The 114,880-nt window shown below is 39.3% G+C and overlaps 4 long non-coding RNA genes across 7 annotated transcripts; 2 read left to right on the top strand and 2 right to left on the bottom strand.

Annotated features, from left to right (window-relative positions):
* The first annotated feature begins 33,103 nt into the window (after positions 1 to 33,103).
* Positions 33,104 to 102,787, top strand: LOC119630301 (uncharacterized). Of its 2 annotated transcripts, XR_009976229.1 has the most exons (5): positions 33,104 to 33,403; positions 34,492 to 34,747; positions 67,998 to 68,405; positions 100,558 to 102,072; positions 102,174 to 102,787. It is a non-coding gene; the product is annotated as an uncharacterized LOC119630301 (long non-coding RNA). The 2 variants fall into 2 exon arrangements; XR_009976228.1 differs by having other exon boundaries at positions 100,558 to 102,787.
* On the bottom strand, positions 38,270 to 54,237 carry LOC105841302 (uncharacterized). Its single transcript, XR_005246139.2, has 3 exons — positions 54,119 to 54,237; positions 39,109 to 39,241; positions 38,270 to 38,484 (listed from the first exon to the last, which is right to left on the bottom strand). It is a non-coding gene; the product is annotated as an uncharacterized LOC105841302 (long non-coding RNA).
* Positions 47,642 to 50,170, top strand: LOC134201069 (uncharacterized). The gene is made up of 2 exons (XR_009976234.1): positions 47,642 to 48,321; positions 50,097 to 50,170. It is a non-coding gene; the product is annotated as an uncharacterized LOC134201069 (long non-coding RNA).
* Positions 56,966 to 73,593, bottom strand: LOC119630364 (uncharacterized). Of its 3 annotated transcripts, none has more exons than XR_009976227.1 (3): positions 73,575 to 73,593; positions 57,730 to 57,862; positions 56,966 to 57,104 (listed from the first exon to the last, which is right to left on the bottom strand). It is a non-coding gene; the product is annotated as an uncharacterized LOC119630364 (long non-coding RNA). The 3 variants fall into 3 exon arrangements; XR_005246136.2 differs by lacking the exon at positions 73,575 to 73,593 and adding an exon at positions 60,373 to 60,496; XR_005246135.2 differs by lacking the exon at positions 73,575 to 73,593 and having other exon boundaries at positions 57,730 to 58,039.
* Positions 102,788 to 114,880: the final 12,093 nt, after the last annotated feature.

The raw sequence follows: 114,880 nt of genomic DNA, 5'->3' as shown, positions 1-114,880 counted from the left end.
AAATTAGATAATAGTATAAAGTAAATTATAAAGGTTACAAGTTTTCGTGAATTGGCAAAGGACACAACTTTGTAACTGGTCGGCGCAGCAGACCGTGAGCTGTTTGGACAGTGACAACCCGTACTACGCCATCAGAACCGGGATGAATTATGCTAATTCTGCCGATACGCCATTCCAACGGTGGAAGGTTTTGATCCACGATCATAACTATATCTCCCAGCTTAACGTTACCGTGTTGTTTAAACCATTTAGCGCGTTGCTGTAATGTATGAAGATAATCCAAATGCCAGACACGCCAAAAACTTTGAGTTAGCTTTTGTAGCATCTGCCATCTAGAACGAACTGACATTTGTATATCAGCAAGGAGAGGCTCGGGTAAGCTCACTAGAGGGCTCCCTGTCAAGAAATGCCCAGGTGTCAATACGTCTACCTCGTTAGGGTCAGAAGATACCGAAATTAATGGTCGTGAATTGAGAATAGCTTCAATTTTGGTAAGAATCGTTGTTAACTCTTCAAAAGTTAGGATTTGACTTCCGATTATCCGTTTCAGGTGATACTTCATCGATTTTACCCCACTTTCAAATATACCTCCAAAATGACTTCCGGTTGGTGGGTTTAGTTTCCATTGGATTCCTCGGTTTATCAAAATAGACTCAACTTCAAGATTCTTACTTAGCATTAACTGATGCATCTCGCTAAGATAGCGTTTAGCACCCACGAAATTCGAACCACAATCCGAAATAATGGTACTACATAAACCACGACGGGACACAAACCTATCTAGAGCAGCAATAAAGGCCGAGGTGGAGAGCTCAGTTACCAATTCAATATGAATCGCCTTAACCGCTAGACAGACAAATATACAGGCATAAGTTTTATATGTTTTGGCATTTCGTCTGCGACTTTCTTTCACGATAAAAGGTCCTGCAAAGTCGACACCTATATTTTGAAAGCAACGAGCTGCTTGAACTCGGATAGAGGGAAGATCACCCATTACAGGTTGAAAAGGTACAGGATTTACTTTAAAACAAGTGACGCATTTTGAAAGCCGCGATCTAATAAGATTACGAATACCTAGGATCCAAAATTTTCTTTGAATTAAAGATTGTAACGCACGAGGTCCACAGTGTAGAAATAAACGATGGTAATAATCAATAATAATCAGAGAAAGATGGGAGGTTTTTGGCAACAATAACGGATTTATAGCTGATTGTGGCAAGTTTGCATTTTTTAATCGTCCCCCCACTCGTAACAGACCCCGTTGATCGAGAATTGGCGCTAACTTTATTATAGTGCGAGAACAAGGTTTTCCACATTTAATTGCACTAATTTCGCTAGCGAATGTAAGAGATTGAACATGTTTTACAATGGTAAAGAGAGAGTCTTCTAGTTCTGTAAAAGTTAAAAAAGATTTGATACGTTTTTCTGGCGGACGAGTTGCGTTTGCAATAAAACGTCGACACCAGGCAAAGATGCGTTGTAGCCTCAACAATGAAGAGTACTTCTCAATTAACTGAGTTAGAATACTATTGTTAGAGGATTCCAAAAGAACATGGCACAAGAAGCTGGATTTTACTTCGGCTAATTCCTTTAGATAAGGTAATTTTTCAGACACCGGCCATGTAGAAGAATTCGAGACTATCCATTTGGGTCCTGTCCACCAAGTGGAACAAGCCACAAGTTGAGAGCAGGTAAGACCACGACTGCAGTAATCGGCTGGATTATCATACGTTGGCACATGATACCAATTTTCGACAGACAAATTTTCTAACAGCTTCACGACACGGTGTGCAACGAAAGTTTTAAGACGATGAGGTGCTGTTTGCAGCCATGATAGTACAGTCGAGCTATCAGTGAATGCCCATATCTTTGAAATTGTTATGTTTGAGGTTTGAGTTTCATTTAGTAAATTACTAATATGCTTCAATATTTTTGCTAGCAATACAGCACTACATAGCTCCAATCGGTTGACAGTAAGAACTTTTAATGGAGCTACTTTAGATTTTGCAATAAGCAAGTGAGATGTAATTTCAGTGTCGGTAGTGATACGTAAGTACACAGAACAACCATAAGCCTTGGTAGATCCATCACAAAAACCTACAAGTTCGTATGATTTTGAATGAAGAGGTACAATTAGTCGAGGAATTTTAATATCCTTCAGGTAGTGAAACTCGGATGTAAATAGATGCCACTGAGACAACATATCTGACGGTACAGTTTCATCCCAGTCAAGCTGAAGGCGCCATAGTTCTTGTAAGGTAAGCTTAGCTATTAGAACCATTGGGGCTAACCATCCGAGTGGATCATAAATTCTGGCGACGTTTGATAGAATAGCACGTTTTGTATTCCCTGGAGTGAGTTCTGATAAAGCATAAGTGAAGTTATCATCAGCTGGATCCCATTGGACTCCAAGAATCTTGATACTTTGTTTTTGTTTTTCATCACAAAATGTTTTTGGAACTTGACAATGTTCCGTTGGTATCTGGGTGAGGAATTCGGGTGAGTTGCTACTCCATTTACGTAATTCGAACTTAGCACGCGCTAACATTTGTATTAACTCTTCTTTATGTTTCAGTGCAGTTTCAATAGATGTAGCACCAACAGTGATGTCATCCATGAAAGTATCATGACGAAGACTAGCAGCAGCTAAGGGCCACTCTTTTTCGTAGTCAGAGGCTAATTGATGCAGAGTACGTATTGCCAGATAAGGGGAACTCGTAACCCCGTAGGTTACCGTTTTCAGCTCATACTCAGTTACAGGATCAGAAGGAGAATCGCGCCAAAGTATATGCTGCCATCTTCGGTCTTCTGGCCTGAGTTCGATGTTTCGATACATCTTACTGATGTCGGCAGTAAAAACAACAGCATGCAACCGAAATTTTGTAAGTATATCTCCTATATCGTTTTGAAGTTTTGGACCAGTATATACAAGATCGTTAAGAGATTTGCCATTGGTAGTTTTGGCGCTAGCATCGAATACAACCCTAAGTTTAGTCGTTGTACTTTCCGGACGAATGACACAATGATGAGGAATTATATACTGCCCGATTTTATTCGAGTCAGCGCTAGGCTCCATATGCCCTAACAGCTTGTATTCGCGCATAAAGGCGGTGTACTCTTTTTTCAACTCTAAGTTTCGATCAAGGCGTCGTTCTAGGTTAACGAGCCGAGAGAAAGATTGGTTGAAAGAATCGCCTAGTTGACTGATAGGTTCTTTGAGAAGCATAGGTACAACATATCTGCCGTCGGGATTACGATACGTTAGATTTGAGTACATTTGTTCACATTTAATATCTTCAGGGTTTAAGATAACCTGACTTGGAGGTTCTTCGATCTCCCAGAATCGCTTGAGTCCCTCGTCTAGAGAACGTGTGGATGCTAAGAGAGAAGATATTGTTGGCGGAGGTAAATGGTTTGTATCAAGTTTGCCGGTGATGACCCAACCAAATACGCTGTGTAAAGCTACCGGTAGATCATGACTGGGCTGAACGCGTTGACCGTCATAAATACTATGGAACAGTTCTGCGCCGAGTAGTAAATCTACATTTGATGGTTTATCAAAATTCTCATCAGCGAGGACCAGATGTTTAAAAGATTCACGAAGATTAGTAGGTAAGTTTGTAGCAGGCATTTTACTCGTTATAGTATTTACTACGATAGGATTAATGTTGAAATGAGGATTTTCTGAAGTACGAGAAAGTACAGTGCAAGAAGTAACTCCAGTCACGTGATGTACAGCATTTTGACCTAGACCAACTACGGCTAATGGACAGCGACGTAATGGTAAGCCCAAACGTTGACAACATGACTTGGTAATGAAACAATCTTGAGCACCACTATCAATCAACGCACGTACAAGAAATGATTGATTAGTACTGCGAGGATGACGAACGCGAACTACACAAGTACCCAACAGAACTACCGAGCGACTGTAGCCCACATACGCATTAGTGGAGGCTGCAGTGCTAGACTCGAAGGTAGGATTACGTGTGATCTCGTCCGGGCGTACGTCAACTGTGACCATGCCACTCACAGCTGTATTGACCTCATGGAGAAGCGTATGATGTCGTTGTCCACAAGTAAAACAATTTAATTTTGAATAACACTTGTTAATGTTATGATTTGGGCGTAAACAGTTTTTACATAAAGATTTTGATGTCACTAAATTAAGCCGGTCTTGTATGCCTAAAGCTTGAAATTTAGGACACTTATATAGATTATGTTGTTGTTCACAACAGCTACACGGTGCGCCGGTGTTGACACTTGAAGATATATTTGAATTAACGGGCAATGATGTTGATTTCAAATAAGGTTTTTTAGAAAAACATTCATTGCGAGATGCACTCTTATAATTTGTGAGTTGTTTATTAGTTTGTTGTATACGTACAACAGATGACGAGCTTGGTTCACTAACCTCTAGTATCTTAACATAGTTTTGTAAAAAAGTTAGTAAGTCGTTTATAGTAGGTAGGTTATTTGAATTTTCCTGTAACTGTGATTCAAATCTTTTACGAGTGTCACTGTCTAAAGTACGGGACGCCATATAGAATAATATAAATTCACCAAGATTAGGAATGTTTACTGCCTTGAGGGCATTGACACTTTCGTATAATAAATTATTTAATGTCAATAAATCATTAATGTTAGAACTTTTCAATTGCTGAAATTGTATAATTTTGTCTAAATAAGATGTAGCTAATAATCTTTTATTTTCAAATCGACCCACTAGTGCGTCGAAAACTATTTGATAATTATCAGATGTAACAGGTACCCCTTTGGCAATCGATAAAGCAGCACCCGATAGACACGATATTAAATAATGAAATTTCTCAATTGCTGTAATATTCTCATTCTCGTGAACAAGCGACGTAAATGTATCATAAAAAGTCCGCCATTGCTCAATTCTACCATCAAACTTGATTAAATTAATTTTTGGTAAACGTACTTGCTGACCAAACGGCTTGGGTGAGACGTAATGCGACGCGGATGCGCCGGCGTTGCCGGGGTCGGCGTTGGACGCTTCCGATATCGCGTAATACATGTCGTCAAATGCCTTAACAACTTGCATATCGATTTTGTCTTTAGGATTAATTTCAAGTTTTATCGCATTTATTTGATTAGTTAGATCTAAATATTCTTGCCGTAAAACATCTAGACGTTTGTATCGAACATTGAATTGAGATAATTTTGACGAATCTGATGCAATTTGTTGTGATAAGTTATAAAGTATTTGTATGTCCTTAAAAATATATTCACGTTGACTTGTTAGGAGTTTTAATTTGAGTTCTGACATTATAGAATACGTAAATTATAGTAACAATACAAATATAATTTGAATTTGAATACAAAAATTATGTTGCAAATAAATGCTATTTTTACAACCGAGAAATTTCTTGAACTACCTACGTCACTTGAGATTTATAAAAAATAAATTGTTATTTTATGCTTTAAGTAGTAAAATAATATTATGAAATAATAGTTATATTGTTATTAGGATAAGATTAAAGCGAAATGAAATGTAGAACTAGAGTTTTCTAACGAATATGCCCCTAGTTACCATAGGTTATTCGCGCTCGAAACGGACCACTAAATATGTTTTGAATTTAGATGTTTGGGACTGGAAAAAGGATAAGTTTTAGGACTCACTCTGTATTTCGTTGATGCACTATTAAAGTTTTCTCACTGGCGAGAGTTATATGTGCTGATTGATCAACAAATCACAATTTTATTGTATTTGCACCGGCACCATGTTTTAGTTTTTTTTACACACTTCGCGCCATTTTCATACGCGCATAGTTTTTCTTGTAGTGTCAACAGATGGCGTGGATAGGGGATTGAGGAAGGAATAAGGAAAAGGAAGTCCCAACATAATATTTCTTGTAAAGTTTAGATTTCATGGTTTTGTAATTGGACATCCGACGTTGTGTTACTGAATCCGATATTTAACGCCTCATTAATCTTATTATTTTTACAGGTGTATATTATTAATAAATAAGTTGCATGTTGGTTTTGTTTATGTTTGTATTAATATGGTTAGGGCTAGTTTGCATTCACCTTTCGGGTTTTATTGTATTTCCTTGTAAAAACTTACTAATTTAATGTTAGCACCTTAGGGATTACTGGGACGTGGAATTAGAGCCGTGGAATTAGAGCCCAGTCTTAAGGTTGATGAAGATTTGATTTGAAAACCATCATCTACTTGAACGCCTTAAGTGAAACAGAGAAATTAAATACACTTATACTACTAATTCCTATTTTTTTCTATTTTTTTTGTATGGCTTACATAGGTGGACGAGATCACAGCCCACCTGGTGTTAAGTGATTATTGGAGCCCATAGACATCCAGAACGTAAATGCGCCACCCACCTTGAGATATAAGTTCTAAGGTCTCAAGTATAGTTACAACGGCTGCCCTACCCTTCAAACCGAAAAGCATTACTGCTTCACGGCAGAAATAGGCATGGTGGTGGTACCCCGCGCGGACTCACAAGAGGTCTTTACCACTAGCAATTACGCAAATTATAATTTTGCGGGTTTCATTTTTATTACACGATGCTATTCCTTAACCGTGGAAGTCAATCGTGAACATTTGTTGAATACGTATTTCATTAGAAAAATTGGTACCCGCCTGCGGGATTCGAACACCGGTGCATCGCTCAACACGAATGCACCGGACGTCTTATCCGTTAAGCCACGACGACAAAATATTGCACCTAGTATGGTCAAAAACAAAAATAATGTTGGTGTGAGGTTTATCTTGTCATGATATTCAAGTTGAGGGTATTAAAAATATATATACTTCCAAAAACTAGTTAAGATAGGTGAAGACAGGAATGCATCATCATTAATTCATCAGGGTCACTATGAACACTTTAAAATCTGGGATTTTTTTGCTTTTTGAAGGATTTTTCACTGTCATTTGTAGGTTTGTACGTTGTGTAAAAGAAAAGATGCTGCATTCCAATTGTTGATCTACCCGACCCATATAGATAGATGTACATACCTAATCGTTTAAAATTCGTAGCTGAAATTTTACTATTAATGATTATGGTAAATTTAGTCAAGACAATGTAAATGTTCGTATAAAGACTGGGATTGATATTAAAAAAATAAATGATGAATTAGTGTCTTCTACAACACAGCTTAGAATTTAGGGTTTACATCCCTGTGATACTGCTTCTTTGGGATACAGCGACTCTTCCTTGAATATGAAGGATTTTCGAAAATGTATAACCAAAAAACGTAATTTAAAATTTGGAACTCACACACAATTACAGAACTATTCGCATTCCCGCTTCTTTGCGCACAGCTCGTAAAATATTAATATCTAAATTGAACTCAATTTAACCACAGCTATCGCATCATATGTTAGTACTTTCACTGATATTATAAATTGCTCCGCTACCACTGACGAGGACCTGGACTTGGAGAACATCAAGTGAGTCACGAGTTTTGTGTTCTTTAATTCAGGCTCTGTTTCATCTTCACTGCGCCACCAAATATCGATTACTGAGTATCAATTTTAAAATTTTAACACTAAATTATTAATATTGTGTCAAGTGTATTTTTTGTTAAGCTGCACTTGAATTATTTTCATTAATTTTTGTATGTGGTTTTAGTTTTTATCAAATAAATTGTAGTGTTTGAAGTAAGTTGAATGAGTAATAAGTAATAGTGAAATGAGTAATAGAACACAAAGTAGCAATTTTTATAATTATAGTTGCAGCATCTCCTCCTCCTCCGTGCATCGTATTCCTCAGTGCTGACCTTTACGGAGCACTTTTGTTAGGACTATGTTCCTCCATTGACTCCTGTCCTCCGCGCAGTGGATAGCGACATTGATGCTGGATTCCAAAGTCGTCTTAATCTGATCGCACCAGCGCATGGAACTATGGGACATTGCAGCATATCCGAATTATAATTTCGTCTAAAATTATTCATTAAAATATTACCCCGATTGTGAAAATAAGCCCTTAAATGAGACGCATATGTTTTATACAAGCTTGCTTGTTAAATTATATTTATATTTGCATTGTGTAAACACCTATAAAAATAATTTATATAATATTACATGAGAACTCTTGTTAATTTATTCAAATTAAAATTTATATGTGTTACCATATTGTTATTATTTTTAAATGCAGTTTAAATAATAAATTCTTTTATGAGCCCTATATGAGCCCACAAGGGTACCATACTAATAATTTCTGGCAGTCTGTCCCATTGTCCATAGAAATCTGAATTGGCCATGGGTGAATTCTGTGAATCCTTTAGAAATACAATATAAACAAGACAATTACAACATTTTATTAAAGAAAACAATCCAAAAAACAACGTTTATTGTTTTAAGCTTTTTGTTGTTGCATCAATAGATAAAATGCATGCGTCCGGCAAGCGACTGGCGACAGACAGTGGTCGCTGCTGCCCTCAGACATCGGAAAACCTTATTTACCTTCTTCACCTTCTTCACCTTCTTCTAGGGCATAACAAGATGTGGCTGTAAGGCAGTAAAACTGTAAAAATAAACGTCATTAAATAGAAAACATTTTTTTTTTATCTTTTTGGAACAAAGTTTTTTATGGGACGATGAAACGGGAAAAAACTTCCGTAACGTAAGATTTTTTATTAGTAATGCACACAGTGTACGACTTAATTTTGTAATGACGTATAAAAAATAACATATTTTTTTATCATTGATTGACCACGATCTCAGAGCGTTCGTTTGCGCAATACACTAACTCTTATGCAAACAACCGTGAATGAAGTGTACCACAATAAGTTCGCACGCTACCAAATGACCGTGGGTTGTTGCGAAATCTCCAGTTTTATTTTCTTTATACCTCGAATAGAACTTAAAATTAATATTTTTATAATAAGGAACTTTGTTCCTATCCGGTGTCCCACGACACCAAACATCTTTTTTATTTATTGCAGTTGTAGACATACGTAGCATACGATCCATCTTATGGTGAGTGGTTACCGTCGCCCATGGACTTCAGCAATGCCAGGGACAGAGCCAAGGCGCTGTCCACCGCATCGATATACTTTTGTCGGTAAGGTATAGGCGAAGTACAGGAGAAAGTTCATGTTCAAATCGAGTTTATGATGAGCACTACACTATTACTAACTATTATTATCCTAAAATGATAATAGACTGTCTGGATAGTTATTTGGTGACATAGATTTGCGACGACGGCTATTTCTAACTAGTGCCATGCTCCCTCACTTCATATGAGTATAATCATCTCGTCAGCTACCTAATTTTAAAAAGGTGCGTACAGTCGGAAAAAATCATTTTAAAAACTTAAAAAATTTAGTGCATTTAAAAGTTAATCGCTTAAAAAACCTAGGTAATTTCGGTCTGTACTTTTGGAGATTCAACTATTAAACAAATAAATTATTAATTATTGTACTTACATGAGTATATAGACAATGCTAAACAGATCCAAAAGTGAAGACAACATAGCTGTGCTCCAATGCTAACTATCGTCTACTGTGTCAAGATCGACAGCGGCAGTAAATTTGTTATGTTTTTTTAATTATTTTTTTATTGCTTAGATGATTGGACGAGCTCACAGCCCACCTGGTTTTAAGTGGTTACTGGAGCCCATTGACATCTAAAACGTAAATGCACCACCCACCTTGAGATATAAGTTCTAAGTTCTCAGAATAGTTACAACGGCTACCCCACCAAATGCAATATAGACATAAAATAGTCAATGTCACCACCCACATATAATTATCACAGTGAAGTACTAATTATGTTATAGTTACGTCTCTTCTAATGTTTGGAGAAATAGGTAAGTTGATGGTACCGACACAAGTAAGATGACAGCACGCTCTATCATGTTTAAATCTTGTTATAAAAACCTTAGTTGAACTTTAATATCGTCTTAAAACAGCGGCAAAACTTCTATTTTTAAAAGTTTAGTGTTAGATTTGCACATTTGTAAATATTAATACTATTATTATTATCTCTATATATAAAAATGAATTGCTGTTCATTAGCCTCGCTAAAACTCGAGAACGGCTGAACCGATTTGGCTAATTTTGGTCATGAATTATTTGTGGAACTCCAGAGAAGGTAAGGTAGAGAAGGTAGATAAATATGAAAATACTCGAATAACAATTTTGTTTTTCCTTTGATGTGTCCCCGTCGGACCGATTCCTTTAGTTTGTTTTAAGTTTTAAGTTTTATTTATCGATTGAGGCACTACGAAGTCTGCCGGGTCAGCTAGTTATTTAATATTAATAATATTATAATTGAGAAATAAATTCGTTTATCATGAATTATCATTAGAACTGAATTGTAATTAGGTAGATTTAAAACATTTTATTGTTGTTATTTTCATGATGCTTGAAAAATATGAACAATAATAATTAGATTGTGAATGATTCTTAATCTTGAACATAATTCCCAAACATCTCTAAATTTAACAAATCACCTCTTCAATTTAAATCAGAGAGATGTTGAGATTCACTGTTTCAGTTTAATAATTGATGATAAGGTATTTTTTGAGCAGCATATATAATAATTTACACCTTTTATTTATTATTTATTTATTTATACTTATTGTACACACAAAGAAAATACATTAAAAAACAGATTTAAAGAATGTCTAAATACTATGTACAAAGGCGAGCTTAACTCATTCATGAGTTTTCTTCCAGCAAACCAATAGCAGAGTGAAATACGATGTATAAGAGGGGAATAGTGTACAATATAAAAGCTATTAAAGCATGATTTTTAAACTAAGCTTTAAAAAAAAAAAAAAAAAATCTAGTATAAAATGAAAAATACATATAAATAAACATACATAAAACAATAACTTAAATACAATTAAAGTGACAGGAAATGTTTCTTCATTTGACTCTTAAAAACTTCTAGAGAGGAACTAGCACGAATAGGTTGAGGGAGAGAATTCCATAATCGCACTGCTTGTATTGTGAAAGAGCCACTATAGCGACTAGAGCTGTGAATGGGAGTTTTTAAAAGAAGAGATGTGGCTTGTCGACTAACTTTGCCGTCAGGAATCAGGTATTCAAAGCGTTCACGGAGATAGATAGGGGCATCGGGATTGTGAAGAATAGAATAGAGAAAAGAGAGAATGTGGCAATCACGACGTCGCCTAATCGGCAGCCACCCCAGCTTAGCCCGGAAATCAGACACATGGTCATACTTCCGGAGACCAAAAATGAAGCGGATGCACAAATTCTGCAGACGTTCGAGTTTATCTAAAAGCAATTCAGAAGCATCTAGAAAACAGATATCGGCATAATCGAGAAGAGGAAGTAAAAGCGTTTGGGCAAGAGAAATTTTAGTGCGAAGAGGCAAGAATTTTTGAAGGCGTTTCAGAGACTGAAAGGAGTAAACAGTTTTTCTGCTTACTTCGGAAACGTGATTAATCCACGAGAGGTGACTGTCGATGTATAAACCTAGATTTTTTACACATTTCGAATACGCTATCGGAACGTTGTCGTAGAGGATGGGCGCTAACGAGCTGTAATCGAGAAGGCCGCACATATATCTACCACCAACAATGAGAGCTTGCGATTTCGAAGGATTCACCAAAAGGCCAAAGGAATTGGCCCAGTTGTAAATCGCAGAGAGATCCACGTTGATTGCCGAAATGGCAGCCCCAACGTCAGCAACCCTCGTATGGCGATATAGCTGCAAGTCGTCTGCATAGAGATGGAAGTGTGAAGATATTGATTGAGAAATTGTGTTTATAAACACAGAGAAGAGGAGAGGAGAAAGTACGCCACCCTGTGGAACACCCGCAGTGAGGTCACACCACTCAGAGAAAGACTCTTCGTAGCGAACCGACTGCGAGCGTCCACGGAGGTAAGAATTAAACCACTGAATTACCGAAGACGAGACATTAAGAGAGGATAGGATACCGAGAAGAATGTCAAAATCAACTGAATTAAAAGCATTGCTGAAGTCCAGTAAAACCAAAATAGTAATTGATTTCCGCTCCATGGCCAAGCGAATATCATCGGTGATTTTCACCAACGCGGTGACAGTGCTGTGACCTGGACGGAATCCAGATTGATACGGACTCAGTAGGTTATTCGAAGAGAGGTAAAAAGAAAGTTGTTTTTGAACAATGCTCTCGAGGACTTTGGAAAAGATCGGAAGAATAGAGATGGGACGGTAATGGGATAAAGAAGAAGGTTTTGCAATTTTAGGCAAGGGTAGGACATGAGCCTTTTTCCAAAGTGACGGAAAGGAACTGGACTCAAGAGAAAAATTTATTATGTGGCAAAGGATAGGAGCAAGTTCCTCCATGATAAGTGTGAACATTTGAAGCTGCAGATTATCACATCCTACTGCCTTAGTGGAAATGGATTGAAAGGATTTTTTAATATCCCGCTTAGCAATTGGTGTAAAGGAAAAAGAAGTATTTAATGGCTTAGAAAGATTTGAGAGATGATTAAGAGTAGAAAGTTTGATGGTGGCATCGAGCGTGACTGGAGGCTTGGCAAAATGCGCATTGAGTGCGTCAATATTCGCACTTACGGTATTCTCCTCAACACCCTTACCGATACCAAGAGACTTGAGAAATCGCCATACTTGTGTAGAATCGAGATTAGTTACGGAATTGTGAATGTGGCGTCTCTTTGCATCCCTACACAGGCGACTGCAACGGTTGCGAAGTTTTTTGTAGACTGCCCAGTTTTCCTCAGACGAGTTCTTCCTATACCTCAATTTCGCTTTATTGCGCCTACTCATGAACAACTTAATTTCATCAGAGAGCCATGGTGCAGGCAAGTGCCTAACCCTGATTCTCTTGAGAGGTGCATGGTTGTTGTAGAGATCTAATAGTAGGTTGTTAAAGGCAGCAACTTTACTGTCGATGTCATTGCAATTGTAAACAGACGACCAGTCCAGATTACCAGCATCAATCTTCAAACGCTCGAGAGCAATATCTTTGAAACTGCGTAGTAGGAGAAATTTAGATTTGCGTCGAGGACAACGAACTTTGTAAGAAAGGTAAATAAGGTCGTGATAAGAGAACGAAGCTGATAACTGTCCATGCGTTGAAACTTTGGAAGGGTCAGAGACAATAATAAGATCTAAGAGAGAAGGAGTAGAGTGAGGAGCACGATGAGTCGCCCCCAAGGGAAGAGGGTGCATGTTTACAGAAGAGACTAGAGAGAGGAATCGCTGAGACCGTGCGTCATCCCTGATCAGGCAAGTGTTGAAGTCTCCAAGGATCAAGACATGGTCATATATAGAACATACATTTTCTAACATACTTTCAAAAGATGAGAAATAATCAATGTGACTTGAAGGACTATAAAAAACACCAAGAAGTATCTTGGTGTGCTGGATAGTTACCTCTATAAAGAGGTGCTCAGCAGATTGAGTATATTCGCTTGGTGACTGATCAACGACTGCATGCTTCAGATCAGCACGGAGGTAGATTGCAACACCACCACATCCGCGACCCGTCCTGTCATTTCGCAAAAGTTTGTATCCGGGGAGTGCATATTGCGAGGATGGGAGTGAAGGCTTAAGAAAAGTCTCAGAGATAAGCACAGCGTGAACATGGTCTGAGTCAAAGGAAGATAATAGATCAGGAAAATGTGCGTGAACACTTTGAGCATTGATATGAACGACGTTGAAACATTTAGAAGAAGACGAAAGGGAATAAGCAAGTTGATCGCGTAGATGAGTGGAATCGTCATTATCAAACGCACTAGTAAAGCTTCTATCAGAAGAAACAGAAGAAGAACATGACAAAAAATTATCATCAGTGTCACTGTACATGAAATGCTTTCAATAAGTAATAAAAATCAATAATACCAATAAAATAATAAACAAAGACTAACAAAACAAAAAAAATTAAAAAAAAAATTACACCTAAAATCGTTAATAACTTCTAAGAATACAAAATATAATATTATCAAACTAACCTCCAAGAAAAACAAATTACAGACAATTATTTTAAATCATCAATGATTTGGTATACCTACAACTAAAATTGATGGCCAAAAGCCACAGAGCCAAAGTTCTATTGTAAAGGAGGTAGGTAACATACCAATACATGTCATTGTGTCAAACTTGTCAAAGTCATATCAATGTTATGTTATTATGTTGAAATACATGGTTATACATAATACATAACTAAGTTTAACCAACAAACATAAACTATAATATTAACTTATGTATCAAAATTAACAAACGCCAAACTAAGAAATAAAGTAAAACAGAAAGATAGACTTAAAAATGAGTATGGAATACATCAAAGAATTTTAACAAAGTAAAATAATTAAAAATAAATATTATGCTATACTTTCCTTAAAATAAATAAAGTGAAACATTATTGTTTAGGCGGTTTACGGATCCTCTTGTCCGACGTATTCTTGACCTGCGACTTTGTGGTTTTCACGGCTTCAACAGACTCATCACTAGGCGCTGGTGCCACAGGATACTGATTTATCAACAGACGGAGCTCAGCGACAGTCTCTATCTTCCGACGTGTTTTATCAGACAGCTGGATTACTATCTTGCCTTCTGATGTCCAGCACTGCTTAAGGCCAAAATGTTTGCGAGCACCCAGAAACGCATCATGGCGGGACTTCGTCAAGAATTCAGACAACGTCAACCCAGAACCCTTCAGCAACACCTTATTCTTCCAAACTTCACTTCGATGGCTATGGCATTTGAACCTTATTAAAACTGGACGAGGCTTGCTTTTATTAGCTCCAAGATGATGACAGGTTACTATGTCAGTTGAAATTATATGACTCAATTTCATGGGACCTTTTAAAATATCCAAAACAGTAGCTGAAGGGTCTTTATTATTGTTGACCCCATGAAGCAACAGTACTTTTCGACGAGACATCATTTCGTGTCTGTCCAGGCCCAAAGTAAGTAACTCGATTTGAGTTTTCAAAGTACTTAGTGTACTACACACAAAGGATTTAAATTCAGCAAACTCACGGGATAAACTCGCTATGGTTTTATGTGGGAGATCTGTGGTAGCTGCATTCTTCAAATCTTCTTCGTGTTGTGCCATTCTTAAGTTCAGTGTTGTAGACAAGTCTTCCAGTTGTGCAAATAGTTTGGAGTAAATATCCATGGTGATGATAATTAAGTTTTTAGTTTGAGTGAGTTCAGAGGAGAAATAATTGTTGAAATGAGAGTATTGGAGGTCAGTGATCAACCTGGTATCAATAAATCATAACAATATAAGCTGTATTATATTTAAATTAAAATAAATCTTAGAACACAAATTTTTGTATTGACACTTAGACTACCCTCACCAACACCTGGTATTTTTTTGTCTATTTCTGCGACCGAAACAACTATACTGTTCTCTTTTACTGCATCAGATGGTACTCGTGATGTTGCGTGCTTACATACGGAGCCGAAACGTGGACACTGACTGTACGACTAGTCCACCAACTAAAAGTTACTCAGCGAGCTATGGAGCGAGCTATGCTTGGTTTGTCATTGCGAGACCGAATACGCAATGAGGTCATTCGGGCAAAAACCAAAGTGATCGATATAGCTCGCACAGTTAGCAAGCTGAAGTGGCAGTGGGCTGGTCACATATGTCGCAGAACCGATAACCGTTGGGGTAGACGTGTTCTGGAGTGGAGACCGCGAACCGGCAAACGTAGTGTAGGACGCCCTCCTGCTAGATGGACGACCTGCGCAAGGCAGCTGTTAGTAACTGGATGCATAGAACCGAAGATCGGGTTCAGTGGCGAGCTTTGGGGGAGGCCTATGTCCAGCAGCGGACTGCCGCAGGCTGATGATGATGATGAGATGGTACTCGAGTCAGGTGGAAAGCAAAATTAATAAACATTTACTCACCAGGCATACTAAAAAGAAGAAATTAAAGATACTCATTTTGAATAGCATGTACCGGTCTATGTCATGTGAATCTGATACTGCCCAGATACGTTTTTACGAGACATTTATATGCAGTATCTTTTTGTTTTTATAGCTCTGGGTATGCGGAGGGACTTCGGTTCCCTCTGTATTTTGTACCGCATGTTCCATGGGGAATGCTCTGAGGAATTGTTCGAGATGATACCAACGTCTCGTTTTTACCATCGCACCGCCCGCCACCGGAGTAGAGTTCATCCATACTACCTGGAGCCACTGCGGTCATCCACAGTGCGTTTCCAGAGATCTTTTTTGCCACGTACCGTCCGACTATGGAATAAGCTCCCCTCCACGGTGTTTCCCGAGCGCTATGACATGTCCTTCTTCAAACGAGGCTTGTGGAGAGTATTAAGCGGTAGGCAGCGGCTTGGCTCTGCCCTTGGCATAGCTGAAGTCCATGGGCGACGGTAACCACTCACCATCAGGTGGGCCGTATGCTCGTCTGCCTACAAAGGCAATAAAAAAAAAAGGTGCAATTTCTAGTTTATACTTGAATATGTATGTATAGAGCAGTGATTATCAAACTTATTTCTTTTACCGCCCCCTTTGGAAATCAATTACTTTTCAGCGCCCCCCATTTTTTATAAACCCCTAAAACTTTAAAACCACAATTTCATTAATTTAATTAATAAATGTTGTATTAATTTTAGTAAATGTAGTACCACGTAGTACATAATTATGTATTTTTAGATGCTATTATTATTTCTTCATATTATTATATGTCCGTACACTGCTACAGAGCGGGTATTTACAAATTTGCAAAGTAAAAATGAATTCTTCTCATCAATATGTTTGTTTAAATTCAGAATCACCAAAATAAATTGCTAGTTCACTGTACTATTACTATGCTAATTTATTAGAACGAAACTATTTTTGTTGAATATCTTTCTCATTAATATAAGATTGTCATCATAAGATAATTAAAAATTTATATTTCGACTAGTAAATAATACTACTAACAATAATAACTTATTAAACTACGAATAAGCTAAACCGGGAAATCGTAGAGGATTTCATTTATCTGGGCTCCGTCACAGCTAGTAATGGATCCTCCGAAAAGGACCTCAGAAGGCGAATCAGTATGGCAAAGAGAGCTATGTCTCAAATGGACCGTGTTTGGGCGGATAGAAACATCTCGAGGAATACCAAAAAGCAGCTCGTCACCCCCCTCGTCTTTTCCATGTTTCTCTACGGCGCAGAAACTTGTACTCTCAAGAAAGCCGATCGCCAACGCATCGACTCGTTTGAGATGTGGTACTGGAGGAAAATGCTCGGGATTCGTTGGACAGAACACAGAACCAACGAATCCATTCTTACCGAGCTCAAGCCTTAGCACTACATGCGCGCGGAGAAGTTTCGAGATCTTTGGACATATCGCCAGCAAGAGAGGTGACAATCTGGAAAAGCTGCTGGTAACAGGCAAGGTATGCGGGAGAAGGCACAGAGGCAGAAATCCAATGCGCTGGTCGGACCAAATACGCTCCACTCTCAATATCTCAGTTCAGGTTGCTATCCACACAGCCGAGGACAGGCAGGAATGGCGCAAGATGATGAAGGAGAAAGTTATCAGAGGAGGCCACGACTCTCAGCACTGAGGATTATCGACGCAAGAAGGAAGGAAACTACGAAAAACAAATTAATATCATTTCGTATTATATTTATGGGTAATTTTTCATAGAATTTTAGTTTATAATTTAGAACTGGTTCAAATAAAAACCGCCGACTAAGTCAGCGTTTTTATTATTTGTAATAATTAATATCTATACTTATACTTATTAATATTATAAAGAGGAAAGATTTGTTTGTTTGTTTGTATTCAATAGGCTCCGAAACTACTAAGCCGATTTGAAAAATTCTTTCACTGTTTGGAAGCTTCACTATTCCCGAGTGACATAGGCTATAATCTTTTTTGAGAAAAATTAGGTATCCTTACTAAAACTCCAATAATTTAACCCAAGGTGTAAAAAAAATTTCCTAAAATATTCTTTACGTCGCGTACCTACAAAAACTATTGATGATAGAATAAAATAATGTACTACGACTTTGTAGAAAACATTATTATTTACAAAAAGTGTCGCGACAGCATAAGTCTAACTATTATAGTTATGCCGCAATAAGTGTTCTTTTATTTAAAAAAATGCCACTGGTAAGACACGGAGTGCCCCCCTACCTTCGCCGACTGGTGGCTTCCTACTTGGAGGACAGATCGGTCACGTGTACTGGACACGGTGGGATCGTGCACAGGCTCCCGGTCGTGCGCGATGTTCCACAGGGGTCGGTGCTCGGCCCCCTTTTGTGGAATATCGGGTATGACTGGGTACTGAGAGGTGCCCTCCTCCCGGGCCTAAGCGTAATCTGTTACGCAGACGATACGCTGGTCGTGTCCCGGGGGGGGGGAGTTTTGCTGAGTCTGCCCGTCTTGCTACCGCTGGGGTGGCGCATGTCGTTGGCAAAATCAGAAGATTGGGCCTCGACGTGGCGCTCAGTAAATCCGAGGCCATGTGGTTCCACAGGCCCCGGAGAGTGCCACCTGTCGATGCCCATATCGTGGTTGGAGGCGTCCGTATCGGGGTCGGGGTGCAGTTGAAGTACGTCGGCCTCATTCTGGACAGTCGTTGGACCTTCCGTGCTCACTTTCAAAATCTGGTCCCTCGTCTGTTGGGGGTGGCCGGCGCGTTAAGCTGGCTTCTTCCCAACATCGGGGGGCCTTCTCGCGGACTCAACGGACGCGCCGTCTCTATACGGGGGTGGTGCGGTCAATGGCCTTATACGAGGCGCCCGCATGGGGCCGGTCAATGGCCTTATACGAGGCGCCCGCATGGGGCCGGTCAATGGCCTTATACGAGGCGCCCGCATGGGGCCGGTCAATGGCCTTATACGAGGCGCCCGCATGGAGCCAGTCACTGGCCGTGGGGGGTAGCGAAGTTGCTGCAACGGCCGCAACGCACCATCGCGGTCAGGATCATCCGTGTTTATCGCACCATCTCTTTCTAGGCGGCGTGTGTACTGGCTGGGACGCCGCCTTGGGTCCTGGAGGCGGAGGCGCTCACCGCTGACTATCAGTGGCGGGCTAACCTCGTGCCCGGGGCGTGGCGCGTCCCAGCCCCAGTGTGGTCAGAGCGCGGAGGGCCCAATCTCGGCGGTCCGTGCTGGAGTCGTGGTCCAGGCGGCTGGCCGATCCTTCGGCTGGTCACAGGACCGTCGAGGCGATTCGCCCGGTTCTTGTGAATTGGGTGAATCGTGACAGAGGACGCCTCACTTTCCGGCTCACGCAGTTACTCACTGGGCATGGTTGCATCGGTGAGTTCCTACACCGGATCGGAGCCGAGCCGACGGCAGAGTGAAGGAGGCCTAAAAAGACGACGTGCAAGCTGCTCTGCATACGTTTTACGTATGAGCATCCGGGTGATGGAAGGCCGGCTATCCTCAACCCACCCTGGTTCTGACCCAGCGGGGTATTCCGTAGGATAGACCATTCTAACCGGCGCCATCTAGACGGGCTTCGGACAGCCTGCCGACTGAGAGGGCTGGTGGTTGTGGTGCCGACGACCGTTAGTCCGGCATCCCGAGGGGGAGGGTGATGGGAGAGATGTGCTCCGCACTAAACACTTCACTTTCCCCCCTTTGCCTTTTCATGAGCTCTGTCTCATACGAAGTTTGGATGCTGGTTGTTGAGCGACAGGAGGTTTTAGTCGGTTCGATTCCGACATGCGCCGCTCTCCATCCCCAGTGAAAGGCGGAAGACCGGCGATTTCCACCTGACAAAAAAAAAGTGTGGCACTCGGGAACTGCGGCGGTAAAGCTGTTGCATAACATTTTTTATCAACTTATGACATTATAATTAGACAATGATAATTTAATATTAAAACAATAATAAAACAAGGCCACGCTATATTAAACCTTAATAAAGGCAAAACCTTAACTGTCCCCTTCACACTCATAAGCTAAAGCGCGCGAGACAGAGATGGGCAGACTTTTTATGATTCGCATGCAGTGTGACATCACGCCACGCGCTTATTCACAAACACTACACAAGCGCAACGTGTGAATGTGTTGAACGCGAGCTACATGGTAGGCGAAGTGAGGGGTGTTAGGTTTTTTTCGTTACAGAATTTCATGATTCGGTCGCCGCGCTCAAGGCCCGCGATAAAAGCTATGCAATAGCTTAAAAATGTATGAACTTGTAATAAAATCTCTTTGGCTATACTATTTGTATCTGGCTGGTTTTGGTATCATTAAAAGTTTAAATTCGAAAGAAGATAATTCCAAATTAAAATTAGGAAGATGTGTGATTTTTATTTATTTTTCGTACTGTCGAGATGAGTGAATCTAATGAAGATATTCGATACATTTGAAAATTTTACTACAAAAAAAGTAAAAAAGCAACGCAAGCCGTGAAAAAAATTTGCGATGTTTATGGACCTAGTGCTGTGTCTGTGAAAGTAGCACAAATTTGGTTTAAGCGTTTTCAATCCGGAAATTTTGATGTCAAAAATGCACGTCGCTCTGGTCGCCTTATTACGGATAAAATCGATGCCATTTTTGAAAAAGTGGGGCAAGATCGGCATATCAGTAGTTACAACGTAACTGAAGAACTGGGAATTGACCACAAAATAGTTATGGCGCATTTGAAAAAAACTGGGTACACAAAAAAGCTCACTGAAAGAAACCTAATGAAACGTATACTAATTTGTGATTCTTTATTACGACGTAATGAAACCGAACCATTTTTTAGAAGAAGCTGATAACTGGTGATGAAAGATGGATCACGTACGACAAGAACGTACGAGAAAGGTTGTGGTCAAAGGCCGGTCAGGCTTCACAGACTCCGGTGAAACCCGGGTTAACTCGCAACAAGGTGATGCTGTGTGTGTGGTGGGATTGGAAGGGCATTATACATTATGAGCTGTTACCACCAGGCAGGACCATCGCTTCTGAACTCAACTGCGAACAACTGATGAGATTAAAGCAAGAAGTTGAGAGAAAGCGGCCGGAATTAATCAACAAAAGGGGTGTGGTTTTTCATCACGATAACGCTAGACCTCACACATCTTTAGCCACTCGGCAAAAATTAAGAGAGCTTGGTTGGGAGGTGTTAATGCATCCGCCATATAGTTCTGACCTTGCACCTTCAGATTTCTACCTGTTTCGGTCTCTTCAGAATTCTTTAGGCAGTGTCAGGTTAACATCACGAGAGGACTGCCAAAACCAATTGTCGCGGTATTTTGATCAGAAGCCCCAAAATTTCTATAGCAATGGGATCATGTCCCTACCTACAAGATGGCAAAAAGTTATCGAACAAAATGGTACCGACATACTTTAGTTAAATGTGAATAAATTATGTTGTGAATTTTCTTAAAAAATGCGAAGGAACTTTTTCCCCAATCTATTATTATATAGAAATAAAATAGTAAACAATGTTTACATTAAGTGAGCTGTTTAGGCTTACTATACTATACTATTTGACATTGGAAGGTAATGGGTAAATTGTAAAAAATAATAATCTAAGACAAGTTTTTGAACAATAATTATATACGCATTTCCATTTTATATAAAAATTATGATTCTTACATCAGTAATTTCTTATAACATGCTAGGAAAATGCTTTAAAATGCCCTTATGTTAAAAACAAGAAAGAAAGTAAAGAAAACCTCAATTTGTGTTAGTTTACGTATGTGTAATATTTTAAAACTCTGCATGGTAGTTTTTTTTCTTCTAATGTTTAAAATAATTTCTGGCGCAATGTAATTAAGGTAAAATTGCTCTAATTTTTTAACTATCATCGATCATGTTCCGCAGAAACTTGTTACAACTTGATTGCGTACGGTGTGTGGGCTATCCTACGAAATGTATGTTAAGTATTTTAAGTTTTTATAACATCATACAGGGTAGAAATATAAACTAATTATTCGTTATTGTGTAGTAGGTGAGTTTTAAATGAAATTACAAATTTTACAGCGCCCCCCTAACCCAAATCAACGCCCCTCATTTTTTCCTGGACCCCTTAACGCCCCCCTCTAGGCTTCAAACGCCCCCCAGGGGGCGTTATCGCCCACTTTGAGAAAGACTGGTATAGAGTGTTCATAAATCATGGTCGCCGTGATAACAATAAAATTAATTTCAATAGTAAATTTTGTTGAAACAAGTATACTTTTTTTATTGTTTTTCATTGTTTAGATATAGGTTTTCTTTCATTTTGTATTTCTAATCGCATTGTGCTTGGTGCTATGGAATGCACTTGTATTGTGTGTTATGATTAATTGATTTGTTCATCTGTATAAATTGTAATGTTTTTATAGCTTTATGAAATGAAAACAGTATATCTGGCGTAGTTTATTGATATCACGATATAATCGATTTTAAATTGCGAGTTTATTTTTCATTTGCTGATTGAGTAAGCAGTATTGATAGAAAAACATTTTATTTGCATTTGAAGTCGTCGTGGCCTAAAGGATAAAATGTCCGGTGCATTCGTATATAGCGATGCAACAGTGTTCGAATCCGGCAGGCGGGTATCAATTTTTCTAATGAAATACGTACTTAACAAATATTCACGATTGACTTCCACGGTGAAGGAATAACATCGTGTAATAAAAAATCAAATCCGCAAAATTATAATTTGCGTAATTACTGGTGGTAGGACCTCTTGTGAGTCCACACGGATATGTAGCACCGCCCCGCCTATTTCTGCCGTAAAGCAGTAATGCGTTTCGGTTTGAAGGGTAGGGCAGCCGTTGTAACTATACTTAAGACCTTTAGAACCTATATCTCAAGGCGGGTGGCGTATTTACGTTGTAGATGTCAATGGGCTCCAGTAACCACTTAACACCAGGTGGGCTGTGAGCAATAAAATAAAAAATCTTCTTGTTTCAGATATACTGCATGACTTTATCTCCGTGCTATGCCGACGATGATTCAGATTCAGAGCCTGATGAAGGAGATAGCAGTAGCAACGAGAGTGACTAATTGTGATAATTTTGTCCAATCAATAACTCAATATAATTAAACTATAGAATCTAACTGATCTTGTCGTTTTATTCAAGAATTGATTTTAATTGTTAAGTTAATGTTCTAAGTGAACAGATATTTCATAGCCTACGCGGTATTAGATTAGCTAATGGTTGTTGAGGTCTATATACATCACAGCGTGAATACCACAACTATTAACGCACCCCTTAAATCAGAGCAAATTATGGTTCACACTATAAACTATAACTAGAACTAGACTATAAACTATAACTAGACGATGACGAGGACGAGGTTTTTTTTTTAGTAAGTGGCTTAACAACGCCGTCTGCTGAAATAGCTTTAGTGTTACTGTGTCTTTAAATAAAACAACATTTTCTAAAAATAAATCGTAGCTAGATCGATTAATTGCCCCCGAAATCCCCTGTATACTAAATTTTATAAAAATCGTTGGAGCCGTTTCCGAGATTCAGATTATATAGAATTGCTCGTTTAAAGGTATAAGATAAGATATAATGAGCCAAAACTCGTTTAGGTAGTTTTAAAGGAGTAGGTAGGTATGTAGTTTCCTTCTCTTGTTTCCTTTTCCAATCTTTGTCTCGAAGGGGTCGAACACTTAAGTGGAAAAACAATGATGATGTTTGTCAGCTTTTATGTTCATCACCGTGTGACGACCGGGCGATTCAATTCGGCCCTAAAAGCTTTGTTAAGCTCCCTTCGTTTTTGGAACTGATTTTTCCGACTAATTTCAGATTCTACGATCAATTGCCCAATATTATGTAGTCAACGATGTCGGATCGTTTGGTATAAACTAAAAAAATTGGTGTTGGACCAACTAGTACAATGAGGGTAAAGAAAAAGAAAGAAGAAAAGGGATAACTTACCACGCACATAAATAATAAAAGGTTGAATATTTTCATTTTTGCCTATGCGCTATGTACACGTTGTTAACAGCTATAGTATTTGAATTACATTCGGTGAAATCGCTGTTTATATACTGGAAAGTACTAAAGAAAGCGTCATAATTAACTGTTGATGTTTTGACAGGTGGAAGCGACCAGGTCTACGTACGTGGTGACGTGATTTAATTGATTCACACTGGTTCGTGACTACGACAATACATATAAAATATATACTAGTTTTATCTTCTTGGGACACGGCTAAAATGAAAACAATTTTCGTTGTTTAGCCTCGCTTTTTTATTGTACACAGGTCCGTGGATATAAAATGAATTTTTTTAAGACTCATATTCGAAGACGCAAAGGCGTTCACGTCATAATTGTCAACTGGTGGTAGGACCTCTTGTGAGTCCGCACGGGTAGGTACCACCACCCTGCCTATTTCTGTCGTAAAGCGTTTCGGTTTGAAGGGTGGGGCAGCCGTTGTAACCATACTGAGACCTTAAAACTTATATCTCAAGGTGGGTGGCGCATTTAGGTTGTAGATGTCTATGGGCTCCAGTAACCACTTAACACCAGGCGGGCTGTGGCTCGTCCACCCATCTAAGCAATTAAAAAAAAAAACTTCATACAATATAGACGCTAAGAGAACTGACAAAGTGGGATATGGTCAAGTGTCAGGACATACACGTAGTGGGTTGCGACCAAAAATTTGTTTTAGGCTACCCCAATTAATGGTAGATTGATAGACCACTCCTTCTTTCTAATGACCATTTCACACAAAGGAAGACAAACTACGCGAAGCCATCGATACTACCTTCGTGAAATTCGCTTAAAGTTTACAATATCCTTGGCATCATAACAACAGTAGAGTCTATTATTGAGTGTGTACAGTTTATCGTATCATTATACGAGGGCTGCACTAAAAGTATCGGGAATGGAATATTTTGTCTGTTCCTGTCATATTAAAATCTTTTTAATTGAAAACTCCTTGCTTTTAAAAATTGAATACCATTTATTTATTTAAAAAAAGATTCTCGGTCTTGTCACGAGGTTTTGTCAAACTTGTTAGTTGTTGAGAAAATGGAATTGACTCGAGAAAATTCAAGAGCGATGATTTATTATGACTTTCGAAGTGGTTTAACACAAAAACAGTGTGTTGACCGGATGATTTCTGCATTTGGTGATGAAGCCCCATCCAAAACCACAATTTATCGCTGGTTTGCTGAGTTTCAACATGGACGTGTCAAGCTCAGTGATGATCCCCGTCAAGGTCGTCCAAAAACTGCAGTCACCCAAGAAAACGTTGATGCTGTGCGTAAGCTGATTGAGGAAGATCGACATGTGACATACCGCGAAATTCAGGCAACTTTAGACATTGGCATGAGTCAAATACAAATAATCTTGCACGAACAATTAGGTGTAAAAAAGTTGTTTTCACGATGGATACCGCATTCGCTCTGTGAAGAGCAAAAAGCGGCTCCCGTTACTTGGTGCGTCAGAACTCTCAAAAGATTCCATATATACGCGTACGAACCCGAAACGAAAAACCAGTCACGAGTTTGGGTGTTCGAAAATGAGTTAAAGCCAACAAAAATTGTTCGTTCACGGAGTGTTGCAAAAAAAATGGTGGCCACGTTTGTCTCCAAAACCGGCCATGTTACGACTGTTCCTCTTGAGGGACAAAGAACGGTTAATGCAGAATGGTATGCTAGCATTTGTTTGCCACAGGTCGTTTCTGAACTCCGTAAAGAGAACTGCAACCGCCGCATCATCCTCCATCACGACAATGCGAGTTCTCACGCCGCGCACAGAACAAAAGAGTTTTTAGAGCAAGAAAACATAGAATTATTAGACCATCCGCCGTACAGCCCCGACCTAAGCCCTAATGATTTCTATACTTTCCCTAAAATAAAGAATAAATTGCGTGGACAGAGATTTTCATCACCTGAAGAAGCTGTAGACACCTACAAAACGGCCATTTTGGAGACCCCAACTTCCGAATGAAATGGTTGCTTCAATGATTGGTTCCATCGTATGGAAAAATGTGTCAAATTTCGCGGAGAATACTTCGAAAAGCAATAAATACAATTTTAAATAGTAATGTTGTGTCACTTCGTTAATTCCCGAAATTTTCAGTGCCGCCTATGTATATTATGTGCCTAAAGGAAAATAAATAAATTATATGTGCCATATATGATTTATTACTTAGTCTGGCCATAAATACTGTTACAATTAAAAATAAAGAAAATATTACATTTGAATTTGGAATCTGTCATTTTTATATAATTGCTCATTGAGTTTTCTCATGTTGGCGCCAATACATTGTACAATATTTTACGATATTAAAATGGAGTGGGGTGATAAAGAGAACCGAATGGCTGTGATTGCATTACACAAAGTAGGTATGGAGCCAAATGCAATTTTTAAAACTCTCCATACGCTTGGTATTAGTAAAATGTTTGTGTGCCGGGCTATTAATAGGTGCAATGAGATCTCCTCTGTTTGTGACAGAAAAAGATCTGGCCGTCCACGTAGTGCTCGTACGAAAAAGGTGGTCAAAGCAGTAAGGCAAGGAATTCGAAGAAATCCTGTCCGAAAGCAAAAGATTTTATCTCGGGAGATGAAGATAGCACCTAGGACCATGTCGCGTATCTTAAAAGATGACTTAGGACTTGCAGCCTATAAGAGACGTACTGGTTATTTCTTAACTGATAATTTAAAAGAGAATAGGGTGGTAAAATCGAAACTACTCCTGAAACGGTACGCAAAGGGAGGTCATAGAAAGATTTTGTTTACAGATGAGAATTTTTTTTACAATTGAGCAACATTTTAACAGACAAAATGACCGTATTTACGCTCAAAGCTCTAAGGAAGCTTCCCAATTAGTCGACAGAGTGCAACGTTGGCACTATCCGACTTCAGTGATGGTTTGGTGGGGTATTAGCTATGAAGGAGTGACTGGGCCATACTTTTGTGAAAAAGGTATCAAAACATCGGCACAAGTGTATCAAGATACCATTCTTGAGAAGGTAGTGAAGCCCCTTAACAACACCATGTTCAATAATCAAGAATGGTCCTTCCAGCAAGACTCGGCGCCAGGCATAAAGCTCGGTCTACGCATTCTTGGTTGGAAACGAACGTTTCGGACTTCATCAGAGCTGAAGACTGGCCGTCGTCTAGTCCCAATCTTAATCCGTTGGATTATGATTTATGGTCAGTTTTAGAGAGTACGGCTTGCTCTAAAGCCCATGATAATTTGGAGTCCCTAAAGCAATTCGTACGCTTGACAGTGAAAAATTTTCCCATGGAAAGAGTGCGTGCTTCTATTGATAACTGGCCTCAACGTTTAAATGACTGTATTGCAGCCAATGGAGACCACTTCGAATAAGCTTTTTATAGTTTAAATTGTTTTATATTTATGTATTAAACTAGCGACCCGCCCTCGCTTCGCTTCGGAAACATTAAAACACACATGAAACCAAAAAAATAAAATTTTTTTATTTTAAAAAAAGTTGCCTATGTTCATCATTTTTTTTTTTTTTTCCTACCTATGCTGATAGCCTTGAGAGGCTATTTCAGCTTCACCCTAACGTTAGTAGGTGAGCTCGCGGGGCTCAACCGGAGAGTTGCTAACACTGACCCTAGCAAGAGCAGTGCTTCGCAGAATCTACCACCGGATCGGAAACGCGACCCACTGAGAAGATCCGGCGAGAAACTCAGTGGGCTGTGTCTATGGGTTAGTTCGCTCGTCGAGCCCTTCGTCGCAAGTGACGGGTTCGACGAGGACGGTGACCGGTGCTTGTGGTGCCTAAAAGCACCGTTAATGGATCAGGAGGATCCGTAATGACGTGCTTTGGGCGACGTCGACGGTTTACCATTCGGTCTACTGGGTCGGGTATGTAATTTCCAGCGGCTACGATGAGAGGGTTCTCATGTCGTGCCGCCTTCTCAAAATGGCGCAGCGATGCCGACTGTAGATACTTACTAAAAGAGTCGAGCTCCAGGTCGTCGTGGAGATCCACATTCCTAAGGAACCAAGGCGCTCCGACGGCTATCCTGCAGAATCGTGATTGAATAACCTGAAGGGATTTCAAGTTGGTGCGGGCTGCGTGAGCGAACACTACGCTTGCATACGTCATGACGGGGCGTATACAAGTTTTGTAGAGAGTTACCTTATTACGGAGGGACAGTTTGCTTCGACTACAAAGCATTGGATAGAGTCGTCCTAGAATAAACGCGGCGCGGTCGCGTACCGTTTTTATATGGGGACGGAATGTCATCCCTCTGTCGAGGGTGACGCCTAGATATTTGACCTTCGAGACCCACGGTATGGGCTGGCCAAAGAGAGTGATGGGACTAACGGCGGAGGTGTTTGCGCGCCTACTACGGAGTGGGATTCTCGAAGTGATGTTCGGAGGGCGACCCCTTTTGAAGAGCACCGCTGCGCTTTTCGTGGGGTTGATGTCTATTCGCCACTTCCGGAACCACTGTCCCATGGTGGCTACTGCGATCTGGAGTCGCCGATGAAGCAGCGACATCTTCCTACACGAGTAGTAGATAGCCGTGTCATCGGCGAAGAGCGCTAGATGGGTCTCCGGAGACCGGGGTATATCATTGATATACAAACTAAATAATAACGGGGAGAGCGCGGAGCCTTGCGGGACTCCGGCGGTCAGTTGACGGGGACGAGAACGAGTTCCCTCAACTCGATATCGAAACGAACGGTTCGACAAGAAGTCTCGTATGATGAGCACGAGTCTGTCTGGCACTCCCATGTTGTACAGTTTATAAATTAAACCGTTGTGCCAGACTTTGTCGAACGCCTTCGCGATGTCGAAGAAGAGGGCGCCGGTCGGGATTTGTTTACGCCTATTTAGTCCTATCAGAATGTGCTCCGTGAGGCGGTGCACTTGTTGTACGCACGAGTGTTTAGAGCGGAATCCGAACTGTTCGTCTATGAGAATTTTGTTCGCGGTAACAAAATCCCAGAGGCGTTTCCTAAGGAGCCGTTCGTAGATTTTTCCTATCGTCGAGAGGAGACTAATCGGACGGTAACTAGAAGTTTCGTTTGTCGGTTTGCCCGGCTTATGTATACCGATAACGTCCGCTTCTTTCCACACCGCGGGAAAGATGTAGTGCGTCATAGCGGCATTTAAAATTGTAGCCAACATTGCTATCAGTTGGACTGGCAAAAATTTTAGCGCGCGCTGTTGTGGATGCCGTCGGAGCCTGGTGCCTTCCTAGGTTGGAGGTTGTGGATCGCGTCTCTAACTTCGTCCGTGGTAATGGGGGGTAATGCGTCCGAGGGCGGCAGGGAAGCTCTGCGCTCGACCTCCCTGTCGACTAACTCGGTGTGTTCGGGGTCCGCGTGTTGAGTGCTGGTGGTGCACTGCTCTTGCAGTGCATCGGCCAGCAGCTCAGCCTTGTCATCGTCATCGAATGCCGGTGGTTGGCCTGAAGGGCGTAAGAGGGGAGGCATAGTAGCGGTAGTTTCGGATTTGAGAGTCCTAGCTAGTCGCCAGTATGCTTGGTGGGAGGGCGCGAGTTGTTCTAAATAACTATGCCAATTATCGTTACGCGCGTCGCTTAATCGGGAGTGGACTTCGCGTTGTAGACGACGCATCTGAATCCGGTTTGAATGCGTGGGAAGACGATCGTAGGCCCGGATTGCCGCGTTCCTAACTCTTAAGAGATTCCTAAGATCGGGGGACAGTCTGATGCGGTGGAAGCTGTCCTCCACATCGACTTCTTTAGAAGATCTAATGATCGCGGAAGAGATGTGATCGGTAATGATGTTTATGGATTCGACGATGTCCTCGGGGGATGGATTCGAATCCGGGCCGTAAGGGAGGATTGGCGGAGCGGCGTCGGCTAGGCACGTGCCCAGCTTATTCCAATCCACCATGGTCCTCGTAACAGTGACTGGGTTGTGAGGGCGACCGAGCTGCATAACGACAGGTCGGTGGTCTGAGTCGAGCTCTGACATTGCTTCGATGGAACGCAAGCGCAGAGTTACGTTCCTAAGCAATGCCAGGTCTATAGTGCTCGGACGGAGCGCGATGTTATACGGATAACATGTTGGAGTTGGGGGACCGACTATTTCAAAGGTGAGGTCGTCTATAAACGCGTCGAGACGCCTACCGTTAACGTTTGTACGATGGCAGTTCCACCTAGTGTGGTGGCAATTTAAATCGCCTGCCAGGATGACAGAGTCTCCCATGCCGAACAGTGACTCGATGTCACTGCTCAGGAGGGGCTTGTCCGGGGGGAGATAAACGGATGCGATGACGATCGGCTGGTGTCCCGTCAGCGAGATACGGCACACTGACGCCTCGATATGTGAGAGCGAGGGAGTATCGAGAGGGACAACGTGCAGGGCCCGCCTATAGTAAATGGCAGTCCCGCCTTTGGAGGCGGTGAGTCTGTCATTCCTAACCATGACGTAATTCGCGACTTTCGGGTCACGACGCGAGGGCTTCAGACAGGTTTCCTGCACTAATAGAATATCTACAAGATTGTCGCGGAGGAATTCAAAAATTTGATCGCGTTGCCGCGCGAGTCCGTTAGCATTATAGAATGCTAACGTAAGGGAATACGGTTTTTCTCTACCTTTTTGCGCCATTGGTTACCGGTAAAGATTTTATAACGTACGCGACACGGACTCGTAGACGTCCATGTGATCGAAAGCGGCCGCGAGCCGCTGTTCGGGGGTTACCGACCTACGTATCGCGTCTGCGAACGATCGCAGACGGTCGAAGTTGACCGCGGTGACGAAGTCACGCACGAGCACGAAGTCGTTGACGGCAGAGGGTTGCGGGGGACGGAAAGCGGGCGCGGGGCGAGGTGCGAGCAGGGGCTGGGGCGCGGGGCGTGTCACGAGCGGGGGCGGGGGTGCGGTTTCCGTTCCCGCCTTCGTATACGGCAGCGGCTTTTTCCACGCCGAGACCGTGGGAACTGCAGCCGGCACGAAGGCGGGTTTCGGCACTGAAGGTGCCGAAGTCTTTGGGCCGACGGTTCGCGGAGCTGGGTGGGTTGGACGTTTTCGCGGAGCCCTGGGACATCCACGGTAGTTCGCGGGGTGCCCTTGCTTAAGGCATAGGACACAGCTGGGAGGTTCGGTCGCGGTTTCCCTATCTCTAACGCAATCTAACGTAGCGTGATCGCCGAGGCATTTCACGCAGCGGGGGCGCGCGTGGCAATTACGCGCCGAGTGGCCATAGAGTTGGCACCTGTAGCACTGCCCGGGAGTGCCACGCTTGTGGGGGGCTTCGATCGAGATCCCGGATAGGCCGCAAATTGTCGTGAGACATGCGATCTTCTTTTTGGCCTCCGGGGTGGGTTCTAACGCCACGAGTATCATATTATAGGGCTGTTTGCCCCGCCCGCTGTGCATCCGGTGCACACTAACTATCGGGAGGGCCTGAGCGGTCAGATCCTCCTTAATGTAGTCTATTTCTAGCTCCTTAGGGACTCCGCGTATTACTACGCGGAGCTCGCGGTCCTCCTGAAGAGCATAGGTGTGGAAACCTATGTTCTCCTTTCGGAGGTATGCTGAGAGGGCCCTATGGTCGCCCGGCGTTGCGACCTTGATCTGAATCCCATGCGCGACGTTACGCGCATGGGTGTAGTTGATTTTATTTGCCTGAAGGGCCTGGGAAACGCGGTTCCACGCAGTTTTTTCCTGGAGAATCAGCGGGGGCGGGGCAGCTGCTTTAGGAGCGGGCGCGGGCTTGGGACGCGGCGGCGGGGTTACGCGGCGAGCGGAGTCCGACTCCGGTGTCACGACTACCTGCGGGCGGGAGGCGGTCGCGGATTTTGTCTGCTTCGTCGTGGAGCTCCGGGACTCCACGGCGCGAGTACGCTTTTTACCTCGCGTTACGGTTTGGAACCGTATCCCATCCGAAGTTCCAGGCTGAGGGCTTGACGCGGATTCGAAATCCATCTCCGATTCGGTATCGGAGCCTGAACTCGAAACGATCGAGGTCGCGACGGACGAGACGCGCGATGACGTAGTCGACGCGGGCGCGGGGGTGGGGGTAGCGCTAGGCGCTTCGTGAGTCGCATCGTCGGAACGTGCGCTCGAACTTAACGCGGCGGCGGGGGGCACGCGGCGTGCCTCCGAGGCACGTTTGAGATACGCGGCGACGGACGCGGGGGGGGAGGGATTGCCACGGGCGGCCCTATACTCTAGGTACTCGGCCCTAATTGACGGGTACCTATCCCGGAGGAACCCGACAATATCCCTAACATCTTCTTGCTCCATTTCTTCGGTCTTCTTGCCCGGGGGGGGCGGCCCCGGGACTTTTGTTGAACTCGCCGAAAGGCGAGGCCCCGGATAGGATTTGTAACCCCCCTGTGCTGCAGGACAGCAAGGAGCAGGGGGGGGGGAATGCCTATGCCGTGAAAACGGCAATCGGCGGGGAAAAGGAAAGGAACCCGCTCGGGCTGTATAGTGCTACAGCAGGCAGAATCGCGAGCGGGGGTCTAGTCTTGAAAAAGACTGTTGTTTTGGGAAGGGTTAGGAAATCGCTAGCCTGTGAGTGCCACAGGAAGCCTGATCGTAGCGATTGGTTGCCTTGAAAAAGACAGTTGGTATGAGGTGGGTATTCACGGTCACAACACTATCACGCACAAATGTGTATTCCGATGCGTAGGTCGCAAGCGACCAACGGATTGGAAGGCACGTTCACACACAACCGAGTCGTAAACGAGAATGTATTCACGGTCACTAAACTGTCGAGCACAACTGTGAGTTCAGAGACGTAGCTCGCAAGCGGGCCACGGATCGGAAAGCACGTCCGCGCACGACCGAGTCGTGAGCGAGAATGCGCCTATGTTCATCAGGGACAATGTCGGCTTCTAATGGAAAAAGAATTTTTCAAATCGGTCCAGTCGTTTCGGAGCCTATTCAAAACAAACAAACAAACAAATCTTTCCTCTTTATAATATTAGTATAGATATAGACTAACACACTGTAAAAGTAATAAATGTTATTTGCCATATAATTTTTTTTGTTTACCTTTGTAACAGTATTTATGGCCAGACTAAGTATATGTGCCATTATCGTACCATACATTTTCATTTACTAAGAGTTACTAAGAGATTTAAGGTTAGGCTATTTTCATTCGCGGAGCCTGTTAATTGGGCTTACAGTAGAAAAATACTTTTTCTCATACCTACGCCGAAAGTTCGGTTTTTCTCCCACTGTACAGGGAAGAAAGTGTAACTTTTCCTCTCTGGGTACAAGTGCGCATGCGCGTTAGTGTCTACGTCCGCTCTCACGCACCTAAAATTCTCTGCCATTGTTGTGCTTGGGTAATTTACAATATTGTGTTTAGTGTAAAAGTGAAATAAACAAAAGCAATAAAATTTAATAGTTAAATATTAAACAAAGATGAGTTCATCAGACAGTTCTTATTCAATTAGTAGTATTTTATTTAAAAAAAAAAAAAAAAAAACGGTTGTCTGTAAAGTCGGTTTACTGACGATAGTTGAACGTGACAACGTCATAAGAAAATACTGATGGAATGGTTTCATTTTTCAAAAGAAAATTTTAATTTTATTCACGTCACATACATTACATACATCACATGGAAAAAGTAAAGCACGTATTGATTACCAATAGCGGGTGTTTTTTTTTTTTTTTTTTTTTTTATTGCCTTTGTATGCAGACGGGCATACGGCCCACCTGATGGTGAGTGGTTACCGTCGCCCATGGACTTCAGCAATGCCAGGGGCAGAGCCAAGCCGCTGCCTACCGCTTAATACTCTCCATAAGCCTCGTTTGAAGAAGGACATGTCATAGCGCTCGGGAAACACCGTGGAGGGGAGCTCATTCCATAGCCGGATGGTACTTGGCAAAAAAGATCTCTGGAAACGCACTGTGGATGACCGCAGTGGCTCCAGGTAGTATGGATGAACTCTACTCCGGTGGCGGGCGGTGCGATGGTAAAAACGAGATGTTGGTATCATCTCGAACAATTCCTCAGAGCACTCCCCATGGAACATACGGTACAAAATACAAAGGGAACCGAAGTCCCTCCGCAGACCCAGAGGCTCCAAATGTGTATTCGAAATAAGACAAATACTTAAAATTATTATTGTGTATTCTCTGAGAGGGTTTCCTCTTTTGTTTTAGACATTTGGCTGTATTTATACGTCTCATGTTTCTTATAATTAAAAAATGACAGCGAGTGATTTATTTTTATATATTAGATATTTATCTTTTATTACCACTTTCCAAATTGATCATTTAGCGCAGATAGGTATCCTGCTTATATCTGCTGCAAAATAGTCAAACGTTGCAATTTAAAGGACGATTAAGATGCTATTAAAAAAAAAAACACTAATCGGTAAAAATATACTGCAGCCATGTTTTCTTTACTATAAAAAAAACAAAAACTTAGGATGTGTTCACGAACGAATACATTTTTAAAGGAATAAATAGCACCGTGTTTAAAACACGCCTGCAAAGTTTATAGATTTTCAAAAAAGCTTGGTGTCGTAAGAACTGTTGTGAGTCTCTACGGCTAGGTGATACAATTGGGCCTATTTCTGCTACGAATCAGTAGTGTTCTGATTTGATGGGTTAAGGGAACCAGTGATACGAAAGATTTTATGATTCAACCGCATGACTCAAAGTCGGCGATTTACACGCTGTAATGTCTATTGATACTGGTAACAATGCAACATCACGTTTCTTTTTTTTTTGGTCAGGAGGAAATCGCCGGGCTCCCACCCTCCACTGGGGATGGCGGGCGAGGCATGTTACAGTCGAACCAACTAAAAACCTCCTGCCGCTCAACAACCAACGTCCGAACCTCGCATGAGACAGAGCTCATGAAAATGCAAAAAGGGGAGAGTAAGGCGTTTAGTGCGGAGCACATCCCTCCCATCACCCTCCCCCTCGACCACCAGCCTTCTCGGTCGGCAGGCTATCCGGAGCCCGTCCAGATGGCGTCAATAACATCACGTAGGTGTCACGTAGGTAGTAGCCCATCATTCCATCTAGAGTATTAAAATAACAATTATCGATTTGGAATTATATTTTCAATTTCGGGCATTTGCTTAGTAATTAAGGTTTTTTTTTAGTTACTTTTATTGTAACTTGTTTTGTTTTCTGTATATTCTTCATCGATATGAACATTATGATGAGCCTTTTTTTAAATTAAATACTCGATATTAAAAAATTCCACTTTTTCTTTTTTTTTTTTTTTCCTACCTATGCTGATAGCCTTGAGAGGCTATTTCAGCGTACCCTAGCTTGTGTAGGTGAGCTCGCGGGGCTCAAACCGGAGAATTGCTAACACCGCCCTAGCAAGAGCAGTGCTTCGCAGAATCTACCACCGGATCGGAAGCGCGACCCACTGAGAAGATCCGGCGAGAAACTCAGTGGGCTGTGTCTGTGGGTTAATTCGCTCGTCGAGCCCTTCGTCGCAAGCGACGGGTTCGGCGAGGACGGTGACCGGTGCTTGTATTGCCTAAAAGCACCGTTAATGGATCAGGAGGATCCGTGATGACGTGAAAATTCCACGACATTAACGCAAAGTTTTATACTAGTTAATAAAGAAATTAAGGGAGTAGAGGGGGAAGAGGTCGATCGAAGAAGACATGGGTGGAGTGTGTGACGATATGACAGAGAGAGGAGTGAGTGTTGAGATGACGGCTGATAGAAGATAATGGAAGAGAAAAATTACGTGTGCCAACCCCACTTAGTGAGATAAGCTGGAGAAAAAGAAGATAAGCGTCTAAAGTTATATTATGGAGACTAGGTGAGTTTTTTTTTTTTTTTTCGGGTCGTGGTCCGAACCTCCCACGAGGTCCCCGCGCCTAGGGGACGCGCGGGGTATGTGAGACTCAACGATCTGCAGGTGTTGAGCAGATCGCGGGCCCAAGGATTTTAGGGCCCACCCACTAGACGACTCCCCTAACATACTAGGTGAGTATATTCTATACCTTTTTTAGGCCGCGAATGTTTGTTTATGAAATACATATTGGGTATTTTACGCACGCGTTTTACCTGAAATTAAAACGCCAACAACATCGTTATCGTTATGAAATTAATCGTTATGAAGTTAGTCCTTATGGGATAAGGTGATAAAAAAAAGAGGAATAGAGAAAGTAACGCTCAAATCGATCGGAAGATTTTATGAACAATTTATCAGTATTATCTTTTATAACTTACCACGCACATAGTCAAGAACAGATTGAAGATTTTCATTTTTGCAGATATAACATGTGCACGTTATTAACAGCTCTTGTATTGTAGTTAAATTCAATGAAATCACTAGTTATATACTGGAAAGTACCGAAGAAAACGTCATATTTAACTGTTGATGTTTTGACAGGTGCAAGTCATCAGTCCACATACGTGTTAACGTGATTTACCGTATTCACTTCGATTACCTTAAGTGACGTCACGTTCAATAAATATAAGTTATACACTATATAAATCATGTTATTTAAATTTAATCTGAAGCATTCCTTAAATGAATTGAGGTTTAAATAATTATCAACGAAAACATGAGTAAACTCTGCAGAACTGGTCATCGTTCTCGTCGAACACGTCGCTTGCGACGCAGGGCTCGGCAAATAAATTAACCCACAGAGCCCACTGAGTTTCTCGCCGGATCAGTGGGTCGCGTTTACGTGGTAGATTCTGCGAAGCACTGCTCTTTTGCTAGGGTTAGTATTAGAGAGGTCAGGTTTAAGCCCCGTGAGCTCACCCTACTAGTTAAGGCTACACTGAAATGGCTTCTCAAGACCATCAGATTAGGTAGGAAAAAAATATTTTGCAGAAACTTAGCGTGAACGTAGGCAGTAACCAGATTATCATATTAATACACACAATTATTCTATTGAAGATGTATTGTGACGTAGTTAGAGATGGACCGGGTGTCTAAAATAGTTGTCAATAATCTTTGGTAATGCTAAGATTTTTACCACATGTTGAAACGGTACAAAGCTCGCACCTATTACAATTCTGACCATTTCACATCCGAAATGCATGGTGTCATCCCAAATACATTCAGAGAATATAATTCACATTAAATATTAGGAGGGTAAAGTCGATGTTAAAGAAGTGTGGCAAAATCGAAAGTTAAAGAGACAAAAGGGCAAGGGATTTGAGTTTCCAAGTCAAACATCCCCCGGGGAACGATTCTCAGGTTCAAAACTTTACAAACAGAATTTACACTGCTGAGGTTTTAGACCGTTTTAGTCGTAAAGGAGGATAGCGATTGTCGTAGAATTGGAATTCGATTCATTAATATTTAATTTTTAAAGGATCCATTTGATGACAAAATTTGCTATTTTTTGTTGTCATTATTATGGACGGTTGGGCCAACTTAGTGACAAGGCAAGACAAACGCTGACACTCTTATTTCTTCTTCTTCTCGCTCTTATACCACATTATGTGAAGTCATCGAAGAATATCCTGTTATCATACTGCATAGGGATTTAGCAAATTATTATTTGCGTAATTACTGGTGGTAGGACGTCTTGTAAGTCCGAAAGGGTAGGTACCACCACCCTGCCTATTTATGAAGTGAAGCAGTAATGCGTTTCGGTTTGAAGGGTGGAGCAGCCGTTGTACTGTAAAAACTGAGACCTTAGTACTTATGTCTCGAGGTGGGTGGCGGTATTTACGTCGTAGGTGCCTTTGGATTCCGGTAACCACTTAACACCAGGTGGGCCATGAGCTCGTCTACCCACCTAAGCAATAATAAATAAAAGCATTAGTTTTACGACCGGCCGTCTGCCTGATCCACGATGTCCATATATCAATTCCAAAGTACTATAAGAGAGGAGTTTTTCTGTTTCTTATTTTGATGTTTCTATTACTTCAACACTTTCTGGTTCCAGTTGCATTTTATTATTTAAATCATTTATACTAAGATTTAGATATTAAGATATGAAAAAGATGCAAATATCATATTTTATTAATTTTTCTGTATTTTTATTATTATATCTGACGCTGGCAGTAATGTCCGGAGCATAATTAATCCGTTGTGTATCCAGTTAGATACATTTGTATATTACTTCATTAGATGAAGGATATGTCACAAGACCTAGAAAATCTATTTGCGTTTATAAGCTTCTACACTGTACGTAGTCTAAATGTGTTCTTAGAATTCACTGTGCAGAGAGTCTATGATTTCTATTGCATATACCGTGGAACGAATTTGCCGCCCACCTGGTTTTAAATGGTTACAGGAGACCACGAATACCACCACGCACCCAGAGACATAAGATCTAAGTCTTATTGCATAGTACCATATAACGGCTGTCCCATTTCTAATACTGGAACGCTTTTTTGTTTTGCGATAAAAATACACAGTGTCAAGTAGGTACCTAGTGGGGAGATGCTGTACCATTTCCCATGTAACGTAAAGTATAGAGAGCATCGCTAGACACATCGTAGTTTTCAAAGAAATATCAAATCTTTCAAAAGTAAGAGATATCGAGAAAAGTAATCAGAGGATATTATAACTCATTCTTTCCATTCATCCATTTTATATATTTACATTGGTTGTATAAAATGGTTTCTTTGAGTTTATTATTAAAAAAAATTGTATTCGTAAGAATGTAATTGTTTATTTCTCAAAGGACTCCATTTAATGCATCGACGTCCACTACTATACTATCACCTATATCCTTTCCGTCGTCATCATTTTGAGCGTAGCTTGGAGCGACCGCAATGCAGTACAGCTGTAATAAACGAAATAGTGGCTTAGTACCAATGATAATAACCTTTTTTACCTACCTAACCGCCCTTCGACCGAATTAGTTCTCGAAAGGCTATTCTGGCTCGTCATGGCTGGGGGAGAGAATTTGTTAACATCTACTCTAGAAAAAGCAGTGCTTCGTTGAATCTAATAACTGATCGGAAACAATGAGAAGATCCAGCGAGAAACTCAGTGGGTTGTTTCTGGGAAAAAAAATGACCGAGGCAAGTCACACAAATTTAGCCGTAATCTGGATCTATGTGTATTATGAGAAGAGACTGAAACAAATAGATATATAAGTTTACATAAATAGATATTAAACATATTTGACGAATTTTTATCATTTTCCGGGGCGCTACTTACTGCACTACTAAGTCAGTTGAGTATTCTACTAAAACGTGCAAAGGGATCGCGTTTTGAGTGCTGTTAATTTATGGTACCCTTAAATGTAGTGGGTAGGCTGTGCCCTTACACCCAACTAAGCTATAAATAAAGAAAATAATAGCCGAAGATTGAAATGGAACTTTAATTCATTGACAAAGGTATATCTATCGTTCTTTAAATCGCCCAGAAATTAATAGTCTAGTGATTATTAAATTTAACTTACCAAGCAAAGCAGTAGAAGTAAATTGAAGGCTTTCATTGTCGCTTGTATGTTTCACGTTTCGTTTGGATGAACTAAGTGCTCATTATATTATGTGATGTGGCATTTTATATACATCGAAAGCGGAGCTCAGCACCTGCGCAAGTGTCAGTTTAGTAAGAATAGTTATTTTCATTCAGTTTTCAATTGAAATTAATGCAACAATTAGATTTATTGAATACTGATATAATTGATAACGGTGATAATTTATTTTTTGTTTTGTTTTTATATAACAAGCCTCATATAATGAAATTGTTTTGAAAAGATGCATTTGCGTTGTTCGACCCTATTGAATGACCCATTGAATTCATTCCCATTATGTTATTGTTCGCATGTGGTTTAAATGTCTTTGTTTATGTATAGGCGGCTTGTAATTATTATGAGTAATAAAAAAAACAGTGTCTCAATGAATATGAGAATAGATTTTGCATGCTGAAAATTTATTATTATTTTTTCCTTTAAATATTAACGTCATTTCGCCATTGTTGCTTATTTCAGTGTTATTCGGCGGTCAAACATTTTGTAGTAGGAAATTCGGACAAATTTAATCGTCATCTCAAGTAGAATGGCCTTCTAATACGTAAAGACCTCAGACCGGAGCAAAGTAATATGTATTAAGTCTCTTTACAAACAAGTCGTATTTTTCATGGCACACTTTGGCTTGAAGACGTTCTACAGCAGTATTCTGTACGATTGCTTTTATTTATCAGTTAGATGGATAGATGAGGTCACGGCCCACCGGATTTTAAGCAGTAACAGTTACAGGAGCACCTATATCGTCTTCTCGCATTAAAACTGTATAATTTCAAACTTACAAATTTTACAGTAGAGTGTTTTAAAGGTTTAACATGTGATATTTTTAATATCTCATCATCATCTTTAATTATCTTTGCATTCCGATAGAGGCACCCGTCACGTGCGGACGTGCTCATCGACCACTCGATCGCCCGGTCTTTGTTTGCCCGGCTTTTGTTAGCCCGGCCATTGTTCGCGCGGCCTGTGTTCGTGGTACATCTGCCGACTAAGTGCTCTTCCTGGAAGTTTTTATTTGTTTTGTTTCCTTTTGTTGTTTCTGTGTTCGTGGTACATCTGCCGACAAACTGTTTTCCTGGAAGTGTTTAATTGTTCTGTTTCTTTTTGTTATTTCCGTTTTGTTGTGTTTTTATTTGTCCTGTAGTAATCGTGCCGCATCGCCACCTGTGTTCAATAGAACCGCTCAGGTCCGAGAAGTTGGGGCCTCGCCGCAAGGCGAGTGTTTTCAAGACCCGGGGCCGCCCCACTTGGGCACTCAGCGATCATGGACGCTGTATTCGCGGAATTCCTCCGACTTCGCCACCCACAGCTCGCCTCAGAGTTTCTGGCCTTCAAGGCCGACCACACCGCGAGCCCTCTCGTGGACTCCGCCGAGCTCGCTGCTCCTGCGTCGCCTGTACCTGCGTGCAAAGCTTCTGCATCGAGCACCGCAGCCTCCGTCGTGCCTGCCGTTCCCGCGTCGCCTATACTGGCGAGTAAAACTGCTGCGTCGTCCGCCGTAGCCACCGTTCCAGCAGCGCGATCATCCGCAGCCTCCGTCGTGCCCTCCAAAACACCTGCTCGTAGGTCACCTGCGCCCGCCTCCTCGTCCTCCGACTCTGACTCGGAGATGGAGGTCGACCTCGCTCCCGCCTCATCGACGGATGGATTCACCCTGGTACAAAAGGGTAAGAAGCGTGCCGCGGAGTCTCGAGCTCCCGCGGCCGCTAAAATTAGCAAAGCCGCGAACGCGTCGCGCCCCCGCCCTCAGACTCCCGTTGCGCCTCCAGCCCGTGCCACTCCGTTGCCGCGTCCGGTGGCACAAAATAAAACCCAGACCCCTCCCCCGGTAATCCTCCAAGAGAAGGCAGCTTGGGATCGAGTTTCCCTGGCCCTTAAGGCCAAAAATATCAACTTCACCAATGCCCGTAACCTCGCGAACGGCATTCAAATTAAGGTTCGAACACCCGACGACCATAAGGCCCTCTCTTCTTACCTCCGTAAGGAGCGTATAAGTTTCCACACGTATACGCTCCAAGAGGAGCGCGAACTCCGTGCCGTCATACGTGGCATCCCTAAAGAGTTGGATGCCGAGCTAGTCAAGGCCGACCTTCTCGAACAAGGCCTACCGGTTAACTCCGTACACCGCATGCACACAGGTCGCGGAAGGGAGCCATATAACATGGTTCTCGTCGCCCTCCAGCCTACCCCCGAGGGTAAGCAAATATTCAACATCCGAACGGTCTGTAGCCTTTCCGGAATCGCCGTCGAAACCCCACACAAGAAAGGCACACCTAGCCAGTGCCATAACTGCCAATTATACGGGCATTCTTCCCGTAACTGTCACGCGCGCCCCCGATGCGTCAAGTGTTTAGGAGATCACGCCACGGCCCTCTGCACTCGCGATCAAAAAACCGCGACGGAACCGCCTAGCTGCGTCCTGTGTCGTACACAGGGTCACCCCGCAAATTACCGCGGATGCCCCCGAGCCCTGAAAATAAATCGCCACGTCGCCCGCCAAAACCGCCTCCGAGCTTCCGGCCCAGACATCAAAGCCTCGGCACCCTCTGTGTCGCAGGCTAAGCCAGCGTTCGTTCCGGCGCCGGTGCCCAGTGTCTCGGCTTGGGCGAAACCGCTGCCGTACACGAACACGGTTACAACTCCCTCCTCCGCAATTCGTCCCGCCCCCGCAACTCGTCCCTCTCCCGCGACTTGCCCTCCGACCGCGTCCGACAATCTCGCTTTAGCGATCGACTTCTTTCAGTCGATCAACTTTGAGCGCGTTAACGCTTTGGGCGACGCCATTCACGCTGCCTCCACTGCACAACACTTTATCGCCGTTGTGCAAGAATACGCCGACGTATACGCGTCATTAAATACGTACGTCCTCCCCTCACTCCGCCGGTAATCAATGGCGTATATAAGTAGAATAAAGCCCCTATCCGTAACGATAGGATTTTTTAACGCTTACGGTCTCGCAAATCAACGTGATCAGATTTCTGACTTTTTGCGTGACCATCAAATTGATATCTTTTTAGTGCAGGAGACCCTACTTAAGCCCGCGCGCCGTGACCCTAAAATCGCGAACTATAACATGGTCAGGAACGACAGGCTCTCTGCTCGTGGTGGTGGTACCGTCATTTACTATAGAAGAGCCCTGCATTGCGTCCCGCTCGATCCTCCCGCGCTCGCTAATATCGAAGCATCAGTGTGCCGAATCTCACTGACGGGACACGCGCCGATCGTTATCGCGTCCGTTTATCTTCCACCGGATAAGATCGTTCTAAGCAGTGATATCGAGGCGCTGCTCGGCATGGGGAGCTCTGTCATTCTGGCGGGCGACCTAAATTGTAAACACATCAGGTGGAACTCACACACCACAACCCCGAATGGCAGGCGGCTTGACGCGTTAGTCGATGATCTCGCCTTCGATATCGTCGCTCCGCTAACACCGACTCACTACCCGCTAAATATCGCGCATCGCCCGGATATACTCGACATAGCGTTATTAAAAAACGTAACTCTGAGCTTACACTCGATCGAAGTAGTTTCAGAGTTAGATTTAGACCACCGTCCCGTCGTTATGAAGCTCGGTCGCGCTCCCGACTCCGTTCCCGTCACAAGGACTGTGGTGGATTGGCACACGCTGGGCATCAGCCTGGCTGAATCTGATCCACCATCGCTCCCGTTTAACCCGGACTCTACCCCGTCTCCTCAGGATACCACTGAAGCCATAGACATCTTAACGTCACACATCACCTCAACATTAGATAGATCATCGAAACAAGTTGTAGCGGAGGACTTCCTTCACCGCTTCAAATTGTCCGATGATATTAGGGAACTCCTTAAAGCTAAGAACGCCTCGATACGCGCCTACGATAGGTATCCTACCGCGGAAAATCGTATTCGAATGCGTGCCCTACAACGCGACGTAAAGTCTCGCATCGCCGAAGTCCGAGATGCCAGATGGTCTGATTTCTTTGAAGGACTCGCGCCCTCCCAAAGGTCTACCGCTTAACTCGTACTCTCAAATCGGATACGGTAGTAACTATGCCCCCCCTCGTAGGCCCTTCAGGCCGACTCGCGGCGTTTGATGATGACGAAAAAGCAGAGTTGCTGGCCGATACATTGCAAACCCAGTGCACGCCCAGCACTCAATCCGCTGACCCTGTTCATGTAGAATTAGTAGACAGTGAGGTAGAACGCAGAGTCTCCTTGCCACCCTCGGATGCGTTACCACCCGTCACCCCGATGGAAGTTAAAGACTTGATCAAAGACCTACGTCCTCGCAAGGCTCCCGGTTCCGACGGTATATCCAACCGCGTTATTAAACTTCTACCCGTCCAACTCATCGTGATGTTGGCATCTATTTTCAATGCCGCTATGGCGAGCTGTATCTTTCCCGCGGTGTGAAAAGAAGCGGACGTTATCGGCATACATAAACCCGGCAAACCAAAAAATCATCCGACGAGCTACCGCCCGATTAGCCTCCTCATGTCTCTAGGCAAACTGTATGAGCGTCTGCTCTACAAACGCCTCAGAGACTTCGTCTCATCCAAGGGCATTCTCATCGATGAACAATTCGGATTCCGTACAAATCACTCATGCGTTCAACAGGTGCACCGCCTCACGGAGCACATTCTTGTGGGGCTTAATCGACCAAAACCGTTATACACGGGAGCTCTCTTCTTCGACGTCGCAAAAGCGTTCGACAAAGTGTGGCACAACGGTTTGATTTTCAAACTATTCAACATAGGTGTGCCGGATAGTCTCGTGCTCATCATACGGGACTTCTTGTCGAACCGCTCTTTTCGATATCGAGTCGAGGGAACCCGCTCCTCCCCACGACCTCTCACAGCTGGAGTCCCGCAAGGCTCTGTCCTTTCACCCCTCCTATTTAGCTTATTCGTTAACGATATTCCCCGGTCGCCGCCGACCCATTTAGCTTTATTCGCCGACGACACGACTGTTTACTATTCCAGTAGAAACAAGTCCCTAATCGCGAAGAAGCTTCAGAGCGCAGCCCTAGCCCTAGGACATTTTCCGGACAGTGGTTCCGAAAATGGCGCATAGACATCAACCCAGCGAAAAGTACTGCGGTGCTATTTCAGAGGGGAAGCTCCACACGGATTTCCTCCCGTATTAGGAGGAGGAATCTCACACCCCCGATTACTCTCTTTAGTCAATCCATACCCTGGGCCAGGAAGGTCAAGTACCTGGGCGTTACCCTGGATGCATCGATGACATTCCGCCCGCATATAAAATCAGTCCGTGACCGTGCCGCGTTTATTCTCGGTAGACTCTACCCCATGATCTGTAAGCGGAGTAAAATGTCCCTTCGGAACAAGGTGACACTTTACAAAACTTGCATAAGGCCCGTCATGACTTACGCGAGTGTGGTGTTCGCTCACGCGGCCCGCACACACATAGACACCCTTCAATCTCTACAATCCCGCTTTTGCAGGTTAGCCGTTGGAGCTCCGTGGTTCGTGAGGAACGTTGACCTACACGACGACCTGGGCCTCGAATCTATACAGAAATACATGAAGTCAGCGTCGGAACGGTACTTCGATAAGGCTATGCGTCATGATAATCGCCTTATCGTAGCCGCCGCTGACTACTCCCCGAATCCTGATCATGCAGGAGCCAGTCACCGTCGACGCCCTAGACACGTCCTTACGGATCCATCAGATCCAATAACCTTTGCACTAGACGCCTTCAGCTCTAGGAGCAGGCTTAGGGACCTCGGTAACCGTACTCGTCGAACTCGACAAAGAGTTCGCCGTGCAACCTAACCCATGAATCAGCCCGCTGAGTTTCTCGCCGGATCTTCTCAGCGGGTCGCGATTCCGATCCGGTAGTAGATTCATTCGCGAAGCAGCTACTCTTGAGTTGTTAGGTCTCCTTCGGAGGCGCTCGGGCAGCTGTTAGCAAATCCCACCCCTCCTGGCTGAGCCTTTGCTCGCCCACCTGTCCTGGTGAAACTGGAAAGGCCTCCGGGCCACCAGTAATCCTTCAATCATAAAAAAAAAAAAAATTATCTTTGCAACATTTATTTTTTATTTTTTACCAGTTAGGTTATCTGTCTTTTAAAGTAAGATAAAATTATGTGTTAATTTTGTTAATAGTAGTCAAAACATAGGTAAACTAAAAAAAAAAACTAAAACTAAACTACGCTCTTTTGACAGTATTTATGAGAAAAACGCTGGTGATACCAAATGATTCCGCATATTAACTCAATTTCGAATATTTTTGGAAATTGCACCCTTTTAATGCGAAAAGACGATATATTATGACAACAAAGTAAATAGCACCACCCATCTTGAGATAATTATGAGTTCTAAGTTTTATATTTACAACGGCTGCCCCACGTTTCAAACCGAAACGCATTATATGCTTTAGGGCAGAAATATCTAGGGTGGTGGTGATACCTATCCGTTTAGGTCACAAGACTGTCTACCGCAGGTAAATTAGATTTTTAAAACACGACGTTATTCTTTCCTTTAGGAATTCATTCGTGAATCTATATATTAATACATAGCAAAAACTTTGTATCCCTTTTTACGAAAATTGCGCGGACGGAGGAGTATGAAATTTTCCAAACTTATAGAGAATATAGAGAAGAAGTGCACAATGTAAATATATTTTTAAAATAATGCATAAAAGATACATTAAATCAATAAAGAAAACATTACACACACTACATACAATGTATTTGAAGCACACACGCATGCACATTAAATCAATAAAGAAAACATTACACACACTACATACAATGTATTTGAAGCACACACGCATGCATACTATTTATTGTCATACTTTTGTTCTTGACGTCTGTTGTCAAATTGAGATTAAATATTGTTTGTCTTTGTTAATATTTTTATAGCGTAGTCTTGGTGAAATTTGTGATTATAGAAGTATATAAAAATCGGTAAAAAACTTTTAAGTTAAACGGTTTTATTTTATGTGCACTGAAAACTACAAAATAAATAAATAGTTACTTACCTATCAACCTACGTAGGTCATCTCGGTCATTAATATCTCTGATGGTAGTGGTTGTCATAACATGAACCATGTCAGCGGCCGAAAGGCAGTTCATGAAAGAACACTAACACCAGGGTTTGCTTGGTAGGTAAACTAAGCACACACTATAACAAGTAGGTATTTTGACCTTCTAGTTCAGAAATATTTTAGGACTAGGCAGAATAGCTTTTAGGCATATTAGACTAAAATAAAAACGTGGGGCCCATTATTATTTCTGTATTACTTTCTACTATACTAAGTGTGGATTGTATGGACTTATTATAATCGTCATCATCATCATCCTAGCGGCTTATCCCGGTCGCATCCGAAACCTCATAGCTCCGGAGTCCAGGGTCCGCTGAATCGACTTACTATAATCGTAACTGGAGGTTTTGACCATCAATAACCAGCCGTGGCGGCTTCACCAGCGAACGCCGAGCTCATGATCTACCAAAGTATAAGATATGCTCTACCATAGGTATGATTTCAGAGGGGCCCCACGTTTTTATTTTAGTCTAATATGCCTAAAAGCTATTCTGCCTAGTACTAAAATATTTCTGAACTAGAAGGTCAAAATACCTACTTGTTATAGTGTGTGCTTAGTTTACCTACCAAGCAAACCCTGGTGTTAGTGTTCTTTCATGAACTGCCTTTCGGCCGCTGACATGGTTCATGTTATGACAACCACTACCATCAGAGATATTAATGACCGAGATGACCTACGTAGGTTGATAGGTAAGTAACTATTTATTTATTTTGTAGTTTTCAGTGCACATAAAATAAAACCGTTTAACTTAAAAGTTTTTTACCGATTTTTATTTTCTTGTTTTTAGTATTTAGTGAAATTGTCTACCGAATATTCCTCATTCTATTTAATTCATTCAGTGCATCATTATTACATGGTTTCTTACCTGATAATTTAGTACAATCTAATTCCTCAATACATAGATAGCCCTTCCAGAGACTTGACTCGACTTAGAGCCACGTATACTTGTCCTTCCTCAAACAATTTATAAGCCGCTAGGATGATGATGATGACGATTATAATAAGTCCATACAATCCACACTTAGTATAGTAGAAAGTAATACAGAAATAATAATGGGCCCCACGTTTTTATTTTAGTCTAATATGCCTAAAAGCTATTCTGCCTAGTCCTAAAATATTTCTGAACTAGAAGGTCAAAATACCTACTTGTTATAGTGTGTGCTTAGTTTACCTACCAAGCAAACCCTGGTGTTAGTGTTCTTTCATGAACTGCCTTTCGGCCGCTGACATGGTTCATGTTATGACAACCACTACCATCAGAGATATTAATGACCGAGATGACCTACGTAGGTTGATAGGTAAGTAACTATTTATTTATTTTGTAGTTTTCAGTGCACATAAAATAAAACCGTTTAACTTAAAAGTTTTTTACCGATTTTTATTTTCTTGTTTTTAGTATTTAGTGAAATTGTCTACCGAATATTCCTCATTCTATTTAATTCATTCAGTGCATCATTATTACATGGTTTCTTACCTGATAATTTAGTACAATCTAATTCCTCAATACATAGATAGCCCTTCCAGAGACTTGACTCGACTTAGAGCCACGTATGCTTGTCCTTCCTCAAACAATTTTGAGCCCAAATATACTACTGCATGGTCGACGGTGCTGCCCTGCATTTTATGGACGGTGGATGCCCGTGACAAAACTAAGGGCAACATCCTTCTTTCAGCCGTACCATAATTGAATTTTGCTGGAAACTGTATGGCTTTAGGGTAAATAGCGTGCATGCCGTTACATTGCACGCCGGCAAATCCCGAAGTGAAAACGCTGTGGTCACCTTGATGCCATGAAGCCCGAATAATTCTAGCAACGTCATTAATACTAATGAATACATTTGGAATTTCAATTCTTTCAGGTTCACCGTTTTCAGGTATATCTGGCACACTAAGTCGTATTAAGTCTTGTTCACTAATCTGGACATTTTCGTCAATGCGTACATCTCTATAAAGTGGGTTATTTCTAGTTAACCATCTTAAAGCGCTGTAGAATTTTTCGCGAGATATTGTGAACTCTCTTGTGATGTTCAAATTCTCCAAACGTTCTGTAACTACAACGATACCCACCTGGCTGGAAGATCTTGGAAGCATATTAGGTAATCTTTCACTGACCTCAAATATATCTTGGGCAAACAACACTGCTTGTCCGCGGAAACCGTACTGCCCGTATAGCCCAGTAAATTTTACGATTTTAACAAGCGGGATGATTCTGCACAGCAATCGCTGCTCTGCTTGCGTCAGCGCTTGAATCTCATCTGGTATTGAACCTGGATCCAGATTATTCCAGTACGCCTTTGATGGTGCTATTGTTTTATTACTGGTCACATGTGTTTGGCAGCGCGAACATAAAAGTAATGTTGTTTTTGAAGACAGTTCTGCAGGTAGATATCCTAATACAGCTGTGTTGTAACGTACAGTATGAATTTGGTTAGGATATCAATGCTTCGTGCAAATGTCACAAACGTGTATACACGATGTGTTAATGGCATTTTCAAACGCTTGTACATGATCTTCAGCTCTGCGTTGCTGTGCACGCTCACGTTGGTTATTTAACCTGTCGTGGCGTTGCTCAGGTGTTTCTGAAGCTTCTAACTCCTTTCGTCTCTCACGCCGTCCTGTTAACCTGGCCTCATGTTGCTCAGGTGTTTCTGACGCTAATAGTTATATTTGTCTGTTACGTTGTAATCTTAGCCTGGACTCATGACGCTCAAGTGTTTCTGACGCTATTAGCTCTCTTCGTCTGTCACGTTGTTATGCTAGCCTAGACTCATGACGCTCAGATGTTTCTGATGCTAACAACTCTCTTTGTTTGTCACGTTGTGATGCTAGCCTGGACTCATGACGCTCGGGTGTTTCTGACGCTATTAGCTCTCTTCGTCTGTCACGTTGTGATGCTAGCCTGGACTCATGACGCTCGGGTGTTTCTGACGCTATTAGCTCTCTTCGTCTGTCACGTTGTGATGCTAGCCTGCACTCATGACGCTCAGGTGTTTCTGACTCTACCAGCTGCCTTTGTCTCTCACGTTGTGCTATTAACCTGGTATCATGTTGCTCAGGTGTTTCTGTTGCTAACCGTTCTCTTCGTTTCTGTAGTCAAATGTGGGTTTCATTTTCACTTTCCTTTGCACGTTTCGTTCTATACTTTTCTTTTGCCTTTTCAAGCCTTCTTTTTCGTTGTGTAGCAGTTTCGTTTTTATTTTTGTTTGCTTTTTTATTTATTGTTACCATGTTGTTCCCACGATTAAGGGGCATTTTGACGGTCGACCCCGCCAGAAGTCCAGCAAAGGGGCAAGGCTTAATATACAACAAGATGCGCCCAATCTTGAGGGGGAAGCGCTGACGACATTACATTTTTACCCACCCTAATGCCATACAGTCCTCGGCACGTTTTAACCTATTACCTTAACTTGGGTGGTATAGCTACCGCTTACTAACGAGGTATCTAATTACCTAATTTTTTTTATCTGCCCCTCTAACGTCACACAATCTTGGACGCAACTGTTCTCGACACGACTAATCATGCCCCCACCTAATACGCCATTTTGTAACTTGTAACACCTAATACGAAATTTTGACATAATGACAGTATTCTGCTAGTGTAGTCCTATTATTTGATACCCATATTGTGGTGGTTGTGGAAAAATATGTACCTAGTCCGCCATATTGGAACGGCGTCCATCTTGAATTTTAAATTTTGACATAATCATCGTGTTTTACTAGTGTAGCCCTTTCATTTGATACCCATATTGAGGGGTTTAAGGAAAAATATGTAATCCGCCATTTTGTATCGGCGGCCATCTTAGATTTATAATGTCATTGATTTTATTATATTGTATTGTCATCTAAATTAAATGTGTGTACCAAATTTCAGATCAATCTGACAACGGGAAGGTGCTTAAATTTCAATTTCTAATTTTGACCCAAATAAATAAAAAACAAATTCCGTACAGGTCGAGCTAAATAAAACCGTTTAAAAATACAATCATAATAGTGTACAAACTTACAATTCCAATTAATTATAGTCGAATTTCGACTACTGCGGGACCTCTAGTATGTGTTAAATATGTAATGATTAGTAAAACTGGTATGTGTCATACGTAATGATTAGTAAAACTGGTATCTGTCTACGGGATTCGAACACCGGCACATTCGCATCGCTTGATGCACTAGGTGTCTTATCCTTTCAGGCCAGGACAGTGTCTTTGAAACACTAATTTAAAAGAATACAATATATCCTAAGTATTTTCTTTAGTTTCCTCGAGTCATAGACATAATTAAAACTATTGTTACGGTTTAATCTCTACTTAGTATTGTCATTAGTTACTTCGATCAGAAGACCGTGATTGTGGAACGTGATTATATCCAATTTAGTAACTTACTTTACGTATTAGCATTAATTAACTACTTGATGTTATATAAACTAAATTTGATCCTTCCTCACGTGCCAAAGATTTTATGAGAAACATGCTAGTAAACAAAACGTTTATTTACACCGAAAGACGCCGATCATCGGAGATGATGTGTGAACAACTGATAGCTCGCGTCATTACCTGCGACTACGGGGCTACGAGTTTTTGCTCATTTCCACTGATTTCCTATAAATAAAATAAAAAAATAAAAAAGACTTTTATTTCTTGCTTTTCATACCAAAAAAAATTTACACTATTAATATGCATGCAAAATCATTCACATTTTTAAATTTATTATCCAATATTCAAAATAATTAACGAAATAATTTTTAATTGAATCTTGATTATGATTTTTTGATTATGTACATGTTACATGCACATAACAATAACATGATTTCCTATAACTGAAAACAAAGCTTGACGTAACATAAATATATATGCCGCTCCGTAAATATGCCATCAAAGTTCTGGCGGTGGGAACGTCAAAGATTTTTTTTTTCTATTAAGACACACAGATGAAAAATTGGTTTAAAAAAAATGGTGCGCGTGCAACTTGGTGCACGTAAAGAAGTGCATCTTCTTTTGCGGTGTGCAGTATTGTGGTTTTCTTTATTTTTCATTCTTAAATCAAATATCTCTTGTAATAGGGATTGCTTTGTGTAAGAAAAGTGACCTAGCTCGCTTTGTCCTTTGCCTCTCTTCACGGTCGAGTGGTTCGCGAGGTGCTCTGTCTATTTTTGAAGTGAAACTCAATGAAACGAAAAAATTAAACGTAAAGTTAAAATATCAATTCACAGAGGGCGGTACCTCATACTATAAAAGATGATTTACAATTATTTCTATGTAGTTTGTCATCAACAGATGTCGCTGCACGTAATTTCAACAATTCCTGAATCGCGATGACGAGATGTTACACAGTTGATAGACGTTCTCGTATTTCTCTTGCCAAATCATACTTATAGTAACCGGCAAACTTCTTGGGCAAATGACCTTGACTGCGCAGAACCGAATTTTAGATCACTTTGGTGGTGAGAGTGAGGCGCGACGGCAGGGGAAATCGTATCGAGCGCGTTATTGGTAGATCAGTCGAACCTTGCGTCCCGCACCGCGCCCTCGTTCCGCTTGCTCCCAAAAGTACACTTGCGTATAGTGAAAAGTCTATCGTTATTAATCGTTAAGTTATTTGTTATAATTGCTTGTTGACTTTGTTGCCATTGCTATTTGTTGAGTGTTTGTTGATTTTTTATAAAAAATACACTATGCAGTGACAAACTGGTGTAGTATTCAAAAGAAAGGGTAGAAAAATTGTGTACGACGTATATTGCTTCATTATAAAACAGGGGAAGAATGAGACTTCGGAAGCAACAAAAACATCAGTGAGTACTGTTAGGTGCATTATTAACGAAGCTAAAGGCACTGGCTTGCTCGCCGTGTTTCGGACTCCAGGTAAGAAAATATCAGGGAAGAAGAAAGTTACCGGAATGGATAGTTTCATTCAATCTGTAATAAAAAGATGTAATCATAATAACTACATAACAAGCAGCGAAACTCCGTACCGTAGAAAGGCTTCGAAAAATTTAAAGAAGATATAAATTTTAATGGCTCGGAATGAAGGTCCGACGAATTATGAAAGAGCTAGGCTTCAGATGAAAAAAAAAAACAGAAAATAATCGGAAGCTGGTAATTGAAAAAAGTTACATTCGATTACTACGAATCGAATATCTTCAAAAAATAATTAATTATAGACAAAAAATAAGACCGAACCGACCGAGTTATAAACTACACCGATGAGCCCTATGTCGACTCATCACGATGATAGCGACTCGGGTGATGAAAACAGTGATGATGATGATGGTAAAGATTATGATAACGAAAAAATAAATTACAAATACCAACTTCGCTTCAACCAAGACCTGGCAACAGCTCTAGTTTTTATTTAATAGAAGGAATATCTATTTTACCCCAAGATTCAATTATTAAAATTATATTTTTTATAACCTATATTTTTTATTGATGTTCTAATAAATATATAAATAAATACATATGTTGATTTTAGTAATTTAATTGCATTATGACGCGGAGTAAATAATGTTTTTGCACGTGAGTGTACCATGCGCGAACTTACCCCCACTACGTCAATAAATGCTCAAGAAGTTTACCGGCTATTATACCTGGCGCAGACATACCGTGATCATGCAGGCGGTTCCCCCAGTGTGAGGCTGTTCCATCGCACTGCGGAGTGGTTGACGGTTGACCCTTGCGATTATTCTTAATTTACATAAGTTTCACTTCTAGTGTGTGTGACTTGCACACACACATTTTTTTTTTAAGTGAAAACTTCTTTAGAATCGTTGTGATTTCAAACCGGATGCAGCGGAAAAAACGACAGGTAAGAGACACAAATACAAAAATGTGTAGGATGAAGCCAGCAAAGAATGAGACAGAAATATACATACTATTGAAGTGAAAACTTCTTTAGCATCGTTGTGATTTGAAAGTCGATGAAACGAAAAAGCGACAGTAGAAAGTGACGGACACATACATTTATAAGATTTAACGTGGAAGAAAATGAGATAGGAAGCATTACAGTGTTTTTTTAATACAGCGCCATTTATGAGGTGGTTTATTAATAATGTTTATGAAATTATTGTTATTATTTTTAATTTAGGATAATACTTGAAGTTAAGATTTTAATTCACAGAGGGCGTTAGCTCATACTATAAAAGTTGATGATTTGCAATTATGTACTTGGTCTACTAAGGAAAAATTTTACATACATATACATAAGATAATTGTATTTTAGTTTTTGAAGGTTTCACTTCTATCACGTGTGAATTGCATACATGTATTTTTTTTTTCACTCTCGCTCTTCCTAAATTGTATCGTCTCTCTCTAGCCGTAACGAATCTGTCGTGAGTTAAATTTTACTCTCAATGCGCCTTAAGAAGATCCCGCCTTAAGAAGATCCACTTCAAAAAGTTCCACAAATATTTATTTAGAGTTAATTCAAATGTATGTACAGGTAATGGCTGTGAAAATCATAAAATTTAACTATCTCGTATGGATAAAATGTCTATATCTAGACGATTAACTTGTTTTCTTAATTCGAGCAGAGAAACCGTATTCTGTGTGTGTGTGTCTTCTTTAGAACCGTTGTCTTTAGAAACAAGATGAAAGAAAAACAAAACTCGAAAAGCGATCCAAACATCTAAAGGAGAGAATGAGGTAGAATATATGTCACTCTATCCCTTTCTTAGGCCGCGAATGTTTGCTTATGAAATACATACTCGTATTGGGTATTTTACGCGCGCGTTTTACCTGAAATTAAAACGTCAACAACATCGTTATCGTTATAAAATTAATCGTTACGAAGTTAGTCCTTATGGGATAAGGTGATGAAAAAAAAGAAGAATAGATAAAGTAACGCTCAAATCGATCGGAAGATTTTATGGACAATTTATCAGTATTATCTTTTATAACTTACCACGCACATAGTCAAGAACAGATTGAAGATTTTCGTTTTTGCAGATATAACATGTGCACGTTATTAACAGCTCTTGTATTGTAGTTAAATTCAATGAAATCACTAGTTATATACTGGAAAGTACTGAGGAAAATGTCATATTTAACTGTTGATGTTTTGACAGGTGCAAGTCATCAGTCCACATACGTGTTAACGTGATTTACTGTATTCACTTCGATTACCTTAAGTGACGTCACGTTCAATAAATATAAGTTATACACTAAATAAATCATGTTATTTAAATTTAATCTGAAGCATTCGTTAAATGAATCGCGCTTTAAATAATTATCAACGAAAACATGAGTAAACTCTGCAGAACTGGTCATCGTTCTCGTCGAACACGTCGCTTGCGACGCAGGGCTCGGCAAATAAATTAACCCACAGAGCCCACTGAGTTTCTCGCCGGATCAGTGGGTCGCGTTTACGTGGTAGATTCTGCGAAGCACTGCTCTTTTGCTAGGGTTAGTATTAGAGAGGTCAGGTTTAAGCCCCGTGAACTCACCTACTAGTTAAGGCTACGCTGAAATGGCTTCTCAAGACCTAAAGATTAGGTAGGAAAAAAAATATTTTGCAGAAACTTAGCGTGAACGTAGGCAGTAATCAGATTATCATATTAATACACACAATTATTCTATTGAAGATGTATTGTGACGTAGTTAGAGATGGACCGGGTGTCTAAAATAGTTGTCAATAATCTTTGGTAATGCTAAGATTTTTACCACATGTTGAAACGGTACAAAGCTCGCACCTATTACAATTCTGACCATTTCACATCCGAAATGCATGGTGTCATCCCAAATACATTCAGAGAATATAATTCACATTAAATATTAGGAGGGTAAAGTCGATGTTAAAGAAGTGTGGCAAAATCGAAAGTTAAAGAGACAAAAGGGCAAGGGGTTTGAGTTTCCAAGTCAAACATCCCCCGGGGAACGATTCTCAGGTTCAAAACTTTACAACAGAATTTACACTGCTGAGGTTTTAGGCCGTTTTAGTCGTAAAGGAGGATAACGATTGTCGTAGAATTGGAATTCGATTCATTAATATTTAATTATTAAAGGATCCATTTGATGACAAAATTTGCTATTTTTTGTTGTCATTATTATGGACGGTTGGGCCAACTTAGTGACAAGGCAAGACAGACGCTGACACTCTTATTTCTTCTTCTTCTCGCTCTTATACCACATTATGTGAAGTCATCGAAGAATATCCTGTTATCATACTGCATAGGGATTTAGCAAATTATTATTTGCGTAATTACTGGTGGTAGGACGTCTTGTAAGTCCGAAAGGGTAGGTACCACCACCCTGCCTATTTATGAAGTGAAGCAGTAATGCGTTTCGGTTTGAAGGGTGGAGCAGCCGTTGTACTGTAAAAACTGAGACCTTAGTACTTATGTCTTTTTTTTTTTTTTTTTTTTTTATTGCTTAGCTGTGTGGACGAGCTCACAGCCCACCTGATGTTAAGTGGTTACTGGAGCGCATAGACATCTACAACGTAAATGCGCCACACACCTTGAGATATAGTTCTAAGGTCTCAGTATAGTCACAACGGCTGCCCCACCCTTCAAACCGAAACGCATTACTGCTTCACGGCAGAAATAGGCGGGGCGGTGGTACCTACCCGTGCGGACTCACAAGAGGTCCTACCACCAGTAATTACGCAAATTATAATTTTGCGGGTTTCATTTTTATTACACGATGTTATTCCTTCACCATGGAAGTCAATCGTGAACATTTGTTGAGTACGTATTTCATTAGAAAAATTGGTACCCGCCTGCGGGATTCGAACACCGGTGCATCGCTTCAACACGAATGCACCGGACGTCTTATCCGTTAGGCCACGACGACTTCAAGGTGTGTCTCGAGGTGGGTGGCGGTATTTACGTCGTAGGTGCCTTTGGATTCCGGTAACCACTTAACACCAGGTGGGCCATGAGCTCGTCCACCCACCTAAGCAATAATAAATAAAAGCATTAGTTTTACGACCGGCCGTTGCCTGATCCACGATGTCCATATATCAATTCCAAAGTACTATAAGAGGGGAGTTTTTCTGTTTCTTATTTTGGTGTTTCTATTACTTCAACACTTTCTGGTTCCAGTTGCATTTTATTATTAAAATCATTTATACTAAGATTTAGATATTAAGATATGAAAAAGATGCAAATATCATATTTTATTAATTTTTCTGTATTTTTATTATTATATCTGACGCTGGCAGTAATGTCCGGAGCATAATTAATCCGTTGTGTATCCAGTTAGATACATTTGTATATTACTTCATTAGATAAAGGATATGTCACAAGGCCTAGAAAATCTATTTGCGTTTATAAGCTTCTTCATTGTACGTAGTCTAAATGTTTTCTTAGAATTCACTGTGCAGAGAGTCTATGATTTCTATTGCATATACCGTGGAACGAATTTGCCGCCCACCTGGTTTTAAGTGGTTACAGGAGACCACGAATACCACCACGCACCCAGAGACATAAGGTCTAAGTCTTATTGCATAGTACCATATAACGGCTGTACCTTTTCTAATACTGGAACGCTTTTTTGTTTCGCGATAAAAATACACAGAGTCAGGTAGGTACCTAGTGGGGAGATGCTGTACCATTTCCCATGTAACACAAAGTATAGAGAGCATCGCTAGACACATCGTAGTTTTCAAAGAAATATCAAATCTTTCAAAAGTAAGAGATATCGAGAAAAGTAATCAGAGGATATTATAACTCATTCTTTCCATTCATCTATTTTATATATTTACATTGGTTGTATAAAATGGTTTCTTTGAGTTTATTATTAAAAAAAATTGTATTTGTAAGAATGTAATTGTTTATTTCTCAAAGGACTCCATTTAATGCATCGACGTCCACTACTATACTATCACATATATCCTGTTCGTCGTCATCGTTTTGAGCGTAGCTTGGAGCGACCGCAATGCAGTACAGCTGTAATAAACGAAATAGTAGCTTAGTACCAATGATAATAACCTTTTTTTACCTACCTAACCGCCCTTCGACCCAATTAGTCCTCGAAGGGCTATTCTGGCTCGTCATGGCTGGGGGAGAGAATTTGTTAACATCTACTCTAGAAAAAGCAGTGCTTCGTTGAATCTAATAACTGATCGGAAACAATGAGAAGATCCAGCGAGAAACTCAGTGGGTTGTTTCTGGGAAAAAAAATGACCGAGGCAAGTCACACAAATTTAGCCGTAATCTGGATCTATGTGTATTATGAGAAGAGACTGAAACAAATAGATATATAAGTTTACATAAATAGATATTAAACATATTTGACGAATTTTTATCATTTTCCGGGGCGCTACTTACTGCACTACTAAGTCAGTTGAGTATTCTACTAAAACGTGCAAAGGGATCGCGTTTTGAGTGCTGTTAATTTATGGTACCCTTAAATGTAGTGGGTAGGCTGTGCCCTTACACCCAACTAAGCTATAAATAAAGAAAATAATAGCCGAAGATTGAAATGGAACTTTAATTCATTGAAAAAGATATATCTATCGTTCTTTAAATCGCCCAGAAATTAATAGTCTAGTGATTATTAAATTTAACTTACCAAGCAAAGCAGTAGAAGTAAATTGAAGGCTTTCATTGTCGCTTGTATGTTTCACGTTTCGTTTGGATGAACTAAGTGCTCATTATATTATTTGATGTGGCATTTTATATACATCGAAAGCGGAGCTCAGCACCTGCGCAAGTGTCAGCTTAGTAAGAATAGTTATTTTCATTCAGTTTTCAATTGAAATTAATGCAACAATTTGATTTATTGAATACTGATATAATTGATAACGGTGATAATTTATTTTTTGTTTTGTTTTTATATAATCAAGCCTCATATAATGAAATTGTTTTGAAAAGATGCATTTGCGTTGTTCGACGCTATTGAATGATCCATTGAATTCATTCCCATTATGTTATTGTTCGCATGTGGTTCAAATGTCTTTGTTTATGTATAGGCGGCTTGTAATTATTATGAGTAATAAAAAAAACAGTGTCTCACAGAATATGAGAATAGATTTTGCATGCTGAAAATTTATTATTATTTTTTCCTTTAAATATTTACGTCATTTCGCCATTGTTGCTTATTTCAGTGTTATTCGGCGGTCAAACATTTTGTAGTAGGAAATTCGGACAAATTTAATCGTCATCTCAAGTAGAATGGCCTTCTAATACGTTAAGACCTCACACCGGAGCAAAGTAATATGTATTAAGTCTCTTTACAAACAAGTCGTATTTTTCATGGCACACTTTGGCTTGAAGACGTTCTACAGCAGTATTCTGTACGATTGCTTTTATTTATCAGTTAGATGGATAGATGAGGTCACGGCCCACCGGATTTTAAGCAGTAACAGTTACAGGAGCACCTATATCGTCTTCTCGCATTAAAACTGTATAATTTCAAAACTTACAAATTTTACAGGAGAGTGTTTTAAAGGTTTAACATGTGATATTTTTAATATCTCATCATCATCTTTAATCATCTTTGCAACATTAATTTTTTATTTTTTACCAGTTAGATTATCTGTCTTTTAAAGTAAGATAAAATTATGTATTAATTTTGTTAATAGTAGTCAAAACATAGGTAAACTAAAAAAAAAACTTTTTTATATTTTCTAATTTTTTTTATTGCTTAGATGGATGGACGAGCTCACAGCCCACCAGATGTTAAGTGGTTACTGGAGCCCATAGACATCTACAACGTAAATGCGCCACCCACCTCGAGATATAAGTTCTAAGGTCTCAGTATAGTTACAACGGCTACCCCACCCTTCGAACCGAAACGCATTACTGCTTCACGGCGGAAATAGGCGGGGTGGTGGTACCTACCCGTGCGGACTCACAAGAGGTCTTACCACCAGTGATTACGCAAATTATAATTTTGCGGGTTTGATTTTTATGACACGATGTTATTCCTTCACCGTGGAAGTCAATCGTGAACATTTGTTGAGTACGTATTTCATTAAAAAAATTGGTACCCGCCTGCGGGATTCGAACACCGACCGGTGCATCGCTTCATACGAATGCACCGGACGTCTTATCCTTTCGGCCACGACGACTTCATATAACTAAAACTAAACTACGCTCTTTTGACAGTATTTATGAGAAAAGTGCTGGTGATACCAAATGATTCCGCATATTAACTCAATTTCGAATATTTTTGGAAATTGCACCCTTTTAATGCGAAAAGACGATATATTATGACAACAAAGTAAATAGCACCACCCATCTTGAGATAATTATGAGTTCTAAGTTTTATATTTACAACGGCTGCCCCACGTTTCAAACCGAAACGCATTATATGCTTTAGGGCAGAAATATCTAGGGTGGTGGTGATACCTATCCGTTTAGGTCACAAGACTGTCTACCGCAGGTAAATTAGATTTTTAAAACACGACGTTATTCTTTCCTTTAGGAATTCATTCGTGAATCTATATATTAATACATAGCAAAAACTTTGTATCCCTTTGTACGAAAATTGCGCGGACGGAGGAGTATGAAATTTTCCAAACTTATAGAGAATATAGAGAAGAAGTGCACAATGTTAATATATTTTTAAAATAATGCATAAAAGATACATTAAATCAATAAAGAAAACATTACACACACTACATACAATATATTTGAAGCACACACGCATGCATACTATTTATTGTCAAACTTTTGTTCTTGACGTCTGTTGTCAAATTGAGAATAGATTAAATATTGTTTGTCTTTGTTAATATTTTTTATAGTGTAGTCTTGGCGAAATTTGTGATTATAGAAATACAATCATAATAGTGTACAAATAAGTTTGTACACTATTATGATTGTATGATTGTAAGCAATTCCAATTAATTATAGTCGAATTTCGACTACTGCGGGACCTCTAGTATGTGTTAAATATGTAATGATTAGTAAAACTGTTATGTGTCATACGTAATGATTAGTAAAACTGGTATCTGTCTACGGGATTCGAACACCGGCAAAATTCGCATCGCTTGATGCACTAGGTGTCTTATCCTTTCAGGCCAGGACAGTGTCTTTGAAACACTAATTTAAAAGAATACAATATATCCTAAGTATTTTCTTTAGTTTCCTCGAGTCATAGACATAATTAAAACTATTGTTACGGTTTAATCTCTACTTAGTATTGTCATTAGTTACTTCGATCAGAAGACCGTGATTATGGAACGTGATTATATCCAATTTAGTAACTTACTTTACGTATTAGCTTTAATTAATTACTTGATGTTATATAAACTAAATTTGATCCTTCCTCACGTGCCAAAGATTTTATGAGAAACATGTTAGTAAACAAAATGTTTATTTACACCGAAAGACGCCGATCATCGGCGATGGTGTGTGAGCAACTGATAGCTCGCGTCATTACCTGCGACTACGGGGCTACGAGTTTTTGCTCATTTCCACTGATTTTCTATAACTGAAACGAAATGACGTAACATAAATATACATGTCGCTCAGTAAATATGCCGTCAAAGTTCTGGCGGTGGGAACGTCGAAGATCTTTTTTTCTATTACGACACACAAATGAAAAATTAGTTTAAAAAAATGGTGCGCGTGCAACTTAGTGCACGTAAAGAAGTGCATCTTCTTTTGCGGTGTGTTGTGTTGTGGTTTTCTTTATTTTTCATTCTTAAATCAAATATCTCTTGTAATAGGGATTGCTTTGTGTAAGAAAAGTGACCTAGCTCGCTTTGTCCTTTGCCTCTCTTCACGGTCGAGTGGTTCGCGAGGTGCTCTGTCTATTTTTGAAGTGAAACTTCTTTAGAATCGTTGTGATGTGATTTCAAACTCAATAAAACGAAAAAATGAAACGTGAAGTTAAAATATCAATTGACACCTCATACTATAAAAGATGATTTACAATTAGGTATTTCTATTTGGTTTGTCATCAACAGATGTAGCTGCACGTAATTTCAACAATTCCTGAATCGCGATGACGAGATGTTACACAGTTGATAGACCTTCTCGTATTTCTCTTGCCAAATCATACTTACCTAGCGTAGACATACCGTGATCATGCAGGCGGTTCCCCCAGGGTGAGGGTGCTCCATTGCACTGCGGAGTGGTTGGCGGTTGACACTTGCGATTATCCTTAATTTTTATAAGTTTCACTTCTAGTGTGTGTGAGTTGCACACACACATATTTAATTTTCACTCTCGCTCTTCCTAAATTGTATCGTCTCTCTCTAGCCGTAACGAATCTGTCGTGAGTTAAATTTTACTCTCAATGCGCCTTAAGAAGATCCACTTCAAAAAGTTTCACAAATATTTATTTAGAGTTAATTCAAATGTATGTACAGGCTGTGAAAATCATAAAATTTAACTATCTCGTATTGATAAAATGCCTATATCTAGACGATTAACTTGTTTTCTTAATTCGAGCAGAGAAACCGTATTCTCTGTGTGTGTCTTCTTTAGAACCGTTGTCTTTAGAAGCAAGATGAAAGAAAAACAAAACTCGAAAAGCGATCCAAACATCTAAAGGAGAGAATGAGATAGAATATATGTGCTGGTTTTACTTCTCCCGCGCGTGAAAACATGTTTTTTGTAATTGCATTCTTTTATTTCTTGTCCTATATGTGGCTTGTGTTTGTGCATAGCTGTATATCCAAGTATTATTAATGAATATATTATAACACAGGTAATATTTCATGTAATATTTCTCTTATTTCTCGTTCTCTCAATGTTTTAGTAACGCAATTCAATGCCTTAATTTCTTAACAAACGATATCAGAACGCTGCAGAGCTCGTCAAAATCCGAGGCTTTGAATCGTAAACGTTTTAAGTTATAACTTGAGAACTTTCGCGAAGCCGAGTTTGGAATGCTCCAAACGGAATTTGCTCTGTTTCATCCAAACTCTTCGGATTTCACTGGGAATCATTTTATTGTACATTTTAAGTGTAGAGCTGCGATGCCGGAGTTTATGTTTATGTATTGTATTCTTGTTTTATTATGGTCTTGCAAAGTTATCGGTCTCTTTCACAAACTGACGTCATACATGAAGATACGAAACTGGAAAGGTAGCATGTACTTAGGTACGATAGGCAGTGGCTTAGCTGTGCTCCCAGCATTGCTGACGTCCATTAGCGACTCTTACTACCTACCATCAGGTGGGTCGTCAACTCGTTTCAAAAAAAAATTGTCAAGCAAAAATAAAAAGACTTTATTTATAAAGTATCCCATTGAGATTAACTTAAGCTGAACTTAGGTTTATGATTTTTTTTTATTGCTTAAATGGGTGGACAAGCTCACAGCCCACCTGGTGTTAAGTGGTTACTGGAGACCAAAGACATCTACAACGTAAATGCGCCACCCACCTTGAGATATAAGTTCTAAGGTCTCAAGTATAGTTACAACGGCTGCCCCACACTTCAAACCGAAACGCATTACTGCTTCACGGTAGAAATAGGCAGGGCGGTGGTGCCTACCTGTGCGGACTCACAAGAGGTCCTGCCACCAGTAAATTATTGTACAAATTTATGAACAGCGTTCCAAATGAGAATCATTTCGAATACATGTTTCTAAGAGGTGTGGATTCCACAGACCACTGCTCCAAATAGACAAATGAAAATATTTAATTTAGAGATGTCTACAAACCTAAATCACTTATGCCATTTCAAAATAAGTAAACGTAGTTAAAAAAATACAAAGAAACACACACACACACATATATTATGATTGGCTTTAGAAAATAATAAAGTAATAAAATATTTTATTTCTTAACACACAATATACCTTTTCTTCTTATTGAATTTCATTTGTTTTTCTTTGATTGTTATTGTCTGTAATAAAAATATGTACATATATTCTTACTCATCGGAAAAAAAATGTGTATAGTGTATTAGTATAAATAAATAAAAGTACATTCTTTTGTCGATTTGTTTATCTTTGGATACTGCATTAATCGAACAATTTATAATACTGAATGCGATTTTGTTAAATTAAACACTTGTAACTCTTTGAAGCAGAAATATTAACGTGGGTGGACGAGCTCACAGCCCACCTGATGTTAAGTGGTTACTGGAGCCCATAGACATCTACAACGTAAATGCGCCACCCACCTTGAGATATAAGTTCTAAGGTCTCAAGAATAGTTACAACGGCTGCCCCGCCCTTCAAACCGAAACGCATTACTGCTTCCAGGCAGAAATAGTCAGGGTGGTGGCACCTGTGCGGACTCACAAGAGGTCCTACCATCACAGAGCTACGAACGTATGCGAAAGTTGTTTGAATATTTTTTCAAGTTAGTCCGACAGAGGAAAATATGTTTTTTTGCGGATACTAACATCAACACAATTCATGCCATGTTTGTATTCTTACGGCGTGCCGAAATTATGAGACGATAGAGGTATCTTCGCAGGTCACAAGAGGACGCTTACATCTACGAGTCAATATATTACGTGGTCGCAATTGTAAGAGAGTTTGTAGACTTATAGAGACACGAACAATGTTGCCTTGACAGGTTTTTATGGTCAATGGTCTAACGACGAAATGAAAATGGTTCTTTTATTCCTAAGATAGGTGAACTTATTCACGGTCAATCTGGTGTTGAGTGGTCACCGGAGCTCATAGACATCAAGCACGTTAATGCCGCCGCCCATCTCGAGAAAATCTGTTCTAATAATAAACAGACTTGTTTTAACGGACTTAGTTTAGGCTCATTGAACTTACAGTCTTCCCATATTAATATTATTATCTGAAAATATAGTTTACTGCGGATGGTAGAACCTCTTGTAAGTCCGCACGGGTAAGTACCACCACCCTGCCTATTTCTGCCATGGAGCAGTAATGCGTTTCGGTTTGAAGGGTAGGGCAGCCGTTGTAACTATACTTGAGACCTTGGAGCTTATATCTCAAGGTGGGTGGCGCATTTATGTTGTAGATGTCCATGGGCTCCAGTAACCACTTAGCACCAGGTGGGCTGTAAGCTCGTCCATCCATCGAAGCAATAAAAAAATTCCTGTGAGCTCTGATATTATTTTGAAGGCATTGTCGCAAAAAATTAATAGTCCTTTTTATATCAGCAGCGGGTTCATTTGAACAACCAATGTTCCACAACGCCGGTTAGCAGTATTTTCCAATCCAAACCATAGGCTAGTTTTACTTATATTAAATATAGGGTTGCTACTAACGACTTTATGAAGTTTATATATTCTGAAGTAAAAACCTATGATTATTATTATTTACGTACACTCCCTAAAACTAATCTTAATATTCAGTAATATCTGGTTTAGCTATTTTAAATAAGTAATCGCTTTGAATCTTTCCGTAAATACCACAGCTTCTTAATAATTTCGATTTAATATCACCTAGCTCTCGAGATTTTTAAAGATAACTAGTGGTCCCCTGGTAGTCGAAATTCAACTGTAAATAATTGAAATTATAAGTTTGTACAGTATTATGATTCTATTGTCAAATACTATTATCCGGTAGTATATTCATTCGCGAAGTAACTGCTCTTGAATTGTTAGGTCTCCTTTGGAGGCGCTCGGGCAGCTGTTAGCAAATCCCACCCCTCCTGGCTGCTTTGCTCGCCCACCTGTCCTGGTGAAACTGGAAAGGCCTCCGGGCCACTAGTAATCTTTCAATCATATAATAATAATAACAATAAAAACTATTATACTTCTACAATCACAGACTACACTTTAGACAAATATTAAAATAAAGACAAACAATATTACTCTATTCTCAATTTGACCACAGACTATAAGCAATAAGAAAAGTTTGACATTATACAAATAGTGTGCATGTGGCGTGTGTGTATCAAAAACTTGGTAGTGTTTGTAATGTCTTTTTTTTATTGATATAATGTATTTTTATGCATAATTTAAAAAAAATATAAACATTCTGCACTAATTTCATACTCCTCCGTCCACGCAATTTTCGTAAAAAGGGGAACAAAGTTTTTGCTTCACTTATTAATATATAGATAATTCACAATTGGTACGTCCATCCTACAGTTCAAGGGAAACAATAATGTTGTGCATCACTCGGGCTCTGGTAAGCACTGCAAGCTTTGCCCTCAAAAGTTGACAAATAATTGTAAATAGACATGCTTTAACAGAAACCGACTTCAAATAGAAAAAAAAAGATATTCCAAAACAAATTAATATACACTAAAAACAATAATCATCGAAATCGGTTGGCGTGATATCGAGTTATTTATTGAGTTATTTGTCGCGCACGCACTTAATGCAAATTTAAGACTTATATGGTTTTCTCAGAGATACCATTATCAGAACTAGACTAAATTTGAAATGGGACCAGACGGGAAGCGTCAACTTTCTAATATAAAAGAATCATCAAAATCGATTCACCCAGTCAAAAGTTATGAGGTAACAAACATAAAATCTTACGTTACGGACGTTTTTTCCCGGTTAGGGTACCCCTCCGCATCATCTCATAAGGAACTTCGTTCCAAAAAAAGAATTATCAAAATCGATTCACCCAGTCAAAAGTTATGAGGTAGCAAACATAAAAAAAACAATTGAGAACCTCCTCCTTTTTTGAAGTCGGTTACAATATCATAACGTATTTCGTTGGACATTTTTCTCATTGCTTATTGACTATCGATTTTCTGGGTATTCCCAGAACGTCCACGTTGCTAGTGTCACAATCGTGAAATGTTTGAATGAAAAAAATATACATATTTTTTAATTTTAAAATGGAAACGTTTTGAATGATTCAAGTTCGAAATGTTGTTTTCTGTTTGATACACAGACGAACTTCTTTTTTTGCCCGCATAGGCAGACGGGCATACGGCCCACCTGATGGTGAGTGGTTACCGTCGCTCATGGACGTCAGCAATGCCAGGGGCAGAGCCAAGCCGCTGCCTGCCGTTTAATACTTTCCACCAAATTTATTTGATGTCGACACATTGTAATATGTTACTTTTATATAATAATTTTATGCAAGACAAACGGCCCGCTCCGGTTCCACTCGGGTCTTTAACAAAAATTTCAACGATATTTGACGTTTTATTTTTTTAAATAAAATAACACTTATTGCGGCATAACTGTAATAGTTAGAAAGATGCTGTCGCGACACTTTTTGTAAATAATAATGTGTTCTACAAAGTCGTAGTACATTATTTTATTCTATCATCAAGTTTTCACAGGGCACGCGATGTAAAGATTATTTTAGGTAATTTTTTTACACCTTGGGTTACATTATTGGAGTTTTAGCAAGGATCCCTAATTTTTTCAAAAAGGATTATAGCCTATGCCACTCGGGAGTAGTGTAGCTTTTAAACAGTGAAATAATTTTTCAAATCGGTTCAGTAGTTTTGGAGCCTATTCAATACAAACAAACTAATATTTCCTCTTTATAATATTAGTATAGACAATCATAACGCGTTAACGCGATCTTTTAATTGCTCAGATACGCGAGCTTAAATCCCATTTGATGCTAAATAGTGATCGGAGTCCATTAATAACGTAAATGATGCCATTCCATCTTGAGACATGAGTTCTAAATCACAGTTTTATAGTAAAACGGCTGTCCCGCCTTTCAATCTGAAACAGCAGATGGTGGTACCTACCCGTGCTTGCTCACATAACAACCTACCACCAGTCTCTGTTTAAAACCTCGTTATGTTCCTTTATATATTTACTGATTTTGAATTAAACCTATCGTCGGTTTCCAGTTACTTTTGATTTATTGAAAAGGGAATTCACGAAATTTCTGTAAGCTTTGAAATGTATGAATTAGATTACAAAACCTTGTAAAGTAAGCAATATCTGATACATAGCAATGAGGGCTCCCCCAGGAGATCTTCGTTTGTCGGATGTGTACTAAAATGCTGCCACAAATTGTAAAATAAAACAATTTGAACGGATTTTGTTACAAGAGAATTATGTATAGTGACAACTTACAATCAAAATGTATTACTTGAATTGTTATTTTAGTTAAAAATTGTAATTACATTGTAATTGTAATTACAAGAACCAATAAAATGTTTGAGTGTTGAGAGCATATATTTTGGAATAGTATTTGTAATATTAAGCAGTATTTTGAAGCAATGTATGTTGCTTATTCTTTTTAAATCAAAACAAAGTTGATTTAGTTCCAATATTAACAGATTTATTAACAAAATGTTGAAAGTTGTTAATTATATATGTAGTTATATACTAACCAAAACATAGAGCTTAAGATAAGATAAGATTTTTTTTGAAGCAGCATTTTAAGGATAAGCAATAAAACCAGTGCGTACTTAAACTTATCGGTTTAACTGGTAATTCGAGAATGGATCGATTTGTGTAATTGATCAATCCTTGAACGTCAATGAAGGTGAAGTTAATTTCATTATAATTTAGATGCGTAACAACAAACGCATGTGTGTGTGTGTGTTGTCTTGATGAGTATATACGATTTTGAAAAAATTGTTTCTAGTAATTTAGGTATAGTTTCTCTCATATTACTATTATATTATAATATATTGACGTATTGCAAATGAGGCACGTGCCCATTTAACCAATGAACGTTTTTCACATTTACGTAAGTGAAGAATACGTCGTGAATACAATGTTCAATGGTTTTCAATTTATTTGGACAAATAATGGCATCATTGTCCAATGAATTCAATAGAATAATTAAATCAGTAATAGGATACTCGTAATATATGCAGTTTTAAAACTTAAACATAACACGCTTAAATAATAAACTGAACCCACAAATAAAATAATCTTTTTTAACCCTTTCCGGTCCTAAGACTAAATTACATATATACACAATACGTGTAGACCTCAAAGGGTTAAAGCCTGTCGGTACTAGTAAGGATATTAGAGTGAAGTTATAAAACTAACCTTTTTTTTTTTTAGCGCTGGGGAATCCGTTTACGGATACCCGGTCGAGAGGGGTAATAGGCCGGGTTATGTCGGACTCCGGCGCCTCCAGAGAAGAAGAGGGAGAAGAGGAAGACCAAAGTCCTCCTCTTCTTCCAATTCCTACCGGGAGACTACGCCTTGAGAAAGGCGCGCCAGGCTACCACGTAGGACCCGCCCCGCAAAACCGACTACCGACTAAACCCCATCGAGCTCCACCACTCCGACTCCACGAAACTGTGCTGAGCGTCATCATCCGGATGCCCGCACTGGTGACAACCCGGATGTGGCTCTCTCCTGCAGACCCTCCACAGGTACCTCCCGAAGCAGCCATGCCCCGAGAGGACCTGCGTAAGGCGGTATAAAACTAACCTATTGTCATCGCTTCTTGATGTGAGCATGAAGGTATGAGGCATGAGCGTAAGTTAATCGGACGACTTAATGTCGGGGAAAATGATATTCAAATCTTTTAGTTACATAGAATTCTATGTATGAAGCTAAGAAAAGCGTGTTAATAAATAAAAATTCTGTACGTAGGGCATCTTTTGTCGAGCGTAACACGGGATGACGCGTGTGAGTAAAATTGCCGATAATTCAATACTTTGGCACATGACCCTACTACATAATTTTACATGTATAGATAATAATTGATCGATTGTTTTCATGGTAGGTCTATCTTACCCTAATATTATTATCACTTCATTCTACTGCATTTCTTGTTTATTGTTTTGATCTTGATCGACAAATTTTAATAGAGGCAGGTACATACAAGCATTTTCATATCAAAAATTTTGAGCCACAGTTAAGAGGCCAACTAGTTCGCTGCGTTCTGGCAAATCGCCATATGTACAGAGCCCGTAACAATAGCAAATCCGTGTGCTTTGTCGTTGTTTTTAGCGACGATTTTCAGTTCTTGCACTGCTTTAGACGAGCTTACTTGGTATTAACTGGTTATTGGAGCTTATAGACGTCATTTTTTTTTTTTTATTTATTGCTAAGATGGGTGGACGAGCTCACGGCCCAGTTGGTGTTAGGCGGTTACTGGAGCCCATAGACATCTACAACGTAAATGCGCCACCCACCTTGAGATATAAGTTCTAAGGTCTCAAGTATAGTTACAACGGCTGCCCCTACCCTTCACACCGAAACGCTTACTGCTTCACGGCGGAAATAGGCAGGGTGGTGGTACCTACTCGCGCGGACTCACAAGAGGTCCTACCACCAGTAAATTCATTCTTCATTAAGAGTGTGCTGCTATATAAGGCCGTCAGCGCAAAAGTGGCCTAAGCTCACCCTAGTTAGTGTGGAGATATCGAGGTTTGAATTTACTTTTACACTGCTTCGTAGGCAAAAACAATACGCGCGAAAATAATGTTTACAAAGCCATCTGTTATCTATGGGTGAAACCAAGGATAGGCCGGTTTTGCGTAAACATTTTTGTGTTTGCAATTTATAAGCACCAATTTTGAAAAATTGTGGTTTAGGCCACTTTAATGCTGATGGTCTCATATACATTAAGGATTTCAAGACATTTAGTTTCTTTGTATAATAATTATGTTGTACAAAGTTGTAATCAGCAATACTCGTATAGTCTTATTCTCGAATTGAATATGGAAATTACAATGTTATTACCCTACGTCTGGACCGGTACGAACATTCGGTTCATTTTTGGATCGAATTGAAGGATATTTAACTTAAACTTAAAAAGGAAGCTTAAATTAAGGGTAGCGAAAATAAATTTGATTAGTCCAAACAAAAAAGTTGATTCTACTACCATCTTCCAAGAATTTTCTTCATCGTTAAACCCGATCCACCAAATGATGATACAAAATTTTGCTAGTAAATACAGTAAAGAATTACTTTGCTAAGTTTTACGATGTTACAATAAAGTAGGTGTAATTTTACTTGAAAATTTCATTAGTAAAACTCGCGTAGAAGTCAAATTAAAATCAAATATAAAGGAATCTGGAACAATTATGGAACCCATAAAGATACCTCAAAATGTTTGCTGACTATTAAAATTACACAAACCGGTGTAGTAAAATGTAGAAGGTGACTTTGAAGCGATTATCGGCTTTTTATTGGGTTCCAGCGCTTAATGTATCTAATGGGTAAGTTTAATTCGATTCTGCCAATTTCCGCAGATCGCCGTGTTGTAGCGACATTTAGTGGTGATGGTGGAAGTTTTAAGAGAAACGCTAGTGTGGAATATAAATTTAACTGTTAAATTTGTTTTTATTAACTGATTTTATTGATGTATCAAACAGTAATCTATCCTTGAGCAGAAATAAACTAATCCATGCCAGTTTGCAGATCGAATTACCACAGGTAATAAACGAAAATACCTTCCGATTTGTACTGGCCGTGCTAGGCAAAAAATATATAATTTCTCATGGCGGATGATATCATTCTTACGTTGAAGATGTCGCATATGAAAAGCATTAAATTATTTTCCACAAAACGCTCACAACTTAAGCCTCTAATTCAGTGATGGGTACATAGCTCGAAATTGTATCGGCCAGCGCTTGCTTCTCTAACCACAAAGAAACTTCCTTTGATACAAGCGTTATTTTGTAATTTTCTTCTCCCATACATTGTCTTATAGAGAAAACTCAGTCAAGATATTTTTAAGCGTCAAAAAAGTAACATCACAATAACTATGTTATTGACGTGTGCGATATGTAAGGAAATTTAATTTAACAGCTTTTTTGTTTTAGGGCAAGCTTAAAGTGAAAAATATATTTGCGTGTAGCTTATATTACGAAATTTATGTTTAGGTTTTTTTATTATTTAGGAGAGTGCGCGAGCTCACGCCTGGCGTTAAGTGGTTACTGGACCCCAACGTAACTGGCGCCACCTACCTTGAGATATGAATTCTAAGGTTTCAGTTTTTACAGTACAATGGCTGCCCCACACTTCAAACCGAAACGCATTACTGCTTCACGGAAGAAATAGGCAGGGTGGTGGTACCTACCCGTGCGGACTCACGAGACGTCCTACCAACAATAAAAGTAGTATATGAAAAGTTAAAGCCATTTTTTGTTAATATTTATAATAATAAAAAAAAAGTGTGTGTGTGTAAGTCATACACGGTAGAAGTGAAACTTATAAAAAATAAAATTAATCGCAAGGGTCAACCACTCCGCAGTGCGATGGAGCAGCCTCACCCTGGGCGAACCCCCTGCATGATCACGGTATCCCTACACCAGGCAAGTATGATTTAACAAGAGAAATACGAGAACGTCTATCAACTGTGTAACATCTCGTCACCGCGATTCAGGATTTGTTGAATTTAGGTGCAGCGACATCTGATGATAACAAACTAGATAGAAATAAAAGTACCTCAGGGCACTCCAAGAGCCACGACAGCGTGCACGGACGTCAAAAATACACTGAATTAGTCGGGGACGCGAGACCGTGTGGAGCGTTTCGTGATTTGTCGGCGCCGCTCGGAGCCGCTTCGGCAAGCCAATCGTGGCATACTTATTTTTTCGTTTCATCAAGTTTGAAATCACACACAACGATTCTAAAGAAGTTTCATTTCAATATTCTAACAAAATATGCACCGGTGGTATCGATCTAAGTCTGTCAGCACAAAGGTAGCTGTTTAATGCCTTTCTTGAAAAGTCAGGTATACTGGACCCAATAAACTCGTCAAAGGCATTTTGTGCCGCCATTCGGGTACTGAATTTTTTCTCTGCCAATGACGAGCTTACATCCCACCTGTTGTTAAGTGGTTACTGGAGCCCATAAACATCTACAACGTAAATGCGGCACCCACCTTGAGATATAATTTCTAAGGTCTCAGTATAGTTACAACGGCTGCTCCACCCTTCAAACCAAAATGCATTACTGCTTCACGGCAGAGACAGGCAGGGTGGTGATACCTACCCATGCGGACTCACAAGACGTCCTAGGACAAGTCATATTGTTTTGGCTTAAAGTTTTTTAGAATTATTAAATTATAATATTTTTTCAGAACAAAACTTTTTGTCCAAGATTAATCCAATCAATTTCCGAACAAAGTACTACCTTAAAAAACACTCGGAAAATATATTTTTTTACTAAAACGGATAATTGCCGAAATTCGACCAACCTCAAGATTTATAATAATTTTATGTATTACGGTTTCTCCTGTGTTTGGTTTTTGATATTTTTTCTTGTGAAGGTGGGATCAAAATTAACTGTTTGTATTTTGTTGGAAGTAAAAACACTCGTCACTTACTACTTAATAAATAAAAAGACTCCATTGAGCAGTTGGTGGTGCAAAGGATAGTCGAGGGCAAACGTTTTTGTGGGCGAACTCCAACACGATGGACCAGCCTCATAAAATCTGTGACTCACTCCAACTTAAACGATTGCTCTCACTCTGCGAAACACCGTGCCATATGGCGTCGCGAAAGTATCGGTATCGCAGGATCCGACTGAAGCATGACCATGTCCACTCTGCAAGAGTGTATGACTAGGAAGAAGAAATAAAAAGAAGATCGGTTGATAAACAGAGAAGAAAAATTAAAATGAGCTGTGTATGATGGAACATAAGTGAGAGCCCGAAGGTCTTTCCAGCTTGGTAGAAGTAGTGGTGCTTGCTAACAATCGCACGAGCGCCTCCAAGATTCTCAAAGAAGATCCAGCGGAACTCAGCGGGTAGGAGTAGTGACATTGAATATCATTTCAAAACAATATTTTGCAAAATTTCCATTGCATCCTAAATAATTAGGACTGGCACGTACAAAGCGTCATCTGTCCTACAAGGCCATCATTTAGGCGGTCTACAAATGCAATTAAATAAAACAACACCCTGAATGATGCAAATATTACAGCAGTCGTCTTGCCTATGTTAATTAAAGACAACGATTAACAAAATTTTACAAAAATATATGGTCGGTGCATTGCAGGAAACATGTATTCAGCTCTTTAGTACCGTACAAAAGGCGCCACAAACATACTCCGCGTTTTATCCAAATACCTCTCATCATCGCGTCACAGTGTAAAGCATTCCCTTTGAGTCCGTGTTTGGTGAATGCAGCTATGCGAGTTGTTGAAGTAACAATGGGTCAGCGTGCGGTATACGAAGGCGGCCTTAACCGCATGAATACAGTGCAAATGCTTTACGGCTAGTTTACAACAATGTTAATGATTTATAAAAGCAAATACGGGTTAGTTCACGAAAGCTAAATTTTTAGAACTGTGATTCTTAGGAGTGTTTATAAATCATTGATCATTCATATTTGCGGTTCTAGGTTAAACAATCAAATCTATAGAAGGAACAACCCGTAGCGTAAACCCCTTCCGGTTGAAGAATGGGACTTAATGATTTACCTCCTGGCGGTGTAACGGGTCTCTACCTGGTGGGCTGGTTACGGCTGGGCCTGGGCGGTATAGTAGACGTAGAGTTGTTTTCGTGACTTCGGGGTTGTTGACCGCGGTAGCCGTCTTACCTCTCCCGGGTTTTGTCTCAAGTGTGCCTTGTATGCTGAGAACGAGCCCAGGAGAGTAATAATATAATTTGTCTTGTGTAGTGGTTGAAGTACTTGGAAGGACTACAAATTAAAACAATATATAAGAACTCACATTATTCAAAATAAATGATGTTTCATAACTGCTTTTTATTTAGACTGTGTCCAGTACACACCTTCAGTCGCACCCACGCGCTGTCAACACACTGACTGATGGAATGTCAAGTGTCTTCGTTGCCAGGAAATTGCTGAACTTTGTCTTTCCGACACTGAACGGAAAGTTACTAGATAGCTTTTTACTTGAACTTATTTCGTTATTCTCTCCTCGGTCTCTATCTGCAATCTCGTAAAAGTTTTAACAAAGCCAGAGAACTATTTCGATGAATAACGATAATTGTTAATCGCAAATTTTCAAATGAATGTGAAATTAAAAACTAATAAAATAAAACTATTTTTATTCAAACGTTCCACTTAAAGCACACCAAAACATAATATAGATATGTATCAACACTGTGTAATTAAAATTATATCGCGGAGAAAGAGTGTTGGCACCGATCGGCTCGAAGGAACATCTCCTTTACAATTGGTGGGACGTAAGCCCACCGTACGCCGATACAATAGCTCTTGCTTTTTAAATAATCTTGATTTAATAAGCGCTAATTTCAAAAAATATATATAAATTAAGTATCTATAATTTCTCTCGCCCCTCGAGAATGCACTCACAGGCAACGCCTCCAATCCATCAATTAATCTAAAAATACTTTAAATCGTCAATTTTATGCGGCGCACCCTCTCCCCCTGTACAAACATACGCGCTTAATAAGTAAAATTGAGGTCGGATAAAGGCGGTTTTATGAACAGAGTAAAATACGTATTCGCTTTTTTATTACTTAATATGGAAAACTAAAGTTTTGTCTACTGAGGAATACATTTATCATGTCATATTGTGGATAAATGACGAATTCTCAACAAAAACACGTGAGAACCAAAAGCGTCACGGTAGAAATTGGAGAGAGTATGTACGATAAAAAGGATATTTTTTTAAACTGAAGAAAAATACTTACATATCTTTTATCCGTTGCAATAATATATAACACGGTGATTTGCAACAGACATGGACGACTGTGGATTTTACTTAACGAATTTCACAAAATGGTATCACCAGGGAAGAAGCAATAAAGTTTTTGAGTATTTGAATTTGGAAGTCATTGTTGACGTTAAATATGTGACGGAATATTTAAAAAAATTAATTGGTATCAACCTCCTTTTCAGCCTCGGCCCAGCCAAATCCGATACAGGCATCCAAGAAAGTTTACGTGCTTAATATTTAATCACTGGTGGTAGGACATCTTGTGAGTCCGCACGGGTAGGTACCACCACCCTGCCTATTTCTGCCGTAAAGCAGTAATGCGTTTCGGTTTGAAGGGTTGGGCAGCCGTTGAACTATACTAAGACCTTAGAACTTATCTGAAGGTGGGTGGCGCATTTACCTTGTAGATGTCTATGGGCTCCAGTAACCTTTTAACACCAGGTGGACTGAGAGCTTGTCCACCCATCTAAGTAATGAAAATAAAAAAAAAATGTATCCCAAACGATTCTTTTTCAACGCACATACTTTTCGCAATGATCGAAGTCTGAATTCCGCCTCTAAAGCGCAGAAACACAAATGTATAATTACATATAAGAGATCCTTTTAAAAGTTTAGCGTGAATAATCACCTCGTGGTCTCGGCGGCGCGCCGGAACGCAGCCTGTCGCAGCTAATTTGCGGACATCGATCACCGGCGGTACCATTGTCGAAATATAATCAATGGAAATGGCACAGGTACATTGTATCGAGGATTGAAGGACTTGTTTAAAAGACATTTCGCTCAACATCAAGCTCACATCCCACCTGGTGTTAAGTGGTTACTGGAGCCCATAGACTTCTACAACGTAAATGGGCCACCCACCTTGAGATATAAGTTCTAAAGTCTCAAGTGGTAGGACGTCTTGTGAGTCCACACGGGTAGGTACCACCGCCCTGTCTATTTCTGCTGTGTAACAATAAGGCGTTTTGGTTTGGAGGGTGGGGTAGTTGTACTATAAATACTGAGACCTTAGAAATCATATCTCAAGGTAGGTGGCGGCATTTACCGGTAACCATTTAAAACCTGGTGGGCCATATCCACCAATTTAAGCAATAAAAATAACCGCTTTTGGATCCCGGTAATAGCTTAACATCAAGGTAACCATGAGCTCGTTAACCGGAGTGTTCAATAAATCACAGGCGCTTAAATAGCATATACATAAAAAAAATGACGTATAAAATACAATTATGTTATAAAGATTTTTAGTGACTTGATAACAAAAATAGATCATCTGAAAAAAGTTTTGTCTGATCCAGTGCTTCTATATCACCATAATGGGATCCGCGGGCACTCCGCCGTTTGCCAATTTCAATTCAAATTGCGGCGAGTGGATTTCAGTACTCTTCCAGGTTTTAAAAGTAATTAATGTTAATGTTTGGCGTTAAGCCCTACGTGCGAATTGGCATCGATTGTTTTTGTCGACTAATATATTACTGTAGAGGAATTGAAAATTAAATTTTTTTTAAAGGGATACTATGACCTGGTAACCTTTAAGTCATGTCTTATTTTAATTTATATTCTTAATTTTATGAAAAATGATAATATGGAGTGAATGGAAATGAAGATGATTAATTTGAAACATTAATCAACTGGGATGAAATTAAATGAAATGAGATGAGATAATATCGAATGAAATATAATCTCAAAAAAAAAAACTCAGTAAAATGGTGGTCATTTACAGAGATTTTTTCAGTGGACTTTTTGGAGGATCCGGATAAGTTACGTCCAGCAGCTTTGTTTCACTTTCCCATATTTGTGCACTTTCACAGATATTAAACAGTCAATAAACCACCGTTATTACTCATTTAAACCTGAAGAAACAGTAAATAGATAAAATAAAACAAATCACACAACTTGACTCCTCACGTTCCCGCAAAAAAGTCCTGAAAATTAATACGTCGATGGAACAACGGTTATACTAACCATTGATATCGAATCCAAAAGGTCGGATATCATTATTATTTTTTATTGCGTAGATAGGTGGACGAACTCACAATCCACCTGAAGTTAGGTAGTTACCAGACCCCATAGCAATCAATGCCGTCACCCACCTCAAAACATGAGTTTAAAGTCTCAGTTTAACAGTACAATTACTTCATCCACCCAGCCGAAATGCATTACTGCTTTACGGCAGAAATAGGCAAGGTGGTGGTACCTACCCGTACGGACTCACAAGACGCCTTACGATCAGTAATTATGTAGGAAATTATTAAGGTTCCATAAGCACATATACTTCTGGTAGGACGTGTTGTGAGTCCCTTAGAATCATTGTTTTTGCAGTAGCCCGCTATCACTGTGTAGGCCGTGAATTCGTTCATCTATGTGCTTAGTGCGAGTTTTTTTAACGTTTGCCAACGTTTGCCGCTTGGGGCTTTGTTCCAACTGCATACATATTTGAGTTAACTTTTACGCTATCGAGAACGTTAAAAAACTCGCTCTAAGCATACTAGAAGACTAAACTGCAACTATTGGCTCGAAACTATCAGAACTTTATATGTAACTGGAAGGCGGATGAATTCTATTGAATACAAAATACTAATCTAAATACGATGCTGTATGTTTAGAATACTTTTATTTTTCATTAGATATCATCATGATAAAACTGAAAGAAACTTATTACAAAGGTTTCTGAATCTGGTCTGAACTGAATTTTCATTGACATTGTGAGGCCGGTGGTTCTGAAGTCGTAACAAATGTATTTCTTTTTTAAATTAATTAATACAAATGTACTTGCGTCGAACCTGAATTTTTTTTTGTTTGTTCCTATTTGTTTTCCATTTTTGTTTGTTTTGTTTTTGTTTGAAGTCGTCGTGGCCTAACGGATAAGACGTCCGGTGCATTCGTGTTGAGCGATGCACCGGTGTTCGAATCCCGCAGGCGGGTACCAATTTTTCTAATGAAATACGTACTCAACAAATGTTCACGAATGATGAAAAAAAAAAAAACCTAGAAAGTGATATTTGAATTGTAGAAAATGCGCGTTTATCAATGCGTTTCGTGAGTTGGACAGAATAAGAGCGTTGCAGTCGCAAACATAGCCCGTTAAATTATCTTTTAAAGAACTAATAAAATCGGTGCTATTTCAAATTCCACAACAACCAATACTTTTTTTTTTTTATAAAACCTTTTCATTATATTACATAATATTTCTTGATTTTCCTATGAAATGTTCAAAAGTCGCTCATAAACCTTAAAGCAATTCCTTACGTAATGCGCCACCTAAAATAACAACAACATTCATACGAAACGTGTATTTCACTAAAAACAGAAACGAATCAAAAATGTTTTCAAAGCGTTCCCACAAAAGCGTCTGCTCTCCAACGGATCGCATCGCTGAGTCAACATTAGCGCCGTTTACTAAGCAGAATGCGGTCGATTAACACGAAATTCCGTTTCCGCTTTAAATTTGTATTTGGAACACGTATTTTAGTTAGTTTCTATTGATTAACTACAAGATGATCGCATGTTAACGGTGGGCAGCTTCGCTGTGCCCCTGGCATTGCTGACGTCCATGGGCGATGGTAACTACTCACCATCAGGTGGATTATATGCCCGTCTATCTATAAGAGCAATAATAAACATAAAACATATATTATTTTTTTTTATTGCTTAGTTGTGTGGACGTGCTCACAGCCCACCTGATGTTAAGTGGTTACTGGAGCCCATAGACATCTACAACGTAAATGCGCCACACACCTTGAAAACATAATCGCGTTGTAGCTATGACAGAAAATAATTAAATCCTAAATCGCACCAATGGAATTTTCATACACATCTTGATTAAGAAAAATTCTAACTGTTGCTTCATCGTCGGATCTTCTCAGTAGGTCGCGTTTCTCGACGACTTACGACTCTTGCTAGGGTTCGTGTTAGCAACATCGTCAGGTTCGAGCCCCGTGAGCTCACCTACTAGTTAAGGTTACGCTGAACTAGCCTCTCAATACTATCATCAGCTTAGGTAGGAAAAAAGTTGCTTTATCGAGCAAAACATCCAGCCCGTGGAAGATTTTATCTTTTTCGTTCCAATAAACTAGTTATTTACTATAGACAACAATGCAACCTTGGCTCTATTCAAATCGAATTTCCCATAGCTCAATCCAAACCATCTGAAATAATCGTCTCATCTCATATCAAGCTTTGACGGTCCATCACAAGCGTCAACTCATTGTACTTTTTGTTCTTACAGCACGTCATGACTTCATAACCCAGCTGCAGATACTGTAGTTTTTTTTATGTGTATACCAGTCGAATATCCTTAATTAAGATTTACTATTAGAAGATGTATTATTATGGGCATGAGTACCATCATTACTTTCACTGTCATTAATGGGTTGTGTACTAATTAACACTGAAATAATCTAATATGAAGGTAGATTTTATTCTAAATAAATAACAGTTTCAAAAAACTAAAAAAATACCCTTTTATAGAAAATCCAACTAAAAAATAGAAAATAAATTTTAATAAATTTGAATTAAAAATAGTGTATGAAAAAATTATTTTATTGTAAAAAAAGCGTGGGTTGCTTTTCAGGATATTATCAAAATAACCCTTCTACTAATCTGTTTTTTAAATATTGAATTGTCATCGGCTTTTAATAAGTATGCCTAATTTCGAGTTAATTCGACGTTTTGAAGGGGGTCAAAATCATGTTCAAAGATTCCGTTACAAACATACATTCGTCTGAAGCTAATAAAAGCGTATAAAAATACGAAAAAATACAAAATATCAACACGTGTTATCGGGATTTGGGTCACGGGCCTCCGCTTGCGAAGTCTTGGGAACAAAAACTAAATAAAAACCCTGATCCCTAGGAGTAAACAGTCTTTGAAAAAAGACAATCCAACTTGGCCGACCGAAAGTTTTTTAATATTCTCACCGCTCAATGTGATGCGGAGCTTAAAGGTCGGTTCATAATCTGACGATACGATACGAGACTTCTCAAATATTGATTGAGTGAATGAGTGAGTGAGATGGAAGAGATTGGATCAAACGCAAGATGGTTAGGTGTGACAAGAAAGGCAATACACACGAGTGACGTGCCAGAAATATGTAGTAAGAATTAAGTACACAAGTATCAGACATTTATTATTCAACAAAGTTAGGTCCAATCAATGTGTTTATCTGTCAATTTATGTATCTGATTTCTATACTTTTACACGGTATTAGTTATTCTTTTTATTTAAGATTTATTTTCGCGGTCTCCTTGATAATGTTCAGAAGCTAACATAAGATTAAGAAATTATAATAAAATAACAAACAACGTCACTAACGCATTTGTATTAGTATGGATTAAAATAAATTCAACATTTACTGAAACCATGCATATAGCACCTAGCTTTATTGATTTAGTCCTGGAAATTTGATAAATACAACTTAATTTTGTTTCTCGTTATTAGTAAATAAAACATTTATTGACTCTTTAATTGAATATGATTTATAATTATCATACGAAAAATGTATTACACTACGTAAAACTTAAGAAAATTGTGGCTATACACCCAAGCTCATACTCTTCCGCACTAACAGTTACGTAAACCGGTGACTCTATTAATCGTGGTGCTACTACAGGGATCGTGCAACAACGATAAAAAAACCCAGTTGTAGCAAAAGAACGGTAAGGCAAACGGATGGTAAAAGGATGGTACTGGTGGTAGGACGTCTTGTGAGTCCGCACGGGTAGGTATCACCACCCTGCCTATTTCTACCGTGAAGCAGTATACGTTTCGACTTGAAGGGCGGGGCAGCCGTTGTACTGTTACAAGCTTGAATTGCAATTATTGTATGTACTTTTCAAATGGCATTTACGTTGTAGATGTTGGGCTCTGGTAACCACTCAACATAAGGTGGGCCGTGAGCTCGTCCACCCATTCAAGCAATAAAAAAAATAAAAAAGGATACCACGCGAAAGACAAGCTTTTCATGCGAACAAATGCATTCCCTAAATATGCTAAGAACAAATCCGATTTATATTTGAATAATCCAAAGTATAGCGAATAAAGAAAATTGTAACTTAAAGTTGCTTAGATAATTAATAAGTTTATAGAAATACCAACAGTTCAGTTTAACTGCAAAAGTTAAGACAGGCGCAAGTAGCATCAGATAAGCGAGCTTGTTTTCCATCTAAATCGTCACGTTTACGTTACGTCGCCGTCGAAAAACCTAACTCAAAAATGTTCCTATGCGTGAGAGGACTTTTACGAATGTAATTTTGCATGAAAGAAAATGACAAAGTTTTTGTCGAGTAACTTGGAGATCTGCCGGTCTTCCCCTCGCGATGAAATGGCGGATAAAATGTACTCAGCTATTATTCAGTAATTTAATTTATTAGATTTTGATGTGGAATTAATCCGATTTCCTATTTCTGTTTCGAGTTTCAATTCAACTTGATTTTATGATGTAGATAACAAACCTTTTCAAAGTTAATTGGTACTAAATTTTCTCAATTAATAATGTCACTTAAAAGGGCTCTTTCAACAAATTATCTGTTTTCCTGTGTCTTATTTAGTCTGGAAGAATACAGGGATTTCTAAACGTAGCTGTTGAAATATGATAAGTTACAAGCTATTTCACTGTGTTTGAAAACAGATTTTCTTTATCAAAATTCATCATAAATCCTTTTCTTTTAATGAAAATTATTGTATCAGAAAATCTCACGTACAGAAAGGTATGACCTAAAATATTTCTCCGATTTTTTTCCTTTATACATTTTTGTCAGTAAACCAGTAGTTATCTGAGGCGTGTCACTAAAATTTTGAAATTCAATTTAGTTGCTGAGTTAGCACCGGTAATGTCTGAAAGTATGCAAAAATATGAACGCTTCTTTTTTAATTTTGAAAAATTATGTTTGTTATTATTCTTATTATGGTTTTGACCTCAAATGGGAAATCGCTCAAGAAATACTATGTAGGTAGATAAAGATAAAATAATAAGATAACAAGAAAAATGTCACAAAGAGATTTAGCAAGTGCGCAAGAATAAATTAAACGTAACTTAAACAGAATAGAATTTAAAATAGCTTTAAAGATATTTTTTAAGTATAAAATATGAAATAAAATTGTAAAAGAAACCAAATAATAGTAAGTCAGATCTCGGGGGAAAAATAATTAAACAGAATTATGATAATAGTTCAATCAATAAGTAATAATAATATAATCAAGTAAAAGTAAGCTTCAACAAATGCCTTACATCTAAATTTTACTTTAAAAGGGAAATATAAATTTTAAAATAACCAAAATGTGGAGTAGCAGTGAAGGGGGGTATTTTGTTCACTATACTAGGCAAAAGAAATAAACAACAAAGGAGTAAGCAAGAAAAAAACATCTTATCTAGCTCAGTTTTCAAATGCTAGATACAACTTATTATGAGCATCTTATCGTAACAATCTCAAGAAAATGCGTACCTACCTACATATTTTATCAGTAAACTTCACAATGACTTGTAGGTAGGGTCTTTGTTGTACTTAAATATACGCTTCTTTCCTCGGCTTAAGAGTAATTTGTGCACAAAAAAGTCATAATTCCACTCATTACAGAAGAGGGGCTCAGTGGATATTGAGGGGTTACAGGGATGGATTTAGAAATATATCCATTTTTAACATTTTGATATTTGGAGATACAAATGTAAACAGCATTTCGTCAAACTTCTTGAGCTTTCAGAATACACAGACGTCAAAATATTTTGGTTCAGGCGGGACAACCTTAACCCCGATATGAAAAATCTCAGACATCGCTCTTTTTTTAAGCCACCTGCGGCTCTAAAATTATATAAACATAAAATGTATGTTTAGTTAAAAGCTCTGAGATATAATAGTAATTTTGTCTACCTTATTTTCGTAACAGATTTGTAAAATTGAATTGGTTTGCATAAGCAAAAAGAGTGGCAATTTCGCCAAACTGGCATAGAAAATAATTGACGAGTGCTCAATAATTTTTTTTGTTATTATGTCGCGTGGGTCAAGACCCCTTTTTTCCTTAATACATCTCAGAGTAAAAGGGGGCAATAATCCTGCAGACACAATACCTCGTAAATGAAGGTAGCCCGCCCGTGCAGAATTAGACTCGCACGGTTTTCCCTTTGCAAGTTGCCAGTTTCACCTGTCGTCAAAAATTCTTGCTTTTATCCTTTATGGAAAACGTTTAATGATTTCTTTTCTTATCCTTTTCTGTTTTACTAAATGGTTTTAGAAATGCGCTATGTATTATTATTTTTTGCGAATGCAGGAATTATCCATTTCCCTACGACTGATTTTTTATAAAGGTTAGGTATAGTTATGTTATGCGGCTCTATTTCTTTTACCAAAATAAGGAAAACATATCATGAGAGAATATAATCAAAAAGTAGACCAAAGTTAGACCCAATTTTATTCGTTATAATAATTTGGACAGTAATAACATGGAATTCGCGTTGAGATCTTAAAGCATTTGCATTCATTGCATGTAGTTATCCGTGTCCCCTAGACGTGCTATTTGCATGCATACCCAACAGACAGTGCGCCGTTAGGAATCCAAATACTCAACAATTGCATTAAAATATTCCGCATGATTCATAAAATATAATCCAATTAGTATATTGTTTGTATCTAAAAAAAGTGTACTCAAGTTCTTTTCCTTTTTACAAAATGAGTTCGAATTGCAAAAAATGTATTATGGAACCAGTATAAATCCAGTATTATGGAACTTCGTTGTCTTTTCCTAGTTTGAAACATGATTTTTTTTTCATGTTAATAAAACGTAATGTCTTTGTTACATTTCTCACCTAATTATTGCGTAAACAAAAATGATGTATCTTTTATAGAGGAGGTTTTCGATTCGGATTATAATTTATGTTTGCTTTCAATTAAATTATAATGGTTTCAATTTGAATTAGTTTTGTGAATAGTTTTGACGTTATTTACCTTTTAATCTTATTGTTAAGTAATTCGGCGTCTTTAAGTTTATATGCAATAATGTAGATTAAAATAATGTTTTAGCTGATTTTATTTGCTTTAAAGTTCGTTTGCCCAAAATATAGTAGCTTATTTTTTAGCCCTTATGTTATATATCTTATGCTATATTTTAGCCCTTATGCTATATTTTAGCCCTTATGCTATATAATTATCACTCTGTCAACTATCGTCTTTTGAATTTCGTACGCTATCTATCACTTAATACCATTCATCTTTATTTTTCGCTCTTGTTAGAGCGTCATGCTCATATTCTTTCTTTTCTGTGATATGCAATTTAAAAACAGTATAGTTTATTTTAGGTTCTTTGTTATTATGTAATGGCAAAGGATTTGCTTCTTTTCTACTATTTCATTATAACGAACATAATATGTGTTTTTGTTTATTTGTTCGTGTTTTACGTCGAAGTGATGTTTATCCGATTGATTTGCAACTAATGCAGCTATTTTTGGGATACCTGGGAAGGTTTTAATACATCGTACAATCGACAAATGACAAAAAGTACTTATGTGACTTCAATAATGTGCGTCAGACAATGACAGCGGACGCGGCCCGGTGTCACTGGCATGTTATAAAGTAGCTAATACGTCCGATGTCTTGAGCCGAAGAGACTGCAAAGAAAACATCAAAGTATCGCAGCCAACGAAGTGGAAATTCGTAAATTGTATTAAAGTGGGGCGCTCGTCGTGCGTCGCTGTAGTTATGCCGCGGTGACCAACATCAATAAAGTTCGGGAGCAAATGTTTACGCGTGGCTGAACTTGTTTTCGAACCTTCCCTTCTTTAAACAAAATTTTGCAGCCCTTATTTATAGGTGGGAGCCGGATTGTTGCGTGACCGAATGTTGTAAGCAGCATTTATTTATCTATATACCTATATATATAAATGAATTGCTGTTCGTTAGTCTTGCTAAAACTCGAGAACGGCTGGACCGATTTGGCTAATTTTGGTCTTGAATTATTTGTGGAAGTCCAGATAAGGTTTAAAAGGTAAATAAATATGAAAACTCCCGGAATTAAATAAAAATAAAATTTTGTTTTTCCTTTGATGTGTCCCCCGTCGAACGGATTCCTTTTATTTGTTTTAAGTTTATTTTATGACTTAGTATTCCATTGGCAGTCACAAAACTCTTCGGAACGACATCTTAGATAAATAACAGGTTAACTATTAACCTTTATTTAATGCAGGTTTTGAACCGTATTCTTTGAAGGAGACGATTATATTCAAATCAATCTGTATTGACATATCAATAACATTTTTTTGTCCAAATGCACAGATTGCCACCTTTGATAATAGACGACTCATTTATCGATTGAGACACTACGAAGTCTGCCGGGTCAGCTAGTTATACACTAAAACCGTGCGGAAATATAACAAAAGTTAAAGTTATACAAAGCAGTACTGCTTATCGAAAGAAATCTTTTCCAATAACACTAAAGAGGTGATTTACTGGTGTTAGGACGTCTTGTGAGTCCGTGCGCGTAGGTACCACCACCCTGCCTGTTTCTGCCGTAAAGCAGTCTACTGTAAAAGCTGAGACCTTAGATCTCAAAGTAACCACTTAACACCAGATGGGCCGTGAGCTCGTCCAACCATCAACGCAATAAAAAAGTGTCAAAGCTGGAGTTTACGATGTGACGTAAAGAGTTTTGTGATAAAGTTTTGATTCGACAATGAAAATTGTTTTTTTTAATTAGTTGGTTGCTTTTATTTCATTCCTTTTAGTATTAATAGTATAGATTTTTTAATTAGAATTTGTCATTTACCATTTTATCTTCCAAGTCAGTATTCAATGCTCTTAAACAAAGAGCAGTCAAACATTGAACGAGTACCGTTTATGTCTCCCGCACTAGCCTAGCCTCCATCCACAATAAATTATCACCACAGAATATGAATAACGCAAAATATAAAGTAATAGGTTGGGGAAAAAGTTTCTTCGCATTTTTTAAGAAAATTCACAATATTTTTTAATATACTTTATTTACATTTAACTAAAGTATGTAAGTTCAATTTTGTTCGATAATTAAATAAAATAAAAATATATAAAAATCACACATTTTCCAAATTTGAATTTGGAATTATCTTCTTTTAAATTTAAACTTTTGACTATACCAAATCCAGCTAGATACAAATAGTATGGCCAAAGAAATTTTATTACAAGTTCATACATACTATAATGCGAAAATACTTTTTTCCCAACCTATTATTAAATTGTTCTAGTTCGTGTTTATACCTTTTTTTAAGGCTCTGGGCGAGCGTAGAACCTATGTTGCTGTACCCCTGGAAGCAGTTCGTGAAGATGTGCTATGTATGAACCCTGGTATAGTTGATTCAATCGCTTCGAATACACTGTGCACCTTACTCGTACTGGTGAGGCATGGACACTTAAAACTGTTACGCCGGTAAGAGTAACGCCATCTATCGTCGAATAGTCGAACGAATATCGAAGGACCTAGTAGCACCTAGAAAGCTCGAGAAATACAACGCCATCTATTATCAGATAATGGAAACTACTACTAGAGATGTGTGGAATATTCTCGATAATTCTAGGGATGAGGTATCGGCTATAAAAGCATTGTAGAGATGGCACGCAGTCAGTCAGTAATCGGAATTAGGTACTCAAAGCGAAACAGCGAACGGATCACCTGAAGCGAAACGAAAGAAGCGAATTGAGAATTTAAACGTGTAGTGAAGTGTTTTAAGTGCTCTAAGTGTTGAATACAGTATTAACTTGTAATTCGGTAGAATTTTATTTATCCCGAACCCCAGCGCGTAACAATACTGTGCTTACGGATGATAGTTGATAGCCGTGTACACTGATAATAAAAATAATAATAAGAAGCCCTTTCTAAAGGCTCTAAGACGCATAGGGAGCAATGGACAAATAGACAAAAACTATGGTCGGAGTTTGCTTGCGCCATCGAATTGAAGAGCCTTGGTAACGGTTAAAAGCCAATGGGTTGCGAGGTTGAAGTGGCAGCGGACAGGGTACATTGCTTGCGGTAACCGCGCACCGGATAACGCAGTGCGGGTCAACCCACGACTAAATAGTCCGACTATATTATTACCTATATGTGAAAATTCGCGAATTCGCTAGATGCGGGAAAAGCTGGTCTACTTATCTGCCGAACATTCGAGAAGAACCATAATATATTCAGCTTTTGTGCATTAAATATTTACGTTTCGGCATTTTGAACGATCTTGTGGTTCCTTAAAAAAGAAAAGAAAAATATAGAGAAGAAAAAACGATACTCGAAATTCGTTGAAACTGTAGTATTTGTTTCATAAAAGAATATCACAGGAAAACTAAAATAGAATAGTTTTTCCAAGCATTATTACACGAATTAATCAACATTCAAAATTAAACGCAACAAAGCAAATAAATATTGACATTTTGTTAAATCTACTTAGGGTCGATTCGACCAAACAAGAGTAAATCTTATTCTTAGAATAACTCGTCAGTTAATCGAGAGTAAATCAATTTTACGTTTTACCAACTACAATTCTAAGAATAGTGAGCCTATTCGGGAATTGTTACTATACCGCCGTTTCGCACGGAATAACGGAGCTATTCCTAGAATAAAGTAATGGCGTCTGTCAGTCCAACATCTGATTTCTGTCATTTCATAAATATTTATTCTGTTTTAATTTCAAGTCAACGCAATGCACTAAATGATTATTAATAGTCTGAATGCAACGTTTAAACGAAAAAAGATAAAACCACACGACAAAACTTGACAATTCCCTCAAACAAACAAGAAATAAAAATAATACGTTTGACAGCTGGATATCTTACACAACAGCTACTTTTTCACACTAAAATACGGCAAAATCGAGTTGACGATTTGTATGCTCTTACACTATGCCGTTGAACAACAACATTTATTTGTCGGATTTTATTTTTGTTCACCATTCACTCTGCTATTCGCGTATTGTTATTCCTAGCGCAAGTATACGTGGAAAAACGACTATGAATTTACTCGAGATTAAAATCATGGAATAGGTTATTCCTCGTATAGTTACTCGAGTTTAAATTTAAGTTTGGTCGAATCCACCCTAAATCGATCGATTACTTATCGAAGTCAAAATGCAAGAAAGTCCGTTGAGGTATATTGACACTATCGTGTTTTCACTCACTCATAAGCGCCTCTAGTATTTTCCCTTATATTACCAGTTTTGCGGTTGCCCACAGCGAGAGAGCCGCCCTCTGATCCTTTGAAATGACCGTGCACTGCGACTATAAAGCGTAAACATTAAATTCTGTTTAGGGACGATATTTGATGTGGGGAGATCATTTAGTTGATTTGTAGCGTGTCCAAAGTCCAATAGATTTTAATGTAAATCGTTTGAATTGTCACTGTGTTGCGAATTCATGAATCGCCTGTAGCAGTAGCTATGGGTTCCATTTAGAAGTCATAACAAAAATCTGGTGAAATCGATGAGTGAGAACTAATTTGAATTTTTTCTGTAATTTTTTTATTTGTTGTTTTCTATGGATCTCTTCTTCAACCCGTGTCCATCCAATGCTGAGTGTAGGTCTCTTCGAATGCACCCCATTCTCTTCGATCTCTTGCCTTTCTCATTCAGTCTCCACCAACCACTTTGATTATCATCGGTTCAACCAGTTACGACGTCCAGTACGAACTCTCCACTATTTTTGTGCTCCATCGATTGTAAGTGCGACGGCATATGTGGCCGGCCCACATATGGATAGAATTGATAGAGTTACCCATCGCAAGGGCGCCGGATAGGATATACTCTACGGCGTAGTGAAGTCAGCTTAGCATCGATCGCGTTTGAGTGGCAGCCTCGTGGTAGGAGAAGATCTGGTCGCTCTGTATGCACTTAGCGATGTATCGTGGAGAATGAGAGGAGGACTGCAGCCTGACCTGGAGCGATGTTAAGGAGCGAGTGCAAGGCAGGGTGTAGTGGAGACAACTTGTGTGGGCCCTATGTACCAGCGGGGTACCCTAGGACTACTACCATAGATAGAATGAGCTCCCAGTCCAAGTGGTTAGAAGTGGTGACCGAAAATCGCAATGATGAAGCCTTGAACTCTGAGATACGATGTCTAAGTCACATTTGTATAGTAAACGTCTCCTCAACCTTTCAACTCTGCATGCATGACTGATTCGTGATCGAAAGAGTTATTTCACTTACACGTGCAGGCTTACTAGTCACCATGCAAACGGTAAGAATTCATAAATCAATTTAAAATATCACAATTACCTATTGGTCACTTAAATGACCTTCTCGACGGAAACTACTTATTTTTTTATTTTTTGCATTCAAAGAATTTCAAAAATTAATGTTTTTCTAAAGATACAGTTCACGACGAACTATGAAATTACTTAGTAGATTTTAATTATGCCTTGTAACATTCCATCTCTTTATTATACTCCATTAGGGCGGTGCACACGGTTGTTCGGGTAATAACACGTTCATAATGAGACCTCAGCCTAATTAGTGACTTGGCGTTTTGTGGGTTTTTCACGTGAATTACAGTAATTCAGTTAAAATGTTGTAATTTTGCGAAATACGAGTCGCAGAGCGTGCCACTGTAATTTCTGTGAGAGACGTCTGATTAATTTGACGGTATTTCGTGACTTTTTTTTTTTTTTTTTTTATGATTGAAAGTTTACTGGTGGCCCGAAGGCCTTTCCAGTTTCACCAGGACAGGTGGGCGAGCAAAGGCTCAGCCAAGAGGGGTGGGATTTGCTAACAACTGCCCGAGCGCCTCCGAAGGAGACCTAACAACTCAAGAGCAATTGTTTCGCGAATGAATCTACTACCGGATCGGAATCGCGACCCGCTGAGAAGATCCGGCGAGAAACTCAGCGGGCTGATGCATGGGTTAGGTTGCACGTCGACCTCTTTGTCGAGTTCGACGAGTACGGTTACCGGGGTCCCTAAGCCTGCCCCTAGTATTAGAGCTGAAGGCATCTAATGCAAAGGTTATTGGATCTGATGGATCCGTAAGGACGTGTCTAGGGCGTCGACGGTGACTGGCTCCTGCATGATCAGGATTCGGGGAGTAGTCAGCGGCGGCAACGATAAGGCGATTATCATGACGCATAGCCTTATCGAAGTATCGTTCCGACGCTGACTTCATGTATTTCCGAATTGATTCGAGGCCCAGGTCGTCGTGTAGGTCAACGTTCCTCACGAACCACGGAGCCCCGACAGCTAACCTGCAAAAGCGGGATTGTAGGGATTGGAGGGTGTCTATGTGTGTGCGGGCCGCGTGAGCGAACACCACACTCGCGTAAGTCATGACGGGCCTTATGCAAGTTTTGTAAAGTGTCACCTTGTTCCGAAGGGACATTTTACTCCGCTTACAGATCATGGGGTAGAGTCTACCGAGAATAAACGCGGCACGGTCACGGACTGATTTTATATGCGGGCGGAATGTCATCGATGCATCCAGGGTAACGCCCAGGTACTTGACCTTCCTGGCCCAGGGTATGGGTTGTCTAAAGAGAGTAATCGGGGGTGTGAGATTCCTCCTCCTAATCCGGGAGGAAATCCGTGTGGAGCTTCCCCTCTGAAATAGCACCGCAGTACTTTTCGCTGGGTTGATGTCTATGCGCCATTTTCGGAACCACTGTCCTAGGGCTAGGGCTGCGCTCTGAAGCTTCTTCGCGATTAGGGACTTATTTCTACTAGAATAGTAAACAGTCGTGTCGTCGGCGAATAAAGCTAAATGGGTCGGCGGCGACCGGGGAATATCGTTGACGAATAAGCTAAATAGGAGGGGTGAGAGGACAGAGCCTTGCGGGACTCCAGCTGTGAGAGGTCGTGGGGAGGAGCGAGTTCCCTCGACTCGATATCGAAAAGAGCGGTTCGACAAGAAGTCCCGTATGATGAGCACGAGACTATCCGGCACGCCCATGTTGAATAGTTTGAAAATCAAACCATTGTGCCAGACTTTGTCGAACGCTTTTGCGACGTCGAAGAAGAGAGCTCCCGTGTATAACGGTTTTGGTCGATTAAGCCCCACAAGAATGTGCTCCGTGAGGCGGTGCACCTGTTGAACGCATGAGTGATTTGTACGGAATCCGAATTGTTCATCGATGAGAATGCCCTTGGATGAGACGAAGTCTCTGAGGCGTTTGTAGAGCAGACGCTCATACAGTTTGCCTAGAGACATGAGGAGGCTAATCGGGCGGTAGCTCGTCGGATGATTTTTTGGTTTACCGGGTTTATGTATGCCGATAACGTCCGCTTCTTTCCACACCGCGGGAAAGATACAGTTCGCCATAGCGGCATTGAAAATAGATGCCAACATCACGATGAGTTGGACGGGTAGAAGTTTAATAACGCGGTTAGATATACAGTCGGAACCGGGAGCCTTGCGAGGACGTAGGTCTTTGATCAAGTCTTTAACTTCTAACGGGGTGACGGGTGGTAACGCATCCGATGGTGGCAAGGAGGCTCTGCGTTCTACCTCACTGTCTACTAATTCTACATGAACAGGGTCCACGGATTGAGTGCTGGGCGTGCACTGGGTTTGCAATGTATCGGCCAGCAGCTCTGCTTTTTCGTCATCATCGAACGCCGCGAGTCGGCCTGAGGGGCCTACGAGGGGGGGCATAGTTACTACCGTATCCGATTTGAGAGTACGAGCTAAGCGGTAGTAAGACCTTTGGGAGGGCGCGAGTCCTTCTAAGAAATCAGACCATCTGGCATCTCGGACTTCGGCGATGCGAGACTTTACGTCGCGTTGTAGGGCACGCATTCGAATACGATTTTCCGCGGTAGGATACCTGTCGTAGGCGCGTATCGAGGCGTTCTTAGCTCTAAGGAGTTCCCTAATATCGTCGGACAATTTGAAGCGGTGAAGGAAGTCCTCCGCTACAACTTGTTTCGATGACCTATCTAATGTCGAGGTGATGTGTGACGTTAAGATGTCTATGGCTTCAGCGGTATCCTGAGGAGACGGGATAGAGTCCGGGTTAAACGGGAGCGATGGTGGATCAGATTCAGCCAGGCTGATGCCCAGCGTGTGCCAATCCACCACAGTCCTCGTGACGGGAACGGAATCGGGAGCGCGACCGAGCTTCATAACGACGGGACGGTGGTCTGAATCTAACTCTGAAACTACTTCGATCGAGTGTAAGCGCAGAGTTACGTTTTTTAATAACGCTATGTCGAGTATATCCGGGCGATGCGCGATATTTAGCGGGTAGTGAGTCGGGGTTAGCGGAGCGACGATATCGAAGGCGGTATTTCGTGACGTGTCTTGTTAAAATAAGGTGGAACCGTGAGGTATGTATAAATAAAGACAAGGGTATTAGAAGGTCACAAGTCGTTCACCTCCCAATATCGTAATCAGTTATCGGAACGCAGAGGCTTGGCTCTGCCCCTGGCACTGCTGAAGTCCATGGGCGACGGTAACCACTCACCAAGGTGGGCTGTATACCGGTTTGCCTACGAGGGCAATTATAAATAACAATAATAATAAATTAAAATAAAAAAGACAACGAATGTTTGTCCGATGTGGGAATTGAACTCACTCAAGCGCGCTAACTTCTGCACCACCGAGTCAGTCCTCGAGCAAATAGAGCCAATATTAATTAAGGTATATAAAATGCTATGTTATTGAAGTGAAACTGCTTTAGAATCGTTGGGTCACACCCAAACTCGATGAAACGAAAAAATGAAACGCGAAGTTAAAATATCAATTCACAGAGGGCGCTACCTCATACTATAAAAGATGATTTACAATTATTTCTATTTAGTTTGTCATCAACAGATGTCACTGCACGTAAATTCAACAATTCCTGAATCGCGATGACGAGATGTTACACAGTTGATAGACGTTCTCGTATTTCTCTTGCTAAGTCATACTTACCTGGCGTAGAAACACCGTTATCATGCAGGCGGTTCCCCCAGGGTGAGGCTGCTCCATTGCATTGCGGAGTGGTTAGTGGTTGACCCTTGCGATTATTCTTATTTTTATAAGCTTCACTTCTACCGTGTGTGACTTGCACCCACACACATTTTTACATCTTTAAAAGAAGCATCAGCCATCAACGAATCTTCTACGGGGTTTCGTCCCATCCAAAATCCAATTTGAGATTCTTATACCAACGGGACGTTCCCGAGTTGACACGAGAATGAGACGCGACGTTTGAGAACTTTCGTCAGGCATGCTCGAATGCGTGAGCAAATGTGTTTATTATGTAGGGCTGTTAAAAGGTCCGTTAAAGTTTAAAACATTAAATAGGTAATGTTTTTTTACTTGTTAAAGATTAAAGACCTCATCGCTCATTTTTGCCTAATTGTAAGCCGCTGCCTATCGCTTCGCATCTTAAGACCTTTTTCGTTTCATCAAACCTGAAATCACAATAGTCCTTAAGGAATATATCACTTCAAAAAGGATTTCGTTTATCTATTATTTTTATTTTAACACTAACATTATTAAACGTCCTAAAGGTTTTTGTTGATGTATGTGTTGCCAACCGTAGTGTGACAGTTTGTTTCTTGAAGCAGTTTAGTATCTATTAAAAAAAATCTTCTTTCCACAATATAAGACTTCATTACACAGAAATGATAGTAACAACCTGTGTAGGCACTTCATTCACTCAATTTTTTTTATCAAGATTTGTTGATTCAAAAAACTACTTATTCGACAACCCTAGAGCTTCAGGTATTAACGAGGTGTCACTCCAACGTTGAATAATTTACTCTCTTAATTAAATCAGTGTAATAGTGATATTTTATTGTCTACAAAAAAGAGTAAAAAAACGCGTAATTGCTAGTGGTAGGGTATTGTGTGAGCTCGCGCGGGTGGGTGCCACCACCCTGTCTTTTTTTGTTTTTCTACCTAAGATGGTAGCCTATGGGGTTATGCCAGCGTAACCGGGCGAGTAGGTGAGCTCACGGCGCTCTAGCCTGAGGACGTTGCTAACACTAGAACCCCTGTTCATTTTTACCATGAAGCAGTAATGCGTTTCTGCTTGAAGGATGGGGCAGCCGTTATACTGTAAAAACTGAGATTTAGAACTCGTGTCTCAAGATGGGTGGCGGTCTTGACGTAGTTAATATCTATGGGCTCCGGTGACCACTTAATACCAGGTGAGCAATAAGCTCGTTCATCCGTCTCAGTAATATAAAAAAGAAAAATTAAAAATAATAAATATATATCTTGATTGAAAGGAAAAAAAGATTAAGAAAAGTTGATTAATTTTTCATGATTCTGTATACGTAATAAATTTCACAGTGAATGTGTTAGAAAAATTACCAGAATCATCTTGAATAGATATATATTATGTTTTGTTAAGTATATTATTATGTTGTGTTATTAGATAGATACTAGATATAGTTAGGATCTTTTTCCACTTTCCCCTGTCCACGGCGTCATGCAGCGCGCTGTACACTGCATGACGATAAGATAATATATAGATACATTAAGCTCATGGGTGATGGTGGTCACGACCCTCAGACATGAGGAACGCGACTCGAGGAGGAGATATAGTTACATACAAACATTATAATATAATATTAATATATAATATCTATATATGTATATATCTAATTCATAAATATTAAAAACGAATACATACGTACACATAATAAATATAAAATAGACCTAATAAAATTATATTTAAAATTTAGATAAGTTAAGATCTACCTATGTATCATAATTGGTTTTATTTAATAGAGTTTTACTTTGTTTATATAGATATTTATTACTTTTATTGTAATTTATGTGTAAATTTATTTATACATAATAATATAATGCATCTACTGTAAATTTCTCTGCATCTTCTTTGGTTGCCTGATATAGAATGCCTCAGACATTGAATTCGCTGTTGTATATAGTTTCATATAATTCGTGTTTATAGAAAAATATATGTAACAAATATATGAATTAGATGAAATTTTCATTTTAAGTGAACTTGGAAACATGAAAAATTCTTGCAAAAATATTTTTGAAACATTTCGTAACAGATAAGATTAAGTGAGATTTAAAAAAAGCCGTAGCTTCGTGTAATTCGTGTCGCGCCTCACTGTTGACAGTAAAACGAAAATAAAACGGAGATGACGAAAATTCATCTGTATAAAGTTCGGAACACAGTCGAAGCGTAGCGAGAGCGATTTTAAACTAGACATGATTCACGCTTTTATTTCCTTATTCACGCACCAACAAAGAGTATTATACTTGTTTCGTATGAATGTTTCCGTTTGGGAAATTTCGATCGAATTTCCCAAAATGAGCAGTTTGAATTTGGATTTCCCATAAAAAAGTGGTAAGTTTTTGTTTTACACTACAGCGTTCAATTTTCAATGGGTTTCCACTTAACGCTGCTAGAATATAAGTTAATTTTCAAACAGGTAAGTTGAAAGCCCGCATGAATTACTGGCACAATTCAACTGATTTCTTCCAATACATTCCTGTTAAATAACATTGCTGCTGTTTCAATGATTATCATTTGCACCAGGTTTGTTGCGTGGATATCTATCTACTCGTGTATGTTTATTTAATAAAGGAAATTGAAAGAAATTTAAATCTAAATATTTTTTTATTTAATTTGCGTCATGTCTTATGTTGGGTGGTTTCTTTATTTCTTTGGAGTTTGTAGATATCAGCAGACAAGAATCATTGTGTTTTGACTAAACATTCTGGGGGAGATAAAAGCATGGAGGCACGGAGGAGGAGGAGGGTCAGGTGGTTTGGGCAAGTAGTGCGGATGGAGCAAGATCGGGCTGTGAAACGGGTGTACCGGAGGGACGCCGCCCCGTAGAGAGGGCCAAGAGGGCTGGTCTGGACGCTGTAAAAGGGAAGCTGGTGGAAAGTGTTGGTGGTGGATGAATGGCGGCATTTAGTGTCTGAGGCCAAGACCCAATTCGGTGTCATAGCCCCAGCGCGGTCGGAGTAGTTCACTACATCTGCATAATGTGTTTCGGTATCAAGTTGACTCTAACAGAATGATAAATGAAAATTACATATTTAGTGAAATGGAAGTATAATTAATAGCTTTTCAAATATATCTTTAGCTGGTTGAAGTCCTAGCAGGTTCGTTGTATGAAACGGTTTATCTGTGACATCATCATTATCCTGCCCTTTTCCCAGTCACCTGGGGTCGGCGCAACATGTTTTCTCCTTCCATACTCTTCTATCATATACCATTTCTTCGCTCACTCTCCTCCTACCCATATCGTCTTTCACACAATCCATCCATTTCTTCTTAGGTCTACCTCTTCCTCTAAATCCTTCCACATTCATAGTTAACACTCTCTTAACAACTTCATTTTCATTTCGTCTCATCACATGTCCATACCATCCCAAACGTGCACTCCTCAGCTTCTCTGTCACAGGTGCCACTTTCAGACTTCCTCTAACATATTCATTCCGTATTCTATCCATTCTCGTTACTCCACACATCCATCGCAACATTCGCATCTCTGCTGCATGCAATCTGTGACATATTTTATATAATTTAAAAATAAAATAATGTTAAGTACAAGTTTAGAAAAGTTTTCATGAATCATTCGCGCTTAGAACGTTTTGTAGGTTTTAAGTCATGTGTGATTGTCTGGCATAATATCTTGTTTGGAAGTGCTGACATGATTTAAAAACACGGTTCCTCGTCTTGGTCTTTATATTGCTCAAGAAGTGGAACTTGACCTTCGTTTCTCCTGACAAGTTTAAGTACTTTTAATATCAGGCGCTGCTGCAGTCGCCACCGGGTATCATATTGGTATGAATAAATACTGTCCATTCAGAAGCACTACACACAGCCATCCGGATTGATAGAGGATAAGTGAAGCCGTTACGGAATCTATTGATTTCTATTGAAGCTTGTCTCATTTGCCCAGAACTGTGTGCTGCAAGAAGACGAATATTGAATCGATTATGTGTTGTCCACTACTCTATATTCGGCTTAATATAGTAAAATTATCTCGAAATCGAATTTCAACTATTGGGATAAAAATTAGGATGCAAACATTAAAAAATCATCGATGTGTCATTGTGAATCTGGTACCGTTTCTTTGTTGTCCTTAAAGATCAAAGTGTAAGCCTTTGAAATACGAGCAAAATCTAAATCACTAGCCAATCACAAGTCTTGCTGCACTATACGTCACTGTGACGTCACGTCCAGATCTGGCGTCCCAGAAATCTTCCAATAAAACAAAAAAAAAATTCTAATCACACATCACCAAGCGTCAGATAGTTTTTCCGCAACATTAATTCCGTTTCGGATGGCGACGACGAGGCCATTTCGGAAACGCCTCGAATAATTTACCGAACTGAATTCGATTTTATTTGTCGCTCTACAATCCCGTCTGTATAGAGTCTGACTTAAGTATTCTCACCGAAGACGACGAAGGCGATAAATGATAGTTTTTCTGCAAGATTAATTCAATTTTTGGGGTCGTCGTCGAAGCTGTGAACGTGATGTATGGAATAATGACGTGATTCGTTTGTTTTTTTCTTGAGCCACTTTAAATTGTCCGGTTCATATTTTTTTTATTATTATTATATGAAAACGAAAATTATGGGATAATTAATCTGTCATAGTACGTGGGATAGTAAAACCTTGGGTCGCGGCTCGTCAAGAGACAATGCATGTTTGCATTGTGACAAAAATAATAAAAACTAAGACAGGATAATTGGATATCGCTTCATAAATTTGGAAACGAGATTACGGCCCAATTACTATCAAGTGGTGGTGGGATTACGGGACGTGGGGACGTGGGATTACGGGACGTGGGGACGCGGGATTACGTGAATATCGGCCGCTACTTTGATGCAAAAGGGCGAAGTCTCTATCATATTGTACAACAGCTGTCAACCCTACAAGCCAGATCGCAATTAAGGATAGAGTTGAATAGAAATAAGCAAAATTAAATTTAAATACCTTCGAATTAGCTCCCATTTTTCTTCCAACTCGTGCCATAACGATGTTGGAATATGTTTGCATTCAAACAAGTTATTAGCTTCGAAAGCAAAGCTTGCATTGTCGTAAAGGATGTTCAGTAGATTGCGAGTGCTACGAAATTAATGCTCTCAGTTTACCTTAAAAATATCGGTTAATTTCATGAAAGCTTTCTCAGGAACCGAAGGGTGCATCTTTAATGCGCTCGGCAGATGTTCGGGTGCCCGGGAACTGCGAAATGGAATAAATGATAGATGGAATAGAGTAGAGTTTTCCTTGAGCTCAGAATACGCGCTGCCCCTAGATACCACATTGATCAGGGTCATTCTGTAACGAATGACATCAAGCCACTTTTGATGAGTTCAGAACAATGCTGTAAACAGTCTTAATCCTTTTGGTGGGATTGCGACTTTTTCCCTACCTATTCGCTGGGAGCTTAGTGGGTTATTCCAGCTAGGCCTGAACGGGTAGGTGAGCTCACGGCCTCAACCTGAGAAAATTTGCTAACACAAGCCTTAGCAAGAGCAGTTCTTCGCAGAATCTACCATCAAATTGGAATCGCAACTCATAGAGAATATCCGGCGAGAAACTCAGTGGGCTGTGTGTATGGGTTAGTTCACTCTTTAGTCGAACTCTTCAGCGTAATCGAAGAGTTCGGCGAAGAAGGATTGCGACTTCTAGATCGTTCGACACTACCCGGGATTGCAATTAACAGGGACAAATATAATCAATGATACCTTTTGAATTATTTTGAAACAACAATATTAACTCAAAAGAAAACGAACCAGAAAATGAAGGGTTCTAAAATATTATTAAATGCCACATCCGATTCTGAACGCAATTCTGTTTGTTCAGTGAAACTGCGACGCCTTTTTTATTAACATCGTAAAACAGGTAAGAACGTAATAAAATAAATAAATATGTAATTGAATTCCGGGGAATTCATCAAAAAAATATAAGCACGCCATGCCATGTCTTATGTACGATGCTTTTTAATTTATCGTACAAAGATAAAGAATCTTCGGTAAAGACAAAAATATTCAACAGTGACTGCCTATCCTGCCCAGCCTGCCCATCTGGTGTTAAATGGCTACCCGAACCCTATAGACATCATAACGCAAATGACGTCACTCACCTTGAGCATTGATGTCTGTCTTAATTACCTACTAAATTACGGAAATAAAAAATTTGCGTATTTGATTTTTATTATACAACGTTATTCTCACATCGTGAGAGCCATTTGTGAACATTAGTTAATTTCGTATTTGATTGGCAAAATTGCTATTTACTTGGGATATTTGAATATCGCCAAAGTCGTACCGTTCGATAAGGATACACCGACCGTTTTATCTTTTAGGCCACGACAGCAAAACTTTAACTATGACCGATAAAATCAAATACATGAAACTTTTATAATGGCAAAGTAAACAGCAAAAGACCATGTGGCAATCGGCCATTGATTAACCTAACCGTTGCTTTGACCAAATAATGACATCTACAGGCCTTAATATGGTCGCAGCGCCTCGCACGCCTTTCTCAAGGCGTAGTCTCCCGGTAGAAATTGGGAGAGGAGGAGGACTTTGGTCTTCCTCTTCTCCCTCTTCTTCTCTGGAGGCGCTGGAGTCCGGCATAACCCAGTCTGTTACCCATACGTAAACGGATTCCCCAGCGTTAAAAAAAGGCCTTAATATGGTCCTTAGTTGCTGAAAGCCGAACCAAACTTTGACACGAAATTCATACTGGATACAGACCTTTAAAACAAAGAACAAACACCGCGAAGAAGATTCATTATGACTTAAATGAAATCAATAATAATAATAATAAATTTTTATTTCAGAATTAAATTCCATATGAAGTGGTAGAAATATGAAAAAAAGTACATTTTATTTATTTTACATCGACCATGACTGATCTTGAGCCAACGTGGACTTCATTCCAGTGCCTCAGTATAGGGCAGCAATAGCGACTCCCTATCGCTGCCAGGAACTCAAGTTTTTTAAATGCAGAATTCTTTGGAGTGATTTTCATAAAACTATAATTTTTAGCTACTTCAAATATTGCAGTATTTGCGAAAATAACAGAGAATTTCTTTTCACACAGAATTGTTGTTAATGTGTTTTGGAATTTTCTGGAACTGTAAAAGACATTACCCCGAATATACGTTGCGAGAAAAAATGTTCACGAGATTTTCGGTGTTGTAGATAAACATATAACATGTAATGCGTGTAAACATGTACATAAAATGTCAAGTAATTTGTCAAACGGGATTTTTTATTTTATTCATCCATTGGACAGGATAAGGAAACGAAGTCCATACAGGAAGGGAATGCCTGAATGGCGTTAAGTTCGCCTTTGTATAATGTTTTTAGCAACAACAAAAAATATCTATACAGTGAAATAATTTGTAACAAGTCCTGGTGGCATTTTTTTATGAATAGTGACCTCAATATGATTCTAAAATTTGTTAGAATATTTGTACTTAAATTAAATTGGTATATTTAATGAAATAAAATGAGATAAAGTGGAATTCAATCGGAATAGGTAAGACAACAGCATAGGTGATGGTGATGTATGGTATAATATAAAATTAAATAATCTCCTAGTAATTCGTTGGTTTTACTAAGAGTTAAGTCGTCGTGGCCTAACGGATAAGACGTCCGGTGCATTCGTGTTGAGCGATGCACCGGTGTTCGAATCCCGCAGGCGGGTACCAATTTTTCTAATGAAATACGTACTCAACAAATGTTCACGATTGATTTCCACGGTGAAGGAATAACATCGTGTAATAAAAATGAAACCCGCAAAATTATAATTTGCGTAATTACTGGTGGTAGGACCTCTTGTGAGTCCGCACGGGTAGGTACCACCGCCCTGCCTATTTCTGCCGTGAAGCAGTAATGCGTTTCGGCTTGAAGGGTGGGGCAGCCGTTGTAACTATAATTGAGACCTTAGAACTTATATCTCAAGGTGGGTGGCGCATTTACGTAGATGTCTATGGGCTCCACCACCTAACACCAGGTGGGCTGTGAGCTCGTCCACTCATCTAAGCAATAAAAAAAAAAAAAAAAAAATAACTTTTTTGAAGAATCACAGAGGCTACATCCAGCAATTTTGTTCCATGTTTCCCCACTTGTTTTTACAGATTTCACAGATGGTTAAGAAGCCATTAACGTTGGTCCGACCAGATCACCAAGCAAGACAACGGACCACTTTGCGCTGCACTACACCAGGCAACTGACCAGAACCGATGGAGGGAGGCAGTCGACAAGCTGAAAAGGAGTCACGAGAAGAAGAAGAAGAAGCCACTGTTATTACACATATAAAATCCATATATAAACACGAAAAAACTGTTAGGTTGACTTGACAGCTGACGTTACCGCCAAAAATTGCGGACTTCAATCATTCTTATTCTGTCATTTCTAATGAAATGTCAAAGATTTCGTCAAAGCGTAATGTATTGGTTTGGCCCTCATTACCCGTCCCTTGAAGCAGAACAAAATATGTCCCTTGTCGCTACTGGCCTTTTTAAGGGCAGAGTGCCTTAATTGGTCCCATTGAGACTGAGTCTGCACTGTTTCGTTGTATTTTGTTTTATTTGTGAACAAATTTTTTTAGTCCTTACGTTTTATATGCAGCATTGGTCAATGTTAATAATAATAGAATTGTAACATGACGGATGTTTTGAAACAGAAAACGCTATTTATTTATTTGTCGGAACTGTGTACGTTAACTTGGCAATGATAAGCGTCAATAATTTTAGGCGGTTTAAGCTGTATAACAAATAAAAATGTCACACGATTTTTATTGAATATTGAATTGAAGGGATGAAGTCGTCGTGGCCTAAAAGATAGGAGGCTTACTTACTTGTATCGACCAATGCGACTGTATCGGTGTTCAAATACAATATACGAATATGAAATTTTGCTTTGTAGCCAGTAGTAGTCAAGCTCGATTGAGGCGTTTTTTTTTTTTTAATGCTTTGATTGGTGGATGATCTTACAGCCCACCTGGTGCTAAGTGGTTACTGGAGCCCATGGACATCTACAACATAAATGCGCCACCCACCTTGAGATATAAGTTCTAAGATCTCAGTATAATTACAACGGCTGCCCCAACCTTCAAACCGAAACGCATTACTGTTTCACGGCAGAAATAGACAGGGCGGTGGTACCTACCCGCGCGGACTCACAAGAGGTCCTACCACCAGTAGACCAGTTTTACCTGTATTTTCTGATTTATAGCCATTATCTCTGCAATATAAACAGACCTACAGAAATTTCGGCCAGTATCGCATATTGACTCAAATATGGGACCTATAATTTTATCCAAAAGCAAGATACTAAAACACAATTTCGACTTGTAGGAACAGTAATGGGGCTTAGAAAGAAAACCGCGTTGTCTATGATAATTATAACAGAAACAACATGACATACTTCTAAAGCTGTTTTGTCAATGTAATAATATCGTGTGTTATAAATAAGTTGAACACGAAAAAGTTCATCCGTATCAATTCTGTTCGCTATTGTTATGTTCGCGAAACTTTTCCGAACAAATAACAAACAAGATAAGGCATCTTAACAACTGTAAATTCGCTTGCGACAAAGCGAAACTCGAAAGAGAGAACGAAAGTTGCAGGAGGGTGGAGGAAAAAGTCGATGTAATATTTTTCTATTATACTGCCGCGTGTAATCTAAAAAAAAACGGTACCTTTTACTAGTGGATACTCTTAGAGGTTATTTTAACAAACATCTGTTACAGATATAACAAATAATGAGTCCATTGTGCAGGGCTTGCATGGAGGTAAATGAAACAATAGATCACGTCTTGTTGAAATGCGACGAAGTGAGAGATTCTCAGGTGAAATAGCCGGTCGTTTAGAACCTTAAGAGACATGTTGATTTCTTAGAGGAACTGGGGATGATCCAGAGAGACGAAATGTTGTTAGAGACCAGCAACTAATCCTTTTGTAGGGTTTATTTAAAACTACTTTTACGGTTTAATCTAGCATTTTTAATCATCATTTTAATATTTCCGTGCGGTTCCGTCGTTCGCAACCCCGAAAATTTTGAATAATTCGAAACATCGGAAATAGTGTTGTAAGGTTTATGATTATTTATATCATTATGATTATATAGAATCATGTAGATATTAAGGATTATTAATGAAGTTTATATTGCAAAACCTTTAAAATATGATTGTTTATTAGTTGGTCAATTGATTGCTTTTAAAGTCACTTGACTAAGCCACGTGACCGGCCAAGAGGAAATAGCCGGGTGAGACATATTTAAAAGTGAATGCAGGCAGTCGAGGAGTAGTAGTTGAATAAGACGCAGCAATTGAAAATTGGCAGATTAAATCAGAGTGCGAATAAAGTTAGTCTGTTTAATTTATACATCTGACACCCAAAAGTATAGTGATGATGAATCAATGCGAGGATAATTCGTTAAAGCTGCATCAGTTATGCCTACGACTCATCGTAATCCGGAATGGGTAGTTCCAGTTGTCTCGTATATTTCTGCGCGAAGTACTCGTGCCTTAATTTCTGAAAGGACAGCCATTGTACCAATGATACTTAGGCCTTGATCTTATCTCACGAAGTCTGCCTTAGAAAACAATAGCGTTCATATAAATTGTAAAGAAAAAACATTTTTACGAGACAAGAGCCAATAAAATTAGTTGAGATCTCGCACTCAAAAACGATATGCTACCGAGTGCCCTCAACGGAGCGTGTCTCAATACGAAATATATCGAGAATATTTAACTGAAAATAATATCGATATTGGCAATTTCTGATAATGTACATACTTTAAGGGGGCTCTTTTTTATTTTAACGCGTTACACAAAAGCTGTTTGGTTTTTCGTAATATTTACACGATCGTTTAGAAATTGAATTTACGTTTGAATTTTTATATTTACAAGCGTGTGACATTAAATTCGAATCTCGTACTTGGACCTTTTTTTCCCTACTTATGCTGATAGCCTTGAGAGGCTATTTCAGCTTCGCCCTAACATGTAGGTGAGCTCACGGGGCTTAAACCGAAGTGGTGCTAACACTGGCCCTAGCAAGAGCAGTGCTTCGCAGAATCTACCACCGGATCTGAAACGCGCCCACTGAGAAGATCCGGCGAGAAACTCAGTGTTCTGTGTCTGTGGGTTAATTCGCTCGTCGAGCCCTTCGTCGCAATCAACGGGTTCGACGAGAACGGTGACCGGTACTGTAAGCTCGTCCATACACCTAAATAATAAAAATTTAAAAAAAGCTGACGTGCAGTGAACTGTGGTTTCCAACAGTCACTAGGAGAAATTAGTGGAATAAAATAATCCAAGCAACAATGCGGCTACTGAAGGTGACTTTAAACTAATAATTCGCATCCCATTCTTTTTTATTAAACGCTTTCTGTAGGGATATCAGTACGCTAAAAAAGAGTCAATGAAAGGAATTTTCTAAAGGATGCTACGAAAAAGTACAAACCGGTCATAATTACGTTTTAGACGATTAAAACGAGCGAATATTAAGAACGGTGAAGTGACTCTTAATGTTCGAAAGTGGGAAGCGAGTGTCGTGAGAGCACTCGTTGCTCTAACTTGCAAATTATAACCACATGTTTGGTGTCTGAGGGCGCTCCAAGTCGCGGATACGGTCGGCTTTTTGAAGGGCTTAAGTAATTAGATTCGGGGCTTAACTTTAATATGATTTCGTGTTGCTGTTTCGGGAATTATTATAAATTTAGACTTTTGGCAGCTACGTGATCAGCGCATGCGCAAACGATCAGAGCCGTTTATTTATATGTCGGAGAAGCCACAATTATCAACACCATCGACAGGCATCATAGGAGCGAATAGGATGATCGAGCTAAGATAAATATTGAGTACACCAATCACGTTTGTTGTCTTAGAACCATTTAGAAATCTTCTCTTTCGTTGACGTTAGCTAACGAAAACGAATGACAGTTCTTAAGACGAAGGCGTCGCTCTTCAAGAAGGCTGGTTGGTAAGTGTGATGGCGTCTACGCGCCTTCATCGGCTAGGCTCTGTCGTAAGCACGAAGTTAGCCGAGGATATCGCAATCTAGCTGCCATCTCTCGGGAATCGTGATACGGTTCGTTTAGCTACCAAACTAATGACCGTCTCCGACATATATTATATGTAGGCTCTAACATTATAAACACGCATATGGCCTATATAGTTTATCTTCATTGAAACAATGATTCATGACAGAACTCGAATTTGCAGATCCAACTAAATCTCTCCAGGCCTATATAAGCACTATTTCAATAACAGTACCCAATTTATATAAACGGAACCTGTTGGGATCTTGTTGATTTGATTAGAAGCGATTAATTAAGCCGAGGGCCCGCTGGATGCCGAATATTATAAGCAAGAACAAAGGAAGGCACTAATTAATTCTGTTTACTTTAATTTCGTTTGCAATTGCTTGCTAGACGCGACAAAAGACCTATGAAAGGGTTTCTTTATGTCTTCTTGTTAATGTGATTGTATTTTTCTATGTTGTGGTTAGAATGTTTTTAGATTTACCCGAAAACGGCTAAACTAAAAATCAGGGCTATTTCAAATTAAAGTTTTGGAGTTCTCAAATTGCTTCTTATCTAAAATTTAAAAATATTTAGATACTTTATCGATATAAAATATTCGATTACCGAGAGATGGATTCTTCATAATTTTGAATGTTATGAATTTAATATTAATCAATTTAGGTTTAACCAAAATTAGATTGAGGACCTCACATGAAAACATTTGAGCTAACTGTGAAATTGCACAAATTTGTACAATGTGAATATCATGATGTTCACCTACTTTCATTAGTTGACTGGAATAGTTTTTTGCCTATTTGATTAGTCAATGAGAGCTTATTTGAAACTGGTTATAAAAACTGTGTTAGATATAGGGGAAGGTATAATACTAATAATTCACAATTATTAGTACTATATCTTCCCTGAAGTGAGAGCAACAACTGCACAAAGTTTCAATCTAATGGTTAATGCAGTTATTAATTACAAACAAACTTACATTCATTTGGATAAATTACAATCGTTTGATGTGGGTATCGTATTGACAGTGTATATGGATGAATGATCTCTCGATCCAGCTGTTATAGTTATGAAGTGTTACCGAATATAGATTACCGAATATACATTACAACGATTACGAGTGATTTATTCTCCAAACGGTAACGCATGATTGCTTTATGGCAGTACCAGGAGAATAGTGAGCCCGCCCGGGCTGGTACCACCAACCTACCTATTTCTGCATTGATGCGTTCCGGCTTGAAGAGTGGGGTGATCTTCTTTTTTTATTGCTTAGATGGGCGGACGAGCTCACAGCATACCTGGTGTTAAGTGATTACTGGAACCCATAAACATTTACAACGTAAATGCGCCACCTACCTTGAGATATATGTTCTAATGTCTAAGTATAGTTACCGTATATCCCAATTTGAATGGAGGTAATTCGGTTGTAATGTCAATGAACTCTGACAAGCAGTTATCACTAGATAGATCGGGAGCTTCCTCTTCTTACCTTTGGTCTCAAGTATAGTTACAACGGCTGCCCCATCCTTCAAACCGAAACGCATTATTGCTTCACGGCAAAAATAGACAGGGTGGTGGTACCTACCCGCGTGGACTCACAAGAGGTCCTACCACCAGTAAATGTAGTATTTTAGAATTGTGAATGAAACCCATGTGTCAAGGTGAGCCAAGGTGGCTGCCAGCATTTACATTTTGTAGATGTCTATAAGCTCCGATATCCACTTAACACCCAGCTGGTCTGTGAGTTTCTCCGCCCGTATAAGCAATAAAAAAAAAATCGGTTGTCTGTAAAGTCGGTTTAATGACGATAGTTGAACGTGACAACGTTATAAGAAAATACATGATGGAATGGTTTCATTTTTCAAAAGAAAATTTTAATTTTATTTGTTTGATAGATATTTTCTATGGACAATTGACACCACATTCACTTTTCACTGAACTTCATACTTGACGAAAACATGTTAATGTATTATTGTATAGCAGCTGTCCACGCGGATGCATCGCTCACTCAAGTAGGAGAACAGATGTCGAACGCTGCCGAACGCGGAGGCCGATTGTGCCTCTTTGTCGCTCCTTGCGCGCTCTCGCTTGCACTTCAAGCCTTAAATAGAACGCCTCAGAGCGAGGTAACGCCGCATGAGTCATGTTTTTTCGTGCGTGCAGCCGGGTCCATCGAATTATAAGACGTTGTCACGTCATTCGTATGTGCTTTCAATACGCGCTACCACCAACAAAGTTCTGTACGATTTTCACCCAGTCAGTCACTAAAATAAATTTCATTCGTTAATAGTGTCATTTGAAAGGTAAGCCAGCGGATAACAAGAAATGTTCACGTTGCAGTCGAACGCGTTGCCGCTTAATGAGCGCAGTTGTTGTGCACTACTGGCCTCTAGAGAATGAAGAATATCGATAGATCCTTATCGATAATATTAATGTTATTTAATTAATAGGCTTCATAGACGATTTCGAGATATTATCATTCAGATTTCACTACACTGATAATAGTCGGTCCATCATTCAGTAGGTAAAAATATTTCAAAAACGCTCGCTTACACATAAAAAGCATCACGTAGCTTCAATTGAGTATTTTGGAACGAAGTTCCTGATGGGACGATGCGGAGAGGTACCCTAACCGGGAAAAAACGTCCGTAACGTAAGATTTTTATTATTTATGTAGTCTTAGTATGATGGCTATACAGTGTCTAATGTATAGTCTACGTGATGACGGTTTTTATTTTTATTCATATATAAGTAGCTGGTCCTTTATATATTATTATTATATATTTTTCATAAATCATTGTGAATAAAATAAGGTCGATAACTTTGTAAAGTAGTTTTTTTTCTTTTTTTATCAATAAAAAAGTCATAATAAAAAATGTATACCCGTATAATATACCGTCTTTATACCTCGAATAGAACTTAAAAAAAAAATATTTTTATAATAAGGAACTTCGTTTCTATCCGGTGTCCCACGACACCACATATCTTTTTTATTTTATTTACAATGATTTGATTCATAGAAGATAGGTGATGGGACTATAAGCCCACAAGTCGATACAACCCACATTTATATTGTGTAATCTTAGGGAATAATTACCATTGTCCGATATTTTTCTTTTAGAATTTGTTTCGTACTCGCCAATAACTCTCACGGTGAACAAATAAAAGAGTTCTACAATCGATAGTGCGCACATCACTATTCCTACAGAACTGCTTAATAACTGTCGCTATGAGCAGCGCTCCGCCACAACACGAATGTGACCTGAATAGCCTACCAGTTTATCGATTAATACGTCACATATTAATAGCCTTCATTATTGTATTCAATTCTGCGTTATTTGTTTCGAAAGTCAATTAAAGCATTGGGTTGAAGGTGAAATAATTCGTTTGACACGGCTCGCCAAGTTTCTGAATATTACCTATATAGGTATTCCGCATCATGTGTGATCACACAGTGCCGAGATCGACCGAAGAAGACGTGATATGAATGATGTCATGATACGAAAGAAAGAGGAGTATTGAGATGACGGCTGATAGAGAAGAGTGGGAAAGAAAACTCGATGTACCGACCTCACCTAGTGGGATAAGGTGTGATAAAGAAGAAGTAGATCACACACTACATTTTCGTTAGTAGTTAACCAAAATAAATCATTTCATTTGATCAATCATCCCTGTTGTATTTTCGGGAGCAGTGTGCCGACTAAAGCAGTGTGGCGTTACCTCAGCAAAAATATCATAATTTACGTTGGCATGATGGATTGGAAGAATCCTCGAGATAATTTATAAATACGCGGAGGTGTATAACGCCGCATTCTGCTTCAAGGTCCAGTAATCCCGATGATAGTCACTTGTGTATCGTAACAATTGTCCTAAGTGGAAGATTTTCAGGGGATACCTGGGTATAATTGGATTTGTTTTTTGGAAGAATAGCTAGTAGTTCATAGACATTACCAGCTTTACCAAGAGTAGGCGAGTACAAGCTCAGCCATGAAGGGTGGGATTTGCTAACAACCGCCCGAGTAACTTCCAAAGGTCATAATTTCAAGGGTTGTGGCTTGGTCAGTGCATCTACTATCAAACCGAAATCGCAACCTGGTGAAAAACTCTTCATTTGGGATGATGTTATGGGATAAGTGTCACGTAGAACTAATCTACGTTTGACGAGCACGGTAAACTGTGCTATGACAGGCCACGATGTTAAAACAGCAGTCAAACAGCTGCAACTGGGAGTGGGTCAGATCGTTTCTATGTGAGCCGGATCAGAGGTGATAAGTTAGTTATCGTGACGTAAAGATTCATTCCTCAAGTACCATGCACTCCGACGGTTATTCTAAAACAAAGGAGACTAAAATATGTGACTGAAGTCGTATGTGGGTGCTTGCTATATGAGCGAACACCATATTCGCATCTGTCATGACGGGACATACATCTAGTCCGTTTTTCATAAGTTTATATTCTGCCGCGTAGTAATAATACTGTTACAATCCCGATTGGTATCTCTTTTAAAAATTATCATCTCCCCATTTATTCAATCTAAATTAACTCGACTCTCACAGTCTTACGTTAATAAAATATCAATTTTGACAGATTAACGTTCCCAATAAATCTTTTTTGAATTAATAATGAGATACCTTAGGAGCTTTTAGTCATCAAATGAACATTCATTATTTGACAGCTCCAGTGAAAGGTACCCGGAGACTTTTAATATACGGAGATTATTTCAATGGCCGCCCAGGATTGGGATTAAAGGAAGGCTTTAAGGAAACAGCGAGATAAGAAGTCTGAATTCAAGAATCCTTCGTAATAAGATCAAGATTAGGAATACTGATATGTTGAATCTATTTATTTATTTGTCGTCAATTTATAGGTTGCGACTTGAATGTACTCTTGGCTCGCATGAGTATTACTAATGTCCATGAGCGACGGTGACCACTCATAGCCAATGGGTCGTATGGTCATCTGCCCACAAAAGCATTTTTGTAAATCTAATCTTAATGATATTTGATTTTGATGATTTCTTATTCTGCATGTGAGCAATTAATATGCATAATTAAAAAAATAACTCAATGTGCAATTTGTATACAGTACCTGCCGATAAAGATTGCCCCTCGACTTTTGGAAAGAGACCATCGGCCAATTTCGGCTATGTAGAGCGCTATCTCTATCCCACTAAACACTAAAACTCCGGTATCTATTAAGATCACAGACTATATTCACATGAACAACGACTTACAATCGTCACATACGTAGTGTGCGAGAGAGAAAACCCTCTATGGAACCGAAATTGCCTTTTTCCAAAGGTCAATGTACAATGCTTTCATTTGTTTCTAAACGTATTTTTTGTTTAGTAGCTATTGTTGTTTACGACCTTTAATGTTATCGATATATTTTTAGAAGCAATCAGGTATTATTTTCTAAATGTAAATTTTTTAAGGAAAAAGAAATAGAAATGCGGAATATTTCGAGTTACGGGTGATTTCTCACTCACTGATTGACATTTGGGTAATATTCAATAAAAAAACTTCAGAGGTGTCAAGGGACACCCGGATGAAACGAAGTTCCTTTCGATTAATTAGTGAAGGAATTGTATTTTTTTTTTAAGTTATAATAATAAATTACGGCATTATGAAGAAGAAAAAAACAATACTATGAACTAAATTACTATTGTTGAAACGCTATCTCGAGAAACTGTACTCATTACGCGGACCAATCGGATACGAGCAATGTCACGCAATAAGCGCCTACACGTTGATTGGTCAGAATGACGGATCTAAAAAGTGTCGTGACAATTTTTCGTAAGAATTTTTTCCGTCTAGCCCCCTTTCACAACGCGCGATAAGGAACTTCGTTCCAAAAACTCTCATCGTCATTTCTGCTTACTAAATATATGCTCCCTCGAAATAGGAGCGGAAAACCATGTGCCCACTATTCATAATGCTATATTCATTACTTCCTTATCCCCTTGTAGTAGGGGGTTGATTCCAACGCATTAATAAACCCCTATTTATCACTTTCGGATAAATGAACATTCAAGCGCTCGGTTGTTCACTGAACACTGTGCCTATCTTATTACGAGAGCTTACTGAAATTTCGACGAGAAAATATTAGGGAAAAACAAAGTTAATTTTGTGTTGGCGACATGTTTTTTTTTAAAGCGAACGCCCAATCTATTAATGTGCTAGAGTTTTTTTTACGAATTTATGCGTCTTTGTATACAACTAACCCATAACGCGGTACTTTAAGACACAAAGAAAATTCCCCAAAAAATTCTTATGACATGGTACTCCTGCAACACGATAACGAGATTTTTGTTGAAGGCTATCTAGAACATTACATTATGCACTATGAACACACATTGTATAGAAATAACCGAAATTTTACTGCTTATTTGTAATCTATATATATAAAAATGAATTGCTGTTCGTTAGTCTAGCTAAAACTAGAGAACGGCTAGGCCGATTTGGCTAATTTTGATCTTGAATTATTTGTGGAAGTCCAGAGAAGGTTTAAAAGGTAGATAAATACTTATATATATAAATACTTGGAATCTAATAAAAATAACAATTTTGTTTTTCCTTTGATGTGTCCCCCGTCGGACGGATTCTTTTTTGTTAGTTTTAAGTTTATTGTATACAAAATTTTAGGTCTTTTATTGATCGATTTAGGCACTACGAAGTCTGCCGGTTCAGCTAGTGTTTTATATAATAGGTAAAAAAATACATGCAGGCATAATTGAGATGTTTCATTTAGAAAAAGCTACTCTCCTTGTGGTACTGGCTCCTAGTCTGAAATAACACGGACTTTGGAGAAACGTATCTACTGTGTTACGGGTTATCTGTATAGGGTAGACGTTTCAGGTAGGAGACTTATAGGTAGAAGTCTCAGTTGAATTTTATACTTAAGAAAGATCCTATCAAAATGAAACAACTGCTACAGTACGCAATAGAAAAGGGCTTACAAGGCGCTTTACACCAAATGCGCCAAAACTTACAAGGAAATGCTGTTAGAAATCGCAAAAAGCTGGTCTACTCAGATAATTTTACTGCCTATTTTCCGGTGAATTTAATTCCCTTTTACCATGATGTGGTACGCACCACACAGCATACATTTTTACACATGACACTAATGAACCCAGCCGATCGTTTTCTGTAGCAAAAATCAATCTGATTCCAGATTGCAGCGCCACCTACCGTATACAACTGAGATAAGGGAACGTAAGCGATAAATAAAATAAAAAAAAACATAATAACCTAGATTTCGATTGTAGTACCATCCGCAAATTGTATATCTAAATTATCCATTATACATTAACTGGCATTGTTGAATCCTATGGGCGACGGTAACCACTCACCATCAGATGGGCCGTCTGCCTACAAGGGCAATAAAAAAACTAAGTATCCACAAGTTTTATTTCATATAAATCGGTCTAGTCATTTAGGATTTCAAGAAATATGCAACAGTTAATTATGCATGCAGTTATGTACTTATGTACAAAGATGGCCGAATTTCAAGGTGACATAAAAGCGAGAAACATTTTAGTTTTATTCTATTAAAATTAATCCCTACTGTGCGCCAATTATTTTTAAATTGGCGAATTAAAAAGTAACACATAAAAATTGCAGTTTCTTATAAATATTCCAATCTTATATGCCAATTGAATGAGTTTTCTACCCGTATATTCGATCCAAAAATGTAACCTCAATTGTAGCTACTCAATCTTGAAAAATGTTGCCAAAACGAAATTCAAAAGCTGCGTAAAACAAGTTCAAAGACCTCGTCTCGTCTGTGTTGCCAGGTGAGTAATTCACTTTTATTATGATTTACTTTCCCTTGAAAATGCTGTTCATAATTTCTTTAGAAGTTCTGTTAAATTAAATTGTCGCAACGTCGCAGAATAACTTGTTTTAATCAAACTTATGGATTTGTTCGAAGTTTAAATATTACATCGGCACAAATTCTTTGTTGATTTTAGGACGCGCAGGATTGTTATCGAAGTTTTTTTTTTGATATTCGTACGTTCTAAAATCTTATTAAGCCGTATTTTATGTTCAAATACAGAAGATGTTTGTCCAGATGTAGATGTCCTCCAGCCGCTACGGCGGTTCGTTCATTGTGCACTCTGTACGTCTGTGGAACTCAGTTCCACACTCAATCTGTGCAAGTCCCTCACTTGAGGTATTCAGGAAGGCATTAAAGGAGCACTATCTATCAATTTAGTATTACTTATATATATTTATTTATGTATTTCATTATATATGTACGAGTATGTATATGTTTACGTTATTTATGTGTTTATGTATATATATGTAGTCTAATATATTATGTATTAGTGTTTTGTTTTTTTATTTTTATTAAGTTCTTGTCTAGATTGTAAATTGTTTAGATTGTATTCTTCTACCCACTCATTTAAAGCTTTCCTTCGTTAAGAACGGTTAGCTGGTAGAAAACTCAATTGTTGAGTTAAGCTCGCCATTTTTTATATCTTACGCAATTACTGTAATATTAACTGTGTGTACAATAAAGAATATTTTGTTGATTTTTTATTTTATAATGAGAACTGTTTATTTATTTCAGTGACATAAATTAAACCGAAGTTAATTGAGCTAATTACTATCATGTTATTCGAAAAGGCATGTAAGGTATCATCGGGTTAATAATGAAGGACGAAAGTACGCCGGCAATTCTAATTCTTGGATTTGTGTCCTTACTTTCTAAGCGGCGTACCTGGTATGAACTTAAACCGGTACTATAAACGTAAAGGCCAGACGGAAGGTGCTAGAGGCTCATTGAACGACTCTCCTGCGCTTTTGTGGTAGAGCAGTGATTTGAATCTGCTCTTGAAATTGATGACCTCCATAGGCGACGGTAACCACTATAATGGGCCGTCAGCTACTCGCCTTTGCAGTAAAAAAAAAGGGCACGTGTACTTATGTATGCGAGTAAGAAGTTATACTTTATTTTTATTAAATTTATTTCCTTTTTTTTAAATATTAAATAATTAATAATAAATATTTAACGTTAATAATTTAATAATATTTAGTATAAATTATATTAAATAATCATTTTGTCATTTATATTACTAAAAAATGAATGCTAATAACACTTTTTTTACGAGTGTACATGCGCGACAGTTCACCTGCGGCTATATTCAGACTCGTCAAGTTACGTCGGTCTTTAGTGGGCAACTGCATTCTGTTAATTTTGTGTCACGGTGCGCGCGCATCGTAAAATTTCACTCTCATCAATTTTTCATAACGCGCCTAAAGAAGTATAACTTCAAAAATAAGATAGTCCAGTATACAGGATAAATTTACTACCATCGCTGTAGCTAGCTGTTATTACATTACAATAGAAACAATGACTATACGCGTGGAAGTTGGTACAACTTGTAGTGGTACCAAACATAATAGATCCCCTAAAAATTAAAATAAACCCTAATACTCATTTGAAGAAAGCCTGCATAAACATTTAAGTACTCGAAAGCAACACTTGAATTCTCTGTACAAAATTGAATCGTAGTTTGTAAGGTTAGCTTGATTTAAGATTTTGTCATTTTAACAATAGGGTCTGATGGATTTAAAGTGGAAATGCATTCAGAGCTCAGCGTTTTTGTTAGGATTGCTCAAACACTTTCACTGGTGGTAGGACCTCTTGGGAGCCCGCACGGGTGGGTACCACCGCCCCGCCTATTTCCGCCGTGAAGCAGTAATGCGTTTCGGTTCGAAGGGTGCGGTAGCCGTTGTAACTATACCTGAGATCTTAGAACTTGTATCTCGAGGTGGGTGGCGCATTTACGTTGTAGATGTCTATGGGCTCCAGTAACCACTTAACACCAGGTGAGCTGTGAGCTCGTCCATCAATCTAAGCAATAAAAAAAAAAAAAAGGTTCGAGCTTAAGTGTAGACTACACTTGCAGAGTTGTTGATAAATATAATTTAGCTATGTTAGAGCTTATATCTCAAGGTGGGTGGCGGATTTCGTTGTAGGTGTCTATGGGCTCCAGTAACCACTTAACATCAGGTGGGCTGAGCTCGTCCAGCCATCTAAGCAATAAAAAAAACATGTGTGAAATTCAGTGGGTTGTGTCTGTGGGTTAAGTTGCACGTCCGATTCCTTCGCCGCATTTAACGAGTTTGACCAGACCGCTGATTGGTGCTTTGTACAGTGATCTTTGCAAAATCTTCTTGGTTATCTTCGTTCGTTGAGACTTAAAACCATGAGGATTAAAAATAAAATTGAAGTACCGACACTTTATGGCCACTTGAATTGTAAATTACTCTCAGTAGATACGAATACTTGTTCACGGAACCCCCTTCAGAATTAACGCGCGTTTCGTAACATCATTCATCATAATTAAAATTTATCATCCAGACTTTCTGAGCGCCCAATGTTTATTAATTACTATTCCATTTTGAT

The sequence above is a fragment of the Bombyx mori genome, chromosome 23 (assembly GCF_030269925.1).
Source record: "Bombyx mori chromosome 23, ASM3026992v2".
Classification (NCBI taxonomy): Eukaryota; Metazoa; Arthropoda; class Insecta; order Lepidoptera; family Bombycidae; genus Bombyx; species Bombyx mori.
Note: the sequence above shows the minus strand (reverse complement) of the source record. Positions and strands in the feature narration are given on the sequence as shown.